This window comes from Dermacentor albipictus, chromosome 1 (assembly GCF_038994185.2).
Source record: "Dermacentor albipictus isolate Rhodes 1998 colony chromosome 1, USDA_Dalb.pri_finalv2, whole genome shotgun sequence".
Lineage (NCBI taxonomy): Eukaryota > Metazoa > Arthropoda > Arachnida > Ixodida > Ixodidae > Dermacentor > Dermacentor albipictus.
In genome coordinates this window covers 132,942,406-133,057,595 of record NC_091821.1, presented here as the reverse complement: position 1 = coordinate 133,057,595, position 115,190 = coordinate 132,942,406, and the positions used below count along the sequence as shown (strand labels likewise).

The window sequence follows — 115,190 nt, the reverse complement described above, 5'->3', positions numbered from 1 at the left end:
AAATTTTGATTACTTTGTTATATCCATTAGCTCATTTTGAAGAAGTTTGACTACTATAAGCTTGAAAGGTTCATTCGCAACAAAATCCAAAAACACATCACTCATGATCACCCATGACGCACGCATCCTCTTACTCAATTAACCAATTTGCTTTTTTAAGATCTTGATAGGAGTGCTGATGCAGTTATTGGCTTACTGTATGCAAAAATTTGCGCCTATAACCCAGTACATGTTTGCTGTCAAACTTTGGCGTGCAATGGCATCTTTTGCAGTTTTTGATTCTTGTCTTCCTTAGTACTGTCAATGTTTTACAAATGCCAGGAAACAACTCTGACAACTTTCAGCAACAGTAACAGTGCAATAAGCCGAAGCAAACTAATAAAACTAAAAATTGTAAACATTCTCTGCCAATGCAACAGCTCCTCAGCTAATCTCAGTCACAAAATGCCACAGTACCACTTCTACATATTGCTCTATAAATAATGAAAAACATGTTTTTTCCCCGCATTAACGTGACTTCCTAAAGATAACATCCCAAAGCGGAACTCAATATTCCTCTGCAAAAACGATGTCAAGAGTGGTGCCATGTTCACACAGGAGTTGCACAAGAGTAGTTGACCCTTAGCAGTCCTTCATTTGAGCTTGAGTTCAGATTTTCACTAAGAATAGCATTACATAAAGCAGTTAACCTAGTTGCCTGATAAATAGGCTGCATTACATGTTTTATTTTGTGCACTCTTTGACACTTGTCCAGTAGTTTATATGATGACCCATATATTTACAAGATGCACATATGCTAAATTTCACATCACAGATTCTTCAATTCGAACATACCAATGAATTTCATAACATGGCTAAAGCAACAAGCACTCTTTTAAGAGAAGTACGCATTGCTCAGCTAAGATACTAAACGAGTAATGCAGACAGCCTATACTGAAATTACTTCAGATGAAACGGCCACTGGAAATCGCTCGAAACACATGAAATCCATTAACCCTGCAATGTCCAACATACCTACTATATGCTACATTAAGCTTGACACCTGAAAATGCTCACTGAAGGCCAGGAAATTTAAAGAAAAGCTCACAGTTCCGTTATTAAAATGCTGGAATAAAGTTACAATGGTGGACAGTTAGCAAACCAATTAATTAAACAAGTTAAACCTGAACAAATTCTTTTTTTGCATGTGCTCTCTATAGCCAGAATTAACTCAACAATTTGTTCCAATTTTCGGTGACGTGAAACTGCGTATGGTCATTACAGGATTTAAGAGCCATCAAGCTCGTGTCACCTTCCCTGTTTTACAGTTTTCGAGTCACTTTTGTTGTCGGCAAAAAAGATCCCACTAGTGGCCAGCTGCATTTACAAAAGCTGGAGAGACTGCATTGCAAGTCCACCATTAGAGGTAAAAAGACAATGCAGTGTCACAGAACAGGACAGGTTATCATGGGTATCGTACATGCTGCATCAGACTTGCCTTGCAGCATGCCAGCAGTATCAAAAGGACAGAAAGCCTCAGTATGAAGCAACAGCAGCTTCAACAGAAGACCTGATTGAGAGCACTTCTATGTGCAATCTCTATCACAAGAAAGGCAAAGAAAGCATAGAATTTCTTTCAAGTGACCTGTACCAAAACACAGAAGAGAAGAGCAAAACCATCTTGCCAAGCTTGTTGCTACGGCTGAAACACGCTCGACACTCAGAGACTTCTGCCAGATATTTTATGGTACTTGATACATTTTTGTGAAGCGGCCACAAGAAAGGCAAAGAAAGCATAGAATTTCTTTCAAGTGACCTGTATCAAAACACAGAAGAGAAGAGCAAAACCATCTTGCAAAGCTTGTTGCTACGGCTGAAACAGGCTCGACACTCAGAGACTTCTGTCAGATATTTTATGGTACTTGATACATTTTTGTGAAGCGGCCACACTGACTTCAACCTAATGTACATGAGATGAAAATACAAAAGATGCAAATCTCCTGGACACGACCCATTGACCACTTGGCCTCATTCACATGCTCTGCGTGCTCATAATCAGTGTGATATTTTCACCCTTCAGAAGGATCCGCCCTAAAAGGAGAAAAAAAAATGATATTAGAAATACTATTTCTGAATGGTTCAAACAGCAGATCAGCAATCTACATGCTTTAAGACAGCTGGCAATGCACCATTCATTAATAAATGTCGATGAACACAGTGCAAAGGGTGACAACAAAGAATGAACAGCAGGTAAAGTTGTGTAAGCTTGCACAAAATGCCATCTCTGCAAAGCTGATTCTTTAAAGGGCCCCCTCAACAGGTCTGGCCATTTAAAGCTGACAAGCGCAGAGCATATAATGTGCGATAAAGATCATGTCTGCTAAGTATTACATTGCTACGTGCCATGGAAAGGTCTGAAATTTCAAACCAAACGCCGTTTTCCCTTCTCGCAGCCGCCGCGCTGCAAGCCAGAGGATGACGTGCAGGGTCTGTTCTGAAAGTGGTAGGACTCATTAAAAAAAAAGAAAAAAAATTTGTGAGAATTGTACAAGCGATTAGAATTTTTCAAAGTAGCAGCCTTCCGCATCTACACACTGCTGCCAAGTTTTCCGGTTTTCGTACGCCTCCAAGAACACCTGGACCGGAATGCTGTTTAGCTCTCTCGTCGCGGCCTGTTGAACTGCCTCTACCGATCTGTGATGCTTCCCCTTGAGCGTTGATTTTATTCTCAGTAATAGAAAAAAGTCTGGCAAGGCCAAGTCGGGGCTGTAGGGGGCTGAGGCAGCGTTGCCACCTTGTGCTGGGCAAGATACTCCACTACGCAGAATGCTGTGTGGCTCGGCGCGTTGTCATGATGCAGCCGCCAATTGTTGGCGATGGCTGGGAGGACACGAACAATGTGTTTTCTGAGACTTTTGAGGACTTCCACATAAAAAACTGCAGTAACAGTTTGTTCGGGTGGTATGAACTCTTTGTGGATGACTCCATGTCGATCAAAAAAGCAAATGAGCATGGACTTTTGCTTGGATTTGCTCATTCGTGCTTTGTTGGGGCATGGGAAAGAAGGGGTGTGCCATTCTGAGCTCTGCCGCTTGCTCTCAGGACCGTAATCAAACACCCACGTCTTGTTACCGGTCACTACATTGCTCAAAAAGTCTGGGTCCTCATTCACATGGTGAAGAAGATCCTGGCAGATCGCTTTCTGGTTGGCCTTTTGCTCCTCTGACAACACTTAGGTTATGAACTTCGCGCACACTTTCCTCATGGCTAAGTTTTCTGTCACGATCTCAAAAACTTGGGTTTGAGGAATCCTCAACTTATCAGCAATCATTCTGATACTCATCCTACAATCACTGTTCAGTAAATTTTTCACTTGTGACACATTTTTGCTGGTCCTGCTGGTCGAAGGGCGTCCGGAGTGGTCGTCATCTTCCACTCTTTCCCTATCTTCTCAGAACAGCTTGTGCCACTCAAAAACACCTGATCTACCCATGGCAGCATCACCGTAGGCCTCCTTAATCATGTCGCAAGTCTCTTTGCCCGTTTTACGAATTGATTACAATGAAGGCGCCAAATAAAACAACGGACGAAGGAAGGAGACACGAGACAACAATTTGGTGCCTTCGATGTAATCATGCATAACCAACTCGCCCACCAGCACGTGCTCAGCGTTTTACGAAGCTTTACACAAAAATTGATCGCATATTGCTGATCCAGTAAACGCTCTATGATTCTCCATGACGAGGCGTTTCGACAGGGGTTCACGGTACAAGCAACCTGCTATCTTCAACGACCAAGAGCGGACTACCGATTTTTCCCAGCATTCCCCATAACCCCTTCACCGATCTTGTGCACGCAGACCGCCTCTCGTCCGCCCAGGAAAAAAAAACAGTCTTACTACTTTCAGAACAGACCCTGTACATGCGCTAGTGCACTTACATACACGTGTCTCTGCTGTACACATTGCTCATGGTGACACATGACCTCGAGAATTATTCAAGGCAACGTCTGTTACTTGTGTAAAATGTTGCTTGAAAAGACAAATTAAAGCTTAGAGAAATAATAAAACACACAAACCGAATGTCTGCATGTTTTTGTTTCACTTCGTACTTCAGCGAGAGATGTACTTCCGTTTCATCTGCTTGTTCCCATGTCATGCAGTCGTGCGCACAGACACTGAAACTACAGTCGACCTTGACTATACTGAACCCATTTACATCGAATTAATCTGTATATCGAACAATTTCTGAACATGGTATAGTTACAATGAGCATATATGCAAAGATTACGCTTACACCAAACAAAAATAGCATCTACTCCCGATATATACAACGTAAAGCAGCACGGCTCCATCCATCTACTCTGCACTGTGAACGTGCCCATCGTGCAAGCCGTCGACACCCCTGCAAAAAATGATCCTGGCCCACCTGCAGTGCTTGCTCAAACAACCAATCAGAGTCTGTTATGCCCTCGTCGTGCAATATGGTGCAAGTCCGAGTGGTCTCGCTGCTGTTCTGGTTCATTGTGTATGCACCTTGTAGGCCTTCTCCCGCAGTGCTGCCATAATGGCTAGCGCAAAGCGACAAAATTTGCCTTTCACCGAGAAGCTCGAAATCGTGAATCGAAATTAATGTGGTGAGAAGTAGGATGTCGCTGCAGCGTGCAAGATTCCGAGGAGCATGCTTAGCACGATCTTGAAGGAAGAATAAGGGGAAGATTAGGGCTAAAGTGGACAAACTCGCGACCCGGTGCCCGCGGCGCCCAAAACGTACGCACGACGACGTCAAGGTGGCCATGTGCAAGTGGTTCATCCGCAATTGCTTCAGATGTGCCAGCTTCCGTGTGCCCGGTGGCAACTCTGAAAATTTTGATGAGTGTGAGTGCGACAAAGCAGTTGCCTGTGTCGCCGAAGTTTGGAGCGAGCCATCAGAATTTCCAGAAGCCGTTGACAGAACAACGGTCGACGAGTTTTTGAGTGTGGATGATGGTGCCGCGCCCATGGGAGAGCCCAAAAACAAAAACTACATTGCCAACATTGTACTGAGCACAAGTGATAATGGGCACAAAGAGGAGAGCAACAACTATCTTTTGCCGACATCATCCAAGGTGATTGGTGCATTTGCACTAGTTTGGCACTTCTGCGCGAATATGAAAGGTTGCGGCTTCAGTTGCTCAGACTCTTTAGACAATGTGGAGAAGTGCGTGCATCACAGGCAGCGAAATTGCCCAAGCAGAAGAATATACAGGACTATTTTATGCGAAGCTAATCTAGTTTCATCAATAAAGTGCTTTTATAACACCAATTCTTTAGCAGGCTTTTATCGAATTATGCCCTATATCGAATTGATAGGCATTTTTTTGCGAGTTCGATATAACCGGGTTCGACTGTATGTCATTTTCTACCGTGTTCCAGTGCAGTATCATGCTCTGTGATACGCTTGCGTCTGCTTCATTATTCATGTAGCACTGACTTATACCACTAGTCGGGTGTCCTCGTGCACAGCACGCAAAATCATGCGCAGCACGAAACAAGACAATCACAATAGCTCATGCATGCTGCCATCTGTGGAAGTGTGCCGCGACGAAAATGAGAGTAGAAAAGAAAACCAAACGAAGGGGGGCCCGTGATGTATGCTTCATGCGATCCTAGAGGTCCGATATGCAAGAATGTAGGAAAGAAATTTCGCTTGGCAGTAGAGCTGGCCTCCCGAAATCACAGGTTCGCGACACTGAAATATTTCCATCTCTGCTATTAATGAGGCAATTTGAGAAATTGTTGCAGCATAACGCTTCTTAGAGTTTAAGGGCCCCTCAACAGGCCCAATAGCAAATTTTGGTCATACGCTCGAAGTTGTTATGTGCCCTCTAAGGAATGTTCTACCACAACAATTTTTTTAATTCATTCATTAATAGCAGGGATAGAAATATTTGAGGTGGTGCGAACCCATGATTTTAGGAGGCAAGCATCACCGCCAACATAGACGCTCTGCACTTGCCCCATTTAGCCTCCGCAAGCGAAATTCCTTCCCAGCGTTCTCCCATATCGAAGAGAATTGCATGACGAATACATCACTGGCCCAGCCTTCTTTCATTCTTTCCCTCTCTCACGTTTTTGCTGAGCGGCGCACTTATGTTGACGGTCTTGTGCACGAGCTGCTGCGTTTGTATCATTTTACACAGCGGACGATTTTGATGAGAGCACCTTATCAGTGCCACAATCATGAACAATGAGGCAAGCATGAGATGATGAAAGAGCATGATCGCGGTGCTGGAACAACGTAGAAAATGACAGTTGCATTCTCTGCATGCGCGACTGCATGATGGGGGAACAAGCAGATACATTCTGTTTGTAGGCTGTATTATTTTTCTCAACTTTAATTCATCTATTGCAGCAACAAATTAAACAAATAACTGATGTTGCCTGGAATGATTCTCGACATCACGTGTCACTACGAGTGACACAGCACTGCCATGTATGTAGGCAGACTTGCACGATATATGTCGACGGCTGGGAGCGTGGTGCCCAAGAGGGAAAAGGCAAATGGTGTTTGGTTTGAAATTTAGGCTCTTTCCACAGCACATAGGGATGTAATAATTAGCAGTCATGATCGTTAGCATGCAATCGTTAGCATGCATTGTTTGCACTGCGCTTGTCAGCTCAATATGGCCAGACCTGGTGAGGGGCCCTTCAAACAGACACTAAAGGTATATATTAAATAAAGCTAAAGTGATAAGCTAATGCTCGAGAATGTCTAAGGCGTCAGTAGTATTGTGAACAGAGCTTTAGTAATTGAGAAATTGAAGTAAATGCAGGACATGATTTTATACTTCCCTGGGACATTCAAGTACTAGCCAGATGACATAGCCACTCGTTATAATTACATCACTAGTACTCAAACACTTGTGACAAAAACACCAATGCATTGCATTATAAGACGGAAAGAAATTCTGCCTGTCCAACCCTATTCACCTTTTAGAAAAAAACTCACTGACATTACCCTTGACAACGATGCAGGCGGTCAAAAGGTTCCATTTTCGCTCGACTCTGCACTGGCCTCGCTTTCGCATTTCACTAGTTTCATTATCGCGTAGAGCTGTGCAAGTTTTGCTGGCTTGCAAAACTCACACGAACTGAAAGTAGTAGAGAATGCCATGTCCATGTGATGTCGTGGGATAACCAAATGGTCCATGCCACTTGATGAAGAGCAGCTGCAGTGGTAAATTCAACGCTGTTTCTTTACTTGGTTTTTCCATGACAGTGTATTTACGTTTAGTGCAAAAAACCATAGGGTTATCTGTCGGGTGTAATTTGATTCACAGACAGCAGTAAAGGATAGTGATAGTAGTGCAATGTCACCACTTCCCGCTCAGGGGCGGGTGATCTGAGTTGCAATAAAGGTATGCGGACCCTTTAGACACGATTTTGTCTTAAACTAAGTCTTTTCTTAGCACGAAATGAATGCTGCGAGGTTTCTGGAATGGCATTTTAACAGCCCGTACTGACTGAATACAGTAAAAGCTCGTTAATTCGAACCGCAAGGGGAAGCCGCTTCAGTTCGAATTAACGAAAGTTCGAACTAACGAAAGTGAAGGAGGGCAACAGTACACTGCGATTTGGAAGCACTAGGGCATGTCAGAAATCTGGTGTGTCAGAAAGTGATGGCGTGTGCCGCGGGCACACGCCCTCTTCAAGACGAAGCTCTGGATCCGACTGTGCCACACCACCGATGTCCACCGAAACGAACGTTAGCCGAGGCTTAACACCATCACAACGAATCGCGACGGCCGATACCTCCTAAGCTGAAAACAGAGGTGCCCAACCGATGAAGACTGCCGAGACAAAGACGCTGAACATGTGAAGGTGGCGAAGGCCCTGATTCGTTGGCTCTTGATTGCAAGCGCAGCTGCGACGTACTTGATTCGCTGTGTTTTGCAGCTTGCCGTGCCATCTCCGCACAACATTAGCAGCTATACAAGATTTGCAAAGCCTCTGAGATTCGCACCGGGCAAGAAGTCTTGGAGGTTACGTAGAACGGAGAGGCGGCAGCTGCCGCTGCCTTCTGGCTGACCCCGCGTCGGTTAGATTTTTTTCCGATTTTGCCTTCTCTCGCCGTTCTCTCCGTTTCAGAGGCAATACAGCCTTGTGTGTAGGCAGTAGGCGCGTTTCTCTGGCTATGTGCCAGGCGAGCGTAGTTCGAATTATCCGTGAGGGAACCTTCTCGTGTTCGAATTAACGGACTTTTTTATACATAGACTTCTGTGGAGCTTGGCCGAACCAAATCGTACAGTTCGAATTATCCATAAATTCGAATTATTGAAGTTCGAATTAACGAGCTTTCACTGTATTTGCCTATAGTGTACACGACAGATGCACTTAGAAATAAAGCATATTTTTTTTTTGCACAACGCTATACACAAGAATACATTAATGCTAAAGCTATTCCACATAAAATCTCACAGTGGCTTCAGAGCTTTTGACAGAGTGCACTTCAAAATACAAGTATGGAGGTGAGGATACACCGCGAATCCTTTTTAACTTGGACCAAGATTTAAAAAAAAAAACAAGAGCTCTAGAGAAATCGTACCAACTGCATAGTAGTGGCAATCGTATGTACTTACAGCCAGTATTTTTTCATCACGAAGTATTAATTGACTGTTTTTAATTAGTCAACTTTCTAATTATTGCTTGAATTGCAAACATGTCATCACAAAGTCGTAGGGCACCTTAAAGGGACACTAAAGGTTAATGTTAAGTCAACGAGGACTGTTGAAATACTATCCCAGAAACCTCGAAACGCTTGTTTCATGCGAAGAAGAGACTTATTTTAAGAGAAAATGCGTTCTGAAGCATCTGCGTACCTCTAGCGCAGTTCAAATCGCCCGCCCTCCGATTGAGGAGTGGGGACGTCATGGTCTCATAGTGACGTTGCGCCGTCGATGAGTAAAACGGCGCCCGCAGATGGCACTACGGCTTTTCTGCGCAAAAAGCAAACGCGCGGCCAGAAACAGAGCAGTGTGAAAATGGAACTATGGTGGCTAGTGGAAGGGAAAGCGCGCGACGATAAGCTGGTTCTTGATTTTATGACGCCAACTTTGACGCTTGTTGCAACGGACGACCCTGACGACACATTGGCTGGCGATGCTGGGCTCGATTTCAGCGATTTAAGCACTGATGAACGTGACCTGCTGCCGAGGGCTCGCACTGCCGGCGTCGTTGCGTACTACTACGACAGCAACTGTATGTCATGGCTGTACATATTCGCACATTTGTAGTTTTTCCTTTGTGAAAGCCAAATGCCGCCCTCACCGCCCCGTCTTCGACCTGCAGTTGTTCTTGCGCTTCGGAGAATGCAGGCAAGACCGACGGAACAGCGCTACGGGAAAGCATTGTTTTGAAAGGCACTCCACACGACTTCAGTAAGTCGGCGTTGAACTCGTAATCCTCCGGGCGAAAGTGCAGCAAGCGCACTATGTGATTTTTCAGCTCTTTGCCAATGCGCTGTGGCAGAGGTACGACACTTAACCACTTCGAACGGAGAGGTTAACTCGTCGGCTCACAGTGATTAGTAACGTTAGATTCACCGCTGCAACTTTCCTTGGCCAAGTTCCGCGGACCGTTCGCACATCCCATGATATCACATGAACGTGGCATTCTCGCTGCTTGTTCCAAATGAAAGTTTTTCGAGCCAGCAGAACCAGCGCAGCACGACGCGATAACGAAACAACTGAAACTCAAAAGCACGTGCAGCGCAGAGTCGAGCGAAAATGAAACCTTTCGACCACCCATACTACTGAAGGGTAACGTGAAAATATTTTTTCTTAGAATCGAACAGAAGTAGACAAGTAGCATTTTCTTCCGTCTTATAACCTAATGAAACATTCTTTTTAATACGAGCAGTTGAGTACTAGTGACATAAATTATGATGAGGAGTGCCTTCGTCATCGGGCTAGTACCAGAATGTCACTGGGGGGTCTCAAATCGTGTCATGCATTTACCTCAATTTTTCGGTTACTAAAGCTCTGTTCGCGATTATATTGATGCCTTACGACGTTCTAGAGCATTGCTTTATCCCTTTAACTTAACTTCATAATAAACTTTAGTGTCCCTTTAAGTAACCTCCGAATCAAGCATTTAAATTGTGCTGAAGTGAGACTGGTGTTTTCCAAGAAAAAAAAGCCTGCGAAATACGTGAAATATGAAATACAGTCGCCGACTGATTTTCGGACTCGAAAAATTCGGACATGCTCGATTATTCGGTCTGCTTCGCGGCACTGCCATTCTCCACATAGATCATAACGTATATAAACTGCCGAAAGTTCGGACACCTTGCAACCTCTCCGTCTGATTTTTCGGACACTCCTCGAGCCAACTTGATTGACAGCACCATGCACCAACTCTGACCAGTGCATGGTTAGACTTGCTGAATGCCATTTTTAACGGAGCCTCCTTGCTGCCCCACAAAGTGGTGCTCCTGCAAATCCCCACTCATCATCATCGTTTCTGCCTGGTTTGATAGAGTGGCTCTACAGCAGTTCCGGTGTCAGCTTAGTAAGCCACGTCAAGACAATCCAGCAGCCAATTTGTTTCTTCACTCACAACGTTGCAAGCAGGCCAAGTTTTTCGTTTGTGCGACTGGTGTCGGCATGGTGGTGTTTGCTTTGTGTGCAGTGTCGAGGTTCTGGTGATCCAATGCGGCATATGGAAACCGCGTCAAGTGTCTAATGGCGCCAACAGTGCCCGCGCAGACTGTGCTGGGGAATGCCGGCAAGCAGGTGCCGGGAGGCCCAGGATTTGTTGCCTTCTGATGTGCTCCCTGACGCGGAAAATGTTCTGCCAAGACCTGCGCAGTGGTTGCATTGCGATTCTGGACACAGTCTCATTTGACAGTTTCACAGGTGCTGACACTGCTGTACTGACATGTGCAGAACTCGACGACAGCGAGATCATTCGTCAGGTTTCTGCTGCACTGCTGGACGACAACTCCACGTCAGAAGATGACGCACTATGTGCTACGCTGCCGTCGTATGCGGACCGTGTACAAGCAGTGACTGTGCTTTCAGCTGCCTATAGTGACCGTACGACCCTCTCCGAGATTCAGGCTTATCTGATTGCGCATATACGGAACAGTGTGCAATGGTGCATTTACGATTTCTCCAAGCCTACTGCCGAGCCTGAATAAGTGCGTGGAAATAAAGGATTTCATTTTTTTTTCTTAATCTACTTTTTCTAACACCTGTTTATTCTGACATTTTCGCAGTCCCCGTGAGGTCCTAATAAACGGTCGGCGACTGTAGATGTGTGCTCGCGCGCCGCTAGTAAAGTGCCTCCAAGCAACCTTTGAAAGATATATGGCTGCATTTATTTATCGCCGCATCGTACAAGGCTTCGTCAAGTAGGATGGCTGGTGAGGTTTCGCGACTTAACTAGTGTGGTGCGATAAGCATCAGTATCGGCGGACACAAGAATGTTGTGCTCGATCATGAGGCACTCAGGATAGCTTTAACCTTTGCGTATCATGAAACAAGGCTACAGAAATTCAACCAATGGTAAAAAAAAAAGTGTACAAAATTGCAATCCTAAGAGCAGCGTCGTTTCCCGGCTTTGCCTTTGATTTTTTTTCTTCTTTTAACCCCATAGATGGGCTACATGAACTGTAAACCACAGCTGAGCTGGGACTAAGAGTGATGGTTGATTTAGATTGTGCAAAGCAAGAAGAAAACACTACAGCTGCATTCAGCCATTGTTTATTTTTCACGAATGGTCATCAGGTGTAAGGTGGTAAACATGAAGCCATGTGCTTCAACTAAAACCCAGGTAAACGACCGAAGTACATTAAGACAACCCTGAAAAGTTTAAAATAAAGCTTCAATTTCATACACTTGATGGCCCATTACCAGCAGAATTTAGGGACTTTGCCCTTCTACTTGCCTGATGTTAAACCTACCTTTCGTGATTTGGATAAAAGAACAGTATCTTCGTAACTTACCAACTTGTTTACGGTACTTTGGCTTGGTGTAGATTTCTTCTGCATCATCTAGCACTAGGTTCATATATTCATCAAAGCCCTGGAAGCATGTCAATATAATTAATTACCTTAGCTTTCACTGCATACACACAAAGACTACAAGAAAACAGATAATTTATATAAGACAAGCTGCTTAAAACGGCCAAAGAAACTGGTGTGGCTAACATTTGGCCAAGGGCAGCGGAAATGCAATAGCACTTCTCCAGGGTATTTTAGAAAAGCACTAAATCCAAGATGTAGCACTGCAGCCTGTTTCAAAGAGTGCAGATTTATGAATGTTCATATGTGGGGATTACCTGCTTGTAATGCGATTAGCACTCTAAGGATATTTTGCCCACTCTCTGGTCAGCGCATGTCCATGTCTGCCTAACCATTCTCCCCGACTTTTAATAACAAAAAAAAAGTCCTTTATCTCCAATGATGGACAGAATCGAACCCCTGTCACATGTGTTCTCAAGCACACAGCAACTCGACACTTAAGAGCGCTGCACCACGAATGCCCATGAGGAGATAGCAGGGGTGAGAATGCCCAAAGTAATTTTGTAGCAATTTTTGGATCAGGTAAAGCTTCATTCTGGAGCAGTTTGAAGCAGACCAATTTTGATTTTGGAGCCATCTGTAGCACATATACCTTAATAGTGAAGCACTCTGGAGCATGTATATTCTAATTTAGAGCACTCATATGATTAAGTGGGGTAAGAGTGACTAAACATTACATTCGGCAGTATTAAAGAAGCGTTGAAAAAGTATTCTTTCTACTATTTATGTACTGAGTGCTAGTGGAGCGACTGGAGGTATTCTCCAACAGAAGATTTCAAGAAGCCAGGGCTAATGAACACCACAGTGGTTTATTCAAAACATATCTAGGTGGTGTAACAGCACGAACTAGTTCAAACTAAGATTCTACATGAGACTGACTTCACTTTGCCACTCACTAGAAGCACCGAGATATCTGAAGTTCACATTGAGTGATTGGATGTATGCCCCCTGAATAAGCAAAAGTAAAAGTAGCAACATTCCTCCTCTCTTTGGAGTCTCCTCACCACATGTGCTTTCCAGTGCCACTCGCACCCAGTGGCGTAGCTAGGTCGTCCGGCACCCGGGGCCCTTAGCTCTTTGTCACCCCCCCCCCCCCCCCCCGGCTGTAGTCGAGGAAGGCGAGGATATCGACAATTTTCGGGTGTATTCAGAGGTATATGCCACCCCCCCCCCCCTACTGGCCCCATGCACCCGGGGCCCACGGCCCCCCGGCCCCCCCTGTTGCTACGCCACTGCTCGCACCCTCAGTTTGCTCTCTCTCATTGGAGCAATTGCACTTCGCAGCACTTGTGATCACTGCAATATTAGGACTCGCAATCCCTGCGATTGCAGGGCTGCTCACTATGACGAACAGCTACTGCCATGGCGCTGGCGTGAGTAAGAGAAAAAAGTGCCTGGCCTTGCGCGAGCATCTGCATGCTTGTTTAAACGGAAATGGTGCCAGCACAACTATACGACTCCACTTCATCAACAGGGAGGCACGCATAAGCCCTAGATCCCCTTACATGCCCTCACTTGCCAGCTCGGGCAGCAAGATAGTGAAGGAATGTTGCTACCCTTACTTTTATTCAGGGGATGGCTATGGGGAGCCAGAATACGAAAGCTACTTTTACAAAACCTCCGAGAAAAACTACACAATATCCTGCAGTATATTAATGAAATTAACATGCTTAGATCATTTTCCCTACTACAGTTTGTAAATGAAGGCGTCTTCAGCAATACAGTTTGTTGCTACATTGCTTTACTGCTGATGACATTAACGTTGACAGTCGTCGTAGGATGGGCTCTGCTGAATATTTTCTTGCCGCAGCAGCCATGAAGACAATGATGTGGGTTCAAACAACTTTCCTACCGGGGTTGCTTGTGACCAGTCACAGAGCAGCGCCAGCTACAAGCAGCATCACATAACCACGTGATGCATCAAGAGTGACCAGTTGCTGCAGACAACACAGTGAACCTCTGCCATAATGTAATACAGTGACAACTACTGCACAGAACACTAAAGTTCAGCACACGTAATTAAAAGCAATGTCAACTAGTGAAGCGCTGACACAGCGATTAACCTCGTGCGTGACCGATGGCGCAGCTGCGAACGGAACTCCAGTGACATCAGACAAGGGACTTGCCTTTGTCGTCTGCTATGCTCCCGTTAAATTAGGTGCATTTTTGCATGTTCGCCCGTGCTCCAACTGAGCGCTCGCTTAGCATGGCGCTCTCCTATTACTATCTGTATTTTTGTTAGTGTTAGATTTATAAATGCCAGCATTAGGATGACAACAAACATTATATACGGGGGGGGACTGCCCAAAGTCACTTTGGAGCAATTTTTGGAGCAAGTAAAACTGCGTTTTGGAGCAGTTTGGAGCAGAAAAAATTGCATTTTGAAGCAGTTTGGAGCAAGCCAACTTGAATTTTGGTGGAATAATGGAATATGGTAGCACACTTCAAAACGACGACCGAACACAAGAAACACAAGCACTGTACTGCAATGTCTTAAGCAACATTAGCTGTATTTTAAGCTATATTTAAGCTGCATTTTGAAGCAGATTACGCTAATACTGAAGCTGTCGAGTGCATGCAAATTTTGGTAATAGTGCCTGTAGATATTTAATTAGTGGCAGCAATTGCAGAAAACACATTTTGCAACCGTGAATCTGAAATTCCGAAAAGTAGCAAATTTTTACAAATACATTTTTATTCAATATCTCGAGAGTGTGGATGAAGTGCCGGGGAATGCGCTTCACCAACAGACCGTACGGAGAAGCACCTAAATCTAAGTACACGGGTGTTTTCGCATTTCGCCCCCATCGAAATGCAGCCACTGTGGCCGGGATTCGATCTCGCGACCTCGTGCTCAGCAGCCCAACACCATAGCCACTGAGCAATCATGGCGGGTCTGTCTTCTATGGTTCTTTAGTGGTATGTGCTCTGTGCATTTGAGAAAAATGGGTCCAATGAATGAGCACATAAGCATTCCCAACTGCAGTATGCGGTGGTCTCTTGATGCACCTTAAGTGCATGGGAGTTCTTTCTTTCATAAACTTATGTACACAGCTTTAACTCTGCTATTCAAAATGTGTACACTTGAAGACCAGCATTTAGCTGAAGAAACGCACACTTTTTATCTCTGTGAAAACAATGTATTTCTGCCTTTCCTTGGTTATACATTAAACATTAGCTTACCAGACAGGTCATAACAAGAATGCAGCTCCCAGAATATAGTGTAATTATAGCACCCCTTCCCCAAACTAACAGCAAAGAGGTTACCATCTTATGCATAATAATGCAATTACACATATGCTGTGGAGCAAGATTATGCCATTTATTAAATACTACCAAAGCAAATCAAACTTCTATGCTTACAAAAATTACACTATTGTGTTTACTAATGCAAAGCAACTTCTGAGCTATGAGAGGCACTGTAGTGGGAAACTCTGCACTAACCTTACGCATTCCACCCTAATCCAAGCGTGGCTGTTATGGCTAGGCATCAAACAGAGTTGCACATTGCCATGGCCAGTGAGCTACTGCATTGGGTAACATGTCTACAAAGCATCTTCAAGCTAAAACCAAAAAACTGCATATACGATATACCAGTTTCACAACAAGGTTTCTGGTAGGCATTTTAACTATGAAAATGGTTTACTCGAATGTCATCACTTTAAATACATTCGTACCAAACAAGCACAAGAATTTTCCAAAACACACACCTTGGATCACGCACAAAATTATCCATCTAAGATGCAGTATTTCAAATAGTTTGAACTTACGATGATGTGGCCCTCAATTCTCAAGTGAACATTTTCATACAGCCAAACTTGGATCCGTGCTCTCTGCAAGCAAAACAGTGACACTGTTGGCATGGTTTACTCTCTAATGGCATTTTGACTGGTTGCTTCTAAGCACTCCAGCAAGTTTAAAAGGTTGTGAAAGAAAGCATTCAAGCTGTATTTCGAGGACACACAGATTTGTAACTGTGATAACCAGGTATTTTTACATAATTCTTTCATTCTGGGGTACATACCAAAGCCACAAAATGATTATGGGGCACACAGTAGAGGGGGGGGGGGGGGGTCTTTGGGTTAATTTTGGCCACCAGGCGTTCTTTAACATGCACCCAATGCACGATGCATGAGTGCTTTTGCATTTCGCTACCATCGAAATGCATCCGCCGTAGCAGAGTATTGATCCGCGCCCTCAGGTTTAGCAGCACAACGCGATAGCCCCTACATCATGGCAAGTGTCTTTACGCACACTGGGGTCTCATAATAAACCTTACTGCTGCTGTATACCTTTGTAGTCATTCCAGTTCACTTTGAAGCAACCAGTATGGAGTGCCATAAAGCATAGAACAGGTCTGACAATGCATCCACCTTGAACCACTTCGAATGCAACCACACTGGTTCGATCTACAAATTTATTCTATTTTAATGGTAGGTCTGATTGTTCCAGATCGAAGCTACCTACAACAGCAACAGCGATTGTTTATAAGAAAGTAATGATAACCTGAATTATCCCAGCAATAGTTCACTATAGAAGATATTTCAGCAAGCTCGCAGAACCACATGGCCATCTGTTATTAGGTTGCGTACTGTACAGCTGTAAAACTGCCGGTTATCTTCCTCTCTTTTTCTTTTACACTTTGCTAGGTGATTTACCCATTCCTTCATGGGCCCTTTTGACTAATACGTTCTATGGTTTCTTGCCAATTTTTAAGGTTAACATCCGTTTGTTCTGCCTATTTTCATTGCACCTAGTAACAGTAATAAAACAGAGCAACTCTGAACTTCTAACAACATTACAATTAAGAAAAGACACCCCACAGAATGCGACTAACTAGCAACCCCTGGATAGGTTATCTTCATAGTACTGATGTCACAAGACTAAACATTACCTCCTACAAACAACTTTATTACTTACATTCTGCAGATATCTGAAGATCAGGTTCTGAAATGAAAACGTCAAGGGAGAAACAGCAACGCCAGTCCGTCGCAATGTTACCTCGTAGTCAAACAAGAACACCAACCGCTGAAGTTAAACAGTGAAATAGTAGCTACTTAAATAGACATGCACCGGTAGGGTGGCAGTAAAGGTACTTAAACAGACCTGACCAAACTTGCTTATCGAAGATTCGCGAGGGCTGGTAGCGCAAGTACCAAGACATAACGTGACATTCTTTTCTTGACGAGAACAGACAAAAGGCCAAAGCCGGGAAATCGCCTGCGAGACACTTTTGTGGCTTCACACGGAAAAAGGATACAATAGGTTGCACCATAACCTTCTGGACTTTCTGCCCCGGGCCTCCTTTGAACGCCATTTTGATTGATATAGCAATTAAACGTCCAAACAAACTTTACGAATTTTGTACGAAAGACACACGCGACCAGCGCCAACTCCGTCGTTCGAATTGCTGACGATGCCGATAGCCTGTAGTGCAAAACCCAAAAAACTATAGCATAAAATGACCGAACTCTCTGCTACCTTCTCTTAAATTTGTTTTGTGTACAATATAAGTAATAAATTACAATAATATTTTATTAAGTTAAATGAATTGTTGTCAAAGTTAGCTCTATTCTAACGAAATTTAATATAATTATCTAGTTTGTTCGAGCGAGGACCGACGCGGAAAAATGGCGTCGTGTGAAGTTGTTTCGTCTTATTGTTTTCCCGCTGCCAGTTGTTTCGAACGTGTACAACCCTAGGTAATGCTTAGCTGGGCAGCCGACGCCGGTATTCTCTGTATTCGGTGCTACAAATAAATGAAATAGTTACCACTGCTGACTTATAGGTATGTAGTGTAGCCTATGTAGCGCGTATAGATCTGTTTAAAACCAGTTCTACAGTGTTTAGGTCTCTCGTATAAGCAGCAGAAAACTGCTGGGGTATGATGCGTGTATTAGTGCAGCAATTCCTTCTTTCCTTTATGTGGTTTTGACTGCCGAGCTAAAGCTTGCATGGCTACGATATTGTTTGTGTAGCGAATTCTTCAGCCTGTGCTATGCTATGCATTCGGCGCGAAACTGCAGTTTATTTTGAACTGTGCCAGGCTTTTCGTGATGTGACGTGGTGGATGTGCAGTATGAATTGTACGTTAAGTAAGGCCTTTTCTCGGTGAAAGAGAGCAGTAAAGTTACTGCTGTTGTGCTTCATCTGCTTTGTAAGCACATTGCCTGTTTATTCCTTGATTGACATGTTACTTTCACCAATTTCGTCACGCAGTTAAACAACCGTTCAGTCGTTCTTTTAGTTAACTCGTCCTGCAGGGACATTGAAAAGAGTGTGCTTGCAAGTAATTGGAAAAAGAAGAAAAAAACGTTTCATTTCGTATTAAAGAAGGAGAACGAAACGAAAACTGAGGAAAATGAACTGGTGAAAGCAATTGTACTAGCTGCCAAAGCTGAGACGACGTAATGAAGTGAGTGCAGAAAATCTGTTTCTGCAAACATCAGCGATATTTTCCCCTCGAGTTCATATATACACCCTTAAGTGTTATTACCAGTTACCAGCTTCGTGTACTTGTACACAGATATACATGACCATAATGCTGTGCATGCTGTTTTGTAAAGCACTGGACGGGACGTAGGGTGAAAAATTTTAAGTACACCGTATTTATGCATATTGTACAGCAACTTCACAGATGCCAAAGCTTTCCATGGAATGGCCTCAAATAAAGCATTCTGCTAGTTGCCATTCACTATATTGATTGCATTTTGTCTTTTGCCACTGTTCCACTCATCATCTTTACTATTCTTGTTCACTGCAAGCATTTAATCTAAATCTGGAACCTCATGCTGGGTGAAGATTTTTACTGCAGTAGTTAAAAATGAATGATGCAAAACAAAAGTAAGTTTACAATAGCCTAAAATTCCAGCAAGCTTTCTCCCTCAGAAGCAAAGCCAAGGACGTGGTACTACCTTGATCATTTAATCTTGCTGTTCAGTGGACTGTAATAATATTCTTTTGCGGTAACAAAAAGCTCTCATTTGCAGACAAAGTTGGTGCCATGTGGGCCCCAACGCATTTGCCTAGAGTAGGCAAGTGTGTTTTGGACATCTGCAGCCATATTGGCAACAAGCTTAGCTGTGGTTAGCACAGTACCCCTCAGTGGCTCCACCCTTGTCAAGGCAAGCCACAGCAGTTGAAAAGGTCCGAAACAAAGCATGCCTCATTGCCTCGCATGTACGGTCACCCACCATAGCAATAATATTTACCGCGCAGCAAACGGTATAGGAGGGTTGCCACGCCTATTTGGCAGTAGTCAGTAAGATGCAAATTGCTTCGATCAAGTAGCCACCAGCAGGTTGTGCAAGAACTTGGGAGCATACTGTTCACACACTATAGACAAGTGTGCTTGAGATTGTGCATGCCATGTTCTGTGTGTCTTTTATTCTAACTTTTTCTTTTTTTACAGCTTAATTTATTCAGAAGATAGTGGAACAAGTACCTACAAGCATGAAATTTTCGTGGACACTAGGCTTGAGCGGGGTATTTTTGGCCTACATCCTGCACTCCATGTGGACACTGTACACATTATACTACCCAAAGCGCTGTGCTAAAAACGAGATTTGCATCAGACCTACATGGAGCAGTGAATCACGATTTCAAGTAAGGCTAGCAAGATCTATCTTTTCTACGGCCACATTTGCGAACTGTATATATTTCTCATGCATCAGCACCACCAGTACACTATGCGAAGCAAGCTGTTGATTTCCCTTGCCCACTAGAGCCTGTAATGCTATGTGTGTATGTGGTAGCATGAAAAAAAAGGTCAGCAACCACTGAATGCCAGAAAACTTATACAGTTACCCTGCTGCACAGATTTTTCCGTAATAACTGAACGAAACGCAGCAAGAAAATTTTGTTGCTATTTTTTTAGTTTGAGTAGAATTTTAGGTAGCATGGAATTCTAGATAAATGTTTAAGTTTATGCACAAGCTCTGAAAAAAAGAAAATAAAGAAATAATACTACAGCCTGCAATGCAATGCAAAGGGAGAGGTAGCAAAAGCATTCACTCCACTCTGTACTTTTCATCATGCCAGTGTTGTGATGGCATGTGCTTGCAATCATCAAGTGAGATCTGTTCATATTTGCCTGTGCGCAGATGACACCATGATTGCTAATTTAATGAGTAAGTGAATATAAACTGCAGTTATATGGCCGATAGAACTATGAACCTGACTTTTTGCAGCTTTGTAATATTTGCTATCGCTAATAATGTTTAGCCTTTCAGGCAAATCTACTACTTATTTTTTAATTAAATTGTGTTCAATAAGTCTAAATCCCACAAGGTGGAGTGTAGGGATTTTGGATTGAAATTTTCAGAAGAAAACAATGCATAATTATCTTTAGTGGCAATTTAAGTACTTGCGTACTCTGTGCCTTTTATACCAGCATTGGGAGCTTAGCACAAAGAAAAAATTTATAAAGGTATGCGAATACCAATTTTTGAAATGGAATTCGATATGAGAGTTCTGAAATAGTATTTCAGACAAGCTTAACATTTGCATGTTTGCCTCATTCTTTCGTGAGTTGTTTAAACTTCAGTAAGTCTACAGATATCTCATAGCCTCTGGAACTGAAATAGCGTGCCCTGATGCTTCATTCAAGTTAAATGGGTCTTAAAAGGTGCAATTTTATTTGGAGATCTTTAAATATTTCAAGCTTGCATGCAGAAAAGACGTTCGGTGTTATCTGTGGAAAGAAATTTCATGTGGTTTGCCAGTGTGTTTGATCAAATGAAGAGCACTTGTCATCTGGGTTCCACGTGTTGCAAGGTACTCTTGTGCTGCAATGTAAGGATGTCATTAATTTTTTTTTTATACTGTTGCTACCATTGGAATGCACAACCTACATGTGGCAAAATTGATAATTGCAGCTAGTTCATGATTTCTTTCATTTGATAACACACGGCTTAATTATTTTTAATAATGCCGTAGCGTTGAAATCCAGGGAAAACATGGGGAAGGCGGGAGATGGAAATTCAAGATGATGAGAAAAGCGAGAACAAGGTAAAAGCAGGAATCAGCGTTTCAACAAGTGGACTTGTCTTTTTCAAGGCGACATCTGCTTTCCCAGGCACAGTATAGCAAAATGAATAAGAAGAATCTGCAACAAAGACGAGTATTATATGCAACTTAAAACAACGCTAACAGAAAGAAACTATTCACGAGTTGCCCTCGATAGAGCTTATGATGTCGCGTCAAGATTAGAGAGACAGTCAGAATTAGCCAAGAAACAGCCTACACCAGAACCTGACAGATTGCCAGCCTTTATAACAAAATATTCTAATGCACACCCAAACGTAAACAATATCCTATGAAAATACCGCCCAATATTATCAAGTAATGAGCATCCGAGAAAAGCGTTCCTGGATGTACCAAGGGTTATCTATCACCTCAACAGAAACGTTAAGGACAATCATAGACCGTTAATGGGTTAATCTATATGAATGATCACATTCAACCAAACTTCATTGCTGCTGACGATTGTGTCATCTATAGACCAATAACTAGCTATTCAGATGCCCTTGTTTTACAATCTGTTCTAATAAAACTAACGTAATAGTGTAAGGCATGATAGATGGAAATTAATGTATGTGAAAGACTAAGCATCTAAGATTCACTTTGGCTTCAAATAAATTTTCTAACCAGCACGCAATAGATGGGGCCAATATTGAAGCAGTTTCGTCATTTAAGTACCTGGGTGTACGTCTTAACTTTGATCTAAGCTGGAATAATCACAGAGCATATTACTTCTAAATCTCTAAAAAACAAATGGCATTTTAAAACGAAATTACATCTCATGAATACAGATACAAGACTGTGCATACAACACATTAAAAAATCCATTATTGGAATACGCCTCAGCATAAGGCACCCTCATCAATAAAACCTTACGACCCTGCTCAAACCAGTACAATATAGATCAGCACGATTAATCACTTCTCGTACGTTACCAAAGCATGTCCATTAAAAAAAAAATGTTGACTCGGATATCACTCACCATATAAAGAAAACTTACCCGCTTATCTTTCTTTTCACAGCTTTTAGCACGGTAATCTATCATTCACTCTCACTAAAATTCATCCAGCGCATGACATTCCAGGCCATAGCAACCACGCTTTTACTGTTCAACCATTTTTTGCTCAAACTAACAAATACCAAAATTCACCGCTTGCTTTATCTATAAAAGAATGGAGCATGCTACTCTCCGAAATCGTCACGCTAATAGGTTCATCTACTTTTCAATTAGTGCTATTAACCTTTTTGACTATAGGCAGTGTTGAGTATTCCTTGGTTTTTCTTTATTTATTTCTACTAGTTTAAATTGTGCATACTTTTGTCTCACCTGATTGTCATCCCCACAGACATTTATAGTATTTAATTAAATTCTACAAGTGTTAAGAAGGTCAAAAAACTGCGTGTTGATTTTTCAGTAGTGAACTCGGTATCTGATTTCTTGTTTCACCCCTAATAATTGATCAAACTATAAGGTAGGCTGCTTGGTTGTAAATTCAGCAAGGCTGACATTTTCTGGAAAGAATTGCAATGAGAACAAGCAGATAACTTCTCCAGCATTTTTGCTGATGCATAGTTAAATGTTCAAACTGTATTCTCTCCATAATAGTGAGCCATGTCCTGTGTCATTTAAGTCTCAGTACTAAAGTCGTAAAAGATTGTGGAATTTAGTGTACATCATAATCCAGCTGGCAAAATTTTGTTGTATGTGAGTCATTTGTTGTGTAATAACCCACTACTGTATCACTTCTAATATAATTCTTTGCACTGCGTTAGTTTCAGAAGACATGAACCTTCTTTTACTACCATAAAACGCATAAGAAAACCAATAGCAAAGTTGGTGTCCTTCCTTCATTTTCTTGCAACCTTTGTGTTGTCATGTGGTTTATTTTAATTTTGAGAAATGACATGCCTTTCAGTGTCTGATTACTACCTTTTTATTCTCCTGTAGTTCTTTTTCTGTGTAACAACGGCAAAACCTGTCAGAAGAGCAAGTGATTTACATGTAGTGTGGTCTGAAGATGAGTTTGACATTTCTGAACTTCAAGAAAGGCAAGTTGAAGCATGTGCAAACACATTATAGGAGTTAGTGCGTACGTATTGCAATTGTCAAAAAGAGGCTACCTCTGAATACTCGTGGATTTTCCTTTATTTCATGAAGCAGTTTCTCAAATTTTCGTAGCTGCTCATCTATCTCATGTCATAAAAAATTCATCATTAACATGTGACATTAACAGCATGACCATAAGCCACAGGGCCCTACGATCTGCTGAAGACGGCAAGATGTTAGCACTGAAAGCTCTACAGACTGCAGTATACATGTGCATAGCTTTCATTCATGTAAAACTGTTTTTTTATATAAAAGTTTTCTAGGGGCATTTTTTTTTTTTCAGTCTGTCTTTTGTTTGCCTCAATTTCATAAGCATGTTATCAGTTGTGCAAACGGTGGTCTTTCATTGTTCAAAACGCAAAAGTCGCTGAGGAACAGTGAACTTCTCAAAACCATGTCAGGGTAGACGCTGGGCAGTGGAGTTTGTCATTTTGGCACTTGCACCTTGGCCTAATAGGATTCAGAAAATCGCTGACGAGCGATAGGAAAAATAATTATTCTGTCATGTTCAACCTGCTTTTACAGTACTCGCTGTATGGGGAACCAGCGCTGGATAGGCGGCGCATCGTAAAGAGTGCGTTGCATGCTGCCCTGGCGATGAAACGCGGCATATTCCAGCCGCTCGACCAGACAACACACATGTGCGCGGCCGTATTATAGTTCGTATGTTTCCGTTTTTGCGCCGCTTAAAGTGGACAGTTTTCGTAAAGAAGCTAGCGCCATCAAGTGAAGAAATGACGAAAGAAGCTTTTTAAGCTTTATATATTTTTCACAGTGTGTCGCGGCGAGCATGTGTGTTTCTTTAACGGTTGCGCCGTATGCCATTGCCATGCTTGCGTGGCAGCCTGCCTCACAAATCTAGCAGCTATGGCTCCGGTCGCGCTGTGCTATGGTTTCGGAAGTATTAGTTCACCTAAAGACATTCCATATTTCTCTGGCTAGAGATAAAAAATTCTGATGTTACTTCGCCACAGCAGTCAATGGAGAAGAAAGCTTTATCGCATCGGCTGACTCGCGCAGGCAAAGGTTTGAGTGCTCCGCTGCTGGATCCATAACAACGCTGGCTACATTTAGCACTAATTACATAAATTTACCGGATGCATCTCAGCGCCGAGTCCTCATCCACATGCGCATTTTTAAAAACACATAGGCGGCTTAGTCGCGCGTGCGCTGGCAGTATGCGCACACAACTCGTATTACAAGGCAGCTTCCCTCCCACATGATTCTTGGCCATGAATGGATAATATTTACCTTTCGTATTGTTCGCTTGGTGTGGTGCCGTTGGAAGGGGCTTGGCGGTGGTATTGCGAAGGAAAAATGGTTGGTACATATGCCGGATGGTGCATGCTATTGCTCATTTTGTTTCCGACGAAATGCCTACTGCAGATTCTGCTGTTTGGTACTGTCTGCCATGGCTGACCGTCTTCACTATCGAATAAACCAAGCATACACGCGAAATTCGATTTAGAAACCAGCCCGACACCGCTTCACAGGGCGACAAGACGGGAACTTACTCCGCCCGCCTGACTGCTTGGATCCAACGCCGCCTCTGTTCTTGTTCGTAGGGTTTAGATGAAAAAATCAAGGAGGACACATCCTCCCTCATCCCAACGTAGTTGTGGCATTTGTATGCGCAACAGTATCGTCGGCATCCTTTTGTTTTCCTTCGACTTTCAGGGCACGCAACACCACTACCAGTAGCAATTTTCGTCCGCGGGAGTGGCTGCATTGTGCACGTTCTGACCGCCAGGGCGGCGCTGCAGGCGTCGTGAGAACTCCAGCGCTGGTTCCCCATACCGAGTGCTTTAACCCCTGCCTGTGATTTCACTATCTTAGTTGTATAACCATCTGTAGTGGCTGCATGGAACAAGTCTTCAAATAGCTCTTGGTGTGGTAAAGGCTGCTGCCAATGATAAGACTAAGTTGAAACAGCAGAATATAACTGAAGTGTTACATCAATATAATGTTGCAATGAAAAACTGTTAGTGAATTTCATTAACTTGAGGCTCTTTGTTTCATTAAAACAATTACTTCACAGGTTTGTATAACAGTTCTAGTGGATAGTAACTTGTCAGTAAGAATTTGTAATAGAATCCCGCAAGAAATTTTACCAATAATTATGGGATCAAATGTAATGGGGTGTGTAGTATAGATCACATTGAGAGTAAAGCTCTCTGTAATGCCATAAATGGTGTACTGATGTGCACTTTGCCATTTTCTATACTTTTGTCAAAGCTTCTGCCAAACTGGGCCTTGTGCATGGCTAAAATATGTATCTGAGGGAAAGTCGGCACTGCATTAGCGCTGTTGACAGTGGTGCTCCAGATGTCCTGAAGAAATTTGCTTTTTTGGGTGCTACATGTTCTTTTGCACAGCCATTTAGGCACCTTCCGGTTCATTCACTGTAACATCTACTGCAGGGCAGCAAAATCTTGGAAACTATGCCTTGTTTGCACAACAAGTACTTGGTTTTGTGTTCTTTTGTGCATTTTGTTGGGTCACAGTCTTCATTGTCCTGGCAGCACATCAAATATGCTTTGTGCAGTTCAGAACAAATGACTTGCCTTTTGGCTGTTGCTGCTATTTTAACGCGATAACGTTAAGGAGCCCATGTCGCAGAAAATCCAGCATCCGGCGTCAGATGTTGCATCGACAAAAAGATTTTCGTACCACGTACACTCAGGCCTTCCATATGATGCAAGGAATTGACTGAACTAATTGAATTTCTCAAGCTAAAATACGTAGAAAAATTGTAAACTACGACTTGCATACAACCTACAGTCATAGTAGCTCTCGGATTGTAATTTGACTATACAAGAAAACATAATTCTGTTACGCAAAAACTCAAAGAAACCCCTTCAAACACACAAATTGGCTGCAGCATCCTTCATTTTGCGTGCGCCGGTGCGATGGGTATCTTGGGGCCACGGAGCAGCGCACCGGGTTCCTTGTATTAACTCCAGCTGGCGCTCGCCTCCACTGCATCGCGGCTCATGTAAGAGGCCGTGGTTCCACCACAAAGCTCACCTTCGTGCATAGCATTCGTGGCAAACGTTTCCAGGTAAACACTAGATTACATACGCTCCAGTCACCAGGAAGCGTGAGAAGCAGTCAGGGATCTTTGAATGCTATCGCATTCCACTCTCTAGAAACTTCACTGTCTGTGTCTCGAGACTGAGCTTGTTTGTCGCAATACCTTTTAATGATATAAGTCCTTTCTAGCATGACGTATCTGACCTCACCGGCCACTACCTGGCAGTGATTGCCATGATAGCCAAATTTCTTTTCTCAGTTTTGGGATGTACCTAGTTGTAGCTAAAGAACACCTTCTTCGTAATGGTCATACTTGAAGTAAATATGACCATTACTGAAAGACAATACCAAGACAAGGTATCTAATTCTCTTGCAGCAATTCGCAAGTGACGACAAACTCTTTGCTGCATGTTTTGAAGGCAGTAACTATTGCATCCTTGCAGCTTCCTCCTTCTGTACCTTCTTAGCTAAGGGCCAAAAAATAATCAAACTATCCGTAGACAGTGACGACTCTCTTATCATCTAATATACTCTTGTTTTCCCAAAGGCTACCAAAAAGATGTAAAGATTAGCCGTTACTCATGAACCAATCCAGATGGTGATTTCTAGGTAAGCTGCTAATGTTTACAAAATGGAAGTCTGGCTCATGCCAGCTGCATTTTGGAAACAATACAAAAAAATGGCTCCACACATGTCAGAACCATATCCATAATCATATCTGAGAAGGAGAAGTGATTTTTTTTATTTTTTAGCTGTATGTGAGCAATGTTTCTGGCTCATCACAGACGAGGTGCTGTTCATTATGCGTGAGCAGCCTTTATTCTGTGTTCCTGCCTGTCATGTTTGTCTACCTCCCGTGATACATAGTCATCCTTTTATCTTTATCTGCTGAATCCAAACAGCAGTGCTGCGGCAGAGCAGTTGCTAGCAATTCGTGCAGGGCTAGATGTGCCTACAACCAACATCACCACCACCACATTCTTGTCTCCAGTGTTTCTCCACAGAACACTGCATTTCTCATCCAAAGTGTTGTGTTTAACATGCCTTAGATGAGATTTGCACCACTCATTGTGCTATTTGCTCTGCCTGATGGCAACACGCAGCAGCTGCATGGTACCCATAGTTGGTGGTCATGAATGGAGACCAAAGCAAGCAGCACCTTCATGCTTATATCTACATGCAGCATGCTATCACGACGCTTGTAGCATATATTTAGCTTTTTATTGTGGTGGGCACTAAAAGGAAATAACTGAATGCAAAAAATCCATAAGTTTTGCTCAAAGAAGAGTTGAAAAACTTCTAAGCAGATTTTTTTTTTTAATTCGTGATGCAATTTGGCAGTGCAGTGCAATGAAAGTAAATGAATGAACAATAAAACACACAGGAAATGCTCGGTACTCTTAACTAAACGAAATTTATAGGCAACTGCTTATATACATGAGTAACTGACAAAAAGGCACCAAATCAAAACATTCAGTATTTAAAGCTACTCGAACGACCACCACGCTGTTAATGTAGTCGGACAGCAAAGCCATATATAACAACTAACCCATTGTGATGTAGTTGTAAATCATTAGTCACATGCACTTTATTATTAGTCACTGGCACTTTACCTAATTATTATCATAAGATGTTTCAACCGCCTGCACCACTACTTCGTGCAACAATGGAGAGTGGACCAGAGAGCAGAAAAATGCACTTTACTACACTTACGCTGTGCCTCGTATGCATGCTGCTCTTCAGGAGTCCTTACTATACGTGGCCTTCCCATTGCACTGTCGCAACACAGATCAGTTGCTACGGGGGTTCTTCTCTTATATAAGAAAGTGTAGTTATATCACTCCCTGCTTCATATGCTACAATTGCCACTTCCTAGCAACTGCAGTTCATGCAACCGTAATCTTTACCGGGAAACACTTGCGGCGAACACTGTGCGTGAAGGCGAGCTTTCTGGTTCCTTTTCTTTCCGCGCGGCCAGCACTACCACTGCTGTGAATGCGCTGAGGCGATCACCATCTGCTGGCGCTGCAAGCAAGCCAGTGGCACGTGCCTCCCGCAGATGTTGCAGGCGGGTGGGACGGGCGTATGGGCGGATGGATGGCTGGCTGGCTGGCTGGCTGGCTGGCTGGCTGGCTGGCTGGCTGGCTGGCTGGCTGGCTGGCTGGCTGGCTGGCTGGCTGGATGGCTGGATGGATGGATGGATGGGTGGGTGGGTGGGTGGGTGGGTGGATGGATGGATGGATGGATGGATGGATGGATGGATGGACGGACGGACGGACGGACGGACGGACGGACGGACGGACGGACGGGTGGGTGGGTGGGTGGGTGGGTGGGTGGGTGGGTGGAATGAGCGTCCCCTTTGGAATGAGGCAGTGGGTTGCGCCACCAAGCTCTTGCTATTATACTGCCTAATGTCCTACCTAGGTTAAACAATAAAAAAAAACTGAAATCCCATAACCAAATTTTCTGATCCCCTATTACGAACTGTGCTTTTGTACGTCTACGTTTTTTGTCATTTCCCTTTTATTCCACCAATCCTCCGATCGCCTCTTACTAGTCCCTATTGCAAATACGTTTACTTTTCCACTGCTCTCGCTGAACCCAAGAGCTTCAAGGAGGCCAGTGGTGCCTAAATCGACCTCTGGGAAGACGTCTTCACATTCTAATAAAACGTGCTCCATAGTTTCCCTAGCTTTACCGCAGCAAGCACATGCCTGTTCTTCCTTCTTATATCTTACTTTATAGGTGCGTGTTCTAAGGCATCCCGATCTAGCTTCAAGAAGTAATGAGCTTCCCTTTGAGTTATCATAAATGGTTTCTTTCCTGATTTCGTTTTTTTCCTCTTAAGTAGTTTCTCATGGCAGGTTTCTTTTCCATTGCCGCCACCCATGAGATTATTTCAGCCTCTCTGACTTTCCACTTGACATTCTTTGTTGCTGTGTTGCCCACCCTACAGGCCGCATACTTGCTGGTAAGCTTCCTAGTCCTTATCCTCCACTGTGAATCAATGTTTTTCCTGTACAGATACCTGAACACTCTCCCAGCCCATTTACTTTCTTCCATATTCCTCAGTCATTCTTCATACTCAATTTCACTGTAAGCTTCCCTCACTTCCAAACTAGTCCAGCCCCTATCACCCTGCACAGTTTCATTTGTAGTCTTCCCATGAGCACCCAATGCGAGGCGACCCACTGACCTTTGGTTCACATCGAGTCCTGATTGTACCCCTGATTTAAAGCAAGCAACTGCATTTTCAAATGTAAGTCCTGGAACCATTACACCTTTCCACATACCTCGGAGCACCTCGTACCTATTGTATCCCCATGACACTCCGTGCTTCATTATGGCTGCATTTCTCTTCCCCTTCCCTGCTATTGTTTTTTCCTGTGTTTCTATTGCCTTATAGAGCCAATAGAGCATCTATTGCCTTCGTTTATCCATATACGAAGGTATTTATAGTCTGTTACCCGAGGTATTTCCTGGCCCTGTATCGCCACTGTCTGTTCGCTGTTTTCATTGAATACCATAACACCTGATTTTCTAACACTGAATTTGGATATGCGAGGCGAGTGCCATCTGCTGGTGCGGTAAGGAACCCAGCAGCGCATGCGGCTTGTGCCTCCCAAGTGTTTGCCCACACTCTCAAAAAAATTTAAACCTTTTGGGGCTTGTCCCACAACAATAGTCGTCATCTGTCTTGCCCATATTTCCTTTCTTTAGTGCTGTGACTCCGATACTTCCAAGTCATGAACGGCTTGCGTGTTATTAGCATGACACAGCATTCTTGACAGGAAAGTAGTGAGCGCTGAGATTTCAAGGAAGGAAACACAAGGAAGGCAGACGACGATTATTGTTGTGGAACAAATATATACGTCAAAGAGTGCAATTGTTTTAGGGCCCCTCACCAGGTCTGGCCATTTTGAGCTGACAAGCGCAGAGCATACATGGTGCAATAATGATAGTGTCTGCAAAGTATTACACCGCTATGCGCTGCGGAAAGATCTGAGATTTCAAACCGAAGGCTGTTTTTCCTCCTCCTTACGGCCGCCGCGCTCCAAGCCGGAGGATGACGTCGTCGCGTCCCTGCGCCTACATACTTGAGTCCACAGTGTGACATCGCTCGTGGTGACACGTGACTTCGAGAATTATTCAAGGCACCATCTGTTATTCGTGTGATCTGTTGCTTGAATTGACGAATTGAAGTTTAGAGAAATAATAAAACTCACAAACAGAATGTCTGCATGTTTTTTGCTTTACTTCGCACTGACGTAAGAGAGACGTACTTACGCTTCGTCTGCTTGTTCCCCGTTCGTGCGGTTACGTGCGCAGGTACCAAAACTGTGCCATTTTCTACAGTGTTCTGGCGCGTGATCATGCTCTGCGATCCGCTTGTTCTGCCTCAGTATTCATGTAGCACTGAATTATACCGCTAGTCATGTGTCCTTGTGCACAGCGCGCTAAATTGTGCGCTGCGCGAAACGATAACAGCTCACGTGCAATGCCGCCAGCGGAAACGCGCATAGCCAGAAAAAAAAAAGAAGTAACGAGAAAAAAAAAGTGAAGGCGGGGCTCATGACGTATGTGTCACGCGATCCTCGAGGTCTGGCATGGGAGAACGTAGGGAAGGAATTTCGCTTGCGAAGGCTAGATGGGGCGAGTGGAGAGGGAGCCTTGCTGTGCAGTGGAGCCCGCCTGCTGAAATCATAGGTTCGTGGCACTGAAATATTTGTCATGGCTATTAATAAGGCAGCTTGAAAAACTTTTGCGGCAGAGCGCTCCCTAGAGGACACATAACAATTTCTCCCGTATAACCAAAATTTGCTATGGGGCCTGGTGAGGGGCCCTTTAAGAGTGCATGGAGACGACAGACCCTTTGGGAGGTAGAGCTATACATCTTTGTGTAAAATACACATGGCAGGGTAAGGACAAGCTAAACACAAGAGTTTTATTCTGGTAAGCTAAAACACCTGCTTTTCAGTGAGTGCTCAAATTCCTTAAAGGACAGAGCACAAATCTATCTCAGTGTCACGTTGGCCTAGTGTATGCACATTGTGGTTTTGTTAGCCATATTTTCCAGCAACCTACATTTCCATGTTGTATCACTACTACCTTACTTAAAAAAGACAATTTTTTTCTAATTTCACAGAGACATCAATCTGACGCTCCCACGCAAGACTTTAAGGAATGGAACATTGGATGCTTATGTGTTGCTGTTGGAGCGCAAAAAAAGGGAGTCTGTGAAGTCACTAGAACAAGTGATGAGTGCCTCAACTGTCAGCATAAGTAGCAACCCTCTTACTCGCTACTTGGTTCCGACCGAAGAGGAGATCCAGCTCATCAAATCCTTCAAGTCTAATACACCACCAGTAAGTGTCAGCGCTACATTATGGCTTGAATAAATTTCCATGGTTATACATATTTGTTCATAAGGTTTTGGTACTTGAAATGTCAGTATCAATTTTCAGCAGGTTAACATGATCAAGAGCGCTCTGGAGGGGGGGGGGGGGGGCAGTTGAGTGCACGTCTCCTCTAACCCGGTGGTGGCTGTGCATGGCTGTCTGTGCTGCTGAATGCATACACGGTCTGTGCACCCTATTATGAGGTAATCTGCAGCGAGTGCAAAAACACTCATGTACTACTAGATTTAGGTGCACGTTAATGAACCTGAGGTGGTCAAAATTTTTATCCACAGTCCCCCACTATTGTATGTCTCGTAATCAGATTGTGGTTTTGGCATAGAAAGTCCCACCATTTTTTTTTTTTTTTTAAGTTTTCAACCAAAATAGTCTAAAGCAATTTTGCTTTACTGTACAGTCTTCTTTCTCGGGAGCTATTGGAGCCAGAGCAATAAAACTTGTCTGTAATATAGATGTATACTTTCTGTGTCTGTATTGCAGAATTCTCCCTAGAAGTGCCTTGGCTTAGTATACCCAACCAGGTGCAGATGCACACCCTTGCCTTGTCTTGAGTAAAGCCAAAGCTGTGATTTTGTAGCAGTGTCTGCCGCTCAATTCTAGGCGACGTTTATTATCACTGTTCATGGCCTGCCTATCCCATTAAAATAATGTGAGTGGAGTGTCGCTCTTACCATTGAAGGAGTGGAAAAAGGAATAGCATTTGAAAAGGCATCGCTGTAAAATCGTTGCCCAAGTCGCACTTTCTGCACGCTCTCTGCCTCTGCCGAGGTGATTTACAGACGTGAAACATCGTTATACTGCTTGTGCCCACATAGCAGTTGCTTAAACTAAAATTGTATGGCAGGTTTATATAACAGATGGTGTGAAAAAGCTTATGTGTTGGTGTTGCTTGCATCTTGTCATGTTTTCCAACATGACGGAGCTGCTCAAAAAGCCCGCATGTTATTTTTTTAATGGTGCTGAAAGTAAAGGACTATGAACTCTGATTCAGAGGACTTCAATGTTGATTTCAAGGTGTCTTCAAGTGATTTCAAACATAATGGGCTATACCAGGTGAACAAGCTTCCCTTCGGGGTCTCATCAGCATGAGCAATTTTCCAACGAGCAATTTTCCAACGGGCAATTGAGGAAATACTAGCCAACACAACAGAAATGGAAGCATTCAAGATGGCATTGTTGTTACCAGAAAAGACGAACAAGAGCACTTGCGAAATCTGGATGCAGCAATGAAAGTTAGCAGTCTGCATCTTGGAAGGGAAGGGCGCTGTTCTTGAAAGACTAATCAGTTACTTGGGACAATGGTTGACAGAAAGGGCATCTGCCCTTGTCCCAGGAAAGTGGACACAATTCTACATGCCACGGCACCAGAAAATATGAAAGATCCTTGCTCATTTTTCGGACTCGTAAACTGTTTCAGGAAATTCATAAAAATATTTCTGACATACCTCCCCTACTTCGTGAGCTCCTGAAGAAAGAAACGAAATGGAAATAGATGAAGGCATGTCAGTGATTATTCGAGAAAGCAAAGGAGAGGCTCAGTAATGACACGATGCTGATGCATTATGACCATGCTGCTTCACTGGAATTGCACAGTGATGCATCCAGCCACAACATTGGAGCGGTATTGCAGCTTGTACCTTATTTATTAGAATATAAGGCAAGGTTTTTCCTCAGAAACCATAGTGTTGAAGTCACCCTCGGCCTTATGTAGATAGCTGATAGATGTAGTTACTGTTTCAATATGGCAGAAGCAGCGCTACATTTCTGGCAATCCACATTTTAGACTGCAGCTCAAATTGTAGCAACTGGTAAACCTTGGCAGGTGAAGGAGTACCGTATTTTCGTGCATGTAACCTGCGCCAAGAATTATAAAAATTTAACAGTAATGGCAGGGTGTGAGTTATATGCGCATTTTGCTGAAGGTGTGACTTCATAGCTGTGTGCATTTCCCCTTATGATGTCGCTTCATGGTAGCATGTGTTAAATTTTGAAGCCACACCGTACATTTCACTTTATGATGTGGCTTCATGGTAGTGCAGTGCACGCTGCCGTAAAGCCACACCATAATATACGATTCGTACTGCTATAAAGTTGCACCTCAAGGCGAAATTAGCGTGTAACCCACACCGATTATTTGGGGGTCTTCAATGATTCAGTATTTCGGGCAATCCCTGCCGAGCCTGAATAATCCATTGGCTATTCTATGTTGTCTTATTAGTTTGCATACTTAAGGTTCTTTTTTTCGAGTCCACCAGCTGGCACCCTCGCCTTACAATTGTGACTACCTTATAATTGAATCAGTATTGTGACACACTGACGAAGAAGGCGACGCTCTGGACTTCGCGCTGTCTACCATCTTGTCAGCTACTACAATTATTGTAGATATCCTATAAATATATTTCTGACTTCTTTTAACCGCGTAACATTTTTGGTGGCGGTTGCGGGATCAATATCAAGACGGATTTGGGCGCTCCTTGGCTGCGTTTACGATGCCAGCTCAAGGCGAGAATGCTTCGGGCACATGGGTATCCACGCCCACCGTCATTTTCGCGCAACCCCATGACCCAGGAACCTTTTCTGGCACCGACAACACTGATGTTGAAGATTGACTTCAACTATATGAGCGGGTGAGCGCCAGCAACCTCGGGGACCAGACCATCATGCTCACTGATTTGATATTTTACCTCGTGGGACCGGCACGCATCTGGTTTCAGACCCATGAGGAGGAACTTACTAGCTGGGGAATTTATAAACAGAAGCTCCAGGATTTATTTGGCAAGCTTGTTGGACGTTATCGCGCTGCCCAAAGAGACCTTGCCTCGCATGTCCAGACGTGCACTGAACCTTACCTCACGTACATCCAGGACATGCTCCCTCTGTGCCGCAAAGTGGAACCGAAGGCGTCCGAACCTTATAAAGTCTCACATGTCATTAAGGGGCATAGGATGACTCCTTCCACCTCTTTGTGTTCAAGAATTCTTTTTCTGTGCAAGCCATTATTTCTGAATGCCGGCGGTTTGAAGAAGCTGAGAGTCACCACATTGCCCACCCATTTCCCTGCCTTCCCAACACGGCTGCTACGCCCACCTGCGAAGACCTCCGCAGTCCGCCCACGCCCTAGTCACTCTGATGACATCGTAAACATCATCCGACTATAAATAAAAGCCGCATCTCCTGTCACGACCCCAACCCATGGCTCTGACAATTGGCAGGTGACTGTCTCACTAATCCAGTCTGTCATGCACCAGGAATTGGCCTACGTTGGCTTGACCAAAGTCTGCTCAATTAATCGGCCCGACTACACTTCGTCGAGCACTGTCATACGCAACTGCAACCTGAATGCTCCTACGCAGTATTGCAACCCAGCCGAATGGCACACTGAAGTCGACAAGCCTATATGTTTCACTTTTGGCCATATCGGCCATATTTCACATCACTGCTACTATTAGTGGAATTCGACCCCCTGGCGCTACTACCTCCCATCCCACAGCCCTCATGCTGCTCCTCGCTTCCCTCCACAAACGCAGCCAGTAAATTCTGGTGATATTTCTCTGCCCACCCGATCTAGCCGCTCTCCTTCACCACATCGCCGCTTCTCCCGATCTCGCCCATCTCGTCGATCGCCATCCCCTAACTCCTTCCGGCACACGCTTCCGGAAAACTAATGGGTTCAGCAACTGGAGGTGCTGCTGCCAAAATGATCCGACGCAAAAATACTCTTCTGACCTTGCCCATACATCGGAACCTCATCAAAGTGAACGTGGATGGTGTACCTGTTACGGTTCTAATTGACACTGGCGCGCACGTATCTGTGATGAATGCTAAGCTTCAGAATTGCCTCAAGAAAGTCCTCACTCCTGCCCCATTGCCTGTGGTCCAAGTCGCCAACGGTGGAACACCAGCCATTATTGGCATGTGTCCGGCTCGCATGAGTATCGCTGGACATCATACTTCTGTTTTATTTTATGTTCTAGAACACTGGCCCTCACGACTTAATCCTGGGAATTGACTTCGTGTCTGCTCATTCCACTTTGATAGAGTGTTCTGCTTGTGTTGTGCAACTCGCTCTACCTGCTGCTATTGACCCTCCTGACAGTGTTCCGATACGACAATGCTCCTCCGAGCATATTCACTTTCCTCACCGTGCCATTATCTACATAGGTGTTTCACCCGTTCTACCTGTACCAGACAGTGACTACATTGTATCCCCAAATCCGCATGTCCTGCTCTCGCATACTGTCGCTTTTCCTCAAACCGGCATTACCATTTCGGACAACACATTCTGCCTTCCGCTTGTGAACTTTGGACATTGTACACAAGTACTCCTACACGCAATATCCCTGGTACAAACCACGTTGGCCCGAGACTACCACATTTCTGCTTTAACTTGTGACGGCTCCTCGTGTGCAACTCCTTCTTCACCTTTTGCCCCTTCAGACTTAAATGCCCTAATGAAGATGATTGCTCCCGACCTTCTGCCTCAGTGTGCTCAAGAACTACGTTGCCTCCTTGCCTTGTACTGAGACATATCCGACCTTGGAGAGCGCCCTCTAGGACAAACATCTGTTGTAAAACATTGAATAAATACCGGTGAAGTGAGCCCAATTAATCGGTGACTCTACCGCGTCTCGCTACTGAGCGAAACATCATCCAACATGAAGTTAACAAGATGCTTTCTCGTAACATTATTGAACCTTCTTGCAGCCCATGGGCATCCCCTGTTGTACTAGTTAAAAAGGACAACAGTTCACGATTTTGCGTGGATTATCAACTCCTCAACAAGGTCACAATGAGGGACGTCTATCCGCGACCACACATTGACGATGCCCTGAATTGCCTGCATGGAGCACAATATTTTTTGTTCATAGACCTTCGCTCTGGCTACTGGCGAATTGCCATAAATGACATAGACCGCCTTCATTTGGGGCCCTGAGCAAGCTGGTGCTTTCACCGAGCTGATTGGGCTGCTTACTTCCCCTCCCATTCTCGCTCACTTTGATGCGTCAGCTCCAACAGAAGTCTGCACCGCTGCCAGTGGCCACAGTATTGGAGCTATCTTGGCCCAGAAACAACTAGGGCGAGAATGTGTTATTGCCTACGCCAGCCGCCTTCTTTCCCCTGCTGAGCGCAAGTATTCTATCACCGAACGCGAGTGTCTGGCTCTCGTTTGGGCAGTGGGTAAATTCTGCCCCTATTTGTACAGCCGGCAATTTACAGTCATCACTGATCACCATGCTCTATGTTGGCTTTTGTCCCTGAAAGATCCTTCTGTGCGCCTTGGCCGCTGGGCTCTCTGTGCCTTCAAGAATACAACTATTCATTTGTATACAAGACCGGCCGGTTACATCAACATGCGGACTGCTTGTCGCGCCATCCTTTCGATCCACCTGACGTTTCTATGACCGGCATACCTGTCATCATTCTCTCTTTGGCTGCTTTTTGCGATATTGGAGCGGAACAACATAGGGACACCTCCTTATAAGACCTTATTCAACGACTGACTTCAACAACGCCCAATCCTTCCCTTCGTATACTTGAACTTCACGATAGCATATTGTACCACTCTAACATGTGCCCGGACGGCCCTGACCGACTCTTCGTTGTGCTAGAGCAACTGTGTCAGACTGTTCTCACCCAGCTTCATGATGTACTGACTGCTGGTCACCTTGGCACGTCACGGACTTATAAGCGCATTTGTGGGCACTTCTTTTAGCCTGGTCTATACCGTGACATCTGCCGTTATATCGCTGCATGTGACATTTGTCAACGATGCAAAAAGCCGACTACACTCCTTGCTGGTCGCCTTCAACCACTTGACATACCATCGGAACCATTCTTCCGTGTAGGTGTTGACCTTTTAGACCCTTTTCCTACGTCTGTTTCAGGAAACAAGTGGATTGCTGTAGCAACAGACTACACCACATAATATGCAATCTACACAGGCTCTTCCGACAAGCTGTGCAGCCGATGTCGCCAACTTCCTCCTAGAGAACGCCATCCTTCACCAAGGTGCCCCTCGACAGCTCCTCACTGAACAAGGCCACTGCCTTCTTTCTAAATTTGTCAATGACATTCTGCACTTGTGCGTGACTAAACACAAACTTGCTACTGCTTACCATCCACAAACGAATGGTCTAACCCAGCGTCTAAACTGAACCCTTACTGACATGCTGTCCATGTATGTCTCCGCTGACCATCGCAACTGGGACGTTGCATTGCCGTTCGTTACTTTCGCCTATACAGTAAAAGCTCGTTAATTCGAACCGCAAGGGGAAGCCGCTTCAGTTCGAATTAACGAAAGTTCGAACTAACGAAAGTGAAGGAGGGCAACAGTACACTGCGATTTGGAAGCAGTAGGGCATGTCAGAAAGTGATGGCGTGTGCCGCGGGCACACGCCATCTTCAAGTCGAAGCTCTGGGTCCGACTGTGCCACACCACCGATGTCCACCGAAACGAACGTTAGCCGAGGCTTAACACCATCACAATGAATCGCGACGGCCGATACCTCCTAAGCTGAAAACAGAGGTGCACAACCGATGAAGACTGCCGAGACAAAGACGCTGAACATGTGAAGGTGGCGAAGGCCCTGATTCGTTGGTTCTTGATTGCAAGCGCAGCTGCGACGTACTTGATTCGCTGTGTTTTGGGGCTTGCCGTGCCATCTCCGCACAACATTAGCAGCTGTACAAGATTTTTAAAGCCTCCGAGATTCGCAACAGGCAAGAAGTCTCGGAGGTTACGTAGAACGGAGAGGCGGCAGCCGCCGCTGCCTTCTGGCTGACCCCGCGTCGGTTAGATTTTTTTCCGATTTTGCCTCCTCTCGCCGTTCTGTCCGTTTCGGAGGCAATACAGCCTTGCGTGTAGGCAGTAGGCGCGTTTCTCTGGCCATGTACCAGGCGAGCGTAGTTCGAATTATCCGTGAGGGAACCTTCTCGCGTTCGAATTAACGGACTTTTTTATACATAGACTTCTGTGGAGCTTGGCCGGACCAAATCGTACAGTTCGAATTATCCATAAATTCGAATTATTGAAGTTCGAATTAACGAGCTTTCACTGTAATTCGTCTCATCATGGTATTGCAGGCTTCTCTCCATTCTTCCTCTTGTTTGGCCATAACCCTGTGCTACCTTTCGACACCGTTCTGCCTGCTAGTCTGAATATCACATCTGAGTACGCCCGTGAAGCCATATTCAAAGCACAAGAAGCATGCAATACTGCCGTACGTCAACTTGTGGAGTCGCAGGACAATCGGCGGTGCTTATATGACACCTACCATCGTGATGTCCATTACATACCGGGTGCCGTGGTTCTCCTTTGGTCACCATGGCGGCGCATTGGCCTCTCGGAGAAGTTACTTTCATGCTACTCTGCCCCTTACAGTGTCTTGCGTCAAGTCACTCACGTCACGTACGAAATCGCCCCTCTTGAGCCAACCATGGCTCAGCATCGCTCCGACGTGGTCCACGTCGCGCGTCTCAAGTTGTATCACTCGACCGCCTCCTAACCAGCATTGAGCCGGTGCTTCAGCTGCTGGGGGTCATGTGAAATGCTGGCGAAGAATACGTTTTAAGCTTGGTCCAAAGAAGACGACACTCTGGACTGCCTACCATCTTGTCAGCTGCTATGATTATTGTAAATATTCTTTAAATATACTGACTTCTTTTAACCCCATAACATTTTGATACCACCGCATCAAGGGAAAAACACCCATTACATTTGCATCCAGGATGCTAACAAAAAGTGAGTCAATCTATTCTCAAATTGATAAGGAAACATTGAGCCTAGTCTGAGGTGTAAAAAAATTTCGTCAGTACCTATGTGGACAGAAACTTACCTTATTGGCAGACCACAAGCCTCTTAAATCAGTATTTAATCCATCCAAGAACATACCAACTGCAGCAGCTGCTTGAATACAGAGATGCGCGATAATCTTGTCAGGATACTGCTTTGAGATAAAGCATGACCCAAGCAACAAGAACATAGCAAATACACTGTCCAGACTACCCACATTCAAGAAAGGCAAAACAGAAAACGAAACTGTTAATGAAATCGCTTGCATGCACATATTCAAATTCGGAATGCTACTTCTGATCCACAAACAATTTAATTTAGCTCAGAAACAAGAAAGAACAAGACCTTGTCATAGTTGTTACGGTTAACTATGGAAGGATGGCCTGAGCATGTTGACTCAGAGGATCTCAAACCATACTTCAGACGAAGAGCAGAGCTCACTGTCGAGGTCGATTGTGTATTGTAGGCAGTGACAGTGATCATTCTTGAAAGATACAGAGATGTCAAGGGCACATTGGAATGACCAATATGAAAGGACTAGCCAGATATTACATATAGTGGCCAAAACTAGATCGAGACGTTGCAAGAATCGGTTAAAGGGGCCCTGAACCACTTTTTATTGAAGTCGAGAAATGCATTTGAAGTTAAAGTAAACTATTTCAGAAATACTTCAGCACAAAAAGTACTTCATGCGTTCAGCAGAAGCAGAGTTATTGGCAATGAAACACCCCCTTCGCAGTGCGTCCACTCTTCCTTCAATGACTTGCACTGCGAAGGCTATGGCAGAGTGGAGCGTGCCCACAACACTCCGCCTACTGAACGTCAACGTGGAGCGCAGTTCAAATTTGGTTTTGAATGTTGACATAGACATGCCACTACTTCCGATTTTAAAATTTGTCTTTCAGTGACAAGGCTTAAATAAAATTAGTTTTGAGCTTATCTTTTAATGGTTGTCTAAAACGTGCAGTACATGTAGGGTCCATCGTTATTGGGTTTTGTATTTTTTTAAATTCCCTGTAGTAAAAAATGCTATTCTGAGAGAGTAAATCTTGGAGAAATTTGGTTTTATTCTTGTCTGGCAGAAAATGAGGGGTTTTGTTGTTCGGCCGCGCAGTGTTTGGAATTTTTTTTGTAACCTTTACGAATGATTAACACAAGCAGTAGTCTTCCTTTGTACATACCCAGAACATGTTACGACAGATAGAGCCCCTCGCAAATCATGTGACAAACTCATCTCTACAAATCCTTGTTGCCAGGCATTACTAAAACATTTAAAAGAAACCCCATTAACAAAAACAAGAAATAGAGACAAGTCTGGCAATCCTTTCTTCATTCTGTTCTCTGATTTTGTTAAAGGAAAAACGCAGTGTATGTGTGCATGATTCACCGAAGGTGTGGTGCTTTCCATCATATTAACAAGGCCGTATAATTGTTGACGTACGTTGTCATGTGCATTGGAAGTATTGAGCTGTCCATCCTAGACCTGTTGGGCCTTCAGTTCTTCTCTGTTGTCCTGTTTTACTGGTTCGCATTACACATTCTTGCAGCAAAATTAATGGAATACCAACTAGGCGAATCAGCCACCCTTTCTTGAACGCAAGTATATGGGTAAACATCCTCTCAATGTCACAGCTACCATTCGCAATGTAGAGAAACGTCAGAACTGTGTTAATTAGTTTCTCAGTGCATTACTGCCATTTACATCTATGCACCTGTAGGAAATGTGATGCAATGCTCCATTCTTGTATCCCTGTAAATGCGGCTATTGAAAAACCAAGAAGTTTTTGTCGGCAGGCGCTGAACTTAGAATCTTATATGTGCCGGTATATGTGCGCGCTGCATTTAGTTTGAAATTCCAGCTGTTTTGCGGCATGCAGTGGTGCAATACCTTGCAGATGCAATTGCCAGTGTTCATTGTATACACTGCGCTTGTCTGTTTAAAATGGCCAAACCTGGTGAGGGGCCCTTTAAAGGGCTAAGTCTAAATAAAAAGCCATGATTTGGTGAAGTCATCTGAAACATCCATGTGCTTTGTGAATTAAGCCAATTGAAGCATGGCTATAAGAGTTTTTGCTTCCACACCAGTAGAAACTTATCAGTTGAGCTAAATTTAGTTAATGATTCTCAAAACTTCAAAATATTGTGATATGGGAACCTGTGTTTGTTATTTACTGAATTGTTATTCTGCAGTCACCTTTCATGCTTTTGGTTTGTGAAGGCACATAGTTTATTAATATTAAGTTTCTTCTTCTCAGCCTTATTATTATTGCAGAACATTATTATTACATATTACGTAACAAGTAATCTATACATACATACATACATACATACATACATACATACATACATACATACATACATACATACATACATACATACATACATACATACATACATACATACATACATACATACATACATACAAGGTGTCCCAACTATCGTGCACCAAGATTTTAAAATATGCAAATGCCATGTAGCTGGACAGAACCAAGGTAATGTTGTTTGTCGCGCTTGGAGAGACTCAGATGATTTTTTGCATCCCACCTAATTACATAGTTAGTCTTAATTAATGAACTTCTCAAATATTATAATTGGATGAAAAGTGTCAATGAGAAAATTGTGGAGCAACAAACTCCCGATACAGCTTTCTGTTGTTAATACGTGCTACATAAGTGTTTTTCTGAGCGGGAAAGAAGCCCGCGAATACACGCAAAGTGCCTCGAGTGGCCAGTCGCACGGCAATTTTGCGTGTACGAGGGTCATTTGTTAAGTATGGTAAAAATACAAGCGATAGCGCTACAATTCTGTTTTCTTCTAGGTGACGTGCGAGAAACGCCCTTCATATGATGGCAGAACTTGTTTATGCTAGTACCGACAGTTAGTAAGCTTCTGACAGCCATTGGCACTGAGCTGTGTGGTGATTCCCGCCAGAAGGGAAAAAGGGGAATTTCGAGCAGTGATCAAACATTTTTATTTAAACACTGGGCGGCTGCCCAAATTAAAGCCAAGTTGAGCAAAGTTCATGGAGACTGAACCATCACTGAAGGTCGTTTACTACTCGATAAATTAATTCAAATGTGGCCGAACTTCGACGCAAGATAAAACCTGTCCCGGGCATCCAGTGGAGGTCACCACGCCATAAATGGTATAGAAAATTCATGGAATTGTCATGGAAGACAGCCGAGTGAAGGTACGTGAGATAGCTGAAATTGTAGGCATCTCGGCAAAGAGAGTTCACAATATTCTTCATGAGAAATTGCAGATGAAGAAGGTCTGCACACGTTGTGTGCCACGGCTGCTGACCATCGACCAAAAGCGCATGAGGCAGACATCTTGAAGCAGTGTTTATCGATGCTTGATCGCAACCCGTAGGACATTTGGCGACGATTTGTGATAGTTGACGAGACGTGGGTACATCATTGCACTCCAGAGTCTAAAAAGCAGTCAAAGCAATGGACTGGACCTGAGGAAGTTGCTCCAAAAAAGGCAAAGACTTTGTTCAGACGGAAAACTGATGGCGACTGTCTTTTGGGATTCACAAGGAATAATCTTTGTAGACTACTTACAAAATATCAAAATAATAAAAAGACTATACTATGCATCACTGCTAGATCAACTGGATTGCGCACTAAATGACCTGGGTTAGCATGGAAAAAACTCCTCTTTCACGAAGACAATGCTCTGCCTCACAGATCGCTCGTTGCAATGGCCAAATTGTACAAGTTGGGCTTCGAGGTTCTGCCTCATCCACCCTATTCTCCGGATTTGGCCCCATGTGACTTTTTTCTCTTTCCAAACCTGAAGAATTGGCTGGGTGGAAAGAAATTTTCTTCACGTGATGAGGTTACCTAAGTGGTAAATGACTACTTCAAGGGCCTCAAGCCATCCTTTGTTTCTGAGGGAATAAAAAAATTGTATCACCGCTGGAAGAAGTGTGTGAAGCTGGAAGGGAACTACGTTGAATAATAAAATATTGTTTTCTGCAAACATAGTATCTTTAATTGCTTTTTACCACACTTATCAAACGAATGTCGCATTTGCGGGCTTTTTCACGCTCGGAAAAACACTTTTATGTAGCATGTATTGAGCAACAGAATGCTGTAGAGAGAGTTTTTCGTGTTGCTGTACAATTTTCTCATTGACACTTTTCATCTAAATATATTTGAGCAGTTGATTAATAATTAAGGCTAATTATGTAATTTGGCAGAATGCAAAAAATAATCTGAATATATCCAAGCAATGGCAAGCAACATTACCTTTGTACTGTCAAGCTACGTGGCATTTGCACATTTTAAAACCTTGGTGCATGATAGTTGGGACACACACACTGTTATATAGATCACTCTGTTCTAAAGGTTGTGCACTGCACAGCTCACAAAAGAACCGAGACAGAATTATTCCTTCATTACTTACCGTGCTGTTCTTGGTATTTTGGAAAATTTACAAGGGAATTCATGCATGCTGTTTTTTTGTGACACACACGCACGCACGCGCGCACACAGTCGAATGTCTTTATAATGAAGTGCTTGGGGGCTTCGGAATCATTCGTTATACAGGTCACTTCGTTCTAAAGGTTGTGCACTGTCACAGCTAACAATAGAACCGAGACAGAATTATTCCTTCATTACTTGCCCTGCTGTACTTGGTATTTTGGAAAACTTACGAGGGAATCCATGCATGCTGTTTCTTTGTGATCAGCTATCAGCTATGCAGAATCTGGACAGTGCAGTATGCCTTAGCATTTTGGTATTTCTTTACTCCTCAGACACCGCCTTCTGCTGAAGCACTCAAAAGTAAACCAGTTACCCACTGGAACCCACGGGTTGAAGTGAACATACTGAGTGACCCATTCCCCATCAAAGCCAACCAGATTCCTGGTGAGATAGCCCACTTGCTTCAGTAAGTCTTATTTATTTTGTCATAGCCACCCAATCAAATATAGTGAATTAGCTTTAGCCTATGCATTTTACTAAGATGAACTAAGCTGACTGATTCCTTGGTGTTCTTACATCTCATTGTGGCACTTGGGATTTGGTTTGGGGAACATGGAGGGCTACATATTAATTTTGACAAACTGAGATTTTTAAAAGGGCATCGGAATATTGGTACCTGAGTGTTTGTGCACTCAGGCTCCGTGATAACATGGCTGCTACAGCTAGAAATTGAACCCATAACCTTGTGCTCAGTAGCAGAATGCCATAGCTGACAACCCACTGCTACGAGCATGGGGAATGATACTGAGTTTATGTAAGCATAACAAACATGGCTTGTAAGAACATGTATAAATGCAATTTGAAGTGCATTTGTTGGCAGCATGCACATTAAAAACGCTTTTATGCTCCACAGTGTTAGAGATCGAGTTACTAGTTTGTAATACTTGTCTTACTCCATTTGTGGCCATGGGTTCCGTGCACAAAAAAAAAAAGTTGGTTCATTTTTATGCATTTCTTGAGAAATGTGACCTGCTTGAGTGGCTTTGGTGTCAGAATGATCAGAATGATTACCATGGGTGTTCCCACCTGCTGTCTACTATTAAAGTTATTCACTATCATGCCAGAAGTTATACGTAAGAAAGTTGAAAGCTAGCCAAAAGTATTTGACCGAGTTCATAATTCAACTGCTCTAATCAAAGTCAAGAAGTACAAATACTTTGGTGTAACATTATCGCTCAACTTGAGGTGGGATTCTCACATTCAACATATTACATTATCTGCACTTGAGATAAGCCTTTCTGACCACAGAAAAAGTATCTCTTCGTACAAGTTTGTATCTGGTGGTGTTAAATAGTAACACCACCAGATACAAAGTTTCTAGCCTACAACACATTTACCAGACCCATTCAGGAATAAGCAAAAGTTTGTTGGGGTTTCTTTTGTTAGAAAGCTAACCAAGAAACTTGAAGGAGTTGAAATGAAAGTGCTTAGGGTTATTTTTAACAAGTACAGCCCAACAGACTGCCCTACAGACTTGCTAAGGAAGACTGGAATACTCATACAAAAAAATTTGGTACAGGACAATCCAATAAAGTTCTTGTCACTGTCAAGCTGCCATGCCTAAAAGTCATGTATGCATTACTATAAAACAATTAAAGATAGACACTTCTCGTTGTGTTATGAAATCAAGGCTCATGCACCAAATATACGCCCATAGTCTTATTTCTTACCCATTCCACATATATGCTTTTCAATGCTCAGTTTTTCCTTTGGTGATAAGAGAATGGAGTAGCCCGACTTCGTGCATTAACAATTGCACACTTTTAAGCCACTTCATTTGTAATTTCATTAGTGTGTGTGTGCGTGCGTGCGTGCATGTGTGTGTGTGTGTGTGTGTGTGTGTGTGTGTGTGTGTGTGTGCTTTCCCCCCCCATCTTTTCTTCTAACGGCACACCTTTAAAGTTGTTCCTTCTTTTGTTAGTAGCAAACAACTTGTTTGAGCCAAAAATTGGGCACCTTTGCCTTTTAATGTCTCCTCAACTCAGTGTATTTGTTCTTAAGTATGTTACAGCTTTGGTTATTATGTTACTTCTGGTATTAATTGGAAATCCTTTTGTTCATGCCGAGTTAAAAACTGCATTCCTTATATTATACAGTGCCATTATTGACTTTCAATACATTATTTCACTTCTTTTGACTTTTTGACATTCTTTCTGTTATAATCCCTCTTTGGATTGACAGATTGTATAAATAAATAAATAAATAAATAAATAAATAAATAGTAAGCAAGTACTCACTTTTATGACACTGAAGTCAATAGGGGAAAGGCTATCATACTGTTAAATGTGCTGATGATTTCATACAACCATCTGAACGTGATAGCTAGCCATTTATTTCTTGCAATGAAGTGCACTTATAATGATCCGAGTTAAACAAATGCTCATTTAGTATTACAAACAAAGATACCATGACCATCATAGTTTTAATGTGGTGTATGGCAGCGCGTCTCTGATAGAATGAACATGTTGCAGCTCTGAGCTCCTTTAGAGTGAACATAAGTTGTACCACTCAACTGTGTAAGATGGCTGCTAACATGCCGCTAACATCATCACTCAACTGCTAACATCCCACTATGTGTGGTGCTGTTCAGAGCTGTGGAAATGATAAAGGTGGCTTCTATGGAGATTACCGCATATTACATCCAAAACTGTTTCTGGAAGACCGAATTGCTGTGTAGGGCAGGAGAGTGGAAGTGTGGAGTACAGAAGTAATGAGAACTCAGCTGCAAATTTATGGCAGCACATTGCTAAACTTCACTGAACAGTGAGAAAAAGAAAGAACAAACAGTCGGAAGAAACGATGCACAGCACTGACTTGAAGAAACAATTTTTATTTTGGCATAGCGCACAAAATATATACTTAAGAGTATTATCACCACCAGCCATCCATCATGAGCGAACAAGAAAATAAGCCATTTATACAGATGTCGATAATGCTCTCGTGTAAACATTTCGTGCACTTTGCCATGATAAAGATTGTTGAAGGTCATTGCTGTATGTCGTCCCCTCTATTTGTTCATCCTGTCTTTTTTGCGCTGTTCACTGAAGTATGCCTTACCAGAAAGCCCAAGTTTCTGGCATTGTTGAAATACAGTCCTGTGCAGCTGTCGTCGGTTGGAATCTTAGTCAATGAGGAATACGAAGCCAATGTCATGGGGTCATGCAGGGGCGATGGCATCATTCGTAAGGTGCAAGGCTCTGTCACCAGTGAATCAGATGACGAAAGTCAGCAGACTGAGAAACTACTACCACCACCTGTAAATGCCTTGATCAAGTACATCAAATTTCTGAATCAGCTTGTCTGCAGCAATGTTCTCAGCGATGAGATCTATTCTGCTTTGAAGAATCTGGAAACCACAATTATTGGGTCGGATTGAAGAAGCAGAGCAAGCTGACTGGTTACATTGGAAAACAGTGCATAAATGTTTTTTACCATTTCATTGACTTACTTTTGCATGTCCACTTATGAATGCTCAGCCATAACGAATGCCTACTGCGTGACTATTGTGTTCGTTATAAATGGGCTCGACAGTAGTATGCCAGAAGGTTGTCAGAATGTAAATGCAATCAATGAATAGTAAGGCAACTTCGTAACTTGTTAGCTTTTGATTATCCAGTACAGAATGTGATTGTTTAGGTTGTGAAAACGTCTTCTTTGCAGACTGAACTCTCGACGAGAATATGTGCCTATAGTCCACTTGACTGATGTCACAACAAGGGAGAAAGATTTCATAGTAAGTTAGTTCTGTTAATTCACTACATTGTTTTATTTTTTTTCTGCACTTCTTCTGGGGGGGGGGGGGGAGAATAATTTTCCCATAATGTAAAGCAACAAGCATAGCAACCCAACTTTGTTGCATTTCGGATGTGTAATTTGTAGTAAATTGTCGCTGCCACATTCTAATATGGAAAGTGTAGTATATAAGGTTAGCGAACATAGCATAAGATGTGCATGTTTATATGAATCAGTCTTCTGAACACTGATGGAAGTTCAAAGATGCTTTGTTGCACATCTTGCTAATGTAGTTACTTCTCTGTTTTCCTCTTGCTGTGCGATTCCTATAGGCATTGCAAATGCAAAAGGCCTATTGGAGTGGCACATTGCCCACAATTAAGCAAGTGTGCACAAGCATATTTCTTTCTTTTTTATGGGGACAAAATGCAAAAATGCCTATGTTCTGTGCATTGGGGGCACGTTAAAAATCCCCTGGGGGTCAAAGTTAATCTGGAGTCCCCCACTATGGCGTGCCTCATTATCAAATTGGGGTTTTGGCACATAAAACCCCACAATTAATTAATTAATTGATTTCTTGTTCATCAATCAGCTTGCTAACATGCTTCACAGTTGCTAGTGGCAGGCTAGTGCGAAGCCTGCCATTAGCAACTCTCATATTCAGTGACACTGTGGAGAAGACGGAAGTTCGTAAAGGACTGAAATGAAAAAAAAGTAAGGCAAGTAGCGGGGTTGCGGAGTCCCTTTAATGATGTAATTTGATCAAATTATTAAAATTCTTTTTTTTAATTTCATTGTGATGGTGCTTTATTTACATTGAGTTGAGTGGTGCATGGCAAAAGATTTACCTTAGTGCTACTACGCACATTAGCACATGAAAGCTGCTAACTGTGAAATTGTGTGCCGCAGTCCACATTAATTACTGCTTATCAATAGGGTGAGTTTTCTTCCTTTCTTTTTTGTACGGCTAAGCTATCAAAACATATAGTTTTCATTTTTACTAGGGGTGGGCTGATATTCGAAGTTTAGAATATGAATAAAATAATACACACTAACAATTCATGTTCGAAAAGGAACTATTCGGTAGTTTTGAATAATTGAACCAAATACTTCGCAAAAATCAACTATTATAAAGTTGGGTTACTGCTCACTGTCCGCTAAACATAGTATTGCAAATTATACCCACGGTGGTTGCTTAGTGGCTGTGGTGTTACACTGCTAAGCACGAGGTCACGGGGTCAAATCCCAGCTGCTGTGGCTGAATTTCGATAGGGTGAAATGCAAAAACGCCCATGTACCGTGCATTGGGTGCATGTTAAAGAACCTCGGGTTGTCAAAATTAATCTGGAGTCCTCCACTATGGCATGCCTCATAATCAGATCATGGTTGTGGCACCTAAAAACCTGGGAAATAATAATAATTATTATTATTATTATTATTATTATTATTATTATTATTATTATTATTATTATTATTATTATTGAAACAACAATAATTGATGCAGAAACAAAGTGAGTTATGCAAGCTTTGTTTTCTGTTTTGCAGCATAAACCAGCATGACAACATAAGATTATTGCTTGTCAGTCATTTAGTGTTTTTCAGTGTAGTACTTCAGTGGTTTTATCTTTTACACTACAACCAGTGGTGTTTTCCTTGCAACGGGCCATATTAAATCTGTCTAAAGCATGCAAGCCCTTCAGGAGATTTTTTTTTGTTGTTGTTCAGCAACTATTTCTTTAGCGTTTTCTAGAAAGCTAGCCGTACAGCAGCCATTCATCTTTGAAACCTTGTTTGCAAGCACGCTCTAAAAATGGTGAGAGGCTATTCATGCAGCTTTTTTTTTTTTAATGACAGTTAGTGATTTTGTGAAGAATGAACCGCAGAACTACTACGTCAATTAGTGATTTTGTGTTCAAGACATCCTAATTGTCCCCAATAGCTGTGTTTTTTGGCTAGTCAGTACAAGCATGTTAGTTAATTATACCAAAATAAATATTCCAGCTGTAAATGTAAGCTTATGCATTTGACTATTCAATATTCGATACTTACTTTTTATATTCGATTCATATCCGAAAAAGTTGATATTTGCCCACCTCTAATTTATACAGATGTTTGAGATCAGCATATGCAAGTTTTTTTCTTTAGTACCAGTACTTATTGAATGCTTATTAGGGCAAAATTTTCATGGTGTTGCAGCTGGTAAAAAAGACAAATCCTGAAGTACCATTGAAGATAGTAGTTAGCCCAGTGTCCATTGGTCGACTTCGGCTCATGATCACCGTTAGTGAAGCTCTCAAGTCTATGCATGCTTTTGGTGAGTGTTTTTTTTTTTTATTGCTTAAACTATTTCTATAAGGTATTGTGCTTACTATTAGGCATTGTGTAACATGCAACAGTATTATTTCACACCACTATGCATGCTAGTTTCTGTACAATAAAAGAGTGCAAGCATTGAATAGTATGAGTAGAAATTATGCAGTGTGTTATATTCACTGCAGTAGCAGAGAAAAGAGGTTTTGTTCTTGCGATAGGATTAATCATGCCGTAACAAATGGACTGTCACTGTTGCGCAGAACATCTATACAGTGTTCTGTGACTGCTTCTGACCTTACCTTTTGATTGTGCTTCTGAAAGGCTACAAGCATTGCCTACGTGCATGCCATCTGGTCATCAGTGTGAACAATTGGTGCTGTTTTCATGGTCACATCAAATTTATTCTGACTAAATATGACACTGAAAATGACAGTGAAAAAAAAGCTAACAGACACAATCATTTCTGTACTTCCCTCATTTTCCACCGATTGCATCCAGCATGCTCACCGGTTAGGTACAATCTCTCCTGCCAAACCCTGTCCCATTATTGCTAAGTTTTCCAACTCTAAAACTAAAGGAAGGGGGTTATCACTGCATGAACAATTCAATACAAATGGCATATCCATCAATCAAGACTTTTCACCTGGAACCTGCATAGTTGAAAGAAACTAATGGAATTCGCTTGTAGCCAACCACAACAGTCTTCATTCAAGCTGCGTTATTTGCAACAAAATGATTATTAACAAAAAAATGCTTCATATATACTCCTGTCTTTGATAAGGTAGAAGAAATCGAGCTATGCGGATAGCCTGCCACTGCTGCACCTAACCCCGACACTTCAGGCTAGGAAAGCGCGAGGGGTGATGGGCACTCAAGGTGTTATCATGTGGCCATCCTCTTTACCAATGCAAGAAGCGTATTAAGCAAATATAACTCCTTATCATCTGCAATAGATACATCTTCTGCTCATGTCATCGCACCTACTGAGACAATGCTTCATGGTAACGTTAAAGACTTGGAAATCTTCCAAGATGCATACTGTTTTTCAATTCATCATTGTGATGGAGATGTGCGCCAAGGTGGCAGCATCCTCCTCGCTATCTCTATAAAGATTTTCTATCATCATCCATTGTCGTCAACACTAACCTAGAAATCACCTGGGTGTCTTCAATAATTGGCCACCAAAAAATAGTCATTGGCATTTCTTATCGTCTGCCCACATACAATATCATCTTTGTCCTGGAACTTCATGATAGTATTAATGATATTGTCTCAAGTTTTCCTTTATCCCCCATATTCTTATTCGGTGGATAACTTTCCTAACATAATGTGGAACACAGAACCAGCTCTCATGTTACCATTTTCCTCTCAAGCTCATGATATTTTAGAACTATGCTGTTTTCTTTATCGCAGTTAACCACTAAAGATACCGGAATCACACCTGTTTCAGCCAACACCCTTGATCTAACCCTTAGAACTAGACCTGACCTTGTTTCTAGTATTTTCTTGTTACTCTCCTTTTTTATTAATGTGCAAGTTCCGAAAACCGGCAAAATACGTAAAACAATTCGCGACTATGCTAGAGCTAACTTCGAGGCAATGAACAATGAGTTAGCTGATTTCACTAACACATTTCTAACTAACTTTGATGAGCGTCCTATTTAATATAATGGGAACATCTTTTCAACTAAAGCAAACCAATTAATTGAAAAATACATCCATGTTCGTATTATCACATCTAATCCTCGAACACCATGGTATGACACCCATATCAAACGGCTTTCTAATAGAAAAAAATGTTTATACCGCTTGACCAAATTATCATCCTTAAATTCGCGCTGGACAGCCTACGAATCTGCATCTGATACTTAAATCACAGCATTATAGGAAGCTGAAGATAATTTTATGTCGAATACCTTACCCTCATTTCTGACGTCTAATGCTAGAAAATTTTGACGTATGATTAATCCCAGTCTTGATAACTATATTGCTTTGGTAGACACAGCTGGCGACTCCATTTCACTTAACGAATGTGCTACTATTCTAAATGACACCTTTTCAAGGAATTTCTCCGTGGTTACAAATGCTAATCTTCCAGGTGTTTTTCATTGCAGTTACCCATTCATGCTTCCGATTATTGTTGACACAGCCGGAATTACGGAACTCATCAACAACTTAGAGCACCATTCGTTCCCTGGTTACAATTCTATTGATTGTAAATTTCTGAAAAATACTTGTGTTTACTGTTCAATCATACTAACAAAAATATTGTGGCCTGCAAATCTAGCGATCGTTGACATCTTGAATTGCAGCATTGTGTCCTTTTGCAAAGCAGCGTACTAGTGGCGGGGCTGCAGCACGTCGAACTGTCGGTATCCGATCAGCGGCAGTATCTACGTTCTCGTGGCCTTCGCTTCACGCCAGAGGACTACAACCACAATAGACAGATTTGGCGTGGCCGGTATTTGGGTAAATTCAAGCGCGAACGGACTGGGCATTTTATCAAATGAGCGAAAGGGAAAACATGAATGGTCTGCATGGTGCAGCCACCTGGTGACACAGAGCTCAACCAGACCAACACAGAGGTAATATAGCAGTAACCAAGTGTATTCTACTTTGCTACTTGTGTAAATTTTCGGCAGGACTGTAATCATGAACACAGTGTCTTCTTAAATACTTAAAATGTTTGACACTTGGTTACAGCAATAGTAGCTCTGTGTTTGGCTGGCTAAGCTCTGTGCCAACAGGTGGCTACACTGTACAGGCTGCTCAGGCCACTCATATTTATGCTAAAGCATCTTAATCACAGCATAGTAGTATGGAGGGGCTGGCTTCAAGACAACCAGAAGCAGACGTCATGATGTCACATCATGACGCAGAGCCAGTGAAGATGGAGCGTAGCCACGATCACTAGGCAAATGAGTTGAGGAGAAAAAGCATGGCTAGGAAGGAGGAACTTGTAATCATCCATAGCTCTCTTAATATGAGACACTTCACTTTAATTGTGGCACTAATTTTTTATGGTAGCTGTACCCTATGTGTCTACAAAATTTGTCCAAACCATTTCAGGGACCCTTTAATACTTAGTGTATTGATGCAACTTGTGTTTCATTATCTGCAGTTCCAAGTTTTGCCAAGTTGTGTACCATGCATATTTTCACACACAGTCAAGCTTGTGTGCAGTGAATGTCAGTTATAGTATTATGCTGTATGTTTATTTGTGGTGGATTGGAGTTACTTCTGAAGTGTATGACAATCTCTTGTTATGCTGCTTATGGCAGGTCTGACAACCAAAGACACAGATGAAGTCAAAAGCATCTTTTTTGACACCAACTTTTATGTTCTGCTCATGACACTCCTGGTGTCTGGCTTTCATGTGAGTATCTTTCGGTACAGTGTTTGTATGTGTTGCTAGGTAGACTTAATGAACTTTTTTGGCACCTATTCCAATTGCGGGAGTCTATTGAGACAGATAAAGAGTCATAGAGCCATTTAGATTCTGCTTTGTGAAAAATGTATGTTTGGACATCAAAACTGTTAAATCTGTGTGAAAGAAAAATGACACAGTAACCATCATCAAGTAGAGTTATTCTGGAGGTAGCAGAATGCAACCCCAACCACCTACATAACTGACGTAATTGTGAGAGAGGGTAGTATGCAATGTCCTCAAGCCCTGTAGTATAAGATTTTGTTATTGTTATTGCCCTAATGTTGAGTAGCATGGAAGCTAGAGGACCAGGAGTCAGTCTTTTTACTTCCATATCACTGCCATTTTTTGCATTGGTTTCCCTGCCTAGCAAGGCATGTGTCACTGGCTGATCTTACTTTTTTGCTTTGCTTTGTGGTAATTTTCACATTGTTGCCACTGTAACACTGTTGTCTCATTTTTGTTGCAGTTGCTGTTTGATTTCTTAGCCTTCAAAAATGACGTCAATTTTTGGCGTGGGCGGAAGACCTTTGAAGGCCTTTCAGTGAAGGCTGTGCTATGGCGAGGTTTTAGTCAGGTTATCGTTTTCTTCTATCTTCTTGATGAAGACACTAGCCGCATTGTACTTGTCACAAGTGCCGTTGGAGCAGTCATTGAGGTTAGTGCCGCATGCATTTTGAAACCTAAGTTTATGCTGTAGTTTAAAGCAGCGTTCACTTCAAGTGATAGAGTCCAAGGGGGCGGCCCCTCTTTGCAGTGAAATGTATAGGTAGATAAAAGCATCTACATCTAATTAAGATATCTCATTAAGGTCTTTTAGGCTTTCTCAAGTTTACATCTGAAAAGCTCATTTAAAAACATTATGGGTGTTCAAATAGTAAAATTTCGTAGTCGCATATGAGTATTTCAGTAAAGCGACCTATGAATATTGAATCGAATATCAAATATTTTTTTTTCATTTCCAAAGAAAATTCCATATAAAGTTTCTATGCAGTCCGCTTTATCAAATATGAAGTTTATCTACAATATTTGATAAATGCATGTAATGCTATTCAGAACTTGACGTCTGGTGAGTTCAGAGGCTTGTAAATGACAAGCATCTCCTTTAAGTAATCTGGTGCACCATGAAAATGATAGTAATTAAAGAAAGGGAGCAGCATATCATGGGATGCATGTAGAATGTTGTATATTTGTTGAAGAAAAGTTAGATAGTACGGCGCTGCATTTGTTTTAAAGGGATGCAAGTGGGGTAGTACTGGTCAAATAATAAATTGCTTTGCCTAAATAGAGGCAAGAAATTCGTATACTGGGTGCCTAAAAGCAAGGCTTTCTTATTGAATTGCTGGAAATTATGGAGCAGAAGTTGTCTGACCTCTGCATTTGATCAGCAATTGGTGCCTCTCCAGCTATCCTGCAATGGAATCAATCAGAACTGTTCTCACTTGCATCGCTCTACCCTTTCCTTCAGAACATCTATAATTATTACAAACATGTAATAAATTGTTGGATCACTGAGTTTTCTTTGAACAGCAGGTTGCCATTATCCCTCAAGAGGAAAGTGTATAATAGCTGCGTCTTACCAGTACTCACCTACGGGGCAGAAACCTGGAGGCTTACGAAAAGGGTTCTACTCAAATTGAGGACGACGCAACGAGCTATGGAAAGAAGAATGATAGGTGTAACGTTAAGGGATAAGAAAAGAGCAGATTGGGTGAGGGAACAAACGCGAGGTAATGACATCTTAGTTGAAATCAAGAAAAAGAAATGGGCATGGGCAGGACATGTAATGAGGGGGGAGGATAACCGATGGTCATTAAGGGTTACGGACTGGATCCCAAGGGAAGGGAAGCGTAGCAGGGGGCGGCAGAAAGTTAGGTGGGCGGATGAGATTAAGAAGTTTGCAGGGACTGCATGGCCACAATTAGTACATGACCGGGGTTGTTGGAGAAGTATGGGAGAGGCCTTTGCCCTGCAGTGAGCGTAACCAGGCTGATGATGATGATGATGATGATGAGTTTTCTTCTCCTTGGTGACTACATTCTCATATAGGAATTATTGCAACACCCGCCGTGGTTGCTCAGTGGCTATGGTGTTAGGCTGCTGAGCACGAGGTCGCGGGATCGAATCCCGGCCACGGCGGCCACATTTCGATGGGGGCGAAATGCGAAAACACCCGTGTGCTTAGATTTAGGTGCACGTTAAGGAACCCCAGGGGGTCGAAATTTCCGGAGTCCCCCACTACGGCGTGCCTCATAATCAGAAAGTGGTTTTGGCGCGTAAAACCCCATAATTTTTTTTAATTATTGCAACAATCTGTCTCGTTAAGAATCATAGTATCATCCTCAAATTATCTTCATGGTGTTCCGTATACACAGTTTACATTACACAAGAGGGCATAAGCTTGTATTTCTTAGTGCAATCATTAGTCATCTTGTTGAACTCCTTTAGGATAAGTGCCTAGTCAATGTGTAGTGCTAGAGGCACGGTATGGACAGCATGCATTGATGTGACATTGTTTGAGTGTGTTTCAAGAAAGAGTATCAAAACATACTCTTAGTAATGCAGTTTGTGTTCATTCTGCTTTCATTACGAGCTGTCACAGCACTTTGAGTCATGTAAACATTCCAAAGGTTACCCTGCTTTTTCTCTCATTTTTGTTACAGGTCTGGAAAGTGACCAAGGCTCTTAAGATGACAGTGCAGTGGACGAGCTGGAGACCTCACATTGAGGTTTGTTTTTGACATCTCTTATGTGGGTAATTGCATGAGATATCAACACGAGTCCGAAACTTAGTATTTTAAATTTCATTGAATATTTTGTATTTTATGCACATATCACTCGGTGTCACGAAAGCAAACTTGGTTTCTTTGGCAAATAGATAATTAAGAGGAGAAAAATACTCAAGTTCTTCAATGTGCAGGCGCCATTTTCATGCACCGGGCATTCTCACAAATTCAGAATATAAAATACAGGACATTACGGCTACAAAGAATGCATTTTTTTTTTTTTTTTGTCTAAAAGCCTAGTTCGAGACTTCTGTGCAAAACGGAATAGTTTTTGAAATATTTCTTAATTTGCAACTGTTTTCAAAAGTTGCTACATTTATGAATTTTTATCTCCTAAACCAATGCATATAGCCTTATTAAACTTAATGGGCTGTGAGAACTTATCCTATTGAACAGTTATGCTGTATATTGTTGTATCACAAATCAACATTTTTACAACTTTCCTCAAATTTCTAGTTTTGACGAAAATGAACACTATTTAAAAATCAAAGTAAAAAAAGATAACCCTCAAGTTTTCTCAAAATCTCGTAAACTATTTACAGACACTGGAAAAAGTACATTAAAAAACATGTGGCATTACTTTGTTTGAAATGGCCATATAGATAATAGAAATGAGAGCTTTGCCAGGATGCAGCAAGGTGCTGAGAAAAAAAGACATTGAGACAAAAAAAAAACATGCATATGCCTCTGGCTTGCCTAAAGTTGACCATGATTGCAACACAAAGGCAGTTTTGACCATAAGGTCAATACTTAAGTATAAAAGTGTGTTTAATACAATCCTTATTTGCTAGCATACGAATAAATATACCATCAATAGAACAACCTCTGATTGGCTCATATTATTTAACAGAAAATATGCATAGCTTGAGCATAGATAATTTGTTATTTCTGTTAATATTCGTTTATATTTCCTTATTTGCTGGGGACTTTAATGGGGAACTTTCTGGGCATGTACACAAGTAACAGAAAATTTACATTCGGTAAAATATCTAGAAATGTCGTACTGGCCATGGCTCAGTCAGAAAAGTTGCTATATCCTAAAATGTGGTGTTGGTGGTGGTCATGGTGTTGGTTAGGGCAGGGTTAGCTGGCACACAGTGGCAGTGATTGCTTAACCCTATTGCCTATTTAAAAAGAAAGAAGGAAGCTATTAGATTACCATGTACACAGCAAAAAATTCACAGTCCGTAAGAATGATCACCACTTGTCGGAAAGTTCACATTTCCTTATAAAAGCTAGAAAGAGGCACGACACTTCCGCTCTCAGAAACTTGGGTTCTTTGGGAAGCACCACCTGTTCCACGCAGTCGTGAATAAATTTTCTACTTTGCAAAGTCTCAAGTAGAGCATTTGTCTTTTCATTGAAGTATTGGCAGGACCAGATGAACTGTGCTGTGTCACCAATTCCGTCAGTCAATGCAGAGCGGAGAAGCTTGTCCAACCTTAATTCAAGGCCCATGCTGAGGTGTTTGCAAAGCTGGTTCTTACTCTATGAAACAGTGTATACCTTCTGCATGGTGGATTTCTTGAACCATGCATGGATCATGAGGTGACATTCAACACGAGAAATGCTTTATATTTACGTAAGGGGTGATTCAGTGGCACTCTTAATTTCAGCACTGTTGACTCTTCAGATGCAAGAGCATCTGCTGTGTCATTGCCTGTATGTCCAACATATGATGGTACATACTGAAACTTCAGACTAAAACGGCTATCGCTGAGCTCCTTAACCAACATTGATGACTGTCGGCTGAACTTGCTACTAGACAATGTACAAGATAGTTGTTGGGGCATCGCTGACGAATCCAAAAGGATGATAGCATGCTGAGGAGAACACATCCTCAGTTTAGGAAGTGCTGCAGTAATGGCAGTACTTTCCGCATCCACTGCTGTCACAAAAGTGCGCGTAATCAAAGTGTGCGCTGCGTATTACCCAAGCCAGCAAAGGAGACGCCGGCCCCACAATGCGTGTCGACAGAGGGAGAGAGCGCATACGCTACGGACAACCGACACGATCAACGGCCACTGGAAACTTCTACATGATACTCGAAAAAGAGAGGGGAGAGGGCGCACGCCAAAACACCCTCAGGTATCGACACATGGCAAGTAGAGCTAGAAGGAGGAAGGTGACAGCCCGAGCGTGCATCGACATAGGATTCACCACCCTCCTCAAAGACGTTTTTCAGTGGCCGTGCCTGAAAACGCGAGAAACCTCTAGAAGATTTGCAGGCTTTGTTCATGCTCTGGGAGCACAACTCTGTCGAAAAATTTGAGAAATGCCGGCGGAGGCTATAAAAGCGCCGTGCTGGAATCAGATCAGATCAGACGGGAGAACGCGCCGGTGAAGAGATGCGACGCATAGACCGACCATCTGCAGAGGAAGGGGACTCTCGGACAAGCTGGCTGAGAAGTTTCTCGAGCGTCTACATTTCCGGAAGAAGTTCCTTCTTCAAAATTTGCCTCGAGCTACGCCGAGGACATCTGGCTCAAGATCAACACGGGTGAATACGAGTGGACACTTAGCGCTCCTATTCATTCTGTACTGTATGTGTTGAACTCTTAGTGCTTGTAGTTCATTATTTTCCAGCGTTTTGTTAATACCCATCTGAATGGCATTGTGATGTGCCTAGCCGAAGTGTGCATGCGTGAATGTAACTGCCTTATTTGAAAAATGTATTTTGTTGAGTTTTGACAACTCTGGGCTCTGACTCGGTCTCTGGGCCACAACCAGCGTTCGCTGGTGTACCAGAAGGCCTCTTAATTGTCTGTGCTTTCGTCGGCTTTGGAATTTGGCCCGGTATTGGCGCCTCTTTCACAGGGTGTGCGACAACTACCCATTCTAGTACACTCTACTAACTCTTTGAAAACAGACAATTGTTACAACAGCCTCATCTGAAAGTATAAACAAAGTAGGGGCATGAACGACGGCCAAGGAGAGGCCTCAATGTTCGAATTTACATCAGAAAGTTAGACATTATAGAACGCCATGCTTGAAATCGTAATTCTAGTTTACCAAAACTGCCTTTTATCACAATCATGGTCAACATTACGCAAGTCAGAGGCAGATCCATGTTTTTTTATCCCAATGTCCCTCTTTCTCAGCACCTTGCTGCATCCTTGCAAAGCTCTCATTTCTATCACTTACTTGGTAATTACAAACAAAATAATGCAACATGTCTTTTATTCTACTTTTCCCAGTGTCCATGAACAGCTATTTATGAGATATTGAAAAAGATTAACAATGGTATTTTTAAAATTTTGATTTTTAAATAGTGCTCATTTTCGTCAAAAGTAGAAATTTGAGGCAAATTGTACAAATGTTTATTTGTGATATAACAACAATATTCAGCACAATTGTTGAACAAGATAAGTTCTCAGAGCCCATTAATTTCATAAGGCTACATGCATTGGTTTAGGAGATAAAGATTTGGAAATGTAGCGATTTTCAGAAACTGTTGCAAATTAATAAATTTTTCAAAAACACTTCCATTTTTCACAGAAGCTTCAAACAACACCAGATGACTCTTCTTTACGTGTACATTTTACACAAAAAAATGTATTCTTTGTGGCACTAACATTTCGTATTTTATGTTGTAAATTTGCAAGAATTCCCAGTGCATGGAAACAGCACCTGCACACTGAAGAATTTTGGTAATTTTTTCCTCTTCCATCCATTTGCCAAAAAAACAAGTTCACTTTCATGATACCGAGTGATTGTGCATAAAATATTAAATATTCAGTGGAATCTAAAATATTAAGTTTCAGACCCGTGTTGATCTTCGTGGAATTGCCCATTTCTTTAGCACAAGGATATTTTAGTGTTGTCATATACTGTAAAATCTCAATATATAATATGAGGTTCTTTCTGGATAATAGCACATCAAATTTGCTTCTCCTTTGGGTACGGTTCTTCTTTTCTTGTTGTTGTTGTTGTATTGTTCTGGGAGAATTTTGTTATTTCTGTTTCATGGTCCCAACTTTGCCTCTTACATTATATTTGAATTTGTATTAGGTACATGTCTTTTACAGTATTGTAGACGACACTTGTAGCACTATCAGAATGGTAAGGAAATGCCATTGTTATAACCGGGTATTGTGACCAGGTATGCCATAAAAGAAGTTGTGACAGACTCTGTTTTAAAATGTTTTGTTGCAGTATTCACTTCTTCACAGTAAAGAAATTACATTATTTCTCAACTTTGCATGCTTAAAGGCTGTAATGCTGCAAGCTTAGGCGACTAGGCATGTGTTACAAGCAACATTATGCTAGTGCAAAAATATAGGAAGATGTTGAGCATCTCCTCGATTCATTCATTACATAAGGTGTGCTGTTGGCATCAAGACCTGTGTTAGTAGTACACATGACGTCACTGCAGTTTATGCACTTTTACTGCATCAAGCATATGTAAACTCGGAAACTTGTCCAGAATTTCTGCGACTCGTTGGGTCCAATCTGAGTGGCAGTACCACAGTGGTGGTGCCTCTGCATAAGAGGCAGAAGCTAGTGGGCCTTAGTGAAGCCAAGACGGGTCCACGTTGGCTTATCGATGATGAGAAGGCTGAAGTGCACTGTGTAGCTGCGAGATAACAGATCAGATTAATAAAAGCATCACACAGAACTCACGCTTCTCTAGTATGTAGGCAAGATATGAAGAAGTAGTCAACGGCTATAAGTGCTGAGGTACTACGTAGTGCTTAGGGAAGAGATGGAGATGGTGCATAGTCATCTGAAGTACGCGCTTTAAGTGTGGCATCAGAGAGTGAGTTGCTTGGCATAGTACATGACTCGGGGTTACCATGCATCTGTTGCTTTTTTAGTAGAATATTATACCTAGTAAGAGCATGCACTTGTTTATGAGATAACCAGGTAATTTTCCTAAACAGACTCTAAAGGTAGATATTAAGTGAGCATAAACTTAAAATGCTCTTCCAGAAACTTCGTGGCACTTGTTTTGTACCAAAAAACAACTTAGTTAAATAGAAATTAGTGGCTGAAGAGGCGGCATTCCTATACTGCAATTCAAATCAACTGTGACGAACAAGGCAGTGTGATACCTGAGAGCCTGCACTGCTTTCTTTTTTTTTTTAATGCAAAGCATGCATTGCCTATTATTGGCACTTTGACTCTGTCTGTCCATCTGTCTGTCCTCTTTCGCCGATCCCATGACCCAAGTTGTCTACTATCTTAGGCCACTAGATATGGGCTCATGGTCGTTATGCTGTCATGGTTGTTTCTTTAAATGGACATATGTCAGGATATGCATGACATGACATGGCATTTTTTTCTTTCATTTTTTCGTAAAATGAGGAAGGTTGTCCAAGAATGGAACTATGACAAGGGTGACAGTGCAGTTTGTTGCCTTAGTTGCGGTTACAAGACCAAAACAAAGCACATGCCTATGCTAAACACAGAACCTTTCGATCATTTTCAAAGGCTCATTGTCATGGGTCTGATTGGCGTCCCCGATAAGGACCTTTTGGCTCGTGTTGAAGACATCAACATGGATGTTGCACCATATGTTGCTTGCATTTAGCATGAGGTTTGCGATCCAGCAGAACCAGCGCAGCACCACGCAATATCAAATCAAACTGAGCCCGACCCCTTAACCGAAAACCGTATCTGAACTGCAGTTTTGGGTAGAACTGAACCCGAACCTGAACCGAGATTTTTAGAACGTGCCTGAACCCGAACCAAACTTAAACAAAAAAAATAATAATGGTTACTTGTTTGGCACGAAACAGTTTAAGCATATAAGGCAACAACGGGTGCTCAGTAGTTTGCACGATTGTTTGAATAACTACTATAATCTGCGCGCCCTGCTAGCAGATTGTTACAACTCATGAGTTGCGTTGTGTGCGAGAATGGGGATAGGCAATCGGTATGTGTTGGTGACTATGGCCACCTCAGCAGAGAAGGTTGTACTTTGATATCCATGTAAATAGTTGTAAATACATTTGTGCATCGGGCTTCCCCTTCGTAACATTTAGTGCCATGGCCACTGGCGTCTTTGCGAACTTGAGTTGGTGCAGATGGATCAAAGTGGCCTAATATTGGAGGCATTGTTAACAAGCGGATGAGGTTGTCAAAGGCGTTGGCTTGTTTATGGCCCCAAAAGAACGGCGTGTCCTTGAAAAGGCCGGTCAGTGGCCGGGCGATATCCGCAAAATTTTTAACAAACTGATGAAAATAGGAGCATAAGCCCATGACGCTGCGCACATCTTTTGCAGAGCAGGGTACAGGAAAGTTCTTGACTGTGTGAATCTTATCAGGATCAGGATACATGCCGGCAACGCCGACAAGGTGACCAAGAACTTTGACTTCGCAGTGTCCAAAATGGCACTTAGAAGAGGTAAGTTGAAGGCCAGCCTCCCTAAAGACTTCAAGAATAACAGCCAAGTGATTGAGGTTGCTGTTAAACATAGGGGAATATACGATGACATCATCCAGATATAAGCAAGTGGACTACTGATAGCACCGAAGGAGAGAGTCCACCATTTTTTCAAAAGTTGCTGAGACATTACAAAGTCCGAAAGGCATAACCTCAAAATGGTAAAGGCCGTCTGGTGTAACAAGTGTGGTCTCCTCACGGTTGAGTTCATCAACCGAAATCTGCCAATAACCGGATCGGAGGTCGATTCAAGAGGAAGTGTTTTGATCTGTGAAGGCAGTCAAGAGCGTCATCAGTCCATGGGAGAGGGTACATGTCCTTTTTCGTGACCTGGTTCAGTTGACAATAATCGACACAAAATCACCAGCTGCCACCCTTCTTTTTCACCAAGACAACCGGTGATGCCCAAGGACTCGAAGAGGGCTCAATTACTCTTTTGGTTAGCATCTTGTTTACTTCAGCTTGGATAATGTGCCGTTCTGCGTGAGACACGCGATAAGGTTGTCGGCTGATAGGACTAGCATTACCAGTGTCAATCTTATGGGTCACAACGCAAGTGTATCCCAGCAGGCGATCCTCAAAGTCAAAGACGTCGTGATAAGACACCAGGACGTGACAAAGATCTACAGCCTGTTCAGGAAGCAAGTCTTCAGCGATCATCTTCGAAAATATGCCGGGATCGGACGTTTCAGAATTGATTGGACAGCAGGTGGCTGCAGACGAGCACGGAACATCTAATAAAGAGATGGCAGAATCATCGATGGGAAAAGCATTGCCGAGCGCATGCCATTCAGGATAATTTGCGTACTTAAAGCAAAATTTAAAACGGGAAGAAATACGCAGTTATCGGCGATAGTCACAATGGTATGAGGAATGGCAACTGTGCGTAGCAGGAGAACATTGATATTAGAAGTCAGCACATCAGGAACAGCAATATTAGGAGTCAGCACCATCGGGAACAGATGGGAAGCACATCAAAGGCAATACAAGGAAGCTTGAGGTGGAAACCGTGCGAAGTCTACAGAACATAAATAAAGCTCAGCTGATCTTGAAGCACAGCAGTGAATAGGCAGCTCAAGTTGAAGGAGGCCAGCGGCGCAATCACTCAGTGCTGAATGGTCTGATAAAAAGTCGAGGCCGAAGATCAAGTCGTGGGAACACCGTTCCAGAACAGAAAATAAAATGGAAGTGTTGAAACCAGCAACAGTTATTTGAGCAGTGCACATGCCAAGGATAATGGGCGTTGCTCCATCAGCGACCCGGATAGCACAAGATGCGGCAGGTGTAAGGACTTTCTTCAAGCTGCAACGCAGACGGTTGCTCATCACCAAAGTATGGGCTCCAGTATCAACAAGCGTTGGGACAAATAGTACCCCATCAACTTCCACATCGACTGTATTGTGTCTGGCCAGCAGAGTGAGAGGCTTTGGCGGCAAGTATGCGCCCAGGTCATAATGATCGCGACAGGCAACGGGATTGGGGTGACCAGGATGACAGGCGACGACTTCGGCTCGGCTTGCGGATAGATATGGCGAAAACCACCATCTGGACGAGTGCTGTTCGAGAACGGCATCGAGGACTGGCAGATGTGACAGTATCAGGAGACGTGACCAACGCGACGACAACTAAAACGAACAGGTAGGTTATCCGGTGTTTGCCATTCCGCCATGTTGCAAGAACCTCGAGGGATCCATTGATTTTGAGTGTGCACGAGTGAAGGACATTCAGTTGGCCGGGAACTGGCCATGGTGCAAACTGACTGCAAGCCGACATTGGTGCTCTCTTGGCGCACAATAACCTGAACAAAGGGAACCATAGGAGCGCATGTATTGTTGACAGGTCGGTACAGAGCTGTGGGACACATGGCTTCCAGCTCGCAGCGCACGATCTTCGTCAGCTGCTCTGAAGGCTCCTGCTGCCACGAAGGAGAGTCCTGTCGGTCTTCACAGGACGATGTTGCGGCCGTATTGAGAATTCGTGCAAATGACTGATAAATACGATGACTTTTCATCTGCTCGAAACGCTCGAACTCCGTGATAATGTCATTAACCGAAGTACAGTTTTTACAAATTAGTAAATTGAAGGCGTCATCTGTGATACCTTTTAATACATGCCCGACTTTTCAGACTCCGGCATTTCAGCGTCAGCCTTGCGGCAGAGTGCCAGCACATCTTGTACATAAGCGACGTAGCCTTCGGTGGACGTCTGAACTCGTGATGCCAACTCTTTCATGGCAACAATCTTCCGACCCAGTCGTTTTCCGAAGAGATCTCGCAGCTTCTGCTTGAAAGTATCCCGGTAACAGTGTGGTTTTGAAACCACACTCGTGCAGTTCCCGCCAAGTAAAAAATTATGTAGGTAGGTCAGCATCACTCTGCGATCCCATTTGTTGTGACTGCTCACCTGCTCATACATCTCCAGCCAGTCATTGATGTGTGCACCATCGGTGCCGCAGAAGGTTCCTGGATTACGCGGATGCTTGAGTACGACAGTCGACGCAGTCAACGCACGCGTTGCCAAACTAGGCACCGTCTCTTGCGACATTCGTGAAGAACCAAAGTGACGGCGACTGTGAAGCTCTGTTCTGAGTTGTTACCCTGCACTTCCACCAAATATTACAAAGGGTAAGCTCGATGCACTAATGTATTTACAGCTAAAAACATTGGGAAAAATTAGTGGGAATCGCGCAGGCTGGTACAAAGGCCACAGCTCCAGGAGACAGTCTACCACTTCATCTTCATCTCCCTCTTGTACACTAGGTCCTGTCCAAATGCATTGTAACAATATAGATAAACGCGGAGAGCGGGAAAGACGGATGTCTTGGGATATCAACGAGTTCAACTACATGACTTATGGTAAACATAGCACTGTGGTCTCTAATGAATGCTGTCACCTTCTAAGTGAGCGGTAACCACGCCTGTGAATGGCACACGAAATCTGCTTTTCGTACGTGCCATGATTCAATGCACATTTGTTGCTTAGCCAAGCAGAGTACAATGCTCTTTGACTTAAAGAAATCATTCATGGGGCACAATGCGCGTGCTTTTGACTTCTTTGTCCGCCCATAGCCAGGGCAAGACTACGCGCCACGTGCAGGTGGCACAAGCAAGACCGATGTATGGTTCAGCACAAATCATCCTTGCTTATCGTTCAGAAGCACCAATGTCCTCACTTGCTTCTAAAAAAGCAGCACTGAGCAAAATGTCAAATGCTGGCTTCTTTCTTTGCTACAAGCTCAAACTTTGAGGTTGTAATTTATGTAATACAATGTGAATTTGCGCTGTCTTTGACACCATAGATCACATGCCACCGTTCGCTCACCACTGCTCCTGTAGGAAAAACCTGAAGCAAAACTAAAATTATTTGACTCTGCTCCTGTCAAACTAATGAGTGTGGAAGCCATGCAACCCTGACACTGATGCAGGGATTCTCGGTAATTAGCTGTGTCTTTAATACGCTCATGAAATTTCCCCTGTATCAGTGTGATTCATACATAAATTTCTGCCTCCTCTTGATGAAGTTTGTGCATACACCATGCAGACAAGGCAACAGCACTATGCAGCATATCGGCATTAGGCAGAATAAAATTGACTGCGTCGAAATGGTTTGCGAACCAGTCCAGTGTAGGGAACTGGTTTGCAAACTGTTGTAAATTTTTGTTTTTCCTAACCAGAACTGAACCAGAGCATGTGGAACCCGAGCCAGGACCAAACTGGTACTTGTTCCACTTCGACACCCAGATCAAAACTATCAAAATGTGAGAGCGCGGATGGCACAGGGTCAAAATAAACCTAAACTTTTTGAGCACTTGAAACGTCATCGAGGGTAGCAGCAGTGAGTTCTTCTTTCTTAGAATGAACTATAAGTGTACAAGTAGCTTATTTTGTTTTCTGTTATAAAGCAATGTAATGATGCTTATATTATTAGTGGCTGAGTACTAGTGGCACAGTTATAATGAGGCAGCACGTCGTCATCAGGCTAATAGTACTAGAATGTCCCTGTTGAGTAACAAATTGTGTCCTACACTTACCACAATTTCTCGCTTACTGAAGTTCTGTTCTTGGTAGTATGGACATCTTAGTTGTTTTTGAGCATTAATCTATCACTTTAGGGGCCTTTTAAATTTAGCAGGTTGCTATCACCTGGTGAGCCTTATCTTCTTCCGCACACAACTTGTACTGAAATGTTGATGCCCATGAAAAGATCATCTCTGAAAATGATATAAACGACTATACCTTTGGCCCTTAATTACAGAATTACCTATGTCTAATTTGACATAGCAATTCGTAAAAAAGTTTACACCCAGCGGTGAAACTTTGTAATTAGAAGTTGTCATAGCATGTGACATTACATAAATATGCATGCCTTAAAAGGTCCCTCACCAGGCCACATTGCAAATTTCGGTTATACGCTGGAAGTTATGTGCCCTCCAGGGAGTGTTCTACCACAAGAATTTTCCAAATTGGTTTCTTAATAGCCGAGATAGAAATATTTCAGTGCCGTGAACCCACGACTTCAGGTGGCAAGTGCCACTGCCAAGAGGGGCACTCTCTCCACTTGCCCCGTCTAGCCTCCGCAAGCGAAATTTCTTCCCTGCGTTCTGTCATACTAGAGCTCGAGAATCGCGTAATGCATATGTCACAGACCCTGCCATCTGTTTTTTTTTTTCCCCCTTCACTTTTTCGCTGCGCAGCGCTTTACCCTAATGGTGATGCGTGCACGCTGTTGTGCTTGTCTTGTTTCACGCAGCACATGTTTTTGTCTGTTGTGCACGAGACACAGTGGATCGCCACCACAATCAGATCACAGAGCATGATCACGCGCTGGAAGACGATAGAAAATGACATAGTTTCAGTGTCTGCATGCGCGACTGCACAACGTGGGAACAAGCAGACGAAATGGAAGTACGTCTCTCTTGCTGCGGTGCGAAGTAAAACATAAACATGCAGACATTTGGTTTGTGTGTTTTATTATTTCTCTAAACCTTAATTCATCTATCGATGCAACAGATTACACAAATAACTGACGTTGCCTTGAATAAGTCTTGAAGTCACGTGTCACTGTCACTATGAGCGATGTCGCAGCACGGACACATGTACGTAGGCACTCTTGCACATATGCGTCATCCCTCCCGTTTGTAGTGCCGTGCTTGCAAGAAGAAGAGCAAATGGCGTTCGGTTTAAAATTTCAGCTCTTTCTTTGTCGGGTAGCAATGTAATACCTAGCAGACACAATCATTAGCATGCATTGTATGCACAGCTCTTGTCAGCCTAAAATGGCCAGACCTGGCGAGGAGCCTTTTAATGTGCTGCCAAGTATGCTCTGTTTTTCACCAGAAGTTTTCTCTGTGGTACCACTGGGGCTTCTGAACTTTTCTACGCTGAAAAGTATAGTGCTGCTTTCACACCATGGGTATCGTCAGATCGCCTGCTACATGCAGCGTTGTCTTCAATATTGTATACCTGGTACTTGAGTTTGTACATTACATGCGTGCACCTTCTTTCCCCTTGCTGGCTCTCTCAAGGAGTGTGACATGTTGTTTCCATGCTCTTGCATTGTCATTCTCTTGTCTTGGCAGTGCCGTAGTACAGTGAGTGCCCCCCACTGGTTGAAGCTGCTGTATGTTTTTTGTTAAAGTATTTCATCAAGAAATTTGTGGTGCAGTGATGAAACATTTCCTCTTTTTTTTTGAGTCTGAATTTCCTTTTGTTAATGCTGAAGGTCTGACAATGTGAAGCCGTAGCAATTACATATGTTCAGTGCTTTACACATAGTAAGACTCCAAATGTGGATGCAGTATCAGCTGCTGTGGAAACTTTGCAATGGCACTTGAACAGTATGTGGATCATTGGCGATCCATAGATGGACTTTGTATTTAGCCCATTCATCGGCCTACTTTGTGTGTTCCACAGTTTTTGTTGCCTTGTATTGGCAAAAGTAGGCTAAAAGGCATAAGTGTAAAGTATGTTCTCTGTCATTATTTTAAATTTGTCATGTTTCTCACATATCTGAAGAAGTATTCAAATGAAAAAAGAATGGCACAGTAACTTGAGGAACAATGTGCATTGTCGCATCTAAGAAGCAGCTTGGCACGCAATAGCCCTCTGTGGTCCATGGTTCAGCGTATGTCTTGAGCATGCACATTTCACATGCACTGAAACACCCATGCATCACATGAATGCAAAACATTGATCATATTGTAGGACAGGCTGAGGCAAACTGTGCTACAGCAGGTCATTTATGCATTGAATTCTGGTCCGTGTGTGTTCCATACGAGCACTGTTAAAAGAGCAGGATTGCAAGGCCTTTCACGCATCCTAAAGAGCACAATATGGCACGCATTACTACACATTAATTTCTCACAACACGGAGTGTGTCACTGTGCATGGCGCTAAAAATAATACTAGACGTGCCACTGTGAATTCTTACTGTAAATGGTACTGCACATAACAGTTTGAGTCTTACTGTAGGTAACATTTATAATTGTTGCTCGTCGGTGGTTTAGGTGAAACTGCAGTTTTTTTGCTTAGTAATTTGTATATATTGTGAAGGGTCTCATTCCTGTTCAACAAAATGTCTTTCTCTTTTTGTTCTTTAGTTTGGTGCTGTAAGTGCTGAAGAAACGAAGACCCAAAAGCTAGATTCTCAGGTACGTGTATATTAAAGATCTGCTTTTAGTTAACACAACTAGCAGTGAAAAAACAGAAGTTCTTTTTGTTAATGTGGTATGTTCATATTGTGTATTTGACAAAGACTGATATTTTTGTGGTATTCAAAAAAAGTAAGGGCATTGCTGCGTTTTTGAGCTACAGAATTCTAGCACAATACTGTGACTTTTTATATATTGTAGGCTCATCTGTAGCACGTAATCAGCTCATTGCAATGACATTAAAAGATACCCGCTGTGGTAACTGAGCGGCTGTGATGTTGCGCTGCTAAGCACGAGGTCGCAGGATCAAATCCTGGCCACGGTGGCCGCATTTCGATGGGGGCAAAATGCAAAAACGCCTGTGCCCAATGCATTGGGGGCATGTTAAAGATCCCATGTTGGTCAAAATTAATCCAGAGTACCCCACTACGGCGTGCCTCATAATGAAATCATGGTTTTGGTGCATAAAAACCCAGAATTCAATTCAATTCAACATTAAAAGTTGATTTCTAGTGTGCTGTTTGGCATGTCAGGAATAGTGTCCCTGTATATTCTCCCAAAGGGAGCAGAGTTACACCTCCTTTTTCTGTGCACCGCTTGCGCCGTATAAGCCCCCTGAATAAACTAAAGGTAGCAACATCCCTCTTCTCCTTCTCGCCCCACACACCTTCCCTAATCACCTGCCCTCACAGTTTGCTCATTCGCGACTCTGTGCACTGCGTTCGAGCGCAATTGTCATGTCACCCGGCACAGGTCACAGCAAAAAAACCAAGAAAAAATTTGGCAGAACCCTTCTCACAGTGAATGTTGATGTTAAGAGAAAGCGTTAGGCTCGAGCCCAACACCAACGTGGCGTATTCAAATACATGTAAAACGCAGAAGCACTTTTCTGAAATAACCCCTGGACCTATTTTAATTAAATTTGTTGCATTTAAGAGAGAAAGTTAAATTCTAGTGACGGCTGGAATCGGAATTTCGATTTAGGGCCTGAATTTTATTTTAAATATTTTCAAAAATTCGTAAGTTTCAAAAAGTAGAAGCACAATGTTTACAAATTAATAGCTCTGCGTCAAGAGCAGATATCACGGTTCTGTAAACGGCATATATTAGAACATTAAAAGTGGACAAATTTGATGATTCTACATCTTACATGGATTCGTTACGTTGTGTACAAGGGTTCTGCAAAAGCTGTATTTCCATATTTCAACATTTTTTTAGATTCATGTGTAACATATCAATTTTGTCTGCTTTAGATGTACTATTAGATGCAATTCACAGAATTGTGCTATCATTTTTCATTTCTGAGTTACAGAGTTGTAAACTTGATAGTTTCGTTTTCTGAAAATTTTAGATTTTTGTCAATGTTTAATAAAATATTGACGATACAAATGAAAAATTCGAAACCAGCAGTCACTAGAATTTAAGTTTTCCTTTAAATGCAACAAACCTCATCAAATTTGGTGCAGTGGTTGCCGAGAAAAACTAATTCCCTTTTTACGTGTATTTAGATAAGAGCACCTGAGCTAAAGCTTCCTCTTAATTTGATTAGCATTGAAGCAATGTAGCAACACACCCTATTTCTACCACCAAGACGTGTTATGTATGAAGCATGCAACCAGGCTCCCATCTTGAGCATCCCTCTAGGCAGGCTGTGCCATCTGGTGCAGTCTGCATGGGGCGCGTGACTGAATTCATATACATATATATATATATATATATATTGACGCAAGATGATTTCAAATTACGCGCGCCAGCCACTTCCTGCGTCCGTCCAGCTGTTTACTGCTACCTGTGAAAGATTGTGGCAGTGAAGCGGGCAACACGGGGTCGCAAGGCACGCGCAATCGGAGCAACGTGCCATCAGCGCGGGACTCGAGGAAAGAAGAAGAGGTGCGGGTCTCTTGCGAAAAGACTGTGGACGTTCTAGCGAGGCTCTCGTTTAGCTGTTTGTCGGGCACAAGTTCGCCCAAGGTAGATTGATTAAAGCACTGTCACTCAACTGTGCGTTCCTGCACACACGTCCGTTCCTGGCAATGAGGCGACCCACGAGTTAGCCCGAGCTCTCTACTTCCGGGTGGCTGTGGAACCGCCCGACTGCCGGAACATGGACGAGCGTCTCCAAAATTATACGGAGATTGTCGAAAATTATCGGCTATGCAGGAGACTGGTGCCACCACCGGATAAAAGTCTAAACAATAGAGAGGCAGTCGCATGGCGGCGCCTGCAAGCTGGGAACTTCGTAAACCCGGTCTGGGCATACCATGTTATGCATGATAGAGAAACCGATGAGTGCAAACACTGTGGAGCGAGAGGGACCCTCGATCACATAATCTGGGAATGCGCTAGCTCACCAGGGGCTAAAGCAAACATAAATTGTAGAGAGACCTGGGAAGCCCTGCTGCGGAGCGAAAACCCTCCACAGCAACACGCCATCCGCCTGCCGGAAGAAGCCGCGAAGAGTCAAGACCTCTTTGCTTGCTTCTAATCGCGGAGGTTCCGTCCCCCGTCCCCAAGGCCTGTGTGCCGGGGACGGGGAGTAGGGGCCTCCTTATCCGGCGGTACAATAAAGTTGCTATCATCATCAACAACAACTGTGCGTTACAGCTCTGGTGGAGGTGCGGGGTATGATTTCAAGCCAGAGAAAGGAGCCCGGAATCACCGCGACTTGGACCCATCGAGTTGACTCCTGTTCACCAACACAGCAGTCGTCGCCTACGTGGTGAGCCCCCCGAGTTTTTCCCCTTTGTCAGCTTCTATCGGAGCATCAGCATCTGCTAGTGGAAACGCTACCGAGATGACGACTCTAACCACGCCAACTCACATCGTGGTCAACTCGCCAATGACGCCAGAGCCTTTCCACGGCGACACATTTGAAGACGCAGAGGACTGGCAGGAACGCTTTGAGCATGTCACTGAGTTCATTGGATGGAACGGAGAGCGCAAGCTACGAAATGTTTACTTCGCATTAGAGGGCAGTGCTCGAACGTGGTTTGAAAACCACGAAGCAACATTTGTGTAGTGGGATGCTTTCCGACAGGAGTTGCTGGCAACTTACCCGAGTACCGACCGCAGGGAGAGGGCTGAAGCTGCCCTGCAAGCAAGAAACCAGCGTAATAACGAAAGCATGGCCATGTATGTAGAAGACATGTCCCACCTATTGTGCCGAGCCGATCCGAACATGAGCGAGGACAAGAAACTACACCATCTAATGCGGGGCATAAAACAGGAACTGTTTGCAGGGTTGGTTCGGAGCCCGCCGCGCACCGTCGCTGAGTTTCGTTCAGAGGCGACAACAATGGAAAGCACGTTGCAACAGCGTCTCATATGCCGATGTGCTGCAGCAAACTCCTGCACGTGCTGACGTCGCCGCCACTTCCTCTATGAATAGCTCGATGCCTCGAACTATGCTGCCGCCACCCGAGAGAAGATTCAGGAAAGCGGATGTATGGCGCACTCCTGACCGAATACCCCTCTGTTACCACTGTGGGGAGGCTGGCCACCTGTACAGAATGTGCCACTATCACCAGGCAGGGCTTCGTGGCTTTCCGGTGAACGCACCTTGCCCCCGAAATGGTGAGCGTCCATCGGAAATCGAAGAGTACCTGTCTACTCGTCAGAGCTCCCCATACGCCTGCCAGCAACACCAACCTCGGATCAGCAGCGCCGTTTAGGCATCGGTCACCGAGCCCCCCCCGTCTTCAAGCTTCCCAAGACGCCGTTCACAGAGCCCACTTCGGGAAAACTAGAGTCAGCGACCTCAGGAGGTAAGGTCGCTGCCGACGCGAAAAGACAAGAACCTCCATCGATGACTCCGAGCGGCGACGAGGGACTCAGAAACCAGTGCCGTAAGAGCGGCGTTGCCTCCGATTTAGGTGTGTTTGTTGACGGCTACGAAGTGAACGCGTTAGTGGATACAGGTGCAGATTACTCGGTAATAAGTAGTGAGCTTGCCAGGAAACTGAAGAAAGTGCCGACTCCTTGGAAAGGGCCACAAGTTCGCACCGCAGGAGGACACTTCATCGACCCCACTGGCAAGTGCACGGCTAGAATAGTGCACGGCTTCAACACTGAAGAAAAATTCGACTCCCTTTACATCGCTGGTGATGACGTGATGCTTCCTCCTAGATCCAGCGTAACCATCGCAGTAAGAAGCGACGCGTTCAGTGACTACGAAGGAATTGCAGACAGCAACACTAGTCTCCTACTCGAAAAAGGGATCTGCATGGAGCTGCGTGGTGGATGTGCCAACGTTTTCCTCACTAATTTTGGAAATGAGGTGCAACGTGTCGCGAAGGGAACCGTTATTGCCAGCCTTAATAACTTCGTCCAAGTTACAGACCTGAACATTCCAGAGATTTCAACATCGAAATTCTAAGATGTGGATTCTGTCCTTGCAGCCATCGACATCGAACCAGGTCTATCGCCCAAACAGAAGGAGGAAATAGAGGCCCTCGTAAGAGAGTTCGCCGAATGTTTTTCAATGTCATCCAAAGTCCGGCGGACATCTATTGCCAAACATCGGATAATTGTCGACGAATCAGTGAGGCCAATTTGCCAGCATCCCTACCGAGTGTCACCAAAAGAGAGAGAAGCTATAGGAAGTCAAGTTAAAGAAATGCTGGAAGATGATGTAATTCAGCCGTCGGCAAGTCCGTGGGCGTCGCCTGTGGTACTTGTAAAGAAGAAGGACCAGACCTTGCGCTTCTGCATTGATTATCGAAAGCTGAACGCCGTCACAAAGCGGGATGTGTACCCACTTCCAAGAATCGATGACACTTTAGATAGACTACGAGATGCCAAATTCTTTTCCTCCCTGGACTACAAAAGTGGCTACTGGCAGATAGAAGTGGACGAATGAGATCGTGAAAAGATGGCGTTTGTGACGTTAGACGGACTATATGAGTTCAAAGTGCTTCCATTCGGCCTTTGTTCCGCACCTGCCACATTTCAGCGGATGATGGACACTGTGCTCACCGGTCTGAAGTGGCAGACCTGTCTCGTTTATCTTGACGATGTCGTGGTTTTTTCTACCACCTTCGAGCAGCATGTAGAACGACTGCGGGCTGTGATGGAAGCTATTAGATCAGCAGGCCTGACGATAAAACCGCAGAAATGTCATTTCGGCTTTTGCGAGCTTCTTTTCCTCGGTCATGTCGTCAGTTCAGAAGGCATTCGCCCGGACCCTGAGAAGACTGCGGCAGTGGAGAAATTTCCAAGACCAACCGACAAAAAGGCTGTTAGGCGATTCTTAGGACTTTGCGCCTACTACAGACGCTTCGTCAAAAATTTTTCAAGGGTCGCCGAACCACTAACGCGGCTAACAAAGGACGACGCGCCTTTTGTCTGGTTGAATGAGCAGGAGAATGCTTTCAATGAGCTCCGAAAGCGTCTTCAGAACCACCCAGTTCTTGCTCATTTCGATGAGGAAGCCGAAACTGATATTCACACAGACGCAAGCAATTTAGGCCTCGGTGCCGTCCTCATTCAGTGGCAAAACGGAGAGGAACGAGTCATTGCGTATGCTAGTCGAACACTTTCGAAGGCTGAGATGAACTACTCAGCGACAGAAAAAGAATGCCTCGCGGTGACATGGGCCATCAGCAAGTTTAAACCATACTTATATGGCCGACCATTCCGAGCTATCAGCAACCATCATTCGTTGCACTGGCTGGCGAATCTCAAAGATCCATCTGGATGGCTGGCAAGATGGAGTCTACGGCTGCAGGAATACGATATAACGGTCGTATACAAGTCTGGTCACAAGCACAGTGATGCTGATTGCTTTTCACGTGCACCGATTGAATACACGGAATCTACGCTTAGGGAAAACGAACAGGATTGCCTGTTCGTAGGAGCTGTAACAACATCACAAATGGCTCAGCATCAGCAATCCGACGTGGAGTTACACCTGTTCATTGATTACCTAGAAGGACATCCTGTCGACATTCCACGAGCTTTTGTCCGCAGCTTGCTGTTGTTTGTCCTGAGAAATAATGTCCTGTACAAAAGAAATTTTGAACATAGTGCAGAGACATTTCTGCTCGTCGTACCTTCAAAGTTACGACTCGAGATATTGGAAGCACGCCACAACGACCCATCAGCAGTACATTTAGGAGTGAGCAGAGCATTCGCTCGCATCCGCATGAAGTATTACTTGCCAAAGTTATTGAATTCTGTGCAACACTACGTAAGAACCTGCCGGGACTGCCAAAGACGTAATATACCACCATTCAAGCCAGCAGGTCTCCTACAACCGATACAGCCACCGGAAACTCCATTCGCACAAGTGGGAATGGACTTACTTGGCCCCTTTCCCACATCGTCATCAGGAAAGCATTGGATCGTAGTTGCAACTGACTACCTAACTCGATATGCCGAGACAGGGTGTCTTGCCAAGGGAACGGCCAGTGAAGAAGCTGATTTTTTCGTAACTAACATAGTACTACTGCATGGCGCTCCTAAAGTTCTCATCACTGACCGAGGAACCATACTTACTGCCCATTTGACACAGGCCATCATGAAATTGACGCACAGCGGTCACCGAAAAACCACCCCATGTCATCCACAGACAAATGGACTGACTGAACGACTGAACAGAACGCTGACTGATATGTTGTCAATATACATGGACATGGAGCACCAAACATGGGACAGGATACTACCGTACGCAACGTTCACATACAATACCGCTGTGCAAGAGATGACTCAAATGACACCTTTCCAACCCGTTTTTGGCCGGACCGTCACCACAACCTTAGATGCAATGCTACCAGTAGATGAGACCTTCGAATATCACAATGACGTCAGCGACTTCACACAAAAAGCCGAAGAAGCACGGCAGCTGACGCGACACCGCATTCAGCAGCAGCAGCAAACCGACACGGACCGATACAACTTACGACGAAGAGACATCCAGTATGTACCTGGAGACAAAGTATGAGTGTGGACTCCCGTACGGATGCACGGCCTATCCGAGAAGCTTCTTCGTCTTTATTTTGGCCCGTATAGGATAATTCGCTGAATTAGTCCATTGAACTATGAAGTTGCTCCAGAAGGTCAAGTAACCTTCACGACGGCGGCATCGAACAAAAATCGTCCATGTTGTCCGAATGAAACCATAGTACGACAGGCAATAACTGCTTCCGCCTACAAACATTGCAAGTTCATGACAGTCTAGAAACCACTGCCTTATGTATGAGCATCGGGACGATGCACTCTTGGAAGGGGGACAATGACGCAAGATGATTTCAAATTACGCGCGCCAGCCGCTTCCTGCGTCCGTCCAGCTGTTTACTGCTACCTGCGAAAGATAACGGCAGTGAAGCGGGCAAAAGGGGCTCGCAAGGCACGCGCAATCGGAGCAACGTGCCATCAGCGCGGTACTCGAGGAAAGAAGAAGAGGTGCGGGTCTCTTGCGAAAAGACTGTGGACGTTCTAGCGAGGCTCTCATTTAGCTGTTTGTCGGGCACTAGTTCGCCCAAGGTAGATTGATTAAAGCAGCGTCACTCAACTGTGCGTTACAATATATATATATATACATACATACATACATACATACATACACACACACACACACACACACACACACACACACACACACACACACACACACACACGCAAACACACACACACACTCACTCACCCAAGTTGGCGTCTAAGAGGTTCATTGAAGAGCAGCATATATCCAGTGACCCACGATGGCACGAAAAATTTTATTGATATACAGCACATACCTGGTGACTTGTGTTGGCATCAAAGAAGTTTACTGAAGAGTGGTGCATACCCAGCGGCCCAAGTTCGCATGAAGGAGGTTCATTTAAGAGCAAAACATAGCTATTGTCACATACTCAGTGACCTAAGTTAGTCCAGCAGTTGGTTTCGAACCCTGTTTCCTCAGCACGGCAGCCCGATGCTCTAACCATTTGACCATGGACTACACAGTGCCACAGGTTGGTGGGAAAATGGTTCAAGACACAGGCAGACGGACAGGCATGCACGTACACACAGTTAGCCCCTGGAAAGTGCATGAAGTACCCGAAGAATGCTAATCGCATTATAACATAAGGCACAGCCAGCAGTGCACAAACACTCGCGGGGTTGTTTCTGCTGAAAATCAAGGGCGCAACCACATGACTCCACTTCACCAACAAGGAGGCGTGGATAAGCCCCGGGTGGGAAGATAAAAGAATGTTGCTGCCTTTAGTTTTATTCAGGGAGCTTACTCACCAAGCACCATCATGTGGTCAAGAATGTCACCAAATATTCCGCCATGTTGCAAGGAAGCCAACTTTACGGACACAACGTTGACTATTCGTTTCATTTAGTGCCCTCGACATCGCGACCCAGCGCTAATGAGAAGCGAAGACACATTTTATCCATTGGTTATAGGGTAAGAAGATAACGGTTGTGTTTTCTTGTGATGTAGAGCATCAACTGTTCAATCCATGTGGAAAGTGGAAAAGCCTTTTTGTACGAAAGAAGATTGTTGACATGCATGACATGTATACATATGACATGATGTATGTGACATGAGTGACATGTCTTAGGTGACAGGGATGACATGACAAGAAAGACATGCATGCATGATATAAATGACATGACATAAATTATATCATGAGAAGCCAACAAACACTGACACCAAGGACAACATAGGGGAAATTACTTGTGCTTAATAAATGAAGTAAAGTAACGGTAAATTAATGGAAATTAAAGTGAATGAAAAAACAACTTGCCGCAGGTGGGAACCGAACCCACAACCTTCGTATTTCGCGTACGATGCTCTACCAATTGAGCTATCGCAGCGGCGTTTTTCCATCCACTTTCTTGGATATTTATGTGTACTAGTAGAACCCTGGGAGTGTTAACCAGCGCCACCACTCACAGACCTTGGCGGCGGACGTGGAACGCCCTTTTTGCCGCAGGCGTCACGAGAACGTGATCTTTTTGGGTGAAGGCAATTGGTCAATAAACCCACATATGCTACCTGAAGGCATCAGTGTTGCCGGATTCGAGACCCATATATCATGAGAAGCCAACAAACACTGACCCCTATGTTGACCTTGGTGTCCTTGGTGTCCTTGGTGTCCTTGGTGGTCCTACTTGCCGTACCTTTGCACAACTCTGCTTTCCTTGGTATCATATACAGGGACATTAGTAAGAGATTGTCATTGCTAAAGAAAATATGTGAGGCTAGGTTTGTAGATTAGACTTCCAGAATACCGAATTGGTTGCTTTTACAGTGCGTGAAGGCTTGGTATGCAAAAAAACAATCTAAATGATGCAGACGAGTGGCAAAACAACCTCTGAATTCCAACACCAGCCCCAACAATGTTGTAGTTTATGGGAACTCCTGGTTGAGGCTAATTAAGTTCTTATTTATTAAAGAAAATTACATTGCATTCATAAAGCTTTAAAATAATCAGCCTGAGCTTAGATTTTGCATGGATTCCTTAATACGCTTTTTTTGCCCTTTAGATCGGGTCACATGCCTGGGTGCTGCAGTTACTGCCAGGACCGGCTGCTTAGCACATTGAAGTGTAGGAAAAGAATATACTCAAAAAGAAAATAATCATTACAAAATGAATTCTTCACATCTCTTGTCAACTTCCTTGACAAAAGATTGAAGTCTTTAACTCCACAAAATGCCTTGAAATGTGTGACATCATGCCAGTGTTATCAGCACTATTCGAGAAAAGAAGCTTGGTTTCCCTTTTTTTTTTTTAGCCATCTCTATCTGCCAAATAAATGCAGGGAGTTTAAAGAGTAATGTAGTATCCTATCTTGACTTCATGTTCAGCATTCCTTTAGTTAAAAAAAAAATTGAACAATGAGACCCTTTGTGAATTCTTAGTGTAGTTTCTCTGCAGACATTTGTTGTTGTGCAATCACATTTTTGTTGCTACATTTGTACTGTCAGGTATTTGTTCTTTTCCTCTTCTCCAGGGCATGAAGTACCTATCCTACTTGCTCTACCCACTCTGCATTTGGGGGGCAATATACTCCCTTTTGTACCAGTCATATAGAAGGTGAGCAGGAATCAATGAACTTGTACTTACACAAAGCTATTTGGCTTCTGCAGCAGGAGCATTTATTTACTGTACAGGCTTCTTCATTGTAAGCCTGCATGGTTGCAGTGCTGTATTAGTAGACGCATGTGAATGTTGTGATCTTTCGAATTAAAAGCTGAATATTGAGGCACTTAGATTCATTCTTCAATATTAATATTATGGGCAGTATTGACAAGAATGTATTATGACGATGTGGGGTTTAATGGCGCAAGGGCAATATGGTATTCTAATGGCAGGTGATGTTTTTTTAGTGGAAATTGCCTTATTTAAAACCTTCTGGGTCAGATAGCACAGTTATGACACAGCAGCTGGATTACTTGAGGAGGCAGACATTACCGGCATATGAAACCAGGTCATGTTAGCTAATTAACAATGTTTCACTAGTTATTGTTCACTTTAAGATGCATGTTTCAATTGTGGAAGTGAAACCGAGCAGTAAGGAAGTCATAACCATTTAGTGGAGATTGTGTGCTTAGCATCACTTTCAAGAAATATGTCCTCAAAATCTGTGACAAAATGCTTAGATGTTCTACTTAGCACTTATAAGCATTTAATTTTTCCATGGTGAGTGTCTTCAACATTTCACAGGGAGTGTTGGAGAAGACCCACTGGAAGTTAACCACCATGGAGCAAGATAGAAATGCCAACTTCCCATGTACAGTGTTCATGCAAGTGCCCCAGTGAAGTCAGCTTTGTGATGCAGTGTGTAGACGGTGCTGAAATTTGTCTTCAGCAACCAAGAACAACCACGCCGCGAGTGCCTTTTCACTTCTGCAACGCAGGCTAGGCTATGCACTCCAAAGCACAACCATAGGCTAATTGCACATTTTCCAGTTATGAATGGTAAACACACTGCAGTGATACTGCATTTTGTGCAGTACTGCTGCATTTCATGACGGTGGCATATTGCGACAGGCCTCCTTCTCGTGCACTTGTCGAATTTACTTCTTGCCTTGCCAATATGGCAGTGCGCACATTTGCTTCCAGCAGGTAGTGAAGAGAGAAGGGGTAGAAGTATAGGCAAGGATAGAGGAGTGCAGAAGAAGTGAGCATGGTAGAAAGTAAGGTGAGGTGTGCCACCAAGACATTCGGGTGGTGCACCAAATTCGTTGTGGCATAAGTGAGCCTACACTTTCGTCTATTTTCCGCTGTGCTTACTCCAGCACTTTTGTAAATGTCAGAGACAGATACCTTGAAGCAGCGAAAACACGGGGAAGGCGTGAGATGGAAATTCAAGACGATGAGCATAATGAGAACAAGGTAAAAGCGGGAGCCAACATTTCAACAAGTGAACTTGTCTGTTTCAAGTCCACTTGTTGAAACATTGGCTTCGGCTTTTACCTTGTTTTAGTTTTGCTCATACCTTAAAGTAAACATACAAAGCATAAGGCCTTTCTTTTCTTCCTCATTTCATAGCTGGTACTCCTGGTGCATTCATAGTCTCGCCAATGGTAAGTTATGCACGTTAACTTCCTTTCTTTCTTTCTTTATTTCTTTCTTTCTTTGTTTGTTTGTTTTGCTATACTAACAGTCCTTGTTGTTTACTTGTGTGAGCACTGAATTGGATCTTCATATTTAGCTGAACGATAAGTGCTCTTCGCAGTGGACCAGTCATCTTGGTTCCTCAATCTATAGGTTCAAATAAAATGCATGCAAAAGTGTTCTTCCTGGCTGGAAACTGCAATTTTTTCAGTTTTTGTTTCTTTATCTTAATTCACTTCTGTTTCATCGCTTTCTTTTTATACTTTCTCTACTGCTCATAAAAAGAATAAAGCATCAAATAAGCATACCAATAATCTCATTCTCTATCATCACCTTTCTTTTACTAGCTTTTGGCCCCAATAAAAATTTGCAAAAGCCTAATCTTATCTTTTATTGTGCATGAATATAAATGCCATCTGGCAGCTGGCTGGGATCAACAGACTCTGACGTTTTAAATAAATGTGCTGTTATATCTTAACACGGCCAAGGGCAGTAATTAGACCTTTACCACAAGGCTGCCCCTCCCATTCATCAGCACCTATCCAGAAGTCAATGTAGCGTTGACTTCGGTTGACAGGTCAACAAAAGACCCCTTTGCCTGAACCTGAGAACCTCAACTAATTGGCGAAAACGCCAACGTCAAATGTTATCGTGGGAATGGCTTCGACCTTGGATTCCCAGGTTGCTAAATATGCAGGGGCAAAGTTACAGCATTGGAGGTGGAGTTCGGCTGAATGGTGAGATATCATGGGCAGGATATTGAGACCGATTCGATGATTGTGATTGGCCGTGATACAGTCATCAGATTTCCTAGTCTAGTCACCTAGGGAAGACGACGGTATTGAAAGTGGAGACTTTTGGTGCAGTGAAAGGGCTGACGTGTCCTGATGTGAACTCAGATGCTTAATATGCTCCTACCTAGAGTGGGCTTCCGTATCTGGAGCCAGTGTAAGTAATGTAAAATAAGCCCTTTTTCCTTCATTCCTACTACCGGACGTACTCGTCGATGAGCTTGGTGGATTCCTGGCCCAAACGCCACCTCAAGCCACAGCAGTGTTCAAAAATTAGAGAGGAAATCCTTCATCATAACAGGATGGGAAGAATGCCATGAAAAGCATGTGTATTTGTTTGATGTTCACCTTTAGTTCAGTAAGATGTTAGAGATTTTCACTTTAGAAGACATTTGCTGCACTTCTCATGATCAGTGCACTGATGTACAGATCATGAGTAGGTTGGCTTTTAGGTTTCTTTCACTTAATTTTTTTTTCCTGTCCAAAATGTTCCGTACCTAGCAGGGGATAAAATACAGTTCTTGGTGGGCTTCTGGGGTGCCCCTCTATAAGAGACAGTTCTTGTATAATGATGGATAAACCTTGCATATGCCCTTATATAGAGGGTCTCTCTCTCTCTCGTAATGAATTACTTGTATAATGAATACCTCTACAGCGAAGACTACTGGTACAACAAATTTGCCTGCACAATGAAGTAATTTCGGCATCCCCAGTGGCTGATTTGTTGCCCTACAATAAATGCACCAGTACTGCCACTGAGCTGTGATGTGCATGGGGTGCGCCGGCCAGCAAAACAGAGACTGTGAGAGGGTCTGGATTTAGCAGTAGCTGTGGTAGTCACAGGTCGACAAAACAAACAGAACTCACCCAGACTCAATCACATTATCATATATTTTTCTTAGGGCTCACTTGGACTCACACTCGCCAAAATTCTACTCAGCCAGCCTCACTTGGACTCAGAATCACTACAACCAGAATCAGGCAGGCCTACTTACTAACAGACTCACACTGAGTCAGGCTTACTAATATTCATGAAATTACTGACACACTTATGTTAACAGAATCATTGGCTCAGAGTCCGTTCACACTCCATGCAATTGCCCATTTATTCACTTGATTCGAACTCGCAAGTTTATAACTGACCTGAATCACCAGCTCTCTGAAAGCATTACTGATTCAGAACAAAATCAGAGCTTGCTTCAGAGTCACACTCAGACTCACATTTACTTGCATGTACTGCGATACACTGACTTTCACTCTCAAGTTTGCTCACTTGCTTGTGCTCATTCATGCTCATAATAACGACCACTCCCACTCATCAGCATTCACTGATACTCAAATTCATGTCCGTTTGCACTGATTAACACTCATGCTCTGGTGCACTTACACTCACCTTCAGGCATGTGTACTTCCTTCCCCTTACACCTGCCGAGTCAGTGTCAATCTAGGTGAGCCCCATGCCCCCAGTGTGTTTGAGTGTGTACGTATCTGAGTTAGCCTAGGTGAGCACGAGTGGACGTGAACTTAGTGGGACAATGTGAATTGGACCTTTTTCGAGTTTGGGATTCTGAGTTAGCAAGTCTGTGTCACATATAGCTTTACATTTTTCTTTAGTTTGCAGGTTTAAATGTGAAGCTGAATTTGCGTGATCCCCAATGAATCGGAACCTATGTATTCACGAGGGGTGTGCATTGGATCCAGTAAGCTTAAGTGAGGAAATGTGAACAAAGTGCTTTTTCTTTAATCAGAGTTTTAGGACTTGAGCTGTTGGATGCTAAATTGTATAGCGAAGTTCTTATGAAGTGTACTTGAGCTACTACACTGATTTGTATTGTGTGCATACCCTACACTGACGCTGTGAAATTTTTTTGTAGTACACTTCTCTTGCATGCACCACTCATGCGCTTTCATCTACACATTGTTTGCACAGATGCGCTCTTTATTCGAAAAGGCAGGAAGAGGAAGAAAAACAAGCAAAAGCTCTCATTGTCTACACATGTGCTAACCGACCCCTCCCTCACACACACACACACACACACACACACACACACACACACACACACACACACACCCACACACACCACACACATCGACCCACCGTGGTTGCTCAGTGGCTATGGTGTTAGGCTGCTGAGCACGAGGTCGCGGGATCGAATCCCGGCCACGGCGGCCGCATTTCGATGGGGGCGAAATGCGAAAACACCCGTGTACTTAGATTTAGGTGCACGTTAAAGAATCCCAGGCGGTCTAAATTTCCGGAATCCTCCACTACGGCGTGCCTCATAATCAGAAAGTGGTTTCGGCACGTAAAACCCCATATATTATTATTACCACACACATCACCAATTGCATCGTGCTTACCACGGTATTATTGTGCCTCACCAGCAACACTTGCTTTTTTTCCCTCCCGGGAATCTCTTTGTGTCATTTAAATGGTGTTGAACTAGAACAAGTACCTGTTCGGTTCTGGTTCAACGTCTTCCAATTTTGTTCCAGTTCAGTTTCAGTACGAAAAACTGGTTTGGTTCAGAGCACTCTGTCCTTAGTCTCCCGTGTTGCTTGTACTCAAAATGTCTTATATACCTTGACTTGTGCATGTATCCAAACTAATTTTCAGTGCCCCCTGACATAAGGTCAAGATACTTGTGACCTTCAAAGTCAGCAACGTTCGTTGAAGCATGTGTGGCTGGGAGAGAAGCGGCGGACAACCAGCATGTCATTGATGCTTCTTTTGTGGCCATGACAAGGGTGTGGGGAAGAATCTTCACATCAAATGTCAATTAACTTTTACTAGAAGCACCATTACAGCTACCCATAGGTCAGCAAAATAAACTGAACTCACTCAGACTCGCTTACAAAATATATTTTTGCTTAGGGCTCACTTGAACTCAGATTCACCAAATTCTATTCAGCCGTGCTCATCCAGACTCGGACACCACAATTCTAATTGGCTGGATTCACTCAAAATTTTGACTCGCACCCCAGGACTCACTTGAGCTCAATCAGGATCAGACTCACGGGTCACTCTGAGGGAGTTGACTCTTGAGTGAGTTTACCTAGCTATGGTTGTAGCCAGACCCCACTCTCGGCCTCTAGCAAGAAATAAAAAAAAAACAGAAGCCTGCATACATGGCTAAACATTTTGACAAATGGCAATAACATTCTGTGAGCCTTGATACCTTAAAGGCAGGCTGCAGTCGCACATTCCGTTGAATGGAAGGTGGAATGAAAATTAGCTGTTTTTATGACTAATTATCTCTTGAATTTAGGTTAAATGAAGATTTATTTTGCTGAATGTCCTTAGCCTGCTCTATTGTGAGCGGTATGGTATGTAATCCTCACAACTAAGTGAAGTGTAAAGTGAAGTACTTTGAAGGTCCCAAGTGCTTTGTTATAAAGGTATTTGACTGTACTGCCATTTCTGCAAAGTGAATTCCTGATTGGCATTCCTGATTTCTGGCAACAGATAATGCCACAGAGTTTATCATTGGCTATGCCTTGGCCATGTACTGGGGCTGCAGAATGCTCTATTCCAAAGTCTCCTCGAGGGCATTCATGTAGGCTGTATCCATTTTGCATATGTCCAATGTCCATGCAGACAACTGAAATACTGTACTAAATGGTTAATAAAGCCACTCAATGTACACCAGCGGCTTAGTATTTACTTCACATAAAGCCGTGGTGCCAGCACAAAAAAAGGGTTATGAACACTGTGTGTATGTGTGTGTGCATGTTTTCCACAGCTCTGATATTTTTCTACATGGTGGTTACCTTTGTTACTGCTGCAGGAGTATATGCCTTTGGGTTTTTGTTCATGCTGCCCCAACTATTTCTCAACTATAAGCTGAAGTCTGTGGCCCATTTGCCCTGGAAGGTGTTCATGTATAAGGTGAGACATCTCTGCTGTTGAGCAGTGCTGGTTTATGTCAGAAACAATTGAGTGTTTCTTCAAATTGATCCAAATCTAGAAACCAAAACTAAGCCGAAATTGCGTGAGGGGACAAGGGAGGAAGCACACCGCATATGTGCAGATTCGTAACTAGTTTTAATCTGAAACGTGCTACATATAAATGATTGACTGAGGTACACATGTCATCATATATGAATGGGGGAAAAAAAATTGCTATATGTCACAAAGTAGTATTTTCCACACGTCAACATTCAATGTATCATGCTACGTAGATATGAAAACTCCTGATCTTTGAGTGCTAATAACGGTTGGCTTATCCATTCTTCTTTTACTTTTCTAACAAAGCATGCTTCCACTATTTAGTGGTTCAATTGTGCCTTTTTCCTCGTGAGGATACGTGCGCTTGAATATGCTGGGGTACATCTGCATTCTTGGCGATGTACAGTCAGGTGAAATAAAGCTGTGTTTTTCAGGGACAGTTTATGTTCCCGAAGGAAAGTGTTGATACATGTTCCACTTTTCCTTTGCATTTTATTGCATCTTAATGGCCAGATCTAATAATTTACCAAAAAATTGCATCATATTACTTACCATAGCAAGTTCCATTGCTAAGTTCTCATTTAAGGCTGACCTCAACATACAAAAAAAAATATTTCCCAAAACCTAATATCTATTGTTTTTCTTATGGTGATTCAGTTCAAAACAGCAACAAAAGCAAATTTGCAAATCTGTGGCAATAATGAAGCCTTGAAGATTTCTGCCGCTTAATATTTCTCGTCAACATTGCAGGGAAAGCACGCATGCAGTTGTGCTGAAGGTGCAACCAATTTTCTGAAAAGAAAAGCACCCAATGCATTATATAGGAGGTCCCAATTCAGTCTCCGACTCTGGGACCTCCTCCTGTATATTACATGTTGTAATAACTTCATATGCAGTAATAAAATTTGATTCTGATTCTGATTCTAAAGTGAAACCTTATTATAACAAAACTGGCTATAACGAACTAATGCCTATAATGTAGTCATAATTCCCCTTAAACTTTCCGTAGAAAATCTGTGCCTTTAAAATCTCATTTTAATGAAGCTAAATTTCCTTGGAATGAATATAACAGCCCTTTTACTCCAGAACGATGATTCTGTGATAATTTTACACAGATCAAGCACAGTTAAGTTCCTTTTGTCTTGCACTGATGTTCTTGACGACCGCTTGGTTTATCAGTAGCTTGGGAGCATGTCAGTGAAGTGCTGCATGCCTCTTATTTTGTACAAAGCTGATTGCATGATGCCACTGTAAAGAAATGCCTTTTACGTAGTTGTTGTTTAGAAGCATCCACTTGCATCCAGCGACAAGCATTATCCTGATGAAAGAACATTTCTTCAGAGTAGTGCAGCTCCTGGTCATGTTAATGGAATAATAAGAGAGTATTTTTCCTTGTAAAAATACACATTTTCTTTTAAATATTGGATGCATCAATGCCACTTCTGTGCTGCACACTATCCTGAGCTGAAATGAAATTGATTTTTGTTGAGTCTATAAAGCCATGTATGTAGTGGTGTGCACAAAAAAATTCATAATTTTTTAGACATTGTGGTATAATGAAATCAGCAAACTTCACAAGGCCCTCACAAAAAGAAAAAATTTTTTTACCTGAATTATTGTGGAAAACTCTACGCTGTTCAGTACACTGCCATGATTTCTTTTACGAAAAATCCAAAATGGTCGAGTGACACATTAGTAATGCCTATCCTGGAACGACCCAGAAGGGTCAGCGATAAATAGAGAATTGTTGAATAAATTAGTCAGCCGTTGCTGAAAACACAATGCACTTGCAAGGGAACGCGTTGCACTCGAAACAGCATTTAGTATGGTTGTAAGCATTTTTGCTACTGCCATTGGTGTTAGTTTTATAAATGCTGCCGCATTGTTAAACCCACCAACGAAGTTAGACTAGATCATCGTGTAGTTGGCACTGAAATTGGGATTCTGTTTAAGAATAGTGCTTACTGCTCCTGTGTGATTATCAGTTCTGATGGGTCTTCATTTGGCTCTTGGATTTACTTCTTACAATCAGTTTTGTGTTAATGCATTCGTAAAAAGCGCACATTGCCGCAATGGATGCGGCAAAGAATGCTGCCAGACACTGCAGTGTGGCGGCTGGGGTGTTTTTCTGAGTGCTATGAAACTCTGAAATGGGTCTGCTATCACTGGCCCGAAAGCAACATTAATGTCATGGCATGCCTCGCTCCTTGTCCCAGCAATCGACATCACACACCAAGAGCCTGAAGGCAGTTGACACGCCCTCTACTGTTAGCATCTACAAGCTTATTTTTCTTAATACTAGGTGTATAGTTCCCGGAAGACCTTTCATGGTCCACTCATGTTGATAAACTAAAATGAGAATGATCTAGAGCTATTGGGGCTATGTACAGGGTACGAGCACCTATTTCAATATGAACAAAAGAGACCCCACCCCATATTACACACTTACAGTTAAGTTGCAGCATACTAGTCTGGGGTTCGAACATACTGAGAAACTACAATAAATTAATAGTCTTAAAGAAAAAAAACCGTTCCCATCTTCAAATGTTACCATGGAAACAGAAGATATATTTAAGAGACAGAAGACACCAGAACACATTTGAGGATATGTATGAGAAAAGAAACAATAATAAAAGGAAAGGGGTTGAAAAAGAATCACCTTTCTTTTAACATTTTTTTTAAGTGATTACTTCCAAAAAATCAGTGCAGATTTTATACTCTGCTGCTAAACTTTTTCTCGTTCATTTCTTTGCAGGCATTTAATACTTTCATTGATGACCTGTTTGCATTCCTCATTACAATGCCAACAGCTCATAGGGTGGCTTGCTTCAGAGATGATGCAGTATTCCTAGTCTATTTATACCAGAGATGGTAAGTTGTCTGAAGTCACTATGGTGACATCCTTCTACAGTAGATAGATTTCCTGCAGTGTGAACTCTGTGAACTCAAATTATCTGATAAGCTGAGCAGTTTGGGGACCTTGGTTTAGTTGCTCATAGGCTTATCACAAAGAATTCTTAATTATAGTGGACCATTTCACTTTTTCACATTGGTTGAAGTGTAGCACACAAAATGCAGCACAATGGTTTTTGTGCTGCATTTCTTAGCGTGCCATAGAGTGACTGTTATATGTTGCTGCTGTTTTGATTTCAACCAACAAGAAATAATAACAAAAACGGAAAGATTGAGGCCATGATAGTGGAGGGTTCCTGGCAATAGACTAGCTGTGAACGTTCAGTCACAGCCAGTCATTGAGAATTATGCTGTGCTGTTATGCTTCCATCTTGGCGTGTGTTACAAAGACAAGATGTGGAACTACGAGTGATAGAACCTCCTCTCAAATCCTGGTTTTGGCACTTAAAACCCCAGAATCTAATCTAATCTAAAAACCTCCACTTCACTATACCATGTGTGGGCATTCTATGCATGATTAGCAAAAATGACTGCATTCATCCTCACCACCTGTTAGCAGACTGTGGCAATATGTTGACAGAGCACCAGTTACCACATGCTGCAAATATGGCAGTTTCATATTTAGTAAATCTTGCAGTTCATTTTATACTTGCTGATGTCTGAAAGGGTCCTAACAATGTACCTGTCAGAATAAACTTTGGCACTGAGCATTGAGATTGAAATGTAGCATGACATTGTTATCAACAATTACTAGGTTCAAATGGGCATTTGTGCAAAGGTTTTACTAGCTAACATGATGACACCATCATCTCCCTTTGCTAGGAAGGTGGCTGTGCACTGTATCACTACAGATAAGAAACACAACATACTGTGCATTTGTGTGTTCCTTTGCACACCACTACTCACATTGTTGCTAGCTGTTTATGTATTGCATATCCTTACATTAACCGGATTTTCGATAAACAAATAAAACTGGGAATGCTCCTCCCTAAAGAAGTACGAAAGCCAGATGGTCATGTGTGCTTAGGTAGCTGTTTTCCAGGGCGTCAATGTAGACAAAATGTGAGCATCGCAGACGTTCTGCCATCACTTTTCTGTATAGATGAAAGAAATGACCATCTTTGTCACATGACTTGTCAAAAGATGGGATCAATACATTGGCACAAGTTTTTCAAAGGTTATCTGCCAAGGATTATCATTCACTTGGATGGTTAGCAAAGAAGACATGGGTAGCCAGTGTAGGCATCTGCATTTTTTTCACTCTCTGTTAGCACCGCATTTATTTACGAACATGCAGCTTGTCTATGAAGAAGCTGTAAAAGAAGAAGCTGCAGAATGCCACAAGAAAATTCAGTAGTGCCACTGTCACCCTCGGCCCTATTGAATGACGGGCGTCTATAAGCTGGCGGAAAAATTAGCACAATTATGACGAACCTGGTGTTCAATAATTTTTGCAAAAAGACTAGAATACCTTGGAACAAGGTGTCGAATTTGTTTTTTTTTTTTGTTTTTCTTCTTCTTTCTGAAAATGTCTGCATTTGCTCTTTTCACCTTTACACTATGGTGTAGAAGTTGTTCCTTTTTCCTTCTCCTTGTACAGCAGCATGCACTCTATACATGCACACAGCTTTTCAGTGTGAAGCATGCTATGCAGATACTATACTCATTTGCTTTACAAGTTGCGTGTGGCAGTGAGGACTTCACATTGTAGCTAACATTGTGTGCCAACTATTTATTGAAACAAATTGCATATGTTATGCTTGTTGTGAACTAGAATGATTCACTTTGAACCTTTGTAGCCTTCTATTTTCTGGCCAAAGCTCCATTTTACTTTTCTGACATGGCTTTTATCTGCTAAGGCTTAGTGGATTGATCTTGAGGTGCTATGTAGAGACACTTGCATCCAGGAAAATTGCACATTCTCAAGCAGAATAATGTTTGGCCTTTTGCCAATTTTTAATTTTTTGTGAATGCATAATCTCTGAATTCAGTGATATTACAAAGCTAAGAGATGTCTTGCGTGTACACCGTCAGGATTAGCGATAGGAATTACCTATAGGAAATGCTGACAGCAGCAAATTCTTTCAATGAAAAACACAGCACCGAACGGCAAGACGCTTAATAGCGAATGTCGAAGCAGCTAGGCCTAGCTAGCATTGCCGTGGTGGTGACTAGGGCTGCAAGTGGACCCGCATGCGAGAGCGCTGGTTCGAAACGGTGAGATAATCAAAATGGCAGCGGTGCTGGCTTTTATTAGTGCCGTTTGGGACCTGCACAGAGTCCGGAAAATCATACAGCAACGTGTTCTTGTGTCCGAAATTTTAGACGTTCTTATACATTGACTCTATGGTGGTGCTGCGAAGCTGTCCAAGTTATCGGGCATGTCCGAAAAATCGGGCATCTGGAAAATCAGTCGTTGATTGTATAGGCTTTCGTACTGTGTGTGGGGTACTAAATGGAAATCCTTTTTTAGGTTACAGCTTGAGTACATGATAATTACCAGCACAATTGTAAATGCAGCCTATATTTTCAAATACCAGTAAGCATGGGCTCTAAGTATTGTTGTCACAAATGGCTAGAGGCTAGCTTTGACGTGCAGGTTAGTTAGCATAAGGTACCAGCCCACGAGATTTTATCCAATAGCATAATACGGTACGCATTTCGACCAGTTGGAGTAGAGCAGTTAGAATCTACAGTGATAATGCAGGACAACAAGCAAGAATAGGACAGGATGACAAGCTGACCTATACCCATGTAGTTTATTAGTGGTGCAGATATGAAAAAGCACCACTATTACAGTATGATGCTTTTCCAGGCAATAAACCATGCAGCTCCAATTGATGACTTTAGACAAAGACACGTCCTCGAGGGCTGCCGCTTGGGCATTATGGAAATCTTGAAGGAAGGCACTTCGTCGTTTGCTTCACTAGCAGCCACCTGCATAGGATGTGCCTCGTCTAACTTGAGTCAAGCCTTTCTTCTACCGTCTTAGCTAACCATAGCAGAACAGGTTAGAAAGATAAGCACGGCACAAGTGGCCACAAAATTCCCTCTGTGTTCTGCAGCCATCACGTCCCTGTGCGATCAGTGCACAAATCAGTGCACCAAGTGCATCCGTGCCCCAGTGCCCACTTTTAGCCTGCCTGGTGTATGCAGCGAAGCTCGCGAGTCGTGACCTGCTTTTGCTAAATCCATGAAACACACAGCCCCAACACACTGCTGAGAGGACAGTGGCACTCCATCAGGACATGAAGTTTTACGTACACTACCACTTCGTTGCATTTCGGCTGTCTATAGTAGAAATTCTGACAGTAATCAGGTTTAAAGCAATTTGGCCCATAAACAGTTCCTTCTGGGGCTTTTAGCCCCAGTGTGTGTTATGCACTGAAATATGCCTCATGCGAATTAGAATATGGAAAATGTTATTTTGAATGGATATCTGTGAATGTGTCTTTTAACAAGTTTTTTACAAGTTGCCAGAGGCCACCAACATATTACATGTAAACATTGCCTGCCGCACGCGCTTTCTTCCGAGCAAGCGTGTGCTAAAAAGTACACCTTGGTGTGTACTGGTAACTGCTACGAGGTTCCTGCAAGTGTGCTTTCTACCTTTAAGAGTGCATGAGAGCACACTGTTTAACAAAATGCTGCACAACCCCAATTTATAACAGCAGCTGTCTGATCATATTTACAAGCCTTTCACGCGTTTTGGGGGCAGACAACTTCTCAGACAGTTCTCACGAAACAGTGCCTGTGTCAGCTAGTATAGCCGAAGAGCCCATGAAAAAAAAATATCAACTGCTGACTCTACACATTTCTGTGCATAGTGCCAGCATGTGTAGACAGCACAAGACATTTCATGCCTGTTGGAAGTGCGAGCCCAAGCTTGCTCATGTTGCCACACCCACATGCCTGGAGCTATTTCACCCGGAAAGACCAATCAGAACACACAATTGTTCAAGTGTTTCAATGGCGAGAGGGCTCATCGCAGGATCCTACGGTGGCCACGATATCTTAACTGTGCAACACATGGCTTTCAATATGAAAGTGGACCCTCAAAATTCCCATAATGTCCTTAGCAACACAAGTGGCGCTGACTTTTCTAAAGTTATCAGCCCATTGTTGTGTCCTTTCTCCTGCTAGTTGTACCTTGTTAGTGTAGTTGATTTAGTTGCTTCATCAATTGTGTAATGGATGCATATCTTGAAATTGTCTGATTACTTGTTTCTCCTTTGAATTGCTGCAAGGTTGTATCCTGTGGATAAGAGCCGTGTGAATGAATTTGGGGAAAGCTTTGACAAATCACCAGAGAAGCCAAAAAAGGAATGAGCCATCTTGCATTCACTGCGCATGGACCACAGTCTGCAAAATAGTCCATGGGCCTGTCCAAAACCCTTTATTGTGTTCTCTGACTTCAAGGGACACTCTACATTCCATTTCTCTGAGGCCAGAACACCTTTTTATTGCAATGTGTTCACTCTACTTTCCAGCTGGACCTTAACAATGATCTTACCTTTGAAAATGTCATGTGTGGTAGGTTTGCAAAAAACATGCTGGCTGAAAGTTTCAGTATCACATTTGAAAGATTGGCCAAAAAGCTTTATTAATATTTGTGGTATTTGGACGTACCTAACCAGTGCCATACTTTGGTACCTCATTGAAAACAAATTAGTATTTCTTTTTCTTCATAAACGTAGTGCTTTGTGAGCAGGAAAGTGGAGAATGTGTCATGCAGGCATACCATGCTGCAAGTGCACTATAGTTTTGTTTTGGTATCTTTGAATACCTTGATACTGTATTCTAGCAAAAAAAAGGGGGGGGGGGTGAGAGTTCTTGTTGGTGTCAGCGAGATCAGCATGCCATATGCACACTCAGTAGATTTAAAATACTCTCTCTCATTTAGAATGAAAACAGCATGGGTTATTTTAATGTTGCTAGAGAAAAATAAACTGTTTTAACTCACGCAGAATTAAGAAGAGCAAACACTTATGTCACTTAAATAACTGGTTCAGTCAGTATAGTAATTAGTGAAAAATTCGTAAAAGGGTGACCTGTTAGCATTAGTGTAAGATGGTTATAGGGCTTCATGTTTGTCTGCAAGGTTAGGGTGCAGGTAACTTGCATTCACACTGGCACTTAGAAATTGTCTTTCAGCATGTTATCATTTTTATCCATGAAACTTGAAATTTTGTAAGGTTTATGGCTGGTGTATTGAATTGGAATAATAAAATGAATTATTGCTCAGTCTGTTTGTTTGTTTGTGGGCGTGGAGTGATTGGGTTAAACTCAGAATACCTATATTGTAGTCGTACAAGAGCCAACTTCTACAATATGAAAGCTAATTCTGTGTGCATGATGATTCACTAAGAGATGATTTGAACAGAGAACTGTTTATGTATGGCAATTCTCTCTAAGCTTATTTGAACAAAGGACCACTGAACAAACAGCAACTGTTGTTTTCCTTGGCAATGAGCTGATCATGTCACTGGAATCTAGCAGTGCCTGAATTTTTCATTACATAATATTATATGGCAGAAAGTATTTTATGTTTTGTGATAAAAACAGGGATGCTAGTTAATGTTACTGAAACATAAACATAATGAAACTTAATGAATAAATGTGAAACGTAATGTTACTAAAACGTGAACACAAGAAGGAATAAAAGAGACAACTTGTCCAAACTTGACCCCGCAAACTCAAATTCCCAACCCTTAGTAACTTGCTCAGTTGTTCTCTGGTAGTTAACCTCGTAGCCAAGAAAATCAGTTGGAGAGGGAGGACTATGCAATTAAGGGGATGTTAATTGTGAAATCTGTAGCCTCAAATTTAGTCTCAAGTGTGTGGAAACAGGCAGTTTGTGTTCAGGCTTGTAATCTTTAGAAGTTTGGAGCTAATAGAAGGCTTCCTAAATTTACTTGATCAGTCGGGTTAAACATGAATTTTTTTACAAGTTTCATCCACTAGTGTACTGATTTAATCTTTTAGTTTTCCCTAAGTGTTCATTTATTTGTTTACTCATATGAGCAGCAATTTGCACTAAGCACATGACCTGAATTCAGCCTTCCCACCTTAATTATAGCCAACCAACTGCTCCTCAAGGGCAGTTAAACAATTAACATTAATGTAGAAAATTTGGCTTTTGTGTAAAGTTTTTTAACCACAAAATACTGCTGTATGTGCCCAAATGTGGGACTTTATATGCATGCATCGGCACCGACCCAACTCTCTGGTTGGGGCTAAATTAAACCATTGCCCCTTTCCTCAAGATCTGCTTCAGCAGAAGTCACTTTATACACTGTGTCTTAACATGGCAGTGCACTGGAGTCAATTCTGTCAGCAGGACTGCAATGCCTGCATCACTATGCCTTCCCAGCAGGTGCAGGGTACGTAAATATTATGGCCAAATGCAACACTAAGATTCACTGTGCGCAAGCAAGTTGAGCATTTACTGCGTATAGTAAATGTTTTCTAAATCTGTATCCAAGCTGATCCGAGTCATCCCCCTGGGACTATATCTTTGCATGCACTTTTGCGTTGGGACAGTTTGTCATTATCCTTTCAGGGAACTATACATTCTATTTAACATAAGCACTTCATGTCTGATAGGTACATGCCAAAAGTTATATGCACTAACTGTTTCCCCATCTTCATTCATTCGCTCATTCATTAAAAGCCGCAAACTACAGAGGTTTAAGCAGCAGGGGCACACAAAAATTAGCAGGAGTATGCAAAGCCTATTGTGCATAAAATTGGTAAAAATCGAAATGAAGGAGAGTTTCATGCAAAAAATTTATATAAAGTATACGCTCTATAAATAGACAAGATGCGTGACAAAATGTAAAGCATTTATTGCAATCAAATACAACACAGTAGACTCATTTCAACAGACCCTAATCAACAAAAGTATGTGTTACCCGCAATCCGTTTTATCCGAAGTCTGTAATATACGAAACGCCTCGCTTCCGAAACTTTTGTCGTGATGTCTAAAATTTTTATTACAAAGAGTGAGTGACGAACGTCCAAAGTAAATAACAAACAAAAAAGTCGCAGTTTCACCCAAAAGGCGACGCATCGATTGCGATAGCAAATTAAGCAAGATACGAGTGGCAGCAGCAGCAAGCGAATTGGCCTTCATGCTCTCTCTCGCTTCAACGCGAACTAAACGTCGAAAGCACAGTGCATACGAAGCTACTGGCACCAGGCGCACTTTATCCACATCGTAGATCGCTTTGAACATGAGGCCTGCGCAGGCGCGCACTTTGTTCACATCGCAGATCGCTTTCAAGATGCGGCGGCCGCAGCTCTAAGCGGCAGCCGCCAGAGTAGAACCCCCCTCCTCTCGCCTCCCCCCCCCGATCCCCCCCCCCCATCCCCCGTGCCTCACTCGTAAAAGAAGACGGTACATTTCCGCACCATCTTCCTCCCTCGTGCACGCGAAATTGAGCCGCAATCGTCGGCTAACCCTTGCCCCATGTCAACATGGCAAAATTAGGTTTTATGCGCCCGATTTTGAAAAAAATTGCCGCTAATTTCATCCGCTGTAGCCAATAGTGCGGTGTAGTAAAACACGTTGTTGGGCTAATTGGTGCATTGCATTAAGAAAAAAACCAGCCTCTTTCCCGTCTTGTGCATTTTCTGTGTGCGTCCTTTTTTGGCTGTTTTTTTTTTCTTAGTGCGTTGTAGCACGGTCCATTAAAAATGAACTTCACTGCATTAATAAAATAGGTAGAAGAAAGGCTGAAATGTGGTCCGTTATATCCGAAAGTCTGTTGTACACGGGTCCATTGTAACGAGCGTAGACTATAAAAATATTCAAGCCAACCATGACCCCACCTCCCACCTTGGCTCTTGCAGAAATGCCATACTCTCACCATTGAGAAAATACATAAATGGTTTTTGGCATTTCAAACAGATAAGTGTTGTGCATAATCATGGGGCGACAATCATGTCTGCAAAGTATTACACTGCTGTACACCATGAAAACAGCTAAATATTCAAAGAAAAGCCCATGTGTCCTGCTTCTCGGATGAGCCACTCTGCCGGCCAGCAAGTATAACATCACTGGCATAGCCTCTGCATCACATATGCTGTCCGCAGTGCACAAATAGCCTGCAGCAATACAAACAACTTGGGGATTCCTGTAAAATGCAGAGCAAGGAAAACTGCCACCAAAAGTGTGATGCAGCAAATAAAGAAGGGAGAGAAAAAAAAAAAAGAGGTCCATTGCAATGTTGGAATCTAAATTACATGAAGCTTGTTTGAGTTTATGAGGTAGCAGCTATAGTGGATGATATGCACACGGCCTCATCGCATGTAGCCGTTAGCTTTCTGTGTCACGAGGACGAAGGCTATGTACGATGCTTGTCGAGGGTAGAATGTTGATGAGAGTTTTATGCACTGAGAGGTATGGCAGATATGTAAATATATTTAACCACTTAAGTGTTTCGGATGAGCTCAGCTTGTCACTGCGATCCTGGTTAATTTTGTTTTGGACAAGCTCAGCTCGTCAAAGCAAATAATCCCGTTTTCAAAAGATGTAGACAAACTCGGCATGTCCAATTAGTTTTTCATCTACTAAATAGACAGCCGCAGTGCCAGCGTTTAAAACCCACATTTATTTTGCTCTTCTTTTTGTTTTACTACATATATATGTGTCAGCAATTTTTCAGTACCTCAAAGGTCACATTGATTCAGCCATCATAAACTACAAAATAGATGGCAGCCATTTTGTCAGCACTGTAGGGGCGGATTTATTGTGGTCTTTGTTTTCTACTACATCGATGGCAGCACTTTGTCAGCACTCAAAGACTGCATTTTCAGAATCTCACACTTTTTGCACCTATTTGGCAGATCTGGAACAATGGCGCTGCCACTGACAAATCGCACATGAGTCGCGCATGCAAAAGGAAGCCGCTGCTCAACTCTGACAGTGAAAATGATAGTGAAAATGGTGCATTAAAGGGGCTTTCTTCGAGTGAAGAGGATTATGATACTCCTCTCATGGCTTCTACCAAAAGTGATGATTTGGAAAATCAAGATAACATTGACTTCGCCTGACAGTGGTTCAGTGTTTTCATGCTTAAAACATGAAGCAAATTGGTTGGAAAAGCTTTAGAAGGGTTTTCTATGGAGTTAAGTTTGAAAATTAGCCATAAAATATTATGAAAAAAATGAGGTCACCTTTGGCCATAATAATAAGACACTTCAAGCATTAAAGCTTCTGTGCCCATTGTGTCACAGTGGCACATATCCACTCTGTGGGATTGGCCAAGAGTGGTCATGTACCCAGTGGCACATACCTAGAAGCCCAAGTTGTTTCCAAACCATGGGGAAGAAGCAAAGAAAGCTTTAAAATGAAAGAGGCAGGGATCTTGACATAATGTGTCATTTGGACCACCTACTTTAATATTGAATAAGGCGTGGGAGAAATGTCTCTTGTAAGCGCTGGTCAAGACAGTGGGAGAGTAGCTTGCCTCCTTTTACCATTGCTTCTCAATATTTTATTTGCTTCCCTCTTCTCTATTATTGAGCCCTTTTTAAGATTTATTGCAGCAGAGCTCTATAGACAGCACTTTACTAAAATTTACAATGGGACTTGGTGGGGGATCCATGAAGTCTATCACTTTTAGTGTGGAAAAGACAATGACCAGACAACAATCATGCATAGGGATCATGCTTGCCACTGTGCATTTTCTTTGTCTTACCACTGTTTGCATTCATCACATGCGTGCTTTTGCAAGCAGGCACAGAAGGCAGATGCTGTAGCCTTCCCTAGGTGGCGGAATTGTGTTTATTATTGTGATGATGTGCTGCACACAGGTTAGTCTGTCACAGGAATGGATTACATAGGGTCAAAAATGAAAGGCTAGATCTTTTGTGCAGCTACTCACACATGCAACAGTCAATCTCAGATTATGGCAGTGTCCAATGACATCTCTTATTGAAAAGGTCTAGAATACAAACCATTCCCAAAAGTGTACGCTACTGAAAAAAATGCCCAAGCATTGTAAGGCATATGTGTCTGCAAGGAAGCCAATGCAGAACTAAGAAGAAAGTGTATATATGGTGGTGCATAGCAGTTCAAAGCTTTGGTCTAAAGTCACTGGGGCCAAGTCCATTACTGCAATGCGAGCATGGGCAGCTTCATATGTGCAAATTATAGTTATGTGCAGATACACAACGCATTCAGGGTGTCTGACACCCCTCTCCAATTTCTGTTAATCTCTTGTGAAAGGTGATGTCTGGTACAATGTGGTCCACCGTTAAAAAGGGCACTCCAGTGCATGGCTATCACTTTGCTGGAACTCCAAGCTGCAAGTGCTTGATGAAGGGCTGTCTGAAGGGTTGAGTGCATTTGAGCAGGAACAGATCCAGCTTCCCTGCCATGTACGCATCTGACCCCTTTGGTCAGCACATCACAGTTCTTAACTTTTCAGCACATTGCAGTGAGTTACCTGTTGCTGGGATGAACACTTGCATAGGTCCTGGCATATGTACAAGTGGTCCCTCACGTGTGCATGGCACTGTAGCGATCATGCTATGCTAAAACATTCTGTTAAGTACAGGTCCATATACATAGTTGTAATGTTATGTTATTGCAACAGCAGCATGACTTGTTCAACATTTCTTTTCTGCCTGTGGCAAAACTTACTGCCTAACCTCTCCTGCTGAGTATGCCTCAAACAGGGGCCCATAATCTCATTGACTCTTTTGGCCGGATCACTTTTAGTAAGCATTCAGTGGATAAGCGAGCTGAGAAGATGCTCGATACTGCAATTAGACATCATGCGTCATGCAAACATATGTGTCCCCAAAAGTGATCGACTGAGAATACAGCTTCAGGTGGTTACTCCACATGCCAGGTGTATCTGTATAAATCATGTTGTGCAGTAGCATTTCCCTCTCACTTTGAACTAGTAAAATTCGTATACTGAAGAGATTGAGGCCCATCAACAGCAGAGGACTGCTGCTGTGCATGCGCAGCAGGCATTCCCCTGAAGAATCTGATGCCATAGTTTGTCACGTATGGCATGCTGGAATCGGGAGCCTCCTACACAGCTGTCACACAAGAGCGAGCATTACATCGGAATGCCTAGCCCTTCACACCAGTTCCTAACGAGAGGCAATATGCAGAAGATTGAGCCCATTACACCACTGTTAGATGAGCAAGCATTACGGACACACTAGTAGGGGACCAGTGGTGTAGCATGGACAGCCACTTTGGGGAATGATCCATTTCAGCCTGATGTCATCATGTGGGACCGTTTATACTTTGCACGGGTCATGTATCCTATGAAGCATTACATACTGGCTGAGACCTTTCCAGGAAGAGAGATGGCATTGTTACAAAATGTTCAGCACATGTGTCCCTTCTCTAAAGTGACCCCGACTGTTGATGTTGTGCTCAGTGTTGTATTCGAATACAGAACCTTCCAGGCACATGCACATTACCTTTTTTTTTTTTCTGGTTCAGCAGTACTCCTTCTGTTTTAATTCATGCACAGACAGCATTTGTTTAATTCATTGTTGTTGCTATGTAGGGAACACACATCACACAATTGAGGTGTACTTTTGAACTTCTGTTCAGGACAACAGTTTAGGAGCCTGCAGGAGATGTAATGTCACACACTCTGAGGTGTACTTTTGAACATCTGTTCAGGACAACACTTTAGGAGCCTGCAAGAGATTTAATGTGATGTGCAGGGCACTCTCATTTATCTTTGGTATGTGCAAATAATTTCCAAAATATGTATTTTTCCGAACTGTTTATACCCGTAAATTCACTGAGGATAGCTTTTGAAAAAAATTCAGAACAAAACTATCTTTGGGCATCTCAACAACATTTGGCATGGGCCATTGGTGGGCCTGATAGGCACGTGAGCCAGGCTCCTGTTTATAGCTATAGCACTGAATGTTGACTAATAAAGTAGTGTGAATGCGCCTCTTCATAATCAAATGATAAATCACAACATAAGATCTGTAAGTATAATGTCAGCTCATAGATATCCCTAAAGCACACAGACCTTTTAATGGAATGGCACATTATACTGAAGGGCTTCTTTGATTTTCGTTAACTTCTTCATTGCGCTACCTTATTCTTGTACCAATAGGTATGTGCCACTACAGATGTGCTCATTCTTGTCCAATATCCTCCAGATTGGGTACATGCTACTGTGAAACAAAGGGTGTAGAAACCTATAGACATGTGTCGTACTTCTCTGGCGCATACACGTACTTGTCATCGGTATTCTTACCCCGATAAGCATCATACATCGCTACCAACATGACAGCTGTTAAATAAGGGAAATGAGACATCCACTCAATCATATAAATTGCTACAAAGGAAACCCATATGGGTTCCTCGAAAGAAAAGCTTCACAGTTTAAGAAAAATTTGTCCTGGTCCAGGACTCGAACCTGGGACCACGGCCTTTCCGGGGCAGCTGCTGTACCATCCGAGCTAACCAGGCGGCTAGTAGATGGCAGGGCGAAGTCGAATTTGTCAACAACTTGAAGTAAAGGCAAGAGTGCGATGTTAATTACTTCTCTCCACCTTGCGGATTTCCGCAAAACTATCACGTCGTGACATAGCTGTGTCAACGTCTTGCACCATGCATTCAACCAATTTTTGTGTTTACATTTCGGCAAAGCTTGTGAATGGTATAGTGCCTAAACATAAACATTGCATGAGATTGTGTGTTGCATGGTGTGAAAGTAAACACAATTGTGCATATCACATTTATTTTTATAGCATTTAATTACCCATTTCACAAAACATGCAGTGGATCGGCATAATTTTTTACGAGGAAAAAATCTTTACCATATCAAAATTTGTTTGTTTGCTGTGGAATGATTGAGAAAACTTATTTTTCCTCCCGGTCTTCACACAGAAAAACATTTTGCTGGTGAAGATTTGTCCAGACACACGGATGATTATGTATACACGGCCATAGCTTGTTCAGTGGGTGCCTGTCTCTCTTAATGGACACAATTCAGAGGACTGCACTTAACCAAGTGCTGTTTATCTTTGCCCTGTACACCAAGGCTATACACAATGTCTCCTAAATACAACATGTGAACACCCTGCGATACTGAATATTTAATTTTGAAAGGCACCGGAGGTAGCCACAACTCTGAAGAATTAGACATCGCTCTGTACTCTGGTGGGTTGCTAGAAATTTTTAGTATATAATAGACTTATGCCAGAAGACCGGCGAACATATCTTGTAGCTGCAACACTAGTATAGTGAAATCATGTGATACTGTGGTCAACTATAGTGTACTGGAAAATACGATCTTCTATACCCCGCACCTCCATCAATACGTTGCGGGGAGGTTGGGAGTATACAAGATTGTATTTACAATATATATATACAAAATGAGTCAGATTAAATAAGATGGCTGACCACCAACAACATGCAGCAGCCAGCGTCTCTGATCTTCTTCCTCTCTCTTCTTTCATCCTTCTGTAACAATATTTCTAGTACACTCTAGTCAACCATAATGCACTAGAATCATTCTGTCTTTGCACAACTCTTCTTTTCAAAAAGAAAAGATGTGAAAATGCTAGTAGTATTCTTGTCGGTTGTTAAAAGGCATATAGAACAAGACAATTAAGGAGAGAAAAAACATTTATTGGTTCCTGGCCCCCTGTCCACGGCTACTGGATGCCAGGGCCGTGGTAAGCGTAGGGTGGTAAGGCGTGACAAGAGATTGAGAAGTATCATCTCTTGGTTGAGGTTGGTCTGTATCCTCCGGTATGGTCGAGCCATAGTATCATGGTAAGCTTTGTGGCCACAGTGTTGTGGGGTCCTTGAGGTAGTCATAAGTATAGACTGAAGTACGTGTTGACTACCCAGGCAATTCCAAAGTATATTGGTATATCTCCCACATTGTGTGCACTTAATTGGAGGAACCATATCCTTTTTGCTATGTAGCAGTGAATGTTTTGTGCAGATAAACAGCCCAGGAAAAGGAAGAACAGCATTTGGTTGAGAATTAAGTTTTCTGAATCGTTGCATTGCTAAGGAGCACAGATAGTCCTTAGCTATGGAATACCTTTTAATGCCTTGGGTACCGTTGATATATATTTCACAATGATACAGAAGGTCACATTTTTTTGACAGCCAGAGGAAAAAATCGTTATTTTTAGCATGCTAGCTGGGACAAAAGCTCACCAGAAACTGTTGCCACATAGAAATTGATAGGCACAGGCCCTTGAATTTTTCTAAGATTAGGTCAGGTTGGGTTGTGGTCAGGACGAGTTAGGGTTAGATTGGTTTTGACTATGTTACCCATGCTGTGACGTTACCCACCTCAGTGGGTCAGAATGCAGCTGCAGAGCACAATGTTGTGGATTCAATTAGCAGCCCCAGTGACTGTGATTTGGTAGGGGCAGGATGGAAAATTCTGATGTGCTGCGCTTTGGGTGCACATTAAAGAACACTGGGTGATGAAAATTAACCCGGAGTCCTCCAACATGGAGTCTCTCACATTCCCTGTGTTGCTTTATTTGTGAGGTAAAACTCCATCACCTAATCACTGCGCATTTCATTTTAGTGTACCGAAACTGTATTTCAGAGGTTATCCTGAGGAAAGGACTTCCCGAGGACCGACAACAGGACAAGATTAAGCCATTCTGATGATCAGTCAAGAAGACCCTCAGATCATTACCCACACCCATATAAGTATATCAGAGGATATCCCCAGGATGTTCTTATATGTTAAGTACTCGCCCCTAAGCTGACAAATGATTTCGCGTCTTACAGTTAACTTGATCCACCACAAAAATAAGACAGAACACCTGCAACTCCACTGTTGCTTTCACTAAACAAAATTATTTTTGGTGGTTTGACAGCACCGACAACGCACAATTTTGCATCGTGGCAGAAAATTCCGATGAGGTTCTAGTAAAATTCCTCCAGAAAGAGCGCACCGATCTTATTTAATACACAAATCGCAAATGGGGAATTGAAGCCAGTCAGAACCGAAAGCATTTACAATTTAGTACGCCTGAGTTTATATGGTTATGTGAGGAACCAGCAAATACGTTGGAATTGTGTGAAAAGTGTTTGATGAGAGAGGAAAGAAAGAAAAAAGACGGTCTACAAGCTAGGGCACGTATACATGTACAGGAATCACTAAAAGGCAGCTAATACTAGGGCACGGGGAAAAGAAACAAAACCCACAAATACAGACACAAGATAAAGTAAGGGCTAAAGTTTTGAAAAAACAAAAACGCGCCTACAGAGACTTTAGAAAACGCCACGATGGAAGAATACTGTTTTCCACCGTGGAAAACGCTGATAATCATGATGCTGATGATGATAGCACAAGTCGCAGATGACAGCAAAAAAAAAAAAACTGCTTCGCTGCTTTTGCTAACTGCGCAGTTTATGATACTTCTCGACGAATTTACTGCCATATAAAGCATATGACTTGAACACTCGGCTCATATTGACTGCAGCCCGCGCAGCGCTTATATTCCACCTTGCCGCTGAGGTTAGCACGTCGATGTGGTTGGCGTGCTAGGGAAGTTGGTCTATGATACACTGTAGTCCCTCAGTTCAATCATAATGCCTTCTTTTACTCCTGTCTTTAGCTGCAGAGAATACAGTGACACGCAAGCAGTATTATTTGGGTCTTATTGCTTCCTTCACGTATTCGCTTGTCATTGGCTATATAGACCTAGCTTTTCATTGGGTGAGGAGCAAAGGGTGCGCGGCGAGCCTTTCGTCCTCTCTGGCTTTTTGTGCGATCCGGCACGGCGCTGCTTGAAAGTATTGCTGTCAAATGCTGTGGAACGATTTGTAAATGTTTTAGCTCGTCCTTTGTGAAATTTACGCAATGTCCGTTCGTACAAGGTCTTCGGGGAACCAGTGTGTAGCCTTTCGGTGCATCGGTGACTACAGTATATGCAGAAATATCTCTTGCACTCTACACTCTAAGAAACGTTTACACCCTTTGGAGTGCCCCTTCTGCCACACAACGATAGTTGTCATCTGCCTTGATGCGTTTCCTTTCTTGAAAATGCCGCGCCCGCTACTTTCCTGTCGGGAATGCTATGTCATGCTGATGACGCTCATGCCGTTCGTTACTGGAAAGTACTGGGCTCGCAGCGCTAACGAAAGGAAACGCATTGACGCAGATGACGGTTATCGTTGTGTGGCAGATATACACCCCAAAGGGTGCAAAGGTTTTTTTTTTAGAGTGTAAGGCAACCCCGAAACATCTAAGCGCCAGGCACTACCAAACATTTGTGATACACCGGCATCGTTCTCACACATTTCAAATCTAGTAGACTTTATATCACTATGTATGTGTACGCTAGGCTCCTGTGTGAGGCCGATGGCGCTGCTCAGCACAGTGATCACTGCGGTTGGTGAACCAGCGTGATATATACATAAGCTATGTGCTTCGTCATTGCCTTTTTTGCCCTGTAAAGCCGTAATATCCGAGAAGGATCGCATAAAACGCGTCATGCTCTCAACGCGTATCACTAAGGAGGAAAGGCTCGCCGCGCGCCTTTTCCTCCTCGCCCGATGAAAAGGTGGTCAACTTTCTGTGGGAAACCTACGGAGGCAAAGCGCGCAAAAGTGGGAGCGCTATTGAAAAGAGTAGCGTGTTTTCATTCATGTCAGTTTAAGCTGGAGAAAAGAAAACATAAACACTTTGTTAGCAACAGTTAAATAAGATTAAACACACCACTGAATGTAAACGTTTACTTATTTTGCCGCTTTTCTCTCCCGGGCCAACGCGAAACCGTCGCACGTGAAAGCTGCGTCGATTCAGCGTCTGCTCCAAGCAACCGAGCAAAAGGACTGCTTGGCGTGGTAACACATGTGCAGAAACTCCGCCCCGGTAGTAGAGTCACAGGTATGTATACAGTGTACTACATGGCGTACTAGAAGGCTTCTAGTACACTGTACCCATAGAGTTTCATATTACTGTACCCGCAGCTTTCCCTTCATAGACGACAACGGCACCGCCGAGCGGCGCTGTCACGCCGGCGTGAGAGCGCCGCATGCGGGGTGAAATTCAACTAGCGGGTGTAGTACATCTCTCCCATCTCTCATTCACACCGCCTTGATTGTCTCTTGCACTTTCGTACCGTGCGCGGTGTGTGCTTGTGTGTGTAGACGTTTTATTCGAAGGACAATGTACGCGCTTCTATTTGCCTTTAAGAAGATCTATGCGCTTGACGATTACTTTCATGGCTGCAATGCGGCGCAAAGGGCAGCGTCTGCTTAAGTCATTTAAATGACGCGGAGCAGGCAATCGGAAACATCGTATGTGCCGCCGGAAAAATCGTTGGCGCATACGATGCGTGTTAGCTAAAGTCATTTTTGCAGTTTCCCACAAAATGTTTGCTACAAATCCGTGTTATCTGTTGGCGACAACGGACTTCCATCGACACTGTGCAGAAATATACAAAATATATCGCCGCATAGCACAAATTTATCTAGTACGTCCCCTACAATATAGAACAGAGGCAGCAGCGTAAATAGCTTGGCAATTTTCTAACAGTGGTCAAGAGACAAGTTGGAAGCATTAGTAATCATTTCTGCTTCAGAAATGCCAGCGCGATCAAGACGCGGGCGTGTAACTCGATCGATCGGTGCAGTGGTGATGCAGGAATGGACTCCGCTGATGTTCAATGCATCCTGCACATATTCAATTTCTCGGTACGCGTGAACTCCGGCCACTGCTAGCGCATGCAACAGAAGTGGTTTTTATTCTTCACACCGCGCAGGGGGGTCACAGCGTGTATATAGATGACAGCGCGAGTAAGAGAGAAAAAGCGAAGGGAGAAACTTGTTTTCACCCCACCACGTCAAATGTGCACAATGCCCTCTGGAGCTCCCTGGCTGTCGCCACCTTAGCCGCTTGACAGCTGTAATTATCCGTGACTACACGCCGAAGCATTGCAGCAACTGCAGCGCTTCCCTTTCTACTAATGTGCGAGGCCAGAGAGCACGCAGATAGAACTGTAGAGAGGAGAAGGAGAGGAAGCGGCAGTTCCAATATAAAAGAGGGGGAGGTGACGTGAGAAGGCAAGGAAACATAGCGGCTGGATGAATGGATGGAAGGTAGGAGCGTCCCCTTTGAAACGGGGTGATGGCAGTTGCCACCATGCTCAGCTTTTTATTTTTGTTTAACTGTGTTGTAAGTTATTAATATTCGCCATTTTCTTTAAATACGCCTTCCTACACTTTTAACTTTACGTCACATCTCTGCTTTTGAGCCACCAATCTTCCAATCGCTTTTTGCTAATTTCCACCGCATATTTATTTACATGACTGTTATCTCTAAACCCTAGGGCCTCAGAAAGCGTGCCTATGCTCGCATCGACATCGGGATGGATATCATTACATTTTAGTATGAGGTGTTCTATTGTTTCTACAGATTTAGCACACACAGTACATATGTCTTCTTCGTTAAATTTCTTTTTATAGCTGCGCGTTCTAAGACATCCTGACCTAGCTTCAAAGAGTAGGGCACTCCCTCTTGAGTTATCATAAAACGCTTCCTTCTTGATCGGCTGTTTCCAGTATCGATATAGTTCAACACTATGCTTCTTTTCCATTGAACTTATCCAATTTTTACCTTCCGCTTTTTTAACCTGTCGTTTAATTAATGCTCTGTCTTTCTCCGTCCTCGTGTCTGGCATACTTACTGGTTAGCTTCCTAGTTCTTTTCTGCCATTGTGAGTCAATGCTCTTTCTGTATAGGTATTTAAATACCTTAACTGCCCACCTTTTATCGTCCAGTTTCCTGAGGCGTTTTTCGTATAGGATTTTACTCGAAGCTTCTCGTGCTTCGAACCATGCCCAGCCCATATCCCCCTGTACTGCCTCGTTTGTGGGTTTCCCGTGGGCACCTAGTGCTAATCTTCCAACAGCTCTCTGATTTACTTCTAGTCTAGACTGAACTTCTGCCCTTAAGCACAGGACCGCATTCCCGAAAGTAAGCCCCGGCACCATTATTCCTTTCCAAATACCTCTCACTACTTCATACCTGTTGTACCCCCATAATGCCCTGTGTTTTTCATTATCCCGGCATCTCTTCGCCCTTTTGCTATGAGGGACTGTTCGTGCCTTTCCGTGTACATCTGCCCTTTGTTTATCCACACCCCGAGATATTTGTATTCGGCCACTCGTGGTATATCATGGTCTTGTATCGTAAGCTCCTGATCAGTTGTATCGTTGAAAAACATCCCACCAGACTTAGCTGCGCTAAAACTGAAACCTAGACTGTCTCCTTCGTCTCCACAATAGTTAACCAGAGCTTGCAAATCTTCCTGGCTATCTGCTAACAGTATAATATCGTCCGCATACGACAGATTATACCCTAGATTGCTTAATTGTAGCCTTCTTTCCATACTTATCATATAAAGCATGAACAGCAGCGGTGATAGAGGACAACCTTGCCTTAATCCTTTGTGTACCTCGACAGTTGTCGTACTCTTAATTCCTTCCCATGTTATTTCGACATTATTTTCTCGATATATTTCCTGTAGGAAAATCAATTACCTCATGACCAGTACCTTCACCATTTAATATGTTCCACAGGAGTTCCCTGTTCACGTTGTCGTACCCAAGTAACCACGGATATCCGTGGGACGTCCACCATAAGTCCCAACGTCCATCCATCCGGATATCCAACACGGACGTCCGTGGGACGTACAGGAGAAGTCCATATCCTGTTTGGATGTCCGAAGGACATCCCACCGGGATGTCCATGGGACATCCCATTTTGAACGTCCGCTGGCTGTCCATAAATAGGCATGCCCAGGATATACACTAGTGAGTTATATATAAACTAGCATAAATATATTGCCGGAAATTTTAGTTTGTTCATATTATATTTGTTTATTTTTGTTCTCTATCGGACACAGTTCATTCTTTTTTCAAAGCAATATAAATATATTTCCAACTTGATATCAATTCTGCCCACTTTAACATCGCAGTATTAAAATACGATTTTTTTTTTTCTATCGGTGGGTCATACAAACAATTTGTAGTTTGCTTTAAAAAAAATGCTTGTGGATGACTAGCAGAATATATAAGCGCCCATTTGAAGCCACTTATTCGACCTAGAGCCAAGCACTCAAGTTATCCCTCATTATGAAAAGTTCCTGATCATAGAGTTTTGGTCCTGACCTCCGAACATGTAGGTTCAGGTTTATCATTGAAACAGGAAGTAAAACACGTTGTTGGGCTAGTTGGTGCATTGTATTAAGAAAAAAAACAGCAAAAAAAAAGACGGACACAGGAAACATACACAAGACAGGACTCTTCCAGCCTCTTTCCTGTCTTCTCGTATGTTTCCTGTGTGCGCCTGTTTTTGGCTGGTTTCTTAAAACAGGAAGTTGTCTGCAGTGTTCAATTGTGCATACAATAATATCATTATAGGTAACAAAAACAAATCTCAAAGGCTACGCTTTTGGTGGCTGCGTGCGTTGAAAGCGATTACGAAAGCTATAATGCGTCAGAGCCGCCATGCATTGACAGTAATCTCAAAGGCTATGTTTTTCTGGCGCCGACAGCTTTAGCAGAAACCATAGAGTTAGTAGAACAACTCTAGAGGAAAAGCTGGGCCGGAAAAGTGGGAACCTCTAGGGCGCCGCCCTGTTGCTACTGGTCAATGTGGCCAGCGCAATTACTATTGAAAGAGCTGAGAACAAGTACAGGTCACCTTATGCTTTGTCACCTAAAAACGCATACCTGATGGCTTTATGAAGGTGGTACGTTAATATTAAGTTTACAGAAAGCGATCGCTAAGTCCCTGACTTATGTAAATCACGATGTACGCATTCATGCAATAAAGGATGACGCGAATTTCGGTTTCGAATCTGTTTTTTGGATGCGTAGTAGTTTCGTTTGACATGCGATCGCGCGTCGACATCGGACGCTATGACACACTCGTGCCTTATGTGCCACCGAAGCCCCGAAGTGGTCTGGCATATACCTTCACATGTAAGTAAATGAATTTATCTCCTTGTTGAGAATATCACGCGAGTAGGCAGCTCTTGTGGTACATCACAATCGTTCGAGAAGCGTCACAGTAGAGCATTTTTCTGCATGTGGAGCGGTGTTTTTATTTGCAGGTTTCCCTTCAGTAGGAAATTGCTGGACAGGCGGACCAGCGCACCGGAATTGTACTGGCGAAGCCACAAGCAACTCAAAGAATCTGTTTAATTGTTGCACTTCGAACAATCATGCTTCTACAAAGGCCACAGCAGAAAAACAGCCTGATGACCGAGTATTTCTGTGCCACGAAGTAATCAAGAGGCGAGTGCCTAATGCGGACGAAATAGAGTGCATCGAGACTTAGAACGACAGAAAGCTGAGCTAGTTCGTAAGGATTCATTATGCAAAACAGAGGTGAGGCGTGCAGACAGGACACAAGAGTAGAGAAGTGGGCGGCGCGCATGTTGTTTGCTTGTAAATACTCTACTCTTGTTTCCTGTCTGCACGCCTCACCTCCGTTTTGCATAACGAGTGCATCAAGCCACATATTAATAGCTTAGGCGTTTTATTAACTGTGCAATATTTTCAACACTTCCTTGCATGCCATTTCATGTGGCATATCTTTTCTGGTCACAAATTTGTGCAGCGAATCTATTTGCATGATCGACTCCGGGCCTGTGGGACCGTTCACTTGCACTTGATGCTGAGTCTTTTACATGTACCCATAAATTGCAGATATGCTCATCAGATCCCTGCGAGCACTTTCAAAATTCAATTATTTTCGACAACAGGCACATATGCAATACTGACATAATCCGGAATACCACTAAGCAGCTGGGACACATTTTTGTTGACCATACTCGCAGGTAAAATAAGTACATCATGTGGACAGCTCCAGCTCATTTTCCTTAAGTCGGTGTGTACAAGGGTTATGCAAAAATAATTTTTTTCTCGCGCACCGATTATATTGCTTTATAAGCAAGAGAACCCACCACGTTAGTGTAACGTATCTTGTGCATCACACTAATATGTGCTTTCATTTACCAAGTGAGATGAGTTACTTTTATGGCTCATTCATTCGTATCACACTGCAAGCTGCATTCATCAATCTTCAATGGGATTTTGCAAATGTTTAATGAAACATGTTTCCCTTTTATGCAGATATGCAATGGCAAGCCCTTCCCTGTGTTCCAAAGGTAAAATTTAAGCTCTAAATTAAAGAAGACATTTCTAGTCAGAAACAAGCAAAAATAGTGAATGCAGAGTATCAGAAGCCCAAGGTACAGAAATTATGAGAAGTGTCGAATGATTTTAAGGAAAGAGTCGTATTTAAAAATGCAAGACCCTTTAGTGGAGGTCAAGCAAGTCAATATAGGTAGAATACTCTGCAAAATTATGCGAGTGAGGGGATGTCATACAATGGGTCAGGAAATGCATTGTTTTTCTGCAAAACAAAAGCTGATTGCCATTACATAAGTCACTTTAGCATCATGATAAATTCAGAAATAAACCAAAAAACAAGACACGCAAAAATAAACAAAACATTTAATGATATTTCATCAGAACTTTTTGTTGGGCTAGTTGGTGCATATTACTGAAGTACTATAGCGCCAAACAGACGACACAAGAAGAAGAGACACAGACATAAGCGCTCGTCCGTGTCTCTTCTTGTGTCGTCTGTTTGGCGCTATAGTACTTCAGCCATTTAATGATGCTCTCTCCACACTGGGATAAATAAAAACAAACACATCACATCTAATGTGGACATATCAGATGCCTTGTGAAACATAAAGGAACAATTCAGTTTCGAGCTATGGCACTTGCCGCATAGATGTGGGGGGGGGGGGGGGGGGGGGGCCTTGCACCAATAGTGATAGTTACCACTGCATTTAGAAATTGAAAGCATTCGTGCAGACAAGGATGATTCTTTATATTTTTGGCTACCACTTCAAATGCCTCCACCAAGTGTTACAATGCTGCATGCAGCCATACTAAGGATCTCGCAACAACACCTGCAGGTAAAAAGCAGAAGCAGTCAAAGTGCTGGTGTGTTCTGGACACTATGTTTGAAAACTTTTATGCAAGAAGAGTGCAAGAAGCAGACATAACTGCATTTATTTCCATAATTCCCCATTTAAATGGCCTTTTCTTTTTGCTTAGACAATGCCTACGCCTAGCCACAGCAGCTCCCTCATACAGACTCCGCAAACCAAGAGGCCGTGGAGGCAAATGCAGGTAAGAGGCAATAAGCAATAGCACTGGTATCGACATTCATCTAATTTCTTTTTATTTCGTTTAGGCAGCCAGCACACCTCAAACAGCCACCTTGACTGCGGGTGTGTCACCCTAGTCGCCAAGGAAACATTTGAGGGAAAGTGACAGGCAATGTGAACAGCCACTTCTCCATGTAAACAATACTCTTTCTCTCGGATGACTCCTACGCCTCACCACGCCAGCACACTTGTGCACAAAGATGCCGCAGAGGCACGTGCAGGTCAGAGGCAAGAGGCAGTGGCACTGGTGTCGACATTTACCCAATTTCTTTCTCTCACACTGAGGCAGCCAGCACACCTCGAACAGCCACCTCGACTGCGGGTGTGTTAGTTGATCCCTGTTGTACATATGCTCATAATAAACTTCAGTAAACTTGAACTTCATAATAAACTTGAAGGCAAATGGTACATTGATGCATTGTATTTTTGAACATTTATTGTACACATACAATATATGTTATACTTTGCAGTGCTACAGAGCGTATTTTGAAGCTTCCCCCTATATTTTGCACCTTTAATTACGTATGTGTTGTGTGGCCCTCAATGCAGTTCATGTTGTAGCAGCTGCTTTGTCTGTGTATCGCACATTGGCTTAAGCTCGTGATATCCACATACTTCTCTCACATATACAAAATAAAGTTCTATGTAGTCCTCAGTGTTACAACAAAAAATGAAAGTAAACAATCCGATCGTGTAATTATGTTTATTACAGTGATTCCTACGACAGTTACTGACAAGTTGACAACTTGAACTGGTCAATCGGTCCATAGCCTCCTCTATTTTTCAAAAATAAAGGAGGCTATGATCCGTCATGGCAAGGAATTGTATGTATACATAAAAAAAGGGGGTATGTGTGTGTTTGTAGTGGGGGTATAGGATTAGGGCGATACGAAAAAATGTACCAACACCGTCCTCTAGACCCATTCCGTTGAGGTACCGTAACAAAACGTATTATGCATAAAATTCATACAACCAACTCTGATATTACTACAGACGCCAGGCGACGCGAGCTACATTTGTCATGATGCATTCGCGACTGCACCGGATGCCCTCCACATTATTCTCGTTAATCGTGCTCACTGCGCCGAGGCAAAAGAAAGACCATGGGCGCAGGTGCCTTTAAAGTATCTCGACCTTGCAAGGCACGGCTGCGCGTGCCAGGGGAGCTGTCCGTGCGAACACTCCCTGGCACACACCTGCCTCGGCGGCCCCAACCTACGTACCGTTCTGCTTCGAGCTTTGATCCCCCCACTGTCCCTCGGGTGCCCTGGAGTTCCTGCGCCGCCTGCTCTACTACCATCTCAGGTGCTCTCCTGAGACTTCCGTTTGTCGGTTACATGTGCCCTACAGCTGGATCATTACTTATAATAATAAAAAACCCGATCTATCGTCACGACGATAGATCGCGAAAGCGGCTTTTGCAACATACCGCGCCCGTGCGAAGATAATTACGGAACGCCAACGAGGAATCTGACCACAGCTTCGAGCTCGTAACGTCGTCGAGTGACACTCCTGCAACAGGCGTGACCGCTGAAAACCGCATACCGCCAGAAGCTTGAACAGGATCATCCCTCGGTTGCATAACTGCCAGCTCTACGGCCAACATGGACCACACCCACACCATCCCGCAACATAGAATAAAGAACCGACTTATGAAGCCCAAACACACGGCTGCACGCACACATCACAACACTTCAAGCGAGACGCCATGCTGCTACGCTGCTACTGTTGCCGGATTAAAACTGACTACTATCACCAAGTCTAGCAAGCGTCTCAGGAGCTGGCAACCTCGGCGCGTAGCAACATGGCGGCGCTCTTGAGGTTCCCGATTTTAATGCATGGGCCCTATGGGTAGCTTGTCCTCTAGAGTCAGTATAGTAACTCTATGGCAGAAACTAAAAACTCGAAAATCAGATACCAAATATTCCCAGAATAAGTAAATATTTCACTGTGTAATAATAGAATATTTTAAAAACCTATTTATGTTTGCGTAGACGCACGTGGAAGTGTTACAACCTTGGCAAAGCAGAACGCTGCAGTCATCCAATCCAATCCAAGCTCTAGCCATCGTCGCCACGCCATTTTTCATTCTGCGATCGTTTTAAGGGCAGCGGAGCAGCGTTTGTCACCTTCCGTGCCTGCCGAAGTCTCCTACTCAGCTACCAAGGTATGACAGCTACATCGATTTCTTTTTTAATTCGTTTGGGTATTGAAATGTGTTTTCTTCACAGGTGCCAGGATGCCTAGACTGCGGGAGAAGCCGCACGCGCGAAAAAGAGCGTCGCTGGAAACAAAGACGATATTCGAGGACTTCGGATCTCGCACCGGCAGCCAGCAGTCAACAGCTCGAGAATTCGCAACTCTAGAACTGTGCAGTGGCGCGCATACCCCGCACGCATGCATTAACATGTGCGTTCGGGCTGTCCCTGCAAACATTTGCACGCCTTGTGATGCTGGTCGCTGCACCGAGGCGACATCGGAAGTTCAGGACGGTGGTTGTGACACTACGCGCACTAAGGACAATGTGCCTTGCTTCCCTGATGGATATACTCTACGTGACGCTTCGGATGGTTCACTTCGCTGTGAGAACGGAACAGGATCCCTTAGGAGAGGTGTACGCACAAGTCAATGCGGGTTTTCTGGTAAGCAGGACCCCGCGGAGTCTACGTTTGCTTTAGCTACCGCGGACTCTTCATCGGCGCCCTTTGATTCTCCTGGCAAACAGCTTCTCCTGGCTAATGCGCTCATGATCAGAGCTGTAGCCGTCAGTAGCGGCAAGATCGCCTGCTGATCTCTACGAAAATAAAAAGCTCCTTTTAAAAAAGTGAAGAATATATTAGTTGTTTTTATCTACGAGTTTGTTTAATATCGTGAGAATATGGTCACTACGGCCACGGCGGGGACATTGTAAACGAGAGTACGCATTCAATGGCCAAGTGAGTTTTAATAATTGTAAGAACGCGCTACGCCACGAGAAAGAGCTATTGTTTAAAGAAAGTGAAGAATATATTGATTGTTCTTCAGTAATAGTTCGTTTAGCCACGTCAGAATGTGGAGACATTGGGAACGAGAGTACGCATTTGACGGCAAGTTGACTTACGAGAACGCACTACGTCGCGAATAACATTTAAGCTGCAATACCATTAAGCATGTCCGTGTGGCACCCCGCGAATGACAAGTTTAAGGCATTAGCCAGTTAATGTCATTTTTTGTGCCCGTGTCGCAGAGTGCTAGTGAAGTGATGTAGTCAAGATTAATTCCTTCATGTCATTTCTGTTGCTTTCGCTGCTTAATAATGCTAATTGATGTGTTTTTGCTCTTTCTTTTTATTCCATGCTGCAAACTCAAATGTCAAAGCAGGGTGGGCAATAAGTATTTTTGTTCTGCTGTTCTCTACCTTGTTGTTGGGCTATTGAAATTGCAAGTTTTCTTCTTTATCCGTGTATTTATTTGTTCTTTGAACAGTACGCATATATCTGCTTATTGGTCTTTTTATGTATATGTATAAGGTGACAATAAACGTTTAATTGTATTTGGAAGTT

General features: G+C 43.1%; 3 protein-coding genes and 1 long non-coding RNA gene across 8 annotated transcripts; 3 read left to right on the top strand and 1 right to left on the bottom strand.

Moving 5' to 3' along the window:
• Window positions 1–1,875: 1,875 nt before the first annotated feature.
• On the bottom strand, window positions 1,876–17,483 carry SmE (Small ribonucleoprotein particle protein SmE). The gene is made up of 5 exons (XM_065424516.1): window positions 17,305–17,483; window positions 16,965–16,991; window positions 15,815–15,877; window positions 11,967–12,045; window positions 1,876–2,070 (listed from the first exon to the last, which is right to left on the bottom strand). Exons 1-5 carry the CDS (start codon window positions 17,359–17,361, stop codon window positions 2,012–2,014), a joined length of 285 nt encoding a protein of 94 aa, XP_065280588.1. The 5' UTR covers window positions 17,362–17,483; the 3' UTR covers window positions 1,876–2,011.
• Window positions 17,484–17,646: 163 nt separating this feature from the next.
• LOC135896152 (lipid scramblase CLPTM1L) lies at window positions 17,647–93,648 on the top strand. 3 transcript variants are annotated; one of them, XM_065424511.1, is made up of 17 exons: window positions 17,647–17,832; window positions 19,034–19,190; window positions 19,456–19,649; window positions 23,014–23,114; window positions 31,352–31,571; window positions 44,180–44,313; window positions 47,568–47,640; window positions 49,836–49,953; window positions 53,234–53,328; window positions 53,849–54,037; window positions 56,043–56,108; window positions 69,152–69,202; window positions 79,145–79,227; window positions 80,686–80,720; window positions 85,331–85,431; window positions 88,247–88,362; window positions 92,652–93,648. In XM_065424511.1, the coding sequence occupies exons 3-17, from the start codon at window positions 19,497–19,499 to the stop codon at window positions 92,731–92,733; spliced, it is 1,617 nt and encodes a 538-aa protein (XP_065280583.1). In that variant the 5' UTR covers window positions 17,647–17,832; window positions 19,034–19,190; window positions 19,456–19,496; the 3' UTR covers window positions 92,734–93,648. The 3 variants fall into 3 exon arrangements, with proteins under 3 accessions (XP_065280583.1, XP_065280582.1, XP_065280584.1); XM_065424510.1 differs by lacking the exon at window positions 19,034–19,190; XM_065424512.1 differs by lacking the exon at window positions 19,034–19,190 and having other exon boundaries at window positions 17,650–17,746.
• Window positions 93,649–109,010: 15,362 nt separating this feature from the next.
• Window positions 109,011–112,056, top strand: LOC135896148 (uncharacterized). 3 transcript variants are annotated; one of them, XR_011508678.1, is made up of 4 exons: window positions 109,011–109,696; window positions 110,537–110,571; window positions 111,536–111,610; window positions 111,675–112,056. XR_011508678.1 is itself a non-coding variant. In XM_070525892.1 (4 exons), the coding sequence occupies exons 1-4, from the start codon at window positions 109,319–109,321 to the stop codon at window positions 111,752–111,754; spliced, it is 249 nt and encodes an 82-aa protein (XP_070381993.1). In that variant the 5' UTR covers window positions 109,011–109,318; the 3' UTR covers window positions 111,755–112,056. The 3 variants fall into 3 exon arrangements, 2 of the variants coding, with proteins under 2 accessions (XP_070381993.1, XP_070381990.1); XM_070525892.1 differs by having other exon boundaries at window positions 109,011–109,381; window positions 111,679–112,056; XM_070525889.1 differs by having other exon boundaries at window positions 109,011–109,381.
• A 1,608-nt stretch (window positions 112,057–113,664) lies between these two features.
• Window positions 113,665–115,187, top strand: LOC135896145 (uncharacterized). Its single transcript, XR_010562598.2, has 2 exons — window positions 113,665–113,815; window positions 113,880–115,187. It is a non-coding gene; the product is annotated as an uncharacterized lncRNA (long non-coding RNA).
• The last annotated feature ends 3 nt before the right edge of the window (window positions 115,188–115,190 follow it).

What these genes read in the sequence shown, in the direction of transcription:
- SmE (XM_065424516.1), bottom strand. Translation starts at nt 17,361, where the DNA reads ATGGCGTTCAAAGGAGGCCCGGGGCAGAAAGTCCAGAAGGTTATGGTG. An exon ending in AGGTTATGGTGCAACCTATT is followed by an intron (nt 16,992 to 17,304) that starts GTATCCTTTTTC and finishes TTTTCATTTCAG; the next exon opens with AACCTGATCTTCAGATATCT. An exon ending in TCTTCAGATATCTGCAGAAT is followed by an intron (nt 15,878 to 16,964) that starts GTAAGTAATAAA and finishes TTTTGCTTGCAG; the next exon opens with AGAGCACGGATCCAAGTTTG.
- LOC135896152 (XM_065424510.1), top strand. Translation starts at nt 19,497, where the DNA reads ATGAAATTTTCGTGGACACTAGGCTTGAGCGGGGTATTTTTGGCCTAC. An exon ending in CCGTTGGAGCAGTCATTGAG is followed by an intron (nt 54,038 to 56,042) that starts GTTAGTGCCGCA and finishes TTTTTGTTACAG; the next exon opens with GTCTGGAAAGTGACCAAGGC. An exon ending in GGAAGGTGTTCATGTATAAG is followed by an intron (nt 85,432 to 88,246) that starts GTGAGACATCTC and finishes ATTTCTTTGCAG; the next exon opens with GCATTTAATACTTTCATTGA.
- LOC135896148 (XM_070525889.1), top strand. Translation starts at nt 109,234, where the DNA reads ATGACGCGAATTTCGGTTTCGAATCTGTTTTTTGGATGCGTAGTAGTT. An exon ending in CCCTTCCCTGTGTTCCAAAG is followed by an intron (nt 110,572 to 111,535) that starts GTAAAATTTAAG and finishes CTTTTTGCTTAG; the next exon opens with ACAATGCCTACGCCTAGCCA. An exon ending in GGCCGTGGAGGCAAATGCAG is followed by an intron (nt 111,611 to 111,674) that starts GTAAGAGGCAAT and finishes TATTTCGTTTAG; the next exon opens with GCAGCCAGCACACCTCAAAC.